General features: G+C 47.6%; 1 protein-coding gene across 1 annotated transcript; it reads right to left on the bottom strand.

Annotated features, from left to right (window-relative positions):
* Window positions 1-13579: 13579 nt before the first annotated feature.
* Window positions 13580-72245, bottom strand: ALX4 (ALX homeobox 4). Its single transcript, XM_074998956.1, has 4 exons — window positions 71840-72245; window positions 32864-33174; window positions 23489-23617; window positions 13580-14436 (listed from the first exon to the last, which is right to left on the bottom strand). Exons 1-4 carry the CDS (start codon window positions 72243-72245, stop codon window positions 14113-14115), a joined length of 1170 nt encoding a protein of 389 aa, XP_074855057.1. The 3' UTR covers window positions 13580-14112.
* Window positions 72246-144179: the final 71934 nt, after the last annotated feature.

A 144179-nucleotide genomic window follows, 5' to 3' on the forward strand; every position in this document is an offset into this window, starting at 1 on the left:
TTGTTCCTTGGGAGGAGCAAGGGAATTCGATGGGAGTGTTTGCTCCCATTGCCTGTGCACAGTGGAGTCTGCCTGGAAACTCAGCTTAAGGTAGGTCTACTCCAGCTATGTAATTAATGTAGCTGGAATTGCATATCTCAAGTTGACCTTCCCCTTTAGTGTTGACCTTGGCCTCATCAATCCTTTCTGTCCTTCTTTGATAGATGGAGGTGTGGATTTACCATACTTCTCGAATAAGTGAGCAGGGCCATGTACTTGCCCAGCTGTTTGGGGATTGGATTGAGGTTTTTTTATATACTAGTTGACATCAAACGCTATGATGGTGAAGCTTCTGGTATTAAGACCATTCCCATGCCCCTCTTTGACAATGGCTCATGGCTTGTCTGCAGCCGTGTAAAACTAAAATCTGCTTCAGTCATTTTATTTGAAAGCAAATTTAGTGCTGCTAGAGGTTACCATATGGGAATTAACATTTTGTCCCTGCAACAGGGATGCAGGATTCCTATTCCACTGGTCCCTAACGCTACAAAGAAGCTCAGGCCCCAGGGCCCATTCACATCTTATCCTCTTTGCTGAGATTGGTGATTCTGGGCGCCAGGTGTGTTTTTCTGCAAGAGTCTGTCTGTGCACTCTGGGCTGGCCTGAGACTCCAGCAACTCATTTCACATAAAACAATGACCAGTCACAGGATGGTAGTAATTTTCAGTCATAATCAGGCAGTGTGTGATACAAGACATCAAGATTAAAGGCTTCATACCTCATCCCCCCTCTTCTGATCCACATAGTTCCCCATTCATTAACTCTCTCTCTCATATGCGCCTATGTACGTATATAAAAATCATAACATGGTACACATGGCTCTGAAAGGACTTCTACCACAAAGGAATGAATCAAAGATCTTACAGCGCCTGCCACTTAGGGGCAGGTTTTCTGTTACAAACTTGTACAGAAGGACATTGTAATGCTGTTTCTTGAATTGAAATCTTCTAATTCACTTTGTCATTTGCTGAGTTGGTGCATTAGTTGGAACACAAAGCAGTGACGCATGTCCTGCCCACTCCTTTTGCTTTGCTTCTCCTCTGGGTAATGAATATAATTCAACTTCTAAATGGACAAAAGTCAAATGCAGTTTTGGTTTAAAAACAAGGGGTGCCAAAGCCAGCCGTCACTGGAAGCATTTCCACAGTGATGGTGGATTTTGTTTGTTTAACTGCAGAAACAGTTTATTTGAAGGGATAATATTCTCTTGCATGTTTACGACATTCAAAATTGTGCACCATTCTGCTGAGCCAAGGCCTGCATAGAACTGCACACAGCTGTGAGTGTGACTAAATGGTTTTAATTTCACAAGATGAGTGCAGTACAAAAAGGAAGCAGAGCTGCCAAGTTTGAGAATGCCTCCCATTTTTGTTTAATACCTGCACTGTCAATAAATAATGCTTTTTACAAAAAAACATAAACCCGCGATTTAGACTGCTGCATCTCTTTACGCTTTGTATGCTTGGGTTCATTGTCGTTTTGTGGTATTGTTTCATTTTTCAGTGATGCATGAAGCTTTTGATGGCGTAAATCTTCAACCTTCTGTTGTTTCTGGTGACCCAGAAATGTAGAGCAACGAAGGGTCCTGTGGCACCTTATAGACTAACAGAAAAGTTTAGAGCAGAAATGTAGGTCACCCAGAAATGTAGGTGACTCACAGAACAGTTGGACAAGAATGGTGTCCAAAAAATATATACAATCGGCAACCCAATCCTGAAATCAAATCCATATGAATGGAGCCTTGAACTTTTGCTCAGCCCCTTTGAAGACAATGGGCCACCAGCATAGATGCAAGGTCCACCCAGTTGAAGCTAATGTTAGGACCAGATCCTGAAACTGGGGTGAGAAATAAGTGCAGGTGAGACTAAACAGATCAGATGGTGACTGTTCGTAGACTTGTCTTGGTGAGCAAAAATATTTTGGCTTAATGGCCACTTGTTGTTGGGTGTCTAGTTGAAGTGATGCATCTTGAGGGCCTGGACTGAGGAGCGAATTGGAATTTTGTATTGAGTATATCGGAGACACGAGGCTCATGGGGTATAAGGATGTCCGTGAGACACCATAGGTTCCCAGACCATGTGACCGGGTGGTAACAGCTCCTACTTGCATTTTACTGAGATTCAGACCTGTGATGACCAACACAACAAAATGCCAAAGTATGGAACCCACTCGCAGGCGCCCCTTACGCCCCAGGCATGATGGTCTTCCACACAACTGTCATTATTTAGCATCTCACTTCTACCTGCTCATGTGGTGCACACCTGTCGCTACTTGGCAATGAACCTGAATTGCTCAGATCAAAGGCCCCTTTGTTCCCTCATATGTGTGTTTATTTTTGCCCCACCTTTCGGATGACCGTGGGCTGTTTAACTCATGAATATCATTATATTTCACACTTGGGTTGCTCTGTTTTTTAGGCTTGTGTTTAAACTATTTGGAGTTGTTTTTTAATTGTTTATTATTGGCATCAGGGCCGGATCCTCAGCCGTATCTCTATTGAAGTCAATGCTGACTCACATCCAACGAGGCCCTGTCCCTATAATTTTATCCTGTCTGAATGTATCTAGGCTGCTTCATACAATGGTTAGGGGGGAAAAAAAGCCTCTAAGCATAAAAGGATTGAAAACTGAAGTCCACGAAGAAAGCAGCAAAAGGAGTAAATTACAAGGGGCAAGCGTGTGTGTTTGCGTTGTCATTGTTACAAATAGTCTGAAACATTGTGCAGTTAAAATGGGGAAGCAGAAGATATTTTACAAGTAATAAACTCATATTTGTCTCAGATTAAATGCAACACCTTAACACATGGGCACCATATGGCCCTAAATAGATGCAGCTTTCATGTCTGTTGGCTTTTTTCAAAGGCACAGGTTGTGATTGGTCCCTATTATTAAAACTTAGTCACCTGTTTTTAAAAAAGAAAGCGGAAAAGAACTCCAGGCTGTTTAGACTAGTGGAGTTTACAGAAGACTTTGCTTTTCATTTGAAATGTCTAGTAAACTAACACACGCAGAAGCTGCACTTGCCAAAAACGATGGGATGTTACCCCTAGTGACTTGGCCAAATTCCCATGTGGAAAAATCACATTCTGCCGCCCTAAACACCTCCTGGCATTTCAGTTGGAAACTACTCCACCAAGGATGGCTATGGGGAGGGGCTGTGGTCTAATCCTGACTCAACCATGGCCTCAGACAGATGCTGAGCAGGCTACCTAACATCGCAGTAGCTTAGTTTCTGCAGCCGTAAAAAACTAATGGCTTCCTCATTCTCCTGGAATGTAGCGCAGTTGTTTGTTTGTACAGAACGCTGACGATGTGAAAGCCCAAGTTAACTAGCGCTGAGTATGAGCTCCATCATTGTAGGCATTTAATTTAAAAGATGATCTCATGAGCCCTATTCACACTGCTCAACAAAGGGCCCAGCCTGCCACGTCACCCTTCAGAAGAAGAGCAAATTCTTACGTTGGTTGTGAAAAACCCCTGCAAACAGGAAACACAGACCCTGGGGACAAGACACCAACAAACACAATTTGGAGACTCCGACATCTAGTGTTTTGGGGCCTGAGGAATTTTTCTCCTACTGGTGAGTCAGTCCAGGGCAAGAACTAGATGAGTGTTACACAGAATTTTGTGGTTACTTACACAGTGCCTTGTGAGAGGGAACCAGTTAATCTGTGTCTGAGCTCATGTGACATTGGCTGACCTGCTGAAAGGAAAACAAGAGATACCAGTGCAGTCACAATGCATTGCACAGTTTAGCAGCAGCAGCACACAAATCTGTTTGTGTCTCGGTGTTGCATGAGCCCAATAGGCAAAGTTCAGATCCCACCCCCCAAGCCAGGAGTGATTGGGATTAGTCAGACGCAGAGGTTTGGGCCCGGCTGCTGGTGGCAAACGAAGAGTTTGCAGGATTAGGTGATAGCTTTTTGTTAGTTTAAAAAACAAAAGGCTGCAACTGAAGATGATTTCCCAGAGGGAAACAACAGATTTCCCCATAGAACGCTGAGTACTTCCCTTTAAGCTGAAGCAATGGAGAAGCCATGAAGAAAAAAGAGGCAACAAACCTGTTCCAGGTCTCCTAGTCTCAGCCTAGTCCTGAAAAGCTGCAAATAGGGAATCCACTCAAGCCGGTCCTGGCAGGCCGTTTGGTGTAGTAAGTGCTAAAGCTGCTTGAAGGTCATTGCTAAGAGCATGTCTTCACTATGTGGAAGATTGACCCAGTTGGGGTTTATCTTCTGGGGTTTGATTTCACACGTGTGGTAGGGACATAAGAAATCTGGGGTGGCCAGTCAACATCCTCACTATTGTGAAGAGTAAGGGAGGTCAACGAGAGGTTGAGGTAAGGGAGATCCTCTGTGAGGCGAGCCAGGTAAGTTGACAGTAGCTATGTTGATCTAGCTACACAATTGCTGTGGCTAGAACTGCGTATCTACAATTGACTTTAATGCCTAGCATAGACCTGTCTTAAGGGAGAAGACTGAGTCTTGGCTGATCACTACTAACAAGCCCTTCTTTGAACCTTGGCAGTGGCTGAGCATGCAGGGACCCTGGCTGGTAAGGCATGGCAGGGACACATGAACCTCTTGTTGACATGTGACATGGGGAAAGTGCATATGGCTGGTAAGTTTTCAGTACCTGCCAGAGGAGACAAAGTGGTTTCCTTGGAGGTTAATTCCCAGGATGCTCATGTTTCCCCATTTTATTTGAGCAGGCCATTGGCAGGAATAGCTTGGATGTAGTGACGCCATTGTTCTTGGGGATTGTTTGGTTCCTTCGTTTGGTGTGCATGTGTGAGAAAGTGCAGCCTACTGGTTAACATGGAACTAGGAAGTACATTGTTGGGTTTTATTCACACTTCTGCCGCTGACTTGTGGCACCTTGGGCAAATCGTGTTTTTTCCATGCCTCTCTTTCCTCATCCCTGAAATGGGGTGAATTATCTGCTGGCTTCATTCATTGCTATTTGGCAAGTGTTCTGAGCCCATCGGTGACAGAAGCTGGAGAAGTGCCAGGTATTATTTATAGCTGTAGGGTTTGTTCTCATCCAGCAGAAATAATTCCTGATACCACTGAGCGGGAATACTACCACCCACTTACCTCTGCTCACGCTTTCCAGGTCATCTATAAGCAGCCACTTCAAAGTACACTCTTTGTAGGTGTGAAAAGCACTCACTAGCTTTAGGTTTGCCTGTGGACGTATTGCCAGGCCTGGGCTTTGGCGATTCACAGTCGCTTTGCATCAGAGTAGAGGCAGCAGTCCCGTGAGCTGCCACCTGTTGTTAATCTAGCCCCGACTAATCCATTCTGCACTGTGTCAGCAGTTCAAAAGGGCACTGTTAGTGTTTTTTGCCAACTTCAATTAATGTGAGATTTTGGAGGCCCCCTCTGATCACATTTCATGTGTCACAAGTCAAGAACAAAATAGACAGGTTCCAGTTGGGAGGAGAGAAAGAGAAGGAGTTTATTGCAAACAAAAACAACAACAGTTGGATCTCCTCAGACAGTGCTGTGAGCAATTCAGTTCATTTTGACTCCTTTAAAAAATTGGCACCTGAAAATTCCAATCCCTCCCATCCCACCCCCCCCCGCGCCCCCCAACCCCTCCCCGCCCCGTAAGTGCAATAACTTACTTCCAGCACAATTCAAAAAGAACCAAAATGCAAAGCGGTTTGTACTTTTTTTTTTAATATTACACTGTAATGAACTTGTAATACATGTCTGTATAGGCAGTAAAAATTGTATGGCACAAACCTCACATTGCAATATCTTTTCATGATTTTTTTTTGGTCATTTTTCTTCCTGAACTTTTTTTTTTAATTTTATTTTTTTAATATAGTCTACTCCAGGCTGTCAAGCTAAAGACGAAAGTTGCGTTTATACAAGGTTACAATATTTTACAACAAGACCAATGATATTGATTGAGGTTTGTTTTCTTTCTTTCTCCTTTCTCCCATTCTCTCTTTCAAACACTGCACACCCAAACTGATATATTATTATACATTGAAAACCTTCCTTCAAAATCAGTAGTATAAAAGTCCTAGCGCTATCTATTGAGCTAGTTATGTGGGATTGGGTGGGTAATCACGTGACCAGCAAAGAGGTACTAGGATACAAGGTCAGACTTTCGCTTTACCGTGGTACCATTAGCACAGCTGAAGCTGGCTGAAATTCTGCCCCAGTTCCCACTTGGCTTTAATCCTTGATTCAGTCTGTTTGCTTTTCACTATGTCAGTCAGGACAGCAAAATAAACACAGTCCTGCGCAGCGGTTTGATTATTTTTGCAGTCCTTCCCAGGAAACTACCTTTCCGCCTTTGTTTGTTTTTAGAGTGTTTCATGACACACTGCCACGTCTGGGTGTATGATGTCAAAAAGGAACACATGGAAACCCCCCCCCCATGTCCCCCTCCAGAGAAACAGACACACTACACACTGTATTCACGCATCCATACCATGCACAGTAGCTGGATATGCACTGAACACATACAGATCCCATGGTATGTAGCTGGTGCCATGAGTGTAAGGGACTGGACTTGTCAACCTCTCAAAGTTCCTTCCAGTTCTATGAGCCTATGCACACACAACACACATTGCTTATACATGTGTGTTGGGTAGTCATGCTGTACATACTGTACATACACAGTCTGCGTATACTGCGCACCCCTCTCTCTCTACATGTATGTCTTGGAACATATGGACATATTTACACATGGATCCATACTGTCTTTCTCTCTCTTACACACACACACACACACACACCCTTTTCTCTCGTGTGTTGTATTATCTAGACATCATGCGCTGGGCCACCAGCTTGTTACAATCTCAACCTCCTAATCAAGCAACTTCCCCTTTGACTTGACCCCTCAAACCTCTGTTCCAGGCAGCCTGCAGTTCTAGTGCCAAAGAGGCAAGGTTCCGAATTCATAGCATCTTAAAGGAAACAGCACAAGCCCAGCAACTGGCTGAAGGGCCTGCAAGGATAGCACGCGCATCCGTCCTGTTTTAGCCAGGACCGCCCCATGTTTTGGGCACCAGGAAGACATCCTGCTTTATTTTAACTAAGGGGCTAATTGCCCTGTATTAGTGCTAGGAGAGCAGCTGCCAGCCAGCTCCCCACAGCCCTGGGGAGCCAGGAGCTGGAAGGCCTGGCTGCTGCATGGCTCCCAGCTCCCTGCCACTCAGGAGGAGCCCTGGCATGGCCACTGCCCCTTACCCAGCTCCCCGTGGCTTGGGGAAGCCGGGAGGAGCACCAGCACATGGAGGATCTCAGTGGGGCTGCAGACCCATTCCCAATGCCCCAAGGCATGGGACAGCTGGGAGCTGCAGCTGCCCCCTGCATCCTTGAGCAACCCTTCCCCACCCCCCTCAACAAGATGACAGCCCCCACAGAGCAGCCCCTGATGGAGCAGGGAAACCAACAATCCCATTTTGGCCGGGACACTTCAGGCACCAGGAAGGTGTTACCCCATCCCCTCCCCCCCCCCCGGGTGTCCCATGTTTAGCTGAGGGGCATATGGTCACCCTACACAAGGAACTTGGCCAAGAGGAGTTTGGAACCCGCTGGCTGGAGGGCAGCAAGCCGTCTTGCCTCAAAACCCTCCAGTGTATGCATCCCAGTGGTCCCTCGCTCTGCAGCAGCAGAGTGGAGCATCATACTCTTTCAGAGACCCTACCAAATCCATGGGACAGATGTGGAGCATGTGCATCTCCATGCCTGCTAGGATGGGGTTACCATACAGTCCAGTGGTTCTTGACATGTGCTCTGTGGCACAGTGGGAGCCCTCCCTGGCGACTGGCACAGGACAGATGTACGTAAGGCAAGCAGCGAGAGCATGGGGCTAGGGAGAGAAGGGGATGGAGTGAACATTTGCCGCTTGCTACAGGATTGCTCCCACCAAAGCCTTGCTGACAGGCCCCTGGAGAGTGAGCTACACTCAACTGCTTGGAAAACCAGCTCACAAAACCATGCTGCTGTTGCGCTCAGTTTTGCCCTCTCCTATTTTCAACCCCTGAGGGCCCTTTCCCTCTCGTGTGTCTAACGGTGGCAATGCCAGGTGGCTGCTGCTCTTTACATCTCTCTTGGTGGCATAGCCACATGGCTGTAGTTGCTGCTGTTCAGGGGGAAGTTGTGTAACTCAGGACCATCTCTAGATACTAGCACAGGGCACAGGAGCCAGAAACCCTCACTCCAGACCCTAGAGGGGAGAGTCTTCTGATGCTCATTGCAAACAGCTGTGGCAGGTATTTTGCTGGTTTGCAAAGGCCCTCACCAGGCATTAGTATTAGTTTTTAATTAGCATAGCACCTAGTGCTCTTAGTCATGGCCCAGGACTGCATGATGCTAGGAGCTGTGCAAACACAGACCACAAAGCCAGGTCCCACCCTCATATGTGGGCTGGTCTGGTATGTCTTGTGAAATATAGCAGGTGTGGTTTCCTTTCTCAAGGCACGGCCCAAGTGAAAGCACCACTGTGTCCAATGACAACATGGAGCAAAGTAGTGCCAGGGCCGTAAAGAGAATACCCACGAACCAAACTGAAAGGTGCCACCCGGGTACCGCCACACCGAGTGGGAGTGGTAAGACTCAGCAGCGCTGTTGCAAGAATTAGGAAAGCATACAGCTTGGCAGCAGCGCTAGATTATAAAACATTTTGTCTAGTTAATTTCAACAGGTCATTAAAAAAAAAAAACCTGAACTCAAACATTGCTTTTTTTTCTAGCCCCCTTGCTTAACTGAGCACGTGATTGCTGCTGCTTTGCGATGGGCTTCTGCTGCTTTCAAACAGCAACGCTCAGTCTTTCAGCCTAGCTTTGGGGAATCAAATTAGGGCCCCGTACATAAGTGACAGTCAAATGGCAGCTCCCGTTGAGCGCAAGCAACGGCGCGCACGAGACTGAAGGGAGTGGCAGGTATTGCTTAACTAATGCACTAATACTTCTTTTGTAATGCAATATCTCACACTCAGGGTGTCTCACTAGCTGAGGGCCCAGCATGGTGGACTAGTGGTTGTTTTCAACATAAATGAACTGACGTCAAAGAACATTTTGCACAAGAAGTTTAGGGTCAGTGAAATTTGGGGCTGACCCACCCTGCTAGTGTCATGTGGCTGCTATATGGAAAGCGTTGTGAGTGCTCCATACTCTGTGGCTACGTCTACACAAGAAGCCTCTGTTGACAGTAGTGACTGTTGGAAGGGATTTCCCAGCAACACTTCTGTTGACAGATCGCATCTACACATAAATGCAGCTCAAAAGAGCAATCCGCTCTGCGGACAGAGAGCAGCCAGACTGCCCGGCCCTCTCTCGACAGAACAGCTGACTGGAAGCTCTGCAAACAGGGCTGCCTTGTGAACTGGAAGCCCTGTCTGTCGACAAAAGGGCCCCACAGCATCTACATGGCTGTTTTGTTGATGGGAAACCATTGAGAAAGGCATTATAACTGAAGGTGGAGAGGCATAAAGCCGCATGCAGATGTGCCAAGTTTTGTCAACAAAGCAGATTTTGTGCATAGAGGCTCCACATGTTTTTCCGATAAAAGCATGGTTTTGCTGGGAAAAAAGCTCTCATGTAGACACAGCCTATGAGAGCAGGGCCAGTCCTACTCTGTGCTCCTCTAAAAACCACTTCCACTAGTATTATGCTGATAACATCCTTTAGTAGCACCTACTCCCACCCCCCGGCCATTTTTGTCTCACTAGAAATGTAGCTGAAAGTCCCTCTCATGGTGTGTCCCACACTGTGCATAGCTGGGGCTCTGTGTAGGTCCCCTATGAGAGGTGGCTGAGGCCTGATAAATAAGGGAAGGAGCAGACAATTCCTGGGAATTGGCTCTACTTACACCATGACCAGTATCACCTCATGGTCAGTGACAGATTAAAGGCCATTTCAGAGGCAGCAGTGAGGGGGTGGATACATGGTGGGGGGGAGATTGGGAAGACAAGAACTATGCCAGGTTCCCCTCACACCCATTTCCCGCTCAAGCCAAACATCCAATTCCAGTTGAAATTTACAGGATAGTTTGATAGCCCTGAAAAATCTAGTGTTTGGTTAGTAAATGCTGGAGTTATTGAAGAGCAGGTTAGATAGAAATCTTGCCGGGATGGTCTAGATGGCTCTTGGTCCTGCCATGAGGGCAGGAGTCTGGATTCAATGGCCACTCAAGGTCCCTTCCAGTTCTAGCGTTCCCTGATTCTAGCAACGGCATGAGATCGGGGCAGGTAGGTGAGCACTACTCCTTCACCAAGGCCAAGCCTCAGCAGAGGCACAACTGGCTGTGGGAGGACGGTGTAGGCAACAGTCTTGGCAGCGCCTTAGTTCAGGCCTGGATTTAGACAGCCTCTAGGCTGCTAACCGGGTGGCACATGAGGCAGGTGCCCCAGCCTGGCATTTCAAAGGGGCCCAGAGCTCCAGCCACTGATGCAGTAGTCCCAAGGGCAGCCGGTGTGCTGGGGGCCTTTGGAACGCTGCAGAGTGCTGTGCCACCGGTCCATGCAGTGTGGGTGGGTGTGGTGATGGGGGGGCTGACTTCCCTAAGCCTAACCCCTTCTGCCCTTTGGGGTAGGGAGCCAGCCCCTCCCCACCCCACTTTGCCTCTGGGCCCGTGGGGCTAGGAAGCCACAGTGACCCACCAGGTCTGTCTGTGTCCAACAGACTCTGAAAGGGATCCTATTTACAGTTAGCCCAGCTGGGTCCTGTCTCTTCTGTCTGAGGCAGAGGGTGGCAGGTGTACTTTTCATATCACAAAGGGCTGCTCAGCCTTGATGAGGTGGGCTGGCGTGGGTACTGGAGCTGCCCCAAGGCCACCCTGGGGCCTGGGCTGTTAGCTGTCTGGTTAAATAACGATATTTTAAAGCTTTTTATAAACCACATAGGACTAGGCCGAGGAGATGAAAAACCACCATCCACACAAGCAGGTGCTCTTCCACTGCAGTCCTGGACATACAAGCCTAGGAGCTTTGCCCTCGGGCAGGTGAAATGTTACTGCTGCAGAGCGAAGGGCAGAATCTATATGAGCGGCAATAGTGGGGAAAAGCTGGTTTGGACCCCAGTCATTCAACTGGAACCAGGCAGGTGGAGTCTGGGGCTCTGCATGGGACCCTGGAGCGTCCTCCTTGGATTCGAGACCAAGCCCTGGACCTTAGAGGTTAAACAATTCCTTTAATTTTTATTAGGGAAAGGAGCTTTGACTGGCATCTAGGGGGTTGGGAGCTGTGCTCTGTGTTTAGTTGTAGTGTTTTACTGGGGAAGATGAAGCTAAAAATGTAAGGTTATTTTTTAACCTTGACAGTAGCTCTTTAAAAGACACACAAAAAAGGAGGCATTTTCCAGAAAGGCTTAAATTCCCCTCTTCCAGTGACAGTCTGATGTGGCAGGCAACGTTCTTTTAGCAAGTTAAACACCCACGCAAAGGACAAGTGCCTAATCCAACAGGTTTTGAACTGTGGAGTGGGACCCCAAGTGGGCCATGAGCCCCCTTAAATGGGGTTGCCAGGGCTGGCGTGAGACGTGCTGGGTCCGGGTTCTGAAACCTGAGTCCCACCACCCAGGCTGCGGGCTGAAGACAAAGCCTGAGACCCAAAACCTGGGGCCAAAGCCCAAGCACTACCGTGTAAGCCCTGGAATGCAGGGCTCAGGTTACAGGTCCCTCACCCAAGGCTGAAGCCCTTGGATTTTGGCTCCTCCCTGCCTGGGCCAGTGGGGCTCAGGCTTTCCCCACCCCCAGAGCTGTATAATTGTTGTCAGAAGAGGGGCTGCAGTGCAATGAAGTTGAGGAACCGCTGGCTCATCATGCCACTAATCTACCTCCGCCTCCCACATGGCATCCCTTCTGCTCAGCCTTGACTGACAAAGACCAATGATGACACATGGACACATGCTTGACGCTTCCCTCACTGCGTGTGGGGCAAAGCATCACTTCGAATTCTACTGACCCCCAAAGACTTTTGAGGAAAAACAGAGACAAATGTATTAGTTTCACTTAGTCTAATAAATACATATGAATGTTAGATCTAATATAGCTGTCTTATTTATATAGAGCACAGCAGCGTGCTAGGCAGTACATAAATAATATATATACAGCGACAGAGACCTGAATTTTGGAAGCAGTTTCTTTGGAGAGTTTCCAAACCATTGTGAAATGAGGCTCTGAAAAGAACCCTGACTACTCCCAAATGAGCTGACTTCCTAGGCCCCAGAGATGGGGGGTGGGGGGGCAGGAAATATCTTTCAGCGCACCAAGTTGTAGTGGGGACAGAGACCTAACAGACATTGGGCTGATGAAAGAAACTCACCCGCCTGGTCTCTCCAGTAGCCTGGGCCTGACATGGCTACACAACACTCCCTAACATGCTAGGCTGAGTTCATCCTAATTTAATGGTCCTGAAGTTGCTGGGCTTACACAGGAGTAAATGAGCCTCCACTCACACAGGTTAGCAGGTCCACCACGACTGTTGTAACAAAGAGAAAGATGACGCTACGGTGCAGCTGCCCTTAGCCAGTGCCGTTTAACATCACTCGCCGTATGGGCAGTGAGCAGGTGTTACACACTGCCAGGCTCGCTCCACGCTGTTTCTAGTGCTGTGCCATGCATTCGTGACTTTACGCACTAGTGGAATGGAAGCATTTCAGACTATTCCCGGCAGCACAGACTCAATGAAAAGGACCTGGCCTCCCAGGGGAAAGCTTGCCCAATGGTTTACAGCTGAATTTTGAATACTTAATAATCCCCCAGGGAACTAAAAAACAAATAGGAACTATAGAGCGAAAGCAAGAAGTGCCATTAACTCAAAGGCCACAGCGAGACCAGGGAGGTTCTGCCCTTCTGCAGCCTACTGACCGGCACACTGAAGGCTGTTCAGCAGAACGCTGCTGGTGGAATGACAAGGGATCATTCTGGACATGCTGATTCCAGGAGAGTGGCTGTACTTGCATGTGTCGGGGAGATTCCAGGCCACAGGAAAGCTAGCAAGCAAGAGGTGGGTGCTAGCACATGAGCTGCAATTCAGGGGAGCCTCACATCTGCTGCGAAAACCAACAGATCTCTGTTGGGCAGGGCCCATGCAGCAGCTGGACCTGGAGATGCCAGTAACAGTTGATCCAAAAAAACCCACTTTAAAAAGACGGAAGATTAAAGGTCTGTCATTCCCACCCTGCCCTGGACCTGTGTTTATAAACCAACTAACGTCAGTATCAGCTTTTTCCTAGAAGGGGTGAAGAAACCTCATCTTATTGCGTGCTAAACCCCTCTGAGCACCCAAGGGGCAGTGGGAAGTGACTACCTCCCTTACTGAGCCAGACTAGAGAAGAGTGAAGAAGGGTGTAGCTGATGAAGCTTGAGTGACTGGCTACACCTTCCAGCAATGGTGCAACTTAGCGTTAGCCTTGGCGTGCCTCTCCCCATTCCCCCTTAGCATCGCTGCAAGTCCTTTCTTCAGCTATTGTGCAACACAGAGAAGAACTGGGGCAGGAGCTGATGAGGGCAATGTCTCCTCCTTTCAGACCAAGACTCTCCCCACTGCTCTACTGACAACTCAAACCACTAGTTGTGATTCCCACTTAGAGGCCAAGAATGAGGGCCCCCCGCCCTCCCCAGGAGGGGCCACCTTGCTGGTTCCAGGTGTCACTCCTGCCCCTGTTGCTTGTTTGGGGCCAACTAACATGGATTAGAACCAACATTCGACACGTTGGTGGGAGGAGGCAGCCAGCCACTGAAAACGACGTGCGGCTGATTGGAAAGGCTGATGTGGTGTGAGAAAAGGGGTGGGAAGAAAAAGGCTCTGGCCACTGGAAAACGCAAGCCTGACAGTGAAAGGGAAACCACCTGTTAGAAGCAAACTCAAGTGTAGGAGCAACTCCACCACTTCCTCTTATCCTGCTTGAGCACAGGAAGCGGGCAGCGCCCCATGTGGACGTTTGAAACACTCCACTTACGGTACTGTATGGCTTCGCTATACCTAAAAGTGCTGCATTCCGCTCCCCAAGGAGGCAATGACTGGCTTGAGTCCAAGCGGATGGTGGTGGGTTTTCTTGGTTGTCCCCGTTGGCTCAGTCAGTGTCCCGAGGGTATTGGCTGCAGGCCTGTCATGTTGCCCAGGAGATGGCAGCGCTGTGCTCCTTCGCCTTCATCCTCAGGGCCGCGATGCTGGAGGTTTTGCGGTCAGGCTCACCGCTCAGCTCATAGCCGTTGATGCCCGGGCTGATCCCAGCGGTGCCGAAGAGGCTCCCCATGTGCGTCTGTCCCACGTGGCTGCCAGGGCCGGAGACACTCAGGAACTCGGACACTCCACTGGCTGCATGGGGGTGAGTGTGGGGAGACATGCAGGAAGGCACCGTGTCACAGGGGACGACGCAGGCAGGCACAGGGGAGGCAGCGCCGTTGTTGCCAATCCAGGATGGATTCTGGATCTGAGGGAGGAAAAGAAACCTCAGTGTTAGCTCATGGTCAGTCCTGGAGATGGAGAAACCGGCACAGTGCAGGGAGGAGTGGTCCTGGCTTCTGTTGCCCTGTTCCCTCACTGCCCCAACCCTTAACCTGGCCCTACAGGGGCCCCCTCTAGAGGGCTGAGCGATAGTCAAGGTCGTCCAGTCACTCAGTCTCCCAGGTGACATTGTTATCAAGGGGAGGAGGCTAATGTGAGCCATGCTCTGGACACATGGGCTACGTCTACACGTGCCCCAAACTTCGAAATGGCCATGCAAATGGCCATTTCGAAGTTTACTAATGAAGCGCTGAAATGCATATTCAGCGCTTCATCAGCATGCGGGCGGCAGCGGCGCTTCGAAATTGACACGCCTTGGCGCCGCGCGGCGCGTCCAGACGGGGCTCCTTTTCGAAAGGACGCCACCTTCTTCGAAGTCCCCTTATTCCCATGAGCTCACGGGAATAAGGGGACTTCGAAGTAGGTGGCGTGCTTTCGAAAAGGAGCCCCGTCTGGACGCGCCGCGCGGCGCCAAGGCGTGTCAATTTCGAAGCGCTGCTGCCGCCCGCATGCTGATGAAGCGCTGAATATGCATTTCAGCGCTTTATTAGTAAACTTCGAAATGGCCATTTGCATGGCCATTTCGAAGTTTGGGGCACGTGTAGACGCAGCCATGCACACCAGAAACGGGTTGGAAACACCATCAGCTCATTTCAACAGGGTCCCAAACAGCTGTTGCATGAGATCAACTTGCAACCTCTGCCAACCCCATCTAGAGGTGAATAAAGAGCAAGGGCGAAAATGCTCCTTGTCTACTACCAGGCCTCGTAGCCCTTCCTCTTAAACTCCATTTAATGCTGCTTGACATAATAAACTTGGTAAATCCAGAAAATTGCTTCCATGCGCTCCTTTTAAACTGAGCACCTGATGAGCATTGGATTGGCTAGCTTGAAAGAACACATGGACTATGGGAATAAAAGTGTGAAGAGCACAAGCAACAGCCCTCTAGGGTCAGGCAGCTGCTGTTCCTGAGTTGGCTGGGTGCCCTTGGGACTATTAATCCTTCTGGCCATGTAGGAAGGTTGAAAAAAGGCCCGGTGGCCAGTAACCCAGTGTAGGGTACCACCCAGCAAGGGGAAGGTGTAAGAGCAGATGGAGAAGAATGTGGAGGTGTAAATCCAGTGCTGTACCATGGGAAGTTTCCCAGAGAGTACGGGGGTATCTGGATTGGACCACCGCCAGCCATGGGCCTGAGGAGCGAGTGCTGTGTTTGCCCAAGTTCACCCCTTGCATGACAGATGACATCATGCCTGAGGGCAAGTTTGGCCATGCTGTTTTGCTCAGGGAAGAGGAAATGAAAATATGTTTAACCCTTTTAATACTGGCTAATCCCAGGCAGTTTTACACCGTGTGCCTGAGGTTGGGGGCTTGGGGGGAAGCTGCTAAGAAGAATGCACAGAAAGCACAGGCTGATCAGCTGAAAGCAACTGGCCTCCTTCTGGGACATTTCTGACCTGTGAGAAAGGCTCACCCCAGGTGCCATGCAGCTGGGTCTGGCCTCTGCTTTACCCTGAAGTTAAACTGGGTCCTTCCTTCTGTAGCAGACTGAAGCAGTCCTGCGCTGAAGGTGCAGCTGCTCTCTTAGGCTGGAGACAGCACCTTCTCAGGTGTCTGGTGCAGGTGAAGAAGGTGAAAGGATATTATGCTCTACTAGGCAGGTGGTTTGCAGGTATACAGCTGAGAGACATGGGTCATCGGCAGGTGGGATTGAACCTGCACCCTTATGGAGCTAAAGCCGCATGTCTCTGACCCATCGGCTAAAAGCCAACCGGCTCTTAATTAAGACCATGGAGCAGTCATGAGTCCCCCTTTCTCTGTGGTTTCAGTGCCTCTGGGTTCCACAGGGAGATGGAATCTGCGTCAGCTCTCCTTCCATTTTTCACCTGGGAAATTTGATGGCCCTGTCTTCAGATTACAAAGGACACATGACAGAAGACCTCAAATCAGCTATGAAATGCAGCGGAATCTGCTCTATTGGCACCAAGTCCCTTTCTAGAAGGTTGGTTGGTAGATGCTTATCAGGTCATCCACGCAACCAGCCAATGTGCAGGACTCACCAAGCTTTGCACGTGGATGTGTTTCCTGCTTGAAGCAGGGGGGCGCTGGACTAGATGACCTCCTGAGGTCCCTTCCAGCCCTGTGATTCTGTGTTTATAATGCTAACTCAGCCACTGCCTGGCTCATCCCTGTCCTGCTTCTGATTTTTTGTAGCCATTTCCTTATTAATAGACTAATTAGCTGACAACTTACTCTAGTTAGGGCGAGACACTTCCCTTTTCATAACAAGAGGCATGAAAGGCTCAACATCAAAGAGTCACCTTTGTATAACCAGAGGTTTTGTTCAAATTAAGTGAGTGTGTCTAGTTAATGGGTCAGTTGCTGAAGTGGAGAGCTCCAAAGATGTCAGATTATAGCAACATAAATGAGGCAGGCTCATCAGGAGACCAGTGACAGCCTGAGCATGTGCTCGTGGGCTCATAGCTTTTAGAGGGTTCCCCAGTGGAACTGGTGCCAGGTGCAGAATCAGCACCTCTAGGTGCTGTGCACTAGGTTCATCGGACAGAGGATCATTGTGCCTATACATATCTGCCAAGTCCTGAGGGGAGAGCATGGACCCTGTCACAAAGAATGAGACCACAAATACCGAAAGCTGCACAAGGCACTCAACTCCCTATTCTGCTATAGACGTCAGCAGGGTCAGTGCTCGAAGCCAAGGGCAAGCAGGCCCTATTGGATTAGTGCCGGGGAAAATGTTTGAATTTATGCTGCTGTCCCAGCAGACTGTGAGTGCTCTGAGGCAATCCCCATGGCCTCCACAGCAAGGTACGTGCTGGTGAGTTTTATGGCTCTTCTCTGCACCACCTGGAGAGCCTCACAGCAACCAGCAGCTCCCCAAAGGACAGGGCTCCTGGTAAGACCTGCAGTGGTGGCTCCGAGACAGACTTCTCTGTCTGTGCCACAGGCCTGGGAAGGAATATGTGTGGGTCACTGCAGGGCGCTCACCTTTAAGCAAAGGCCCTTTCCCTGCACCTCTGGTCTGGGAGAAGTAATTATGTACTGGTATAATAGATTGGTCTGGCTTTCTTAAATTCTAAATATAGAACTTACTGCTCCAAGCCTGCACGCTGCAGTCAGAGCCAATGCTCCCGCTCATATTTTCCACTCGTGTGCAGCTTTTTCCCAGCCATGTATGGAATAATTTTTTACTGAGGCATGTGCGAATGTGCACCACCAATAGAAACAAGAAAGCTGGCGGTGGGCACTGTGCTAATCGACAAGGCAGTCTTTGAATTTCTGCTGGGCAGCCACACATGCGCACAGCTTGCAGGGAGCACCGGTCCCAGCCAAAGGCAAAGCAAGCCCATTCACACTAAGTCTGACCTTTATCTTGAGAGGCAGTGAATCCAGTGGAGGGGGCTGCAGACTGGGACTCAGGAGACCGGGGTCCTGCCTCTGACCTGCTGTGTGATGCTGAGCCAGTCACTTCGCCTCGCTGCCTGTATTCCCCTGCCCAGCCCCTTTGTCTCGACTCATTAGACTTGATGCTCTGCAGGTCAGAGGTTGTCTTTTCCACTGTGTCTGTTCAGTTCCTTGCAGTGCTGTTGTAGCCATGGGGGATTCTGGACCAGAGGTGCCAACTTCCCCTCTTCCCTGGGGGTGGGAGGTTTCTCAGCCCCCTCCTCTGCCCTGTCGTCTCCCCTTCTCTCTTCCCCAAGCCTCTGCCTGACTCTTCCTGCCCCTCCTCCAACTCTGCTCTACCCCTGCCCTTCCTCTGAGCACACTATGGGCTTCCTTCACTCCCTGCATTCTAAACACCACCAAACAGCTATTTCGCAGTGCACAGGTAGCACTGGGCAGGAAGGGGAGTAATTGGTCAGTGGGACTGTGAGTGGACGAGAGGTGCTGGGTGCGAGATGAGCAGAGGGAGCAGCTTTGGTGCGGGTTGGGGGGTTGAACACCCGCTAATCTTTCCCCCATGGGTGCTCCAGCCCCAGTGAATCCACAGAATCGGCACCCATGCCCGGGACATTACGGACACAAGGTCTTTTATTGGACCCCACTTGTGTTGATGAGAGACACATGTTTCTGAGCTCTTCTTCAGGTCTGGGAAAAGCCCTCAGCTAAACACAAGGAGGAACAGATTGGCTTGCGTAAGTAGTTAGCTATATTCTAACACTCAGTAACATCCCTGTAGTCCCTAGACAAATCGTTGTAACAAGCCATGAATCTGGTGTTTTTATTCAGAACATGATTTTTCGTGTCTAGCAGTTATGAAAATTTAGGTTCCTGTGGATCTTGACTACTGTGTCATGCATGGCAGGGAGCGGCAGGGTTGATCTTTGTAGCTGTGGAGATATGGCTGCAGGTTTTACACCCGTTGTTCCGCCAGGATCTGATGCCACTTTGAGTTGGCGTGTCCTGGCCTGGAGGGGTCTTGCGTCAGACAGAAGTGGGATTTCAGGAAAGATGTATTTCAGGTGTTGTCCCCATTGAATGTGGGTGGTAACTGTTTACTAATGCCCTATGTGGGTTCCAGTGTAGGAAGGCAGGTGACAATGTAAGAGTGGGCAGCCAGGCTAGGGCTATACTGTAGCCCTATTTGCAAGTAACATACACATTTACATTGCACAAATTGCATACTTTATTTTGATGTAACTTATCTTGAACTCAATGCCAGCTACATAGCACCGAAGTTCGAAATGAGGGCCTATTTCAAACTTCCTGCTACCCCTCTCACAACGAGGGATAGCACGAACGAAATACCGTGCTTGAAATAGCTCTGCTATTTTGAGTGTGGTGTTAGGCCACAGGGTTTCTATTTCAGGACACAAATGTATCCTGAAGTAGGAGCCTCAGTGTAGCTTTACCCTCAGAGAGTATGTTTTTCTATTCTGAAAGGAAAAATAAAACTTTGGGTGGCCCATTCCTTAATGAAATCTACTTTGCAGGGGAAGTGTCATTATTTTAAGATGTGTGTCCCAGACTGTCTGTGAAGCATCTTCTGTGGTACCTTTGAAAGCTTGATGGTAGATAATATATTTCTTGGGGCTTGAGGGTGGTTACTGGATCTGTGGAGGTGAGGATGGCGAGCTGGGGGAGTCCTGCACATAGTGGTCTGTAGGATTCCATTGCTGGAGCTGACTGGTGTCAGGAGGTTGATGCTGGTGTGGAAGGGCTCAACAGAGAATAGCATAGCTGGGGAGTTGTTTTTGAAGTTGTGGCAGAAATCCATGAGGGAGTACAGGCCATCTGACCAGAAGATGAAAATATCATTGATGTATCCCAGCTGTACTAGTGATCTCAGGGGGCATTTGTCCAGAAGCTCTTCCTGATGGTGAGCCATGCAGAGGTTCGTATGCTGGGGAGTCATCCTAGTACCCTTGGCTATTCCCATAATTCAGGAGTATAGTCCCTGGCTTGATTGGCCCTCACCTTGCTTAGGGGCTCTTGTAATACAAGTAGGTATTAAAGTGTTTGAAGCTGTCTGGTATGCTTGTCAGAGAGACACTGGCATGGTCTGGATGCAGTGTTTGGGGCAGACCATTTCCCATCCGCTTACCTTAATTTTTCCTTAGCGTAAACCGACGGGCTAGAGCGGGAAAAGGAAACCCCCACACATGCCCTCCCGCCCACTAGAACGCAAAGTCAGATTCGAGTGTCCAGCCAGCTGAATCTTCATCATAAAACAAAATGATGCCACAGAAGCTGCGCAGTGTTCAGCAGTGGGAAGCCTGTTCTCGGGGACTAGGTGTGTCAGGAGCAAGATGAATGTATGCAACAAGAGAGGCCGGATGGTGTGAGAGTGTGAAAAGCTCAGAGCCCCACAGCACCACTGGGTTCAGATCCCCTGCTGACCTTTTACCTCCAGCCAAGGACAGGTTTTTAGGCTGCGGGAGGAGGTGGTGAGGAGAGAGGGAGGTGGTGAAAGTACAAACGCAGAGAAGAGTGTGGAACTCTAGTGCCTCCTTTGCTTAGAAAGCGCCTTTGGCAATAGGGCAGTTCAGTATTCCTGCCAACCCAAAGGAGAAGCCAAGATGGGGAAAAGGTTGAGGTGATGCAGGAAAGCCTGAATGCGGAATACTTTGACTACTTCTGAGAAGAAGACAAAGTCTTTTCTGCAGCCTTAGCTGAGAGCCAGCCAGCTTTTAGCTCAGGTGGCAGAGGCTCCTGCCCCAAGCTGTAGAGGTTCCAGGTTTGGTTGTACCTGTCAGCATTACACTGTGGTCTCCAGAAAGGCCAACTACCATGCATCTGACAGCTCAGGACTGGGGGGAAAATCCCAGCAGCTGAGGGAAGCAAAAGCTCTGCTTTAAAACATATGACATGCAATCACCAGGATTCTGCATGACAAAGACTGCAGGGCTCAAGAGGACCTGTTGTGGCCTCCAGCTACCACCCACATACTGTGAGTTTGAGTTATGCCCTTGGCAGCCTTTGCCAGACATGTGAGAGGAAGGCTGGGCTGCTGTTCAGCATGCTGGCCTACTACATGGGAGATGCAGGTTTGATTCTCTCATCTGCCCCAGGCTTCCTATGTGACCTTGGGCAAGTTACTCAGTGTGGGATCACAAAGGGACTGAGGTGTTGCAATGTGAGTGTCAAGAAAATGTGATAATTATGGGAACAACATTGTGCCCTATAAGGCCTGAGAACTTGTCTGTACTTACCCCAAGACCAACACATGGGTGGTCAATCTTCCAGGGTTTGATTTAGCACACCTAGTGGAGCCATGCTAAATCTAATGATTGGACCCCTGCCATTGACCTCAGTAATCCTCACAGTCACAAGGAATCAGGGAAATCAACAGTAGAGTTTCTCCCATTGACCTCCCACTATGGGGAGGGCAGCAAAAATTGATTTCAAATACACCTACTCCAGCTATGCAATTGTCATAGCTGGAGTTTCATATCTTACATCAATTACTTCCCCTGGTATAGACCTGGTCTAAGTTAAGCATTTAGGCCCCCATATGAGGAATGGGGAAAGACAGATGCCTGAGAATGCAATCGATAAAAGCCAGTTCTCTAGGTGAGGACATGTTCAAGATGTTCAGTGGGAGACACTGACGCCTGCCTCTCCTCCCCCAGTGGAGACAGGCACCTAAGCGCAAGCTGCAGAGAGGAGCCTATCTCTGCTTATCAGTCCCTGAATGGGAACCTGCTCCCTGCTTAAGCACCTAGGACATTTCTCTTGGGAAGGAGTTCAGTGTGAGCCTTAGTCTACATAAAAAGACTGGAGTGGGTGCCCACCTTGTAGCCCATTGGTCAGAGCACTCCCTGAGACATGGGAGATCCAGATTTGGTTCCTCTTTCCCAGGCCACGCGGGAGAAAGGATTTTACTGGGAGTCTCTCACTTCTCAGAGGAGAGCTGTAACAACCGAGCCCTGGGACAGGCCAACGTGGGGGCTCCCATAAGCTCTTCTGCTGATAGATAATGAAGGAATGATCAGCGCTGGGAGATAGAATGTGAGTATCTCTTGTCAGATGGGTGTCCCAGCAATGGACTAAGGAGTTATCCTCACTCTGGCCCAGTGACTATTTAAAGTATTTATTCATAGTCTGCCAGAAGGAGACGGAGTGTGAGAATGACTCTAAGCTTTGAATGGGACCTCATCTGGCAGGAAGCCTAACAGGCTGCACCTAGCATGCAACTTAGGCGGTGGCCAAACAACTGCTGTCCCCTGCTTCAGGAATTGTTCTAGGGCACAGGTGGCAGAGTAGACACCTGGAAGCCAGCAGTGGTGCACACACTCAGAGGCAGAAACACAAGCCCCAGAGAATCTGATACTCTGAAAACTTAGTCACTCAATGAGTTTAGCCATCTCCTGAGGTTGATGGGAATTTCATGGATCACACTGGAGCCAAAATGGGGATGTAAGTGCCTAAAACTGGGGCTTAGGTGCCTCTTGGGGTTTCCTTTTTGTGGATCCTTCCCTTACCTTCTTGGTGCCTTTGTTCATTATGGATAAAATAGGGGTGATATCTCACAGGGTGTTGTGTGGATAAATATATGACCGATTGTGAGGTAGTTGCTCATCTACTGTTCTGGAAAGGGGACACATAAGTATCTAGCAAGATGAATAACCCCTGAGGAGATGAAGAAGCTACATGCATAGTTGAAGAAGCTACATCAGGTGATATCACAGAGGGACAAGCTTGTCCTGGAGAGATGAACAGATTAGCTTGTGCCTAATGAGTCTACTTCATTCAGGCAGGAACTACAGTTAAAAGGGAAAGGACATCTGGGAAATTTGTTTCATGGCGATATTAAATGTCCTTTCCCTCCTGAATGGAACAGAACTGGAATGAATGGAGTGTAGTCATTGTCCATGCTGCTTGATGTGGGATTGGTCTTGGTGTCCCTCGTAGGGGAAGGTGCCAAGGACAGCCCTACATTAGTCGCATAGGAGATCCAGATCAAACCGGGGAGAGCTGCATAATGATGATTATGGTTTATATATTGATTTGCATTACAATTGCACTTTGGGTAGAGTCCAGGATCAGGACCTGACTGTGCAAGGTACTGTATGAACACCAAGGCAGCTCCTATCCCAGAGAACTGGCAATCTAGGATTATGACAGGACACGACAAGCAGACAGGAAAGACAAATGAAGGGGAAGATGGGCAGAACAAGGTAATACTATGAGGAGCTGAGTCCTCCCAGTAGACAGTGTAGTCACTGCATCACCTGCAGAGTTATCATCAGTCGCCAGTGTTTAATAGGCAGCGTTGCAGAGGAAAGACAGCATGCCAGACTGCGCCTGAGAGACTTATGGGTCAGTACGGTGTGTGTCTCAGCAGAGGGACCATCTTATTTTGGGAAGCACAGAGGAGAAAGAGGGAGTGTTGTGTCAGGTGTATGTCACCCTGACACTTAAAATGACTCTGGTCTTGGCTCAACAGCTCCCAGCTGGGTAGCATTGCTCCACGGCATCACAACCAGGGGCGGGAGCGGTTTGGGGCAGGGAATGCTCACCTGGGCGTAGTTCTCTGCACGGGTTAGGAGGGGCAGCTCGTAGGCTGTTGAGAAGTGGGTTCGAACCTGCTGCATCTGACCGAACCGCTCTCGCTTCCTCCATTTTGCCCGTCGGTTCTGAAACCAAACCTGAGGAGGCCAAGCACAGACAGCAGGGATCAGAGAGGGAGGGAGCAGGGAATGAGCTCAGAGAGCCTCAGGAGAGTGCTGAGGGTCCTTCCAGAACATCAACCAAACTGGGGGAGACTTCCCAGGTGACACCTCTTGTGTTCTACCCACAGTGCTTTGCAACAGAAGTCCCAAAATTAAATGGCAGAGGGCAGAGGGCAATTTTTGGTTGTAGGCATCTTAATAGGGCACTGAGAGCTGGTGTGGAGTTGTTCTCATAAGTACTTAAGCACAAATGCCCAGCTCCACAAAGGTATTTAGGCTTCTAATATCCATTGATTTCAATAGAGTAGAATTGTGCTCTAATCCCAGTTTTAGCTATCTGGGCACCCACTTGAGCTCCCATGTTAGGCAATTTGGCATCCCATGTACCACTTGCCCCAATATTGAGTGAATCACAATCTCTTGTTTATTGTTGGCTAAATGCAATTTCCTTACTTGCTAAAGAAACAGGGATGCTGTGATGAGGAATGTCTCTGTATCACTGATCAGTTCCCAGCGAGAAATTATATGAACAGAAACAATTTTTTTACCATGTGCCAATAACCCTGTGTGGGTTCTTTCAGCAGCTTAATCAGGTCAGTGAATGAAACAAGCCCTGTCACTTTCATCCAATGGGTTCCATAGCTGCTGGTACCACTTTCTGACATTCTGGGGAAATTGTAAATCCCCAACACAGTTAGCACAAAAATTGGATGGATATGTCCCTCTTTCTCTGAGGGACCCTGTCCCTGAGAACAGAGCTTCCTGCCAAGATGCAGGAGAGCAGAAAACACAGTCTAGTTCAAGAGGGAAGAGAATCTCCTCTGCATTTACAGAGCCAAGATCTCGTTGGATCTGCTCGGTGTGAGGGATTCCCGTGGGGACCATGGAAAGCCATTGGAAAAATCCCTTGAATGAAAGGAAACACCTCATGGGCACATGCATGAATCTGGCATCATTTTTACTGAAAGGCAGCAAGGTCTAGTGGAACGAATGCTGAGCTCTGCTACTGACTCAGTGTGTGACCTTGGGCATGTCCAGTCTCCTCTCTATACAGAAGATGCTCCTGACCTCTCGCCTCTAGTTGTTGCTTGAGAAGTGCTATATGAAAGCAGGTATAAGAGCAACAGCTCTGTCATGATGGAAGGGCAGCTGAGCTAAATTTAAAGGCGTGGCGTAGCAACCTGGTTTATGAGGTCACAGTGCCGCACAGCTTTGGTTCAGCTGCCCCTTCATCAGAAGTGGCTGGGCTAAATCTGCTGCCATAGCAGCTGCCTCTTTTGTGTATGCCTAGTGCAGCCTCCGTCAGTTAATATACTTACCTACTGAGCAAGCAACAGTCGTACCAGCTTTTTCCAAACTGCACCCCCCCACTGCCTGCCACACAAGAGTCACCACATTGGGGCTGTGCTAGGCAACCTCTAACAAACGTCATCTGGGTCAGTTAATGGTTCTGCCCATGACCGCAGCCTAGCCCTAACAAACCCTCCCTGATCTGGAGCTTCTGAGAATGCACATGAAAGTCACTGGTTTGTGGCTGCTTCCCAATTCCTGTCCTGTTTGCTTCTCCGGTGGAATTGAATTATCACCCTTTGGCGCTTAGGATCAGCCGTGGGAATCACATAAAGCTCTTCAATAATTAGAGTGTTTGTCGGTGCCACCTTCTGCACGTAGATCTGGGACCCAGGAGATCTTGCTTTGACAACCAATTATCAAATATTTGTGCCCCATGTAGATATATGATCATGTCACCCCTTACCCCTCTCCTTATCAAGCAAAATGGATTGAGTTCCGTGAGTCTATCAGAATTAGGCAGGTGTTCTAACCTGCTAGTCATTCTCATGGCTCTTCTTTGACCCCTCTTTAACTTACCACTGTTGAATTGTGGACACCAAAACTGGACACAGCCTTCCAGCAGTGCTCACACCAATGCCAAATACACAGGGCAAATGATCTCTCTACTTGTATTTGGGCTATCTCTGTTTACCACATTAGGCCATTTGGCCACAGCATTACACTGGGAGTTCCTGTTGTTCTGATTATCCATCATAACGTCAATATCATCTCACTCCTAACTCAACCATGTAAAGCTGGTCCCTGGGCACTGAAAGCCTCCTGAAGCTATGGGTCAGTGAAATGCATCCATCAAAAGCTGCTTGGAAGGACTCTGAGACATAAGCAGTCATGCAGATCAGGCTGGGGCATGAAAGGAGTTGCCAGGAGCTACATGACCGCTCAGGGGGCTTTGGCTCTGACCATCCAGTCAAGTCAAAGGGGGCACTGGCAGAGCGCAGGATCTCCATTGGGTGGGGAATTGGTTAGATCCCAACCCAGTGACAGCACCGAGATCATTCTCACACATGCATCATTAGCTGCAATGGAGCCTGCTAGCTGCAGCCCTGGTAGCTGACATCTTCCCATTCAGGGCTGGCCTAGATCTTATGCAGCAGTTAGGACCCCTTCCCCCAGACACGCACAGACACTGGCAAAAACGAGAAGTCCTGTGGCACCTTATAGACTAACAGATTGTTTGGCACGTAAGCTTTCGAGGGCAAAGACCCGCTTCGTCAGATGCACCTGACAAAGTGGGCGGGGCTTTGGCCACAAAAGCTCATCCTCCAAAAATCTTTTAGTCTATAAGGTGCCACAGGACTTCTTGTTCTTGCAGATACAGACTAACGCGGCTACTGCTCTGATACATACATGCATCAGGCATTTCAGGGGGTGCAATGAAAGCAAAGAGGGCCCCACAATATACAGAGAGAATGCTGCATTTGCTTGACGGCCCAATGGAAGAGGCTTGGTGCGCAGGCATCTGTCTGCTCTGTGCTAGCAGCATCCCCGTCTCTGAGCAGCCCAGCTGGAGGCCAGGCCCTGTGCTGGCCAGCTCCACATGGTTTTGATCTGCAGATGCACTCAGTGGCGGTGACTCTGCCAATCCCTATGCTGGGAAGCCCATGCTTAGCCTAGAAGATGGATAGGAGCTAGGGAGGTACACTAGGCTGGTGAGAACATGTGCTCATCTTTGAGCATGACAAACACACATAACTGTCTCATGCAACGTGCAAACCCCACCACCCCACACACCTGAAATCCCCAGTGAGAGACAATACAGTGTATCACGCTCTAGCTACTCTCGGCCATTCAGGCCTTTCCCAGACAAGTGAAATCCCACCATGAGGTCTCCTTTACGCTGCCCGAGCCTGGGACAGTATCTGGTTGCTAATATATATGAAACTCAGCATAATGCAGCAACCTCCAGCTTTGCAGGAAAACATCAGATGAATTAAAATAGTGTGCAGGGCTCTCTCTTGTTTTCACTCTTGCAATACCAGAGCTGGCAGGTCTCTTCCTCCAGACTTTTGTTGGAGGGTTCCCCTGAAGGTTTGTTATGAGGTGAGACCTTTCCAAGCCCTTTGTGGGTGGGGGTGAAGTGTTTGACTTTTAACAGAGAGGTTTCCTCATAGTGGTTTATTCAGCTCCAGCTAGTGTTAACAAAACCTAACGGCACTTAACAATCCCAGCCCCTCTCGCTCTGTCAAGTTTCAGTTGCTTCATGTCTTTGGTCTCATAAAACTGTTAGGCCTCCAGTCTTCCACAGTGTCTTCCAGGAAAAACAGGGCAGATAAAGCCCTTTGTAATGTAGCGCTCTAAGCAAGGGAACGAGCCACATTTTTTCAGGCTGTCGCAGCCAATTCTAAAGAAACAGCAAATGGTACCAATCAATTTTCGTTTCTTAGCAGGGCATCTTTAATAGAGAGGAGACTACAGGTCCCAGCCTGCAATGCGGCTTATCCACTCAGGGCAGGGGGCAGCATTACCTGCCTTGGTCTGAATCTCTATGCTAACGGCCAGGCTGGGCACTGCATTCCTCGCCTGCGTGCTGTGTGTTGCCAAGCCCTGGGGTAGCACAGGAACAAATCAGGCCTGTAAAAGCTGTAGCTAGGAAATGTTCTATGTCTCTGTAACACTGGCCTTAGGGGGTGCACAACTCCAGCTGTAGGGCATCGTGTTGGGGGTCGGAGAGGCAGGGATTAGTCTGTAACAAAGAGATCAGTAACCTCCTCACTTCCCCTCTGCTGTCCCCCACTCAGCTGGCGCTGCCTGTTCTCGCACAGCTGGTAAATGCAACCCTCCTCCTCACAGTGCTCAGCTGGGTCTGCTGAATGCCCCATTCCCATGCTCACCCCCCCCCTCTGCTTTGGAGGCTCTGCAGGGGCTTGGGGGGGTGAGAGGAGAGGAAGGCTCAGTGCAATTAGAGGGAGGGGGCATTCTGCAGAACTGAGATCTGAATTTCAGAGCCAACCCCCAGATGCTTCAAAGTTTAGGGCTGAGCCCACCTCTAGGGGAAACTGGCTGAGGTTCCAGCTCCCTGACTGTGGTTGCGTTTCTCTGCCTCTGTCGCTGTCCCGCCCGGTCTGTGTCTTGCACTCCCTCACAAGCTCTCTTTCACACGGACACTACCGTTCTCACGGTCTCTGTCTCTTTCTCATCCTCGCTCTCTGCCCTTCTCTCTCTCACGCTCAGGCTCCCAGTCTGTCAGTGTCTGTCTGTTTCGGATTCTCCCTTTTAAAGGCCAGGCTGTCTCCCCTTCCCTGGGTGAAGGCCACGAGCCCTTCACTTTCCAGCTTGCAAGAACAGAGCCAGAATTCATCCTTAAGTGCTGAAACTGGACACCATTTTATCAGTGGCCTGGAATGGGAAATTGGAGCCTGGGATGAGAGAATTGAATAACTTGAGCTTGTTTTCATTTCATGTTTAATTTCCTGCAGGCTTAGCTCAGGCTTTCCGCTCCTTCCACCAGCCTCCCAGGGTTTTATGGGGGAAAAGGGATCAAGATATATTACTTCTTGCTTTGCTTTGCTTTTTTAAAACCAAGGCCGTGATTTTGCTACAGTGGAGTTTGACATTTCCCTCTTGCTTTCAAGCCCCTGCTGCATCACGGGGTCAACGCCGAAAAGATTTTCATTAACAGCCCTACCATCAGGAGGCCTGCCCTGGGAAGGGGCAGTGGAGTGACATTCCCTGGCGCTGACCCCATGGGGAGGCGGCAAAGCAGAATCACAGCTACTGTCTGCCAAAGAGAAACTTGCAGCAATGGAGAGGTATGTGGCTGTGTTGGTACTGACTGGGGTGCACAGCATGGGGATTGGGAAGGGATGCAGATAAGCAACTGTATAGATGTGCCTGAGGAGCGGGGGATGTACTGTGGTATGTGTGTGTTCAGAAGTGTGCACCGCTGTGCATGTGTGAGATGGAGACTTTGCAATGGCATGTGTGCACAAGTAGGATGGGTGGGGAATGCAAACATTTATGCATGGGGCCAACTGCTGGAAAGACGATGGGAGCACAGGTGCTCAAGGAAGGAGCTGGGCATGCACGTTTTAGGGCGGGGGGGGGGTGTGGTCAGGTGGACAGTCATGAAGTTGGGTGATAGCTTTCCTAAAGGAGTGGGGGCCAATCAATCTTCAAAGGGCTTTGGGATCCTGCCCCTGGTCATGCAGCCTTCTACAGCTTTCACACCAAAGAGGCAAACCAGATCCACGTATACAAAAGTAGGCTGCAGTCCAGCAGTGGGGACCTGTGAGAGGAAGACAGGGAGGGGGCCCTGGGCTTGGAGGGAGAGTGTGTAATCTAGTTGAATTGAACCAACATGTCCTTGATTTGTCTCGGCCTCTCCCACGTCACTGGTTTCAGTGCTACTTATTTGTGACGGACACATCCCAAGCTGCAGTTCTTTTCTGGGAGGCTCACTACCTATGTGGGGGGCAGAGAGTGGAAATGCACAGAGATGGACAGTGGCCCACTTGGGGTAGCCTGGCCTATCATCCCCATCCTTCCACCCCAGCCCAGCCCTGGCCTTGCCTTCCCCTGCTGCCCCCATTTAATGTTTATTAGAAAGCATTGGCTCCCTGTGGGTATTTCCAAGGGGCTCCACAGGCTTTAGCTTCCATGGTTCTATACTTCCAGAGCTAACTTCTGACTCCACTGAGGACCTCAGGACCCAAAATAATTGACAGGAAAAAAAAAAGAAGAAAACGCTACACTTAGTGTAGGACTGCACCAAAGCAAAGCTGTGCTCCAGGCTGCATGACTTCCTGGCTTTCCTTACACGTTGCATGTAAAGGCAGGAGTAGTTTGTTGTGTTTCCATGTTTATAAATGTGCCCCTGCCGCTGCAGCAACCTTGCCGCACATTGGGATTGTCAATGGCTAAGATGATGGCAATTTGTGCCAGGCGATATCTCAGCTGGCTCTCTCCTTTAAATAATGTCCCAAGGTATCTGCAGACAGGGGGTGAGAAAAGGAACAGCACGCTGCACCTCAGGGGAAACTCAGCTTTATTGTCTGTGGACACCAGCTGTGGAGATTAGAATCCAAAGCAGGCAGAAAAGTGACTTCTTCAGCATCTGGAAAAGGTGCCAAACCGTGGAATGATTTCCGAAGACACTCCAGTCTAGAGCTCCACAGACAGCACACTCTGCTGGGCCAGCTGCTGGGGTGAGTTCTTTTCCAGGTGCCTGACTCCCAACTGGGTATTTTTCTAGCCAAGTGAGCTTGGGAGAGGTTTGAGCTGTCATTGTCTCTCTGGGCTCTGTTTCTGCTTCAGCCTAGCTCTTAGGGACTGTTAGTTCTGAAGGGAGACCAGCTTGCCCAAAGAGAAGGCAGCTCCAGGACCAGAACAGGCCTGTATTCTACTGAGGTGATTCACAGCACAGACAACTTCTGTGCATCTCATCCCTGCCAGGCGAGGGAGAAGAAAGGTCTGGCTTCTGGCTTACCTCTTCCAAAACCTGCTCCTTCGGGAGCATAAAGTGCTTTTTGAAGCCTGAGGTTTGGCCATGGCCAGCCACCCTTTCACGATCTACAGCTCAGAGCCTCAATCAGCAAATCTCCATCAAAGTCAATGACACGACGGTGATTGATAGCCACAAAGAAAGGGGGCTCATCTGACAGGTGAATCCCATTCACATATGCTGCCACCATTTGACAGCTGAAAAAAATAACATGGGGGGGACTCAGGTAATTTGCTCTGTGTTCTGTCTACATCTAACTCTAGATTTTCTCTAACTTCTTACTTCCTTAGGTAAATGGCTCTAGTGATCCTGGCCATTTGCTCCATCTCCACAGCTCCCTGCTTATTCTCAGAACGTCTTCTATCACCCTCAGTGCTGTAAGCCACCTTCCTCTGACACCGTTCTCACGTGGTAGGACAACAGCAGGGCAAAAGTGGACAACTTTGGTGCATATGATGAACAATCTGGTCACTCCGTTGTAACAAAACTCAGGTCTACAGACAACACACTCAAATATTAGCTAAGTCTCTCACACGTGCCAGGCCTAGAAATCCTGCCCTTTGGCACCAAACTATCTCTACCATGAGAGAAGCTTGTGATATAGTGCTCCATTAGTTAACAGCTGTGGCAGGCCCCTTCATCTGTCCATGCACCAGACTGTGTAGGGGAACATCATCCTCTCACTCAGACACACACGGGGCCTGGCTTGCTATAGCTTTGCACTCTGTCTTGTGATGGGTCCTACTGCAAAGGTGTCACTCACCGTGCACAGGTGTAAATGATGATGAAATATGCAGGGCCATGCAAGATCAGGTACCAAATGCTACTTCTCCTCGAGTACCTCTAGAGAAACTAAAATGCTGGAACCAGACTCTCCGTATGAGCATGCAAAGGAGATACCCCCCATCCCACTTCCACTGGCATCACATTGCCATTCCTAAACCAAAGGAGGTATGTCGGTGCAGTGTAGGATCTGGAAACCTGAGACTATAGTCTGACCTCCCGTCGCTCCATGCTGCTGTGTGATGGACGGGGCAGGGCGGGGGGGGGCGGAGTGCCACAGTGTGGGTAATGCTAAGTTCTGACTACCCTTGGCTCTGCCCCTTCTGGGGGCATGAAGCTGTCCCCCCCACCTTGGCCTGGGGCGCCCAGAGGCTGTCAGGCTGAAGGTTATATGGGCCCATAGAGTTCACACTCTACCAGTATTTGGGAACATGGGCCCAACTCCACCAATGTTTGGGCTTATATTTTCAGAGCCATCTCATCCATAGGATGGGCCAGGACAGCAGCTTTTGCCCCCACACTTTGGGGGCCCTGCACTTCAGGGCCTTTAGCAGGGGGCTTGGCACCATCAGCAACAAGTGACTTGGTACCAGATCACCTCACTCTACTCTGCTGGTTCCCAGCTTTGCTTGGAGGAGGGGAACAGAAGCCAGAATGAGGCAGTTTGGAGGAACAGGTGGAATAAGAGTGGAGCCTGGAGCAGAACAGGAGCAGGAAGAGGTGGGCAGGCAGGGGCCAGGGTGCTTGCTGGTGCCAGTGCCTGACTCACGACCTAGGTCTCCAGGCTGCCCTGGACCCCACTTCCCCAAAGCCTATGGACAGGATAGCTTCACTTGGACCTGTTCTGGGCACCATCAAAAATTATACAAACCTGGTGACCATGTCAATAGCCACTTCCTGGGTTCTGACAGGAAGCACTGACGGAGTCTCAGCTTACAGCTGTGTGAGACCTGGCAGCTTTGCTTCAGGGTTCTTGGACTCTCCTGTTCTCTGGGAGGTGGCACCTGTACCTTTTTGCCCCAGAACAATAGGCTTCATGCATTGCCTCTGAGCCTGCTCAGCCAGCCAGGTAGTAAAATCCATTCCAATTGTGTCTCTGTGTTGTGATTCGACTCCCTGGCACAGGAGGTCATGGTGACTTTTGCCATCCCTCCCCAACTTGCCAGCAATGGGCCGTATCATGAGAAAGGTTGGTGCCACTGTGGCTAGTGAGCACATGCCCCCAGCGGATCCTTTTGGAGCAAAATAATTTACATGAGAGCCTCACAGGAGAAAGTATCCCTGGGGACTACCTGCTGTCTTGTTGCTTACCAAATTGCTCCATTAGCTCAGGGAACAGCGTGCCCCTCTGTGAACCTCAGAGGATACTGATGCAAAACAAAGAAGTCTGCATTAACATCACGCAGCAAGAAGGTACCCTGAGCTGGGGCGCCAATTGCCTAAGAGCACAGCCAGAGTATGTGGTACTTCTGCAGCTGTAACTTTTAGGCTCAGCTAAGATGTAACCTGGCAATATGGAGCCATATTTCAGCTCTATCAATCCTCAGTGAATTTGAAGACTCGCTATTTTGTTGCCTGGAAGGCCCTTGGTTCACACATTAAAGACCCCACTGCCCTGCCGCTACCGCAAAGCTTCCCCCCATTACCTGTACTCGGGCCTCAGTGAGATCAGTCCTCATGGCTAGCTGCTCCCTCGCATAGACATCTGGGTAGTGGGTCTTCTGGAAGACTTTCTCCAGCTCCTCCAGCTGGTAGCTGGTGAAGGTGGTGCGGTTCCGTCGCTTTTTGCCCTTGTTGCTCTCCGAGTCAGCCTTGTCCATGGGGCTGGGGAGGTCAGTGCTGGCCCTGTCCTGGGGCACCTTCACCCCAGTCTCCTTCACACTGAGGTAGCTGCCATCCATTCCTGCAGGGTCAGAGTTTGGCTGCAACTCAGCCTCTCCCAAGGAGCTCTCCTTCCCTGTTTGCGTGGGGAGGAGGGAAGGAAGAGAGAGAAAGAAAAGGATGTAAAGCCCAAGACAAATGAATCAATTTGAACAACAGTTGCCCCAGTAGGGAAAAGAAAAAACTCCAACATGGAGAACAAATGGTAAGGGAATGTTAGAGATGGGGTGAGGGAAGGAGCAGAGGCCAATGGGATTATGGGGCCCTAGGAAAGGCGAGGAGCAGGAGAGAGACGGGACGATGGGAGGTGGGTTAGAGATAGAATGTGCCAGAGCTGGGAGATGAATGGGAAGAGGGGAGGAAGGGGGAGGCTCTTTTTATGGCATAAGGAAGAGTAACAACATCTTAAGTTATATCCATCTGGAATTCAGATGAAACCCACAGCAGAAAGCGAGGCTGATGCTGCCAGGGCCAGAAGCATCCTGAAACGTCCTTTGGGTCCACTGGGAGACGCAGGAGTAAGGACTCCAGACTCTCAGAAAGTCCCTGGAACAAACAGAGCCAAACTAGCCTCCACTGCCCAGCTCTGGCTGGAGTTTTGGAAGCCTGTTTCAATGAGACGGTCAAAGCCAATTTGCGGGTGGGGTGGGGGACTGGAGAAGCCCCCACCCCATGGAATGAAAGTTGGTTCCTGCAGCTCTCTACACAGAGAAACTGCTGAAATTTGCACAGCCTGAGCACCAACCCAACTCTCCTTCCCTTTGCTGTTTTCCAGAGGACTCTGTCACTAGAGCTGAGCTCCAGGATGGAACTTTCCCAGGATTTGGCGGGAGGGGCTCACTTTCTGGGCCGTGAGGGTCAAACTTGACCCTAAATTGCACTGTTTTAAGTTCTGATGTTTATAAATCCAGTGAAGGCTGATCAAAGCAATATCATTCTCCATAGACCTACGTGTCCAGTACAGACTCCTGCGTAACAAAAGGGAGAACAGTGTATGGAGTGGCCGTCAGTGCCAGTGCAGACAAGTGCAATCTGCTCTCTCCTGTGGGAGGAGGTCATCTGAACAATGTCTGTCCATGCCCATATTATCTGAGCACCTCACAATGTTAATGTTTCACCTTCACAGCACTCCCCATGCTCCATTCTACACAGGGGAAAATGAAGCGTAGGAAGGCAGAGAGATTAAAAGAAGGTCATGTAGCAAAGCAAGGGATTGAACCCAGCCATCCCCGGTCAGCAGTCTAACTTCCTGACCATGCTGCTTCTCCTGTTGAATTCAGGTTACCGGAAGAACAATTGTAAGTGGCAGCTACCTATTACGTTCAATAGGTTCTGTTTCCCTGACATTTACACCCATATAGCTAGCTTCAGTGGTGTCAGGAGAATTATTCTGAAATACACCAGTGACAATGAGAGAGAAAGCAGACCCACTGCGTTTGGTTAGGGCTGTAGCAATTTTGGAAGAAATGAAGAAGAAAATTATAGTAATCACTGCAGGGAATGATAAAATAATAGTAATACAGGGAAAAAACAAAACAAGACCTATTCCATTTAAAGCCACAGAAACACACAGGGAATTCAATTTTAAAGGGGTATTTTATGGTGCTTCCCATCAAACTTTCCTCAGCAATTAAGAATTAACCAAGTGATATAAAAATAGTAGAGAGAAGAAAGAAGGTAATCATTTTATTGGTACTGTGTTAACTTCTTTCTCAGCCCATATCCACATAGCTAGACCCTCTTTGAGGCATCTTTAAAAACCGAGATATACACATAAAAGAAAAAGAAAAGAAAAGATTTCTTTAAATGCAGTGAGAAAAGGAAGGATCTCACTGACAATCTTTTAAGTGGCCATGAATGGTTTCTTTATTTTCTGTCCCCAACTGCTATGTTAAACAGCTTCTGTGTTCCACACCAGCAGTGGCTAAATTTCTGTGGTGGCTGAGGTGATGACCATGTAATGGCTTTGGGATCCCCCGGGCATGGAAGGCACCCTGGTTAAATAATGGGAATGAGGAAGTCCCGCTTGCTAATCCCAGCTCCAGTAGCAAGTGCCTTGGGCAACTCAGTTTCTCTCCAGGACTCACAGTCTCCATCTGTACAATGGGAACACTGCAGTAGTCAGTTATAAGCATTTTAGGATTAAGCAGATGCTAACTGTAAAGAAGGGTGTACACAAGCTATGTAATAGCAAGGTGATTTATTAAATACATAATAGCATATCCAGTACAGGGAAGATTTCTCTCCTTTTATAATTGACCATGATGTGCCAGACATGCATGTGTAGTTCTATAAAAGATTATGTCATATGGACATAAGAGAGCTGAATAATAAATCTGATCTATATGATTTATTATTAATCTCTCTTACATGAATATGTATTGTGTGTGTGTATGTGTAAGGAATGGAAAACTAAACTTGAAAAACTTGCTGATTCCACACCCTGTTCTCTCGGTTCAGCTTCTGCCTGTATTCTGCTAGTCACCAATAAACAAAGTTAGCCATGAAGAAATGGGAGTACTTTGGCTGAAGAGCTGTGATTCTTAAACACATTGTGGGCCACTGCACTCAGTCTTTGCAAAATGTGCTTCTGGGAACCCTGACATGATTGCAAAATCCATGAATAGTGCAGGTTAGTGCAGCCCAGAGTCACCAACAGAGCTACAAGGTGCCCATTACACACCCCGTCTTCAAAACAAGAGGTCATTCCAGACCCCAGAATGCACCTGAATAGCCAGGCCACGTGGAGCATCACATGTTGGGAACTATAGATCCTAAGGATGTCCTTCCATATTGAAGGTAGGAGTAGCAAAAATATGCTGCATTCTATGCAGATTAGGCATGGTCTGTGGGCTCTTGACAAATGCAAAGCCAAGCTGGACCAATGTGGTGGAGCAGTAGACTTCTAGGGCAGCCCCACTATATATAGTGCGAAAGGGGCAGCAGGGAAAGCCAGGACTCAGATGTCCCCACCAACCTACTCAATGTTGCACTGAACAGTAACGGACCCCACTTAGGAGTGGGTGGGTGTAAATTCAGCCTGGCTGTGCTGATGGTTCTCCCTTAACACTCTAGGTAAGCATATGCACTTATTTACACCCTGCTGTGTCTGTTGGATCAGTCAGCCGGTGCCGATTTGTGTGATCACATCCCCGCTTTGAGCAGAACTCTGCTGCTGCTTGGAAGCAGCTTGGTTTTTAACCCAACGTAAGAGGGTTCAGACTTGTCAGGACTCCAGGTTACTGAGAGTGGCTGTGGCTGTCAGCTTGCTCACTCTGCCCTGCGGTACCAACTTATGCTGTAGTACTAGCACCTGAGCACTGCCAGCCTGGTGTGTACCATCTTCCTCCTTGACCCCCCATCCTATGGGTGTTGTTAATGTGGGCTGCCCTACCAGGCCACTCCACCAGATTGGTCCAGCTTGGCTTAGCATTTGTCAAGAGCCCACAGATCATGCGTAATTTGCATAGAATGGGGCATATTTTGCTACTCCTGTCTTTCATATGGAAGGATATCCTTTGGAACTATAGCTCCCAACATACAGTGCTCCAGATGGCCTGGCTACTCCGGTGCATTCTGGGATGACCTCTTGTTTTGAAGCTGGGGTGTGTAATGGGCACCTTGAAGCTCTGTTGGTGACTCTGGGCTGCGCTAACCTGCACTATTCATGGATTTTGCAATCATGTCAGGGTTCCCAGAAGCACATTTTGCAAAGACTGAGTGCAGTGGCCCACAATGTGTTTAAGAATCACAGCTCTTCAGCCAAATTACTCCCATTTCTTCACAGCTAACTTTGTTTATTGGTGACTAGCAGAATACAGGCGGAAGCTGAACTGAGAGAACAGGGTGTGGAATCAGCAGGCTTTTCAAGTCTAGTCTTCCATTCCATGTTCGAGTCCTTGGAAATTAAAGATGGAAATGATACATTAGGTCTTCTCATCCACACCCCCTTTACCACTCCAAGATTGTTCCCTACAGTCCGTTCTCCAGCCCACTTTGAAACCTTGAGGCAAGGGATTTCCATCAGACTCCTTGGGTGACCACTCTCATGTACTAATGGCTTCCACCATTAGGATATTGTCCTTGCTATTTTGGTCAAGTAGGCATCCCATTGCTCTTAGCTCAGCCTCCCTGCCACAGACCCCCATACCAGTACCATCCCCCAAGCATTTTTCAAACATTTGTAGCTGAAAAAGAATGCCAGGCGCCAGGCAGAACCGGCAGCAGCAAGGACTTTGTGATGGTTGTAGCATTTGTAACAAGAACCACCCCGCTTTTGTCACTCTCCCCTCATCCTTTCCTGTGCTTGCACTGGCCAGAAGCACAAGGAGCATTTCCAGAATAACTTACACTGAATACATTGCCCTTATTAGATGATTTTCCTGTGAAGATCTCAAAGCACATTACAACAGGCAAGACCATAGCATTTGACACATTTAATAGATGGGGAAATTGAGGCACAGAGCAGGCCCATTTCTTGCCCTAGCTCATTTAAATGGGATGAGCAGACCTAAGACTAGGTCCTATTGTCTTGAAACATTGAAATATACCAAACTATGTGGTCCACAGAAATTAGAGGGAGAGAAAGCTTGTTCATTCCTTTTGGGTGTCTGTGCATGATTTCTTCTCCAGAGATTTGAGCACTCTAGCTGTAACTCTCCCAGGTGGTGAGGGACCCATCATGTGCCCGAGGGAAGACAGTTCCACAGTCCAATAGAGATGATCACCCAGGCTGGTAAAGGGCAGGGAACTGAAGTGCATTTTACATAAGTAGTCGGTCTGTGACACATACTCATACTTTCTACACACCTGTCAGATGTAGGGTGGGAGTTAAAAAAACACTGACTGGAGGAGTTGCAGATCACGTGATTAGATCACAGCTATGCTGTGCTACTCTGGGGTTCTGTTCCCAGCTAGGCCAGCGCACAACTCTGGCCAAGTCACCTCACTTGGCTGAGCCACAATTTGCTCGTCTGTAAGACAGACTCTTCCGCACCAATAGGCCCAAGTGGAAATGACTCGTGCTTTGAGAAGAAATTTGGCCCTGCCTCTAATTTCCAAGCACATTACATCTAAGGCAATGATCCTGCAAATTGTTGCATGTGGCTAAAGCCCTGTACCTGCCTGGAGCCCACTGCAGTGTCGGGCCTACTATAGACACTAATTGCAAGACAATCAGATCAGGAAAAGGCATTTGTACTGAAAATCCATGTCTCTCTCTTCTACTAGTACAGACCCTTAGCAATCACTAATGAGCCAAAGAGACCTGCAATAACCTGCCATTGCTAATGTGGGCTGTGTCCACGTAGTTCTAACTACGTTGCTGTTCTGACTTTACCACGTATCTTTAAGAACCACGAGATTCACGCTCCATCACTGGATCATAGCTGTTAGTGAAAGACGAGCCTCGTAAGCCCTCTCTAGCCCATCCCTCCTCCTGAGTGGTGCCTAATCTAGTATTAAAGGGTTGCCTTAGGTCTCAATTGTGGCTTTGTCATGAACCTTGAAGAAAGGGCAGCCTGAAACATCCTGCCTACCAGCATGGGATAGATTAGAGCAGCTCTGAGAATGCTATGTCCCATCCTCTTCCCTCCTCCTTCACCTCTGAGCGGCTATCTGTGAGGTGGGTAACCAGCGCAAAGGAGTAAGGAGTATCCAAATGCTCAGAGGAATGTGGGTTCCTAAATCTCATTGAAATCAATAGGAGTTTGGCACTTAGAACCCTTTGCAGGCCTAGGCTGAGAAGAATTTTGGTTAGCCACCATGTAAAACACACACTGCTAAGATACACACAGAATGTTGCATGGATGGCTAGAAAGTGTTTACGTGCCACTGCCCTCCACTGAATGGACCCAGAACTGCCCAAGCTAGTTGCTGACAGAGCAGCTCTACACCCCTTTCTCTCCAGCAGGTTAAATGAAGCCATATTCTAGCCCCTATTTATTTGAGTAATTGTGTTTATATTGGTTTTAATTCCCCAGGCCCAATTTTTTGGAGATTCTTTAGCTTAATCTGGGCCCTTCCCACCATTTTCAAATCCCCGTTTTAACATCACAGCTAAACCTTCCCCCAGAAGGAGACAGGGGAGCAGATTAGCTAGCAAGAAAGATTTACGTCAAGCACCCACTCCATGGACTTGGCCATCTGTGGGAAATAGATGCAGTCTTTGTGATCCTGCCTAGCTAGCAGATGTTGAAGCTATTATATTTTTTCCCCAAGTTGTCTGTTACAGCCCTTTATTTATGTCTCCTGTCTGCTTCTTCAGCTGAGAAGATGACACATAGCTGTCATTTAAAAGCCGCGCCAAGTACGTGGCTAAAAGATAAAATGGAACTTCTGGATTTAGGCTCACAAAAGCCCAACCACTGAGAGTTATTCCTGTTCAGTGATCAGAGAGCTTGCCCTGCATCTGCCCAAGCCCAGAGGAAAACTCAACCCGAAGACCTGAATTGTTTGGCTTTTATCACTTCATTAAAGGTTACTGGGTGTTGCACAAAGCCTCTCCTCCTGTGGGATCCCAAAAAGAGAGTTTCATTTTTAGTGGGGAACAAGTGTTCCCTGTCTCTGGGGTGGGATATGACAGCTGTTAGACTTCTCAGAGCAAGTAGCAAAGAGTACACCGCTTACTTGAAAATGTAAGGGGGATTTAGGCATAATAGCTGTTATTTAATTAACCCAACTGGAATCAGGCCTCACCACCATTAGCACTGACACTTACTCTCAAGGTTCCCATTGCATGGCTGGCTCACGAACATGAAAAGTACCCAGGGCTGCTTTATGATCACAAGTGGTTAGCATAAGGAATGTAAGGTGGATCCATAAACAGGGCTTAATACTGCTCTCACGTTGGGTTAACTCCTTCTGTTGCAAAGGCACCATGTCGCTCCTGCTTTGCTCCCCGTGAAAGAAGTACCTGGCCTCCTTGTAGGTTTTGCACCGGTTTCTAGACAGGTAAATAGAGGAGGTTGCTCACAGTCCATGCGTGCTTTGGCAGCTCAATTAACCTCTTGAGTGCTGGAGAAAATACCAGATAACATGAGGCAAAAAGCACTTCCAATTCTCCTTCCCTCTCACATCTGCCATGTTGCCGCTGAAATGCTGATGTTCTGACAGACCAGCTTTTCGAGGAGTTTAACACTGAAATGCAGCAGTTCAGGGTTAAGGACAGGAGCCCATTACCTGAGCTTCTTCTCCAGGTGCTAAAATCCAGGTGCTGACTGAAAGCTCATGTCGGTTGCTGTGCCCTTTGGAGCAGGTTTAGTCCATGGCATGCTATGCTGTTCATGGGTCATTTCTGCATGAGGCTGTCTTTTTGGGTCTTCTACCATCATTATGCAGGTGTACATGATGGGCTGGAGTCCTGCATGAATGCTTGGACTTGGGATCCTTTGTTTACCCACACCAAAGGAAAAAATCTGGCTTGTCTTGCAGAAACTGAAGAAAGTTGGTGACCTCCCTCAGAATTCTGGGTAACTGCCTCACTTGTGGTAAGGTACATGTTATTTTGTGTTTGTCTGGAGGAGAAGACTGGATGGAACTGAGGAGTATGTGGCTATGTACCACTGTTCTCTGCTGAATGGACCTACAACAACCCAAGTCTGTGTCATAGTCCCTGTCCTGCTAGCTGCTGATGAAGACACTTTAACTCAAATGGTGGAGGCTGTGTTTTCGGAGCAGTAGGATATGTATTCCTATTCCTCTGCTCCTGTGATGCTCCAAATGGGTCAAAATTGCAATATAAAGACAAGTGTGAAGTTCCCTGTTGGTGCTGGCCACAGTTATGGTAGAGTATGAAATGGCTACAAACACAGAGCAGTCTGCCCAGAACAAGCCTCCTCCTGGCAAGACAGTAAGAAGGCCAGATTCTTTCTATCTAAGGTGCTCATTGTAACAGGAGTTAAGCCCTGCCTCATCAAGAAAGACCTGTTTTCCAGGCAGAGCAGATGGCGAGGCTAACACTGTGTGAGACCTGGAGCAGCCAGAGGAGAACATACTGAATATTTATAGATGTCGTCCCCAACACACTGGCCTGAAAAGATCCTGAGTTTGAGTGCCTAGACCAGAAGTCATGTCAAAGGTGCTGCAGGTTACGCATGGTATGTTGGTCCATTGTCTTTGTGGTCATCTGACATCTGATGTGCAGCTTACAACACCAGTTCTGTCCCCAGTGTCTATGTCCCCAAGACTTGCATGAGAGTCAGCCCCACTGCACATGATTCCTACTGACTGGCTGGCTATGTTTTGTTTTTATAATCCCTATCTGGGTTTATAGAATAATAGAGATGATCTGTAAACCTGAACTTCAGTGCACTAACAAGATTGCACCATGTCAGTTCCAGCAAGTGAGTCTGTGTGTTTTGCTGCATGAGTAATTTTATTCTCTATAGTTATTGCTGTTTTTTGGGGTTTTTTTTTAAACTAAGTTTTTTGGTTTTTTTTTAATCCCATAAAACATCTGCTTTAGAAGCACATGTTGCTTTGTTTACTGAGCAGTTGAATTCATACACCCTGTGGCTACTTGGGAAGGACAACATCTGTTTAAATGCAGCTGGTATTTTCTGATTCTCTCTCATGCTAGTGAAAGGACACCTACTTTTGTATAAGACAACACACTCTGAAGGCCCGGAACCAAGGCCATGGCTGGAGTTAATGTCCTGAGTTCTTCTTACCATAGCATTTAGCTAAATGAGAAGGAAAGACAGAGCTGGACAGTAAAACATTTACCACTGATTTAGCCTGAAGCTTATGCCATTGCTCACTTTCCCACTTCCAGCATGGAAATACTGGAATGAACTGGTGTGCGTACATGTGCTTGCCACTGCCCTCTGCTGAACAAGCATAAAATTCCTCAGCTGTGTGTCATAGGTACTTTACTGCAGACAACTCAAGGAGATTACTGCTTAGTTCAAGATCTTGTGCGGTTGGGAGTAGAAAGATCTTAGTTCGCTCTTTGCTAGTTCCATTAATTTCTGAACCGTCATAGTTTTCAGCATTGCAACAAATGTGAAATTCACCAATGGCAGCAGATGAGTTACACAATATGTTAGAAACCTCCTGCAGCCTTAATTAAGACCAGCTATGGGTGGCACTTTAAATGAAATTAACATGATCATTAAAAGTGAAGCTCACTGTTGTATACAGGTCCACTCAAAAAGGCCTATGTACTTCTAATGTCCTACTTAGCCAGCATTCCTCCCTTGGGTTGACTATGACCTGCTAATAAGTTTTTGAACACAATTTGCCCTGTCAGCATTAGCTGTACAGGCCTCTATAAAGTCACCTAAGCTAAATGGGCTAGCTACTGGATTTTAACGCATCACTTTTTTCCTAATTGTCTACGTGTCTTTAAAGAGCTGCGGAGTAAATTCTAACCCAGCTTCTGGGCTCACTTCCCTGTCTCCATAAAAATATGTGTGAGCTATTCCAAGTCTATAAAAACTCTGCTTTTTCCTGCAATTATATTACACTGTTGCTGTCTCAGGGCATGTTTACATTCTTGTGCTGCTATAATAAAATGCTTCTTACTGCAACAGAACGTTTTTTTCTATTGTTGTAGGTAAGGGCAGTAGGTACAATTCTTCCATTGACCTATCAGTGACTACCCTTTGGCCACAGCTCCAAGTGATCTAACTTGGATTGTATAATTTGTAAGTGCAAACCAGGCATAACTCATTGCTTTTAACAAGAAAGGTGCTAAACTCCCTATTTCCGTGAGGTTTACTTTAAATGGGAGCCTCTATGGTGCAGAAAGAGGAAAAAGATTAATTTGCAGTGCATTGTAAACAAATTAGCAGCTTCCTTTAGATTTGTGCTTTGATAGCCTTCTTGATCAGGAAACTCTGGGGCACCTCAGTAAGTTCTGGATGTGAAAGAAAATGTTTGAATCTCCCAGTCAGAAGCAGGTGTTGAAAATAACAGCCCTGGTCAATGACACTCTTGGACCTTTTAAGTAGCCAGGGGCCTAAAAAGATCCTTGGACACAGTATCTGAATAATGAAAGGTGGGTACCCCCTTTTATTAAGAGGACAGAGGTGTAGCTGTGTTTGTAGCTTCAAAACAGCAGGCAATCCTGTGGCATGTAAAAACTAATAACTGTATTAGGTCAGGAGCTTTTGTGGGTACACCCCACATCATTGAGTGAAAGAAGTGAGTTTTACCCTCAAAAGCTCATGCCCTAACAAAGTGTTAGTCTCTAAGGTGCCACAGGGCTGCTTATTATTGAGAGGACAGAGAGCCAATAGTCATCTCCTTCATGTATACCCAGAAAACTGACTTTGCTTCTATCTTCTCTGCAATGAACCTCATCCCTTTAACCTTTAAAGGCCAAGTCTTGGCTAGACCCTGCATAACCTGAAATGCCGAACAATCAGGGTCAAATGGAGGTGAAAGTTATCAGTGTGATCATCCAAATTACTCATATGGATTTCGCCAAATCTTTAGTCTAAGCACTGGAAGGATGAGATAACTCCAGGCCCCACACAGAAATCAGCCACCTTATTACAGAAGGAAAACCCCACTTCAAAGCTTTCTCCACTAAAGGGATTTGAATGTAGCTCCAGAGGAGGGCTGTGGTATGGTTTAAACTCTGTAGCGCATACTTTTATCACAGGGTAGTAGAAACACAGGGCTGAGGGACCTTGAGAGGTCATCAAGTCCAGCCCTCTGCACTGAGGCAAGCATAAATAAACATCTCTGACAGGTGTTTGTTAAACCTGTTCTTAAAAACCTGCAATGAAGGGGATTCCACAACCTGTCTCAGAAGTCTGTTCCTGATCTTTATGACCCTTAAAGTTAGGCTATCTTCCCTAGTATCGAACCTAAATCTCCCTTGCCACAGATCGAGCCCACTATTTTTGCCCTACTTTCATTGGACTTAACAAGAATTTAAAGAACCCCTTAATGCATCTGAAGACAGTTGTCAGGTCACCGCTCAGTCTTTTGTCATGCCTTAACACACCCTATTTTTTTAACCTTTTGTCATAAGGCAGGTTCTCTAAACCTTCCATAACTTCTGTTGCTGTAATCTGGACTCTCTCCAATTGTCCCCCTCTTTCCAGAACTGGATGCAGTGCTTTATCTCACCAGCCCTAGAGCAAGACACTTATCTCCTATGTCTTACTTATGACATTCTTGTTAATGTATCCTGTTAGTAAGTTTTTTTACACGTACATCTCATTGCTAACTCATATGCAATTTCTGACCACCTATCACCTCCAGATCCTTTCCTGCAGTACTAACACCTACCGAGCTGTTCCCCTTGGGTAATTATGCCTTCGATTACGCCTTCTAAAGAGAAGTACTTTGCACTTGTCTTTATTGAATCTTATCTTGTTGATTTCAGGTTAATTCTCCAATTTTTCAGGGGCATTTTGTATGCTAATCCCCTTCTCCAAAGTCCTTGCAAACTCTTCCAGGTTGCTACCGTCCACAGATTTTATAAGCATATGCTCCACTAAATTATTCAAGTCATTCATGAAAATATTGACTAGTCCTGGACCCAGACTGGCTCCTGCAGGCCCCCCACTAGATAAACCCTTCTAATTCACAGTAAGCCGCTACTAAGTACTCTTTGAATATGATCTTTTAAGCAATTTGTTCAACCACCTTATAGTCACAGCATGATTCAACTCATCACGCTGCAAAAGTGCCAAGCTGGACAGGGCTTATATGATTTGTCTGCCTTTTACCACCAGTCTGTCATGCTCCCTTGCAAAAGGAACAGATTAAACAGTCATGTCTAGAATACATCATTGAAACTCAGCTGCGTCATCACAGAGGTGACGAGACGCTTACTTTGTGAATAACGAGGGGACTGAATGGAGGGAAGAAAGCAGTTTAGAGTCATTTTGTCTTGACCTGAGTAAGAGCTCAGTCACTTTAGCATTATGGGATGTTGTTTGAAACCAGTGACAAGCAAACCTCAGAGGCCTTGGAGAGGCAATCCAAAGGGACATCCGAAATGGTGGAGGCTTATTGAAAACTTATCAAAACTATGACCCTGATCCAGCAAAGCACATAAGCATGTGTAGCCTTGTTGATTGCAGTGTGACTACTCATGTTTAATGTTAACTATGTACCTAAGTACTTTGCTGGATCATGCTCCTTGTGAACCCCCTGGGATGGCAGAACTGATCCAACAGTCTCCCAGTTTAGGTTCCCATGAAGTTTCCGGTGCTTCCTAATTCTGGGCCAGAAACAACACAATAGAGGTAATTTGAAGACACAAAATTATTTGGATCCAGATCTCAACAAACCCAAGAGTCTGGAGGTGTTTGTGTCGGGGGCACATTCAAAGTCTGACTTCTGTTTTTTTGGAGGCGGCAGCTCCAGTCCGGACAATGGGGCTATATATGGGGTGGAGGTTGGGGGGCAGGCGCTAAGGCTTGCAGTTTGGCTGGGCACTGCGCCTCTCCCTTCCAAACTATACTCCTGATCAGAGGGACTAGTTCAGATCCATCGCTAATCAAGAACAGTGCGTCTTTGGAGAATTTTGTACTTTCATTATCAGCTGGAAATTGGAAATCAAGGTAAAGAAAAAAGAACAGAAAAAAAAGTTGAACTCTGAACTACAAAATAGTTTGCTTTTGAATTTTGGTCCAGGTACTTTATCAAACTATTTTGCCAATTTCTAAACAAGTGATCACTAAAAAAAAAAATTCTGGAGCAAAAAAAAAAAAAAAAATTTTTTTTCCTCTTCCTACCTAGCTGCTTTGCTAAACAGGCCTGTTCTTAGAAATAAGGCCAAAACTTACCTCCATTCTCACTGCACATTACCAAAGCCTGTGCCTGGGCTAGGATTGGGACTTGTTACTGTCCCAACAGGCATGAAACTTCTGTAAATATAGTTGACAGAAATTTGGATTCCAGGAGCCACATTCTACCAGTGTCAATGGATGCAGTGGGGTAGAGGTTGGAAAAGGAGCCAACATCAGCAAGACAAGACTCTTTGGCCCTAAATAGTATTAGATGGTAGTGAGGCAGCCTAGAGGATGTTCTCAACTCCTTCATTCCATCGGTACCCCCGCTGTGCTAAATGTGAAAGACAGACACAGAAATCTGTGTGACAAAAGGTGCTTTAGTCTTAGGACTTGTCTACACTACAACCCTGAAGCTGCAACCGGTTCAGATGTGCTGCTATAGCACTTAATGAAGATGCTACCTGTGCCAATGGGAGAAGTTCTCCTGTTAGTGTAGGTATCCCACCTCCGTAAGTTGAAGGGAGAAGCCCTACACTGTTGGCTATACTGCGAGTTATGGATGCTGTAGTTGCACCAATATAACTGTGTAGCATAGACACGGCCTTAGCTGGTCTGAAATATGTGCCAGCACCTAGAACATAATATCTTTCTGAACTGCTATCAATGTGATATGTTCTTCATGTAAATCACAGAACAGATGTCCCTCAACTAGCAATAAAGAAATGGTCTGAGTTTGACCTGCCTGGAAACTTCAGATGCCCCTTACACAGTCTAAACAAATATTTATTTAAATTACTCAAAATGCCCCCGTCTTTTATATGTATCCCAGAAGAGAGCCATAAACCATCTACAAACAGGACTCCATTAACCTCTGCTGCCCTGAGTTAGAGGAGCATATTTCAACTGCAGTTAAATTGAAGTTTAATAAACTCTTGGCCTCTGTTGGCTCCCTCCACAGTTCCCCTTCCCCCTCTGTCTTTACTCCGTGACTTATTACATTGGCATTCCCTATGAACAGCAGCTGCCAATATGGGGGACTCATTAGTGCTGCTCTTGCTTCTGATGTGACTGGTGAACCACCTAACAGCGTTCAATCAATCACAGCTCTAAGCAGCGGCTACAATCTCACACCTCTTATTTTTTCAGTGGGGGAAGTGATCTAGAGGCCCTTTCTGGCCTTAAACTCTATGTCATTATGTGACTCCCCAAACTGGGACTGGTCTTTTGACTGAAGAAGGTTAGATGCAAATCTCTCTCACCACAGCCTTTCCTCAGTGGGTAAGGAGGACGCGTTCATCCCCGAAGTTTGGAACTCATTCCACTAGCCCTGGGAATATGGGATCAAGCTGGGTCTTGAACTTGGATGACAGGCGGCCTCCATCCACAGACACAACCAGCATGAGCGTGTGAAGATGCAACTGCCAAAAGTTTTCTGTTTTAACACAGCTGATTTATTCATGTGAACACATACCTGCGACCCCCATTATTCTCCCCTTTCATTGGTTCTTGCGATCCAGTCAGGGAATAGAAACACCGTCACATGATTTGGGCAGCCAATAACACACCACAATGGCCCAAGAGTCAAAATACTTTGCTTATATTCAATCCAAAGGCTGAACAGGACCCACAGAAATCATATAGCAAATGCATGCAAATAACAAAGACAGCCACAGAACTTGTGATCAATTTAACTTCTTAGCTTGTAAGGGAGCTAAATTCATAATAAATCTGAAATCTATAGCTGAGCTAGCTGCAGTCACAACTTGCCATCCCGGCTCAGGATTGATCTTTTTAAAATGTATTTAGCACAGACAAAAGAAAATAAATTCCATTTTAAATTCCACTGGATAATGTAGAGCAATGAAAACATTGACACAATTGCACTGTTTGTGGAACTACTAAAGAGGTGATGACTTAGATAATGGATAAATTGTTCATTTGAAATCATTCAGTATAGGTTGAACCTCTCTAACCTGGCGCTCTCTCGTCCGGCAACATCCGTAATGCATCATGATTTTAATTAGCCAGACAACAATTTATCATGGGCGTGGCCAAGTTTCCTGTGGTCCCCTTTTGGGTTGTTAAGTACCAGAATAAATTACCTAGGAAGGTGTAGAATCTCCATCATTGGAGATATTTAAGAAAAGATCAGAAAAATAACTAACAGGGATGATGCAGATGGTACCTGGTCCTGTCTTGACAGCACGGGATTGGACTTGCTGACCTCTTATGGTCCCTTCTAGTTCTATGATTACATGATTCTACAGTCACCAGTCTTGGCTCTCAGTGTTCTGTGCTGTTACTTAGCTGTTATTTACCCCCAAATGTCTTCTGAGAGCCCAGTAAGAAATGGAAGTGTTGGTAATGCTGCTAGACATCATTGACCTCTGTGGTCTGGGAAATTCTCTCATTAGGCACCGGTGAGGTCTCAAGGGTACTGGACTAGAGAGGTTCAGCCTGTAGTTCTTCTCGCTGCAGCCTATGAAATGGTGAATTTTGTTTCACTTCAAATGTTAGCAGTGCCTGTAATAAATTTTAATTCTCACAAATGCACAATAAATCTAAGATTATACCAGTCCAACAGAATTTTTCTTCCTGCTTTTTATACTTTACTGTTCTGGCCTTGTTGCCACAACCATTTGTTTCTGTCCGGTTTTCCAATACACCACCTCTTACTACCCTGCTTTCCTACAGGGTTGAGTCTGCATTATTGACTTCAATGGGAATATGGACATTGACTTTAATGGGAACTGGATCAGGTTCAAAATGTTATGTAGTAAACATATGATAGAAAAATCTTATGTGATTATGTAATAAAAGACATACAGGCAGAAGGGGGTTAAATGAAATTCCACTGATCATTTTAATATTGTTATTTCCTAACTTTTAAGTTCTTGACTTTGCAATCTTAATAAAATTCTCTTTAAGGAAAAAATACATCTAAAATCTTAAATTTAAATAAAGAAAATGAAACATTCCCCCCTCTCAAATATTCTATCATGTAACATTATATTATTTCATATTCACATAAGTCACCAGCCAGGTTGGAACTATTAGATCAATCGCTCAGACATCTTCCCTTTGAGATAACAGAGTAATTGCTAGCAGTAGTAGATTGTCATCCTCAGTGTGGACCAGCACCAGAGCGGGCTGGCAGACTTTGCCAGAGGATTTCACAAATATTTGCTTAGAGCAGAGGAATGGTATGATTCAGGAATCTTGGGTGCCATTTCATGCTCTGGAGGGAAGCATGCACTGGTAGCAACAGAGTCTTCTGATTCTTTCCCCCAAGCATGACCCCTTCTGCCCCTTTCCCTCCAAACTGTCCCTGTCCTGGTCCCATCTCTTCTTCACATTGGCTCCTCAGGGCAGGTCTACAGTAGGGGTGAAAGTCAATCTAAGATACGCAACTCCAGCTATGAGAATAGAGTAGCTGGATTCAACATACCTTCAGTCGACTTTACCCACTGTCCCCACGGAGGAAGGTTGACTGTAAAAACTCTCCTGTTGACTTCCCTTACTGCCTGCAGTGGAGACACCCTGAACATTGGATTTAGCACATCCCTGCTAGACGTGCTAAATAGAGCCCTGGAAGATCGACCTCTGGAACGTAAGCACAGGTGTGGTCTCCATCCAGTCTCATTCTCTTCCCCTAGCCAGTCCCAGCCTCCTTACCTCAGGCTTCTCATCTCAGCCCCATTTTCATTGCTCAGTTATGGTTCTTCAATCGGGGAACAAGAGACACAGGCTAATGCATCTGACTGCAGCTAGACTACACAGATCAGATTTCAAAGATGAAATGAATGCCTCACACACACTCTACAGACCAAGGATTACTCACAGAGAATGTTCAGCAAATAATCTTGGATCAACACATCTGCAAAAATCATACATTTCTCATGCAGAGTTCACAAACAGAAAAAAGGATAAATTAATGCAGCTCCAGTCCTTGATTGTGACTTTTATCCCTTGACTTCACAATCTGATCTGAGGGTGGGGTGGGGGAGAACTTTGTGAATGCACAGAGGTCTAGTAAATATAGGAGATCTTTGGATGGGAAAAGGGCCTTGTCCACAGAAAGCAGATTTTATGTCCAGGATTATAATCCTTAAATTCTGCCTCTTCTAATCAGAGTGCAAGTGGGGAAAAATAGCCAGGCAAATTTGATGGAGCATGTGAGCCACAGCAGGTATATGTGAATGGTGTGTGTGTGTGTGTGCGTGTGTGCACGCACGCACGCACGCGCATATGTAGGTACTAAAGAATAGGAAGGGTAAAAATCAATGGTCATAATAAACTGAATTGCACAAACATTTGTCAAAGACACATGTCCACAGGGTACTTATTGTCTCACAATTTCATCTCTGACCATAACCAAGCTGTCCCTGCTCCCACTCATTTCCTTCCGCTCAGTTCTTTAGTGATGGGCCTATCTGCAGGGGTCTGGAAAGAATGAAATTAAGGAAGAAGAACAGATAAACAATTCAGGTTCCAGTGCCTGAAGAATCATGGAATTCACCACAGGGAATGGGGAGGAGGGAAGGGAAAGGAGGGGAGATATTTGTTCAGCAGAGACTCTGATTCCAAAACTGTCCCCAGACTCCTGGGTCAGTGGAATGGCTGAGAGGAAATTTGCTGTGTTTGGGATGTTCTTGTTTTTGTTTTCCAAATAGGAATCTTGCTTCACTGCCTCCTCAGCTTTTTAAATCCCTTTGCATTTGGGTCCCTAAAAAAGGCCAAAAAGTACAGGAGAGATTTCCCTCCTTGAGCTTTTTTGAGGCCAGTTTTGTTCATGACACTACAGGCCTCTCAGGAGAAAAGATGTAGTCAGAAGTGAATAATGCTTTTCCTGACTGTACAGCTCCTTCAGCGGAAACAGTTAGACCATCTCCCACTGAGCCTGTATATTTCCAAAAGTTGGGACTTCAGAAATCCAGCTTCAGGCCTGGGGGACGCTCTGGAAGTGCTGCCCCAGGTGCAAGCCAGAATGGAGGAAGCATCATTTTTGTGTCTTTGAAAACCACAGGGTCTAAGCTAAACAGTTAAGTGATGGTAATGAGAAAATACTGCATGTGGAAACCAAGGTCACCGGGACTTTCTCAGGGTATGGACTAATGGTTCAAATGGTGGTGGTGGTGGGAGATGAGAGCTTGAAGTTTTGAATTCTTTACTGGGAGACTCTGCCCCCGTTTTCTGTTTGTAAAATGTGGGTGATAATATTTACCTTCCTCGCTGGGAGCAGGGAAGTTGTGGTGCTGAAATGCTACAATAAGAAGCAAGACAAATAATAGGAATTACTAGGGACCATTCACTTTGATTGCCTTTGTTGAAGGACAAGAGAAATGTTCAAAGTATTAGCAAATAAAGAAGACAGCAGTTCTCAGTGGAATAGGAATGAGCCCTGATCCTCCTAAGTATGTAGGCTCCTAACTACTAGTGAAAACAATGGACCTTTGAGGATCTGTTCCATGGAATCTTTTGTCTTTGGTTTGTTTGTGTGACTCCAGAAAGGGGCAGGTGGACAACATTACTACCAACTGATGACTGCTCAGCTGCCAGCATGAAGTGCGTTTGATGGCTCTTAGGTTAGTTTCTAGCAGACAACAATTTACCTCACAAAGGCTATGTCTACACGTGCACACTACATCGAAAGTAGCAACATCGAAATAGTCTATTTCGATGAATAACGTCTACACGTCCTCCAGGGCTGGCAACGTCGACGTTCAACTTTGACGTTGGGCAGCACCACATCGAAATAGGCGCTGCGAGGGAACGTCTACACGCCAAAGTAGCACACATCGAAATAAGGGTGCCAGGAACAGCTGCAGACAGGGTCACAGGGCGGACTCAACAGCAAGCCGCTCCCTTAAAGGGCCCCTCCCAGACACAGTTGCACTAAATAACACAAGAGCCACAGAGCCGACAACTGGTTGAAGACCCTGTGCATGCAGCATGGATCCCCAGCTGCTGCAGCAGCAGCCAGAAGCCCTGGGCTAAGGGCTGCTGCACACGATGACCATAGAGCCCCGCAGGGGCTGGAGAGAGAGCGTCTCTCAACCCCTCAGCTGATGGCTGCCATGGCAGACCCCGCTATTTCGATGTTGCGGGACGCGGATCGTCTACACGTGCCCTACTTCGACGTTCAACTTCAAAGTTGAAGTTTAAGTACAGTCAACTTCAAAGTAGGGCGCTATTCCCATCCCCTCATGGGGTTAGCGACTTCGACGTCTCGCCGCCTAATGTCGATTTCAACTTCGAAATAGCGCCCAACACGTGTAGCCGTGACGGGCGCTATTTCGAAGTTGGCGCCGCTACACCAAAAACACCAACACCAACACCAAACACCAACACCAAAAACACCAACACAAGTGGCACTAATTGTCTCCATCCCTGCACAGACCCTAAGACTAACAGGGAGGCAGAGATTAAGATTCCCTGCAAATCTTAGGTCAGGTCTGAAGCACATAGGCAGGGATATTTTACAGGATCTGTGTTGTGGATAAAAACCTCCACTTTACAAGGCTGTTAAATATGCCAGTACTTTTCACATGTGCTTTCTATGGGACCATAGTAACAAATAATATATACGCCTTGGGGCCCCGTATGCCTTCTTCTACAGTTCTCTCGGTTTATACAAACAGATTAATTTCTGGTGGGGGGTTGAGATTGAATGACCTGTTTATTGGGATTTGTTTTGACACAAGAGAAAGCAATAATGGATAACAAGACAGAAGAAGATGTAGCTATTACCCTTGTTCACCTGAATCATTAGGCAGTATTTAGGGTTTTTCATGAGAAGTTGATGATGGAGTCAGATATTTGTTTGATATAATATTTATTTAGAAAGAATGAGCATAATGTTCTGTTTCCCTGAGCATAGAGTGCATCAAACAACAGGAGCCCATTTTTGCTATTGTTGTTCAATATTCCAAACTTCATTTTCCAGCCAGCACTCTACCCTAAAACCTCTCTCTCAGGGTTACTTTACAGGAACTTTTCTGGCTGACCTTGACTTCCTCATTGCTTTTTCTGTCTGCTTTTGAGGTGGTTCTAACTGAGTTCATTCATACACAGCTCCACCAAAACAGTACCCAGCCCTCTGCATTTCCATTCAGTTCCCAGCAAACCCTCTGCTCGCATGGCCCAGCTCCTAACCCACATTGCACATGGCTAGTGTGCTGTGTGCTATAGGACTGGAAGAGACCTTGAGAGGTCATCAAGCCCAGTCCCCTGCCCTCACAGCAGAATCTATTACCATCCTGACAGATATTTTTTTAATTCTAGCCTGTATTGACTATATAACTCCAGTATGAATTAATTGTTTCTTACACTGATCCTGAATGATGGACAGCTTTCACATCCACCAGCTTCATTACACTCCCAGCGTACCCACCCACAGGTGGACTTGAAGGTGGGACCTCTGAAGCTTAGTGCAGAAGCCTGTACAGTTTGAGCTAAAAGCCATCTGACCCAATCTTTCTCTGTGTAAATGGTCTAGGTGCCACCACATAAGACTATAACCACACACCTAGGTGTATGGTTATACCAGCTTTAAGAACATCCCTTAGTTAGCTTGCTCACTGTGGCCAAGGAGTCATAAATGGTGGTGTCCTGTGTGACCCCTCCCAAACGGAAAGAAAAGAAATGATTTACCAGTTTCCAGTGATACAAGCTTCACCTGGAACCTGACCAATTAAATGAACAGTTGTTTCTTGCACAGTGCAGAAGCCACTCAATATACTATGTGCCTCCAAGGTATTCTGTCTGAGCCAAATCTGCTGCATTATGGGATAGGATGCCCATGAGGGGTGGATGTCTATTAACACCACCAAGCCACCATGGTTTTGGTTTTCTGGAGAAGCATCGTGCTTTCATTAGGTTCACATCAAACACGATTCTCAGAGGGTAACCACTTAGTGCAGATGATCAAAATGTCTTAAAAGAGTGTTGGGTGACAGAACAGCAAATGGATCTCTTCGTTTGACTTCAGTTTGTCCCATTTGATGTTTTCAGCCATTTGGAGGTGCCTGATGTGAATGGTGTGCAATCTTTTTCCTATCTTGAGAGTGGTGTGCCAAGTTTCATAGTTCATACATTTGTGTGATGTTTTTCTATCAGGATTTTTTTCACGTCACAAATCCAAACTGATTTTCCTCTGATCTGAGTGTCTGTGACTTTCTTGTCTCCCGGACCAATTTTCTTTCCATTGCTATGTAGAACTATAAAAATAAATTGTCTTTTGTATTGCTGGCTGACAGAGAGAAACCACCCATTCTGTTCTAATGGCAAACTCATGACCTTCATGACTCTTTCAGCCTCCGCTTCCGCTCCTACATTCTCCATTTTGGAGGGGGAGCCACACGGAAATTCTGTCCCTCTGGTGCCTCCTTAGAGGATTCCTATAGATAATGTTGGGTTTAGTCTTGGGACCCAACTTTATCCCATACACTACATCATTTATTTAGGTCAGTGCTGTAGAGGGTCTGTGACAAAGTTCATCCAGCTTAGGACTGCTACTCGTCTGTCACCTAGGACTGTGGAACCAACACAGATCTCTATATGCCCTTCCATCATGGAATTTTCCTCATTATTTCAGAGGACAGAGGCTATCAGATTTCCTCCAGCTGAGGAACAGGCTTTTTCATGTTTGGATTGTAGGGTTTCTACACAGTCTGCATGGTGCAAAGCTTTGTTGCAGCTCAGGAACTCCATACAGAAAGTTTGCTGGGGTCCTTAGCTCATGCCCAGACATGACGTTTGCTGGGGCACACTTTCTGTTCTCATTGACTGCTGTTCCACAAGCCATCAAAAGGAATGGGATATGCTGGTCCCATTCTCTTTGGTGCTATTCTACAAAGGTAGTTCCAGGGTTCTATGGAAACTTTGCTCCATCCAATCAGATCATAGGTGTGCTGGGATGTTGCAAATTCGGTGGAAGTCTAGAATCTCGCAAACCTGCTGAAACCCTTTGGATTTAAAATTTCTCCCTGGGTCTGTTTGCAACTCACTTGGGATCCCAAATCCGGTAAAGAATACATTCACTAGGATCCCTGCTCACAGCCTCTTAGTTCTGGAGAAGATGCAGGCCATTTGTAAAGTAGTGCCTAGCCAAAAATATGGATTGCCAGACTTTCTCAGGCAGAGGCCCAAGCATATCAACAGCCATGCGCTCCCTGGCTGCCTCCCTGAGACATGGCTGCTTAGAGGCTCTCCCTCTCTTAGAAGGGCCTTTCTTTTCAACGCATGCAATACATTTCTGGTGCCAACTTGCTACATCCAACCTGCATTTCATCCTATTGAAATCTGTCCTTAGTTTGGCAAAGGGTTTGCAACCCGAAGATGCCCAGCGGTTTTCAAATTCTGACATAAGCTCAAAACCTCCTTTTTCAATATGGTACAACCAGGAGATCCTTTTCACCTCTACCCTTCACCTCTGGGTGTTCCTGTCTCCGACACAACATTTCATCTTTCAATTCCAAGCTTGCCCACTCTGACCACAAAGCTTTTATCATGCTTTTCTGAGGGGAGATGCTAGCCCAAAGTAGCTGGATTCGCCAAATGATTTTCTAATCACACATTATTGTGATATTAGGACCTTCTGTTTGGGAAGCTTTTAGCCACTCTGGAGTCCATTCTCGGAAACCCAAATCAAAGTTCCCTGGTGCACCCACTGAACTATTTGCACTCCTGCAAATTATGGGAACAGAGGCACCAGCCATCAGTTCCTGAGCACACTGATTCCCTTGAGCAACCAATACTCCGCTCTCCTACTTAGGGCAGTGTTTGTAATTAGCCTCCTTGTAAGGCTGTCTGGACAAGTCATCAGCATTTCCATGCAAGTGCCCAGGCCTGTCTGTGACTATGGAAATCACAGTACTGCAGTTTTTTCTAACCACTTGGCAAGTAGGCCCTCCAGATTCTTGAAACTCAAGAGCCATTGCAGGGATGCATGGTCTGTCCTGACCACAACATTTCTGCCAGGCAAACAGTAGTGAAAATATTCTATAAATTTAACCACTTCCAGGAGTTCTTTTCTGGCAGGGGAATAATTTCTCCCCGGAGAATTTAGACTATTGCTGCAATAAACTGCCACCCTCTCAATTCCCTTGCGTTCTTGGGTTAATACTGCCCCCACACTGTAAGTACTAACACCTGTGTCCATTATATGAAAGGAGGTTTGAAACATGGGTAGGCTAGAGAGGAGCAGTCACAAAAGCCTTTTCAACTCTGAAATTGCCAAATCGTATTCCGCTGACCACTGAAATGCTTTGCCTTTCTCATTCAACCAAGGCAGTGGTTTTATAATATTCTCAAATCCACAAGCTTTCCAGAAAAGAAATGGAAACCTACACATCTGTGCATATCTATGAGGATCTGGGACACAGACCAGTTACGTACAGCCTTGATTTTATTTGTTTGTTGGTGGAAATTCTCCCATCCTTGATCGCGTAGCTCAGAGGATAAGCTTTCTTTTTGACTGCTCACATTTCTTTGGGCTCATTTTCAGCTTGGGAGCCTTATGGCCAGCTATTTGTAAAGGTATCAGTTCTTGTTCCTGGTCACGGGTATTAGCGTCCACCAGGATATCACGTCAGTCAAGCAAATAAGCAAAGAGGGGAAAAAATGAGGTGTTCTGTGGCACCTGGAAGGGTATGCCCTGCCAGACCCTTTCCATTAGCCTCTTAGATATACCTGATGCACAGGTAAAAAGCTACCCTTTTAAATTGCCACAGGCCTTGTCCTGCTGTGAAAACATCCTTCTCTCTGTCCTTTGGCTCGTCTTCCACTTGCCAATACCTAATTCTAAGATCTACAATGGAAAAAAGTCTCAGGGGTAGCTGTATGAGTCTGTAGCTTAAAAAAAAGCATTTCTGTAGCACCTGGAAGACTAATTTATTTATTATGTCATGAACTTTTGTGGGGAAAGACCCACTTCTACAAATCTGGAGCAGAGAATAAGCATCCAGGGTTTATGAGGGGGGTATGAGGATGAAGAAGGAGGAAAAAGAAGAGGGGAGGGTCATCTGTCACTAATAGGACCAGTGGAAGAAGCAAATTAAGCAGGATGGGTGCCATTCCTGTGAATATCAAAGGTGGGGAAATTACCCTTGTAATGTGTAAGGTAGTTAAGATCTTTGGTGAGCCCCAGGTTAAATGTGTCAAACTTGTAAATGAATTCCAGTAAAAAAACCCACAACAGACTGAACCTGATACAGCATTCAAGATAATGGATAACTGACTTCATTTCCACCTTGTCCACATTGAATTTGATGCTATCTTCTTTTCTTCCTAACCAGAACTATGGGTGAGGCCACAGGCTAGCTGCAGGTTCACTTATATTTTACCAGTTCCTTTGCACAGTCACCTAAAAAGCCACTTCCCTCTTTGCTCCGAGTAAATGGCGAGGGGGCTGTTCAGTGGGTTGGTCTGCCCCGCAACATCAGTCCAGTGCTGGACCAGAGCAGTGCAGCCTGCATCTCTCTTAGTTCAGAAGCAAGACTCCCGATTCCTAACCAGAAATCTTTTACGCTGTTCAGCTGCTTCTTATTTAAACATGCAACACTGCACTGGAACGAGTCCAGTAGAAACTCTGAGAGCTCTTCTTCCCCCTTCCTCCTGTAGGGGGTTTTAAAGCATACATTAGATCCACTGGTTTACCTTTTGCAATAGTGGTGCCTTTAAAAAAAAATTGGCTGCTTGTCAGAAATGTTCAATAAATGATCAGGGATCTGTTTCTGATTCAGATCCACAAGAATTTAGCAGCTATAACCTAGATTCCCCCAAGACTTCGCATCCCAAAGCAGGGGCATGAAGCTGATCTTAGTGTTTCTGCCTTGGAGGCAGGGTGACATGCTCACAGCAAACCAATTGCCTACAAACCATGTGCTTCATGTGGCTGCATCTTTAAAAGAAATTTCCACAGACTGAATTAGTAGGACATCTTTCCTGATGCTTATTACACAGTTATTATCCATAATGTAAGCAAACCAATATTAGCTAATCCACTCTCTTGACTAGCCGGTGTGCTTGCCTGAATTCCAGAGCTCCAAAATTCAATTTTGCCCATTTTTTGGGACCTATGCCTTCGGGACTGTCGCCATTTGAGACCAACTAGGTGGGTCAGTTTTTTATCCCTGTTCCCTGTTCTTTTCAGCATGACTGGTCTCATAACTATTATATTTGAGCCAGTGTCCAATATTACAATTAAATTTATAGATCATATCACACATTTAATAAGCAAACTCCAATGACAGTTGTTTAAGTGCCCAGCTCTGAACCCCACTGCTGGGAATAATCCTTCTAGCTCCATGCTTTGTGTGCTCATTTTGGGTGCTTCCCCACTTCCTGAGCTGAAACGGACTTTTACTAGACATGTGATGTTCTGTCCTGGCCTGCTTTACATTTCTGACAATCCTTTTTGTGGCCAATTTTTTTCATGCTACTATCTTTTAATTGAACTGCTTTCCCTCCATTTTTCCTTATAGTCAATTTCCTTTTTCTTTTTTTTTAAACAAACCAGATAAATATTATTCTAGTAATTCAAAAGTGTAATTAATCAGGTTAGAATACCTCTGTCCATCATGCATATTAGACACAAAGGGCGCATCTACATTAGGAACTAACTTTGAAGTTGGGCACTACTTTGAAGTAGCCAGCAGAGAGTCAACACACACATTCCCTTACTCTGAAGCCTAACTTCAAAGTCCTTATTCTATTCCTGGGAACGGAGTAGTGCCCTACGTTGAAGTTTAACTTCGAAGTAGGCTGTGTTTAGGTGCTCAAATTCGAAGTTGCTTACTTCAAAGTTGTACTTCCAAGTAAGTAACTTCAAAGTTATTTTTGCGGTGTAGACACAGCCCAAGTTGATTTACAAGTCTCATGGCTGTCAGTTTGTATTTTCCTCACTAGCAGCTGTTTCGTCCTCTGATGAACAGCTGCAAAAAAAAAAAAAATTCAAGTTCATTGACACATAGATTTCCTAGTGTCTTTGGCCTCCTTTGCTCAAGCTACATGTCCAGGTCTGCTGAGCAGCTATAAACTGGTCCACTGCAAATTTATCCTGGAAAGCCTGTCCTTGTCAGTAAGTGGCCATGTCAGGAACATAGTCTCTTTAGCTCCTCTGCCATTTCAGATGCAGTGGCTTCTTCCCTCTCTTTCTAGCTCTTAGCTGTGCCCTAGCCAGCTCAGACTGATTGCTGTCTCCAAATCACATATCAAAGGATTGTACCAGGTCTGGTTAACTGAGTATCTTTTCTGGGGGGAGGCTCTTCTGCAGCATCAGAGCTGGATTGTCCTTTCTGGTCAGTAGAAATATTACTTTCCCTTTCTCTTCCCAGCTCCTTATTTGAATTATGGCATTGAACTCAGCTAAATAAATCTCCCACAGAGTTTTCCCTTCAAAGATACTGGGATTTTGCACTACTTGAGCTGGCACAATCTTACCTCTACCTTCCGGGCCTCTATGGGTTACAAATGGGATACACCAAGGATGCATCTACACTTGCATTCCTCTTTTGAAAGAAGTATATAAATGAGGGAAATCAAAAATGCAAATGAGGTGCATATTTGCATATTTGGTGCCTCATTTGCATATTCTTTTTTCAAAAGAGCTTCTTTCAAAAGAAGAAAACCAGTGTAGATGCTGCTTTTTCAAAAGTAAACCCATCTTCGAAAGAATCCTTCTTCCCATTAAATAAAGGGAAGAAGGATTCTTTCGAAGATGGGTTTACTTTTGAAAGAGCAACGTCTACACTGGCTTTCTCCTTTCGAAAGAAGCTCTTTTGAAATAAGAATATGCAAATGAGGTGCCAAATCTGCAACTATGCACCTCATTTGCATTTTTGATTCCCCTTATTTGCATACTTCTTTCGAAAGAGGAATGCACGTATAGACGCACCCCAAGTGTGGTAACTGTTCTAGATCATCCAAGTCCTCTGCTTTGTCCAATTCTTCAGCTAAGTAGCTGCCTTCCCCTGTACTCTATGACATTTTGATTTTCTTCCAAAGGAGACTTTTCAGTTCCCTAAATCCTTGTTGCAGCTCCTCAATGTTTGCAAGTTCCAGTTCGCCTGGAGCACTCCTAGTTTCTCCTATTTCTTGAGAAACCTTCTGGAGCATGGCAGGCAGGTAATTGACTTCATTGATCCATCTGGCTATTGCAGACATGGAGTGTTGTAGCTGAGCCACCCATTATCCCTGGGCATTTTGGAGTTGCTTCCCCAAAAATGATTTCATCTCTGTGTGTGGGTCAGGTCTGATTCCCTTCCTGGGAAATCTTCAGATATGACTTAGTGCCTCTTGTGGAGCATCCAGCTTTTGAGTTAGGTCTTAGTTCACTAACTTCTGTTTTACTTCGTTTTGTCCATCTGTGAGTACACCCATTATGTGCACCATTTCAGGGCAAAAGGAACCACCAGCTCACAATTTTTGTCCTTGGAAGCTGGATCACATCCTCAACATCACCTTAACACTTGTGAGCTGAGCAGTTAGTTAATACTGGGGGTCTTGTGGGTTGTTTCCTTTAGGAGAAGTAATTGAGGAGCAAGACAGGTATTTCTTTGACGCAGCCCTGTTTATTTACAAAGAAGTACATACAAAATCTGTTTCTCTGAACTAAATGGGCTCAAAACATATGGCAGTTTCTCTGGTCAATATTCCAAGCCTCTATTTTTAGCCAGTGCTCTTTCCTGCCCCACCCCCACCCCAAAACAAACAAACAAATAAACCTCTATCACCTTTTCTTTCAAAGTCATATTACAGATGACTTTTTGTCTTCCTTGTTGCCTTTTTCTGTTTGATTTTGGGGTGTTTCTGCCCACATATACATACAGTGCCATCAAAACAATACCAGCTCCTTTGCATTTGCATTCAGCCTCCAGGGAAACCCCTCTGCTCACATTACTCAGATCACAGAAATTTCTAGTTGCTCTTTCTCACCTCTCTGTCCCCAGCTCTGTCCAGTTTTCTCTTTCTTTGCATCTTTCACCGTCCCTTCCCCTTCCCCTTCCTACCCTGACATTTCTCTTCTGCTTCCCCCTCCCAATCTTTCCTTGATGGAAAGATGGTCCCAGAAAGATCTTCCTCATTAGAACCATTCCTATCATCGTACCTCTTTTTAATTAACAGTGAAATATGGATCTCCATGCATTAGATAGGAAACAAAAACATGAAATGCAAAAAACATTTTGAAGAAAATGTATATATTCACATATACTTAAACCTTATTTGCTTAAAAATATAGCTTTTTCTTCCCCTTATGTACACAGTGTCATTGAAAAGTCTGGAGCACCCAAAAAGATGGTGACTGGTATAAATTAGCATAACACTCTCCTTATTTATATGAAATATTTCTGATCTATGTAAACATTCTTGAATCATGAAGATCCTGGACTTGCTGAGGAACTTCTTGATTCTTCCTAATTCTGAGCTAATGCACTTTCTTTTGTTCTTTCTTTTCTTTTTCAAAGTACTTTTCTGCAAAGCTATTTGTTTTGTTTTTTTTTTTAAAAAAAAAGCATTTTTGATTTGCGGTGCATTTATTTTTTAATTCCCAGCTGGCACATCTAAAAGCAGGTCTACACTACCGTGAAAGGTTGAATGAAGGCATGCAATTCTGGCTACGCTGATTACATAGCTGAAGTCGACATACCCGAGCGTATGTCTATACTGTATGGAACATTGACCTGATCAGGGTCGATCTTCCAGGGTTTGATTTAGCATGCCTAGTGGGGGGATGCCCTAAATCAAACCATCAGGGCTGGACAGTCGACCCTGGTACTCTTCACAAGGAGTAAGGGAAGTGGACATGAGTATTTCTCCCATTGACCTCCCTCTGTGTGGATGGCTTGAAAAATTGATCATACATACATTGATTCCAGCTATGTAGTTTTCATAGCTGGAATTGTGCTTCTGAGATTGACTGTCAGGTCTAGCGTAGATCTGCCCTAAATTTGGACTTCCACACTGTCTCCACTAAGGGAGTTCCATGGGAGCCCTTACTTCTAACTGGCACTGATGCAGGCACCCTGTAATTTCGATTTGGTGCATCCCTATTAGGAATGCTACATCAAACTTCCCTGTGGTGAAGATGTGCCCTTAGAGGACCTATTTGCAGAGGGCTGATGTCTAGCATTTTCTGAAAGTCTGTGCTTTTTCACGTATCTCAGGTTGGACACCCAAAACCTGGGCCATCCTCACGTACTTTTGAAAATGTAGGCCATTGACCTCTTTTGCAAAGTTAACCCATTAAAGACATAGAGGGGTCAAGGCACATAAAAACATCTGATAATAAAGCATTGAACAGGAGGCTGCCTGTCACAGACCTAGTTTCTGTCCCTGATTCTGCCACTGACTCAGGGTAGCCCTGGGCAAGTCACGTTCTGTCTCTGGGCCTCAATTTGTCCAGCTGTAAAATGGGGTCAATGCTACTTTCCTACTCTTGCAGAGCAGAGCTCAATGGATGAAACCTGCTTTAGAAGGGCAACGTTATTGATAGGCTAATAAATGGTTTTCAAAAACTGAGTATGTAATTCACAACAGAGCCAGACACTTGGACAACTGAGCGGCTACGGATGTGGCTGGAGATCCCCTTAAGCGCTAGACTTTGGCCGGCGGCCACCAAGACACCGCCTCCCTCTTACAGGGGAAACTCATGGAAGCTTTGCATGCAGGACTTGCAAAGGGAATAAATCTTTTAGATCTGAGGGACTGAAGTCTGCACATTAGCTCCCCTTAAACTCTTGAGTGCCCTGACTTGGGAGGTTAGAAACCAAAGCCAAAACAGCTCTTTTGATTCACAACTTGTTTTGAGCCGTCAGCCATAAAGCAGCCGGTGAATCACTCCCGCCAGTTAGTCATGCAAGCCCAGCGGAGGTACGCTCGGAAAGGAGCACAAAATAAACAGCTAGCAGCCCCAGATAACACACCCGCAGAGCTCGTTTGCTCCAGGCGGCCTCAGTCTATATCGTTAACGGGACGCCTGAATCAAACCTTTAGGAAAAGGCGCATTTGGGAAGCATCCCCAGCCCCCTCTCCCCATCGGTGCCCCCATCTGTTTCGAAGCGTGTTGCTTTCAAAGCAATTCCGGCCGCTAAAACCTCCCCGCCCCGCGTTCCCGCTGCTGGGGAAAAACTTTGCCGAGAGCTGGAGAGAAAATTCATTCCCAGCAGCTTCGACATGAGCAGCCCCGGGGCGGGGAGAGCCCCTCCTGCCGAGCCCAGCACAGGCGGGTTCCCGGTCCTCGGCCTCATCAGCGCCAGGACCAGCTCGGTTGAGGGAGCCTGTGAAACGTGCGGCCCGGCCCAGCTGCGAGGAGCGCCAGGGCTTGGGAAGAGAATCCGCTTGGGAAGGGCCAGGGGCACGCGCCAGCCCTACCTTCGCCTCCGCCGCTGCCCGGCTCGTTCGCCCGGGGACCGACGCCTCCGGGGCGGTGCGCGCAGCTGGGGGAGACGCCGCCGCCTCCCGCGGCCGCTCGGAGCGAAGTTTAGCCAAACGGCGCGGGCCTGGCGGGCTCCCTTCCCGCCCCTCCCCGGGAGGGCGCAGCCGCCGGAGCCCGTTGAACGGCAGATCCGGGGGCCCTATCGGCCGCCCCGGGGGGAGCCCTCCAGCCCAGAGCCCCGGCCTGGAGACGCGGGCAGCGGCCAGCTGCGCGCAGGGCTGGCCAGAGCCGGCGGCCGGCGAGCGCTGCACAGCTGGCCGCCGCGTTCGCTGCCCCGCCCGGCCCCGGGATCTGCCCCCTTTCGGGGTGTGCCGCCTTCTTCCTGCTCTCTCGGCCTGGGCCCGCCGGTGGGGGTGGGGGGCGCCGCTTGTCTCCCACCTCCAGGCTGCGCGTGGGCTCAGGCCCGGCTTTCCCGTCCGCTGCCTCCAGGCGGGGTTTGCTTCTCAGGGACCCCCCCCCCCCGTTTTCCTCTTGCCCCTCAGCTCCTCTCCTTCACTCGGGCTTTGGCCTCGCGCCGGTGCCGCGGCTCCAGAGTAGAGGGGCTCCCCTCACCCACCCGCTGCTCCCGGCCAGGGGAGAGAGCCTGGCCGCAGCTCCGTCTTTGTCTACCTGGGGCCCCTGGTCAGGAGCCGAGCCCAGGTCCCAGCCTCGGAGGGGAGTGGAGGATCAGGACCTGTAGACCCGCTGCCCCGTTCAGGCCCGGCCTGGAGGAAAGCCCCGCTCCCCCTGCGCTGCATCCCGGCTCTGAGCCCTCACATCTGGAGCCCGGGCTCCCCTCTGCTCCCCAGCCTCGCAGCTGGCTTCGGCGCGCGCGGCCGCGGGGGGCAGGAAGGGGCTTCAGCCGGGGGGAGACGGAGCGGGGAGTGAGAAGGGGGCAGGAGATGCGCGTAATCCCCTAGTCAGACAGTGCCAGACGCTACCCTGGTGACACAGCCCTGGCGGGTCCCTCCCTTTGTGTCTTCCACTTTCAGTCTATTATTGCCTGCGGGGGGCGGGGGGGGCGGGTTAAAGCGGGGAAATGGGGCCTGAAACAAACTTCTCCCGGCATCTCCGGCGCCTCAGGAGGGGCCTCTGGACCGAGCCCAGAGCATCGCCTTAAAACCCCGCTCCTGCTGCTAGTAGTTTTCCCGCAGGTCCGTCTCCCCCCCGGGCCAGAGAGAGCGATGGTGGTTCTGCTCCACCTGCCGATGGTCAGCCTCACGCTCCCGCGCGGGGGTTCGCTATGGCCTGCGGGGCTGCACGGCTGACCGGCCTCTGGGAGCGCCTCAGACTTTTCCTTGGCTCTGTCCCACCCCCGGCAGCCCCCCTCTGAGTCACTCCTAGCCCCGGCCCCCCGCAGCCCCCCTCCGAATGACTCCTGGGCCCAGCCCCCCCGCAGCCCCCCTCTGAGTGTCTCCTAGCCCCGGCCCCCCGGCAGCCCCCTGCACACAGGGAATGGGCTGGAAGAGGGGGCGCGGTTTGGAGATGGGGAAGTAGAATCGCACTCCCCCCCACGCCGTAGGGTGACCGCAAGGCCCCCCGAGGAGAAGAAAGAGCATCCGGGGCTCGCTCAGGTGCCATTAGCTGCCCCCCACCCCAGCCACCCGCCGAGGCCCAGCCTGTGGCATCGGATCCTCTGGGAGCGACGCCCCTCGCCCTTGTACCTTGGTGCATGGGGCGCAGGACGACCCCAGCTGGGCAGGCACCAAGGCGGGTCGTGGGCACCAGATTTCGGAGCCCAGCAGCGGAGAACTTTGGGCTCAGCTGGGGACAACGGACTTTGTATGTTACTGATGAAATTGACTTGCGGGCGCACACGGGAGGCGCCCCTATTCCGGAATGCACCAGAGCTCCCCCCCCACACCAGTCAAACCAGCGGTCCTGGATTATACCCCAAACTGGAGCCAGGAAACCCCCCCCCCACAGCGGGGCTCCCTCGCTTTTATTGCTGAGGAGCGTCTCTTGCTCTCACTGATCCGGGACCCGCCCGGGGCTTCAGGAGCAAAGAAAGGGGACGGGGCGGGGGGGGGGTCTCCCCCCACGCGGCTGGGGATGGCAAGCAGCCACCCAACCGCCCGCCACTGGCCCCACGCAGCCCGGCCCCGGCCCGCCACCCAGCCCAGCTGCACGGACAGGAGGGGCGGGCGCGGTGCGGAAGGGGGGGGCGGTTCTTGGAGTGCCCCCCAGCCTCCCGGCACCGAGGGGTGCTCGGGGCAGAGAGCAACGCAAAAGACAGGCGGGGGTGGGGATCACTAGAGGTTACAACACGCCGCCCGGCCCCCCAGTCCCTCCTCCACCGGGTCCCTGTACCACCAGCTCCGCAGGCAAATGTTCACGGCGCCATTCCCACGTGCGCTACAGGCCCCGAAATCCCCCCACCCCCCACCAGCACCGCGGCTTAGGCACAGGCAGAAGAGCCGGTCTTGACCTCCGTACACCAGCTTCACACGCGAGTGTCACCTCCCCGGGCGCCAGGAGCCCCCCTCAGCCCTGCTTGGGGCGCGCAGGGCTGGCGGTGGCGGTCCGCTGCCCAGAGGAGGGCCACCCGGGGCCCGTCTACACTCCCGGCAGATCGACGCGGCAGTCTATACCTCCAGGGGATCCCGCCCAGACAGGGAGTTCTGCCTCTTACGCTCCTGATCCCAAGCCCAGTCAAGCCAACGGGTCCTTTTCCATTGACTTCAGCGGGCTCCGGATCAGGCCCCAGACAGCTTGCGAGTCCACACCAAAGGGTCACCCTGGTCCTGCGCCTTAAAACGCTTGCCAAGTCCGAGGCGCTGTTTGGAAAAAACGGAGCCAGAAAAACAAAGGTTTATTGGAAATAGTTCGGGACCAGCACAGTCCTTTAACTCCCGCGGCCAGTTCCCTTCAGCTCTTCGCGATCAGGCGCCGGAGATTGCCTGCGCTGTTTGCTCGGCAGTGAAAGAGCTCGATTATTTGCCTAACGTGGCTCTCAGGGATTTTCCTGTGCCAGTTTGCATTCACCTCACCCTCGGAGCACACCTCCCTGTGCGGACTTCCCCTTCATCCCCCTACAGCTCCCCCCACCGCCTCGAAACCCGGATTTCATCGCAGCAATATTTTCCCCCAAGAAATAGAGCTCACCTCTCCCGTGTGCAAACCAAACGGCTGTTCAGTTTCCTTGATACACAAACCACTAGTTTCCCCTCCCTATAAAGCGAGGGAGCCCCGCTGTGGGGGTGGGGGTTTCCGGGCTCCAGTTTGGAGAATAATCCAGGACCGCTGGTTTGACTGGTGGTGGTGGGGAGCTCTGGTGCATTCCGGAATAGGGGCGCCTCCCGTGTGCGCCCGCAAGTCAGTTTCATCAGTAACATACAAAGTCCGTCTTCCCCAGCTGGGCCCCGAGTTCTCCGCGGCTGGGCTCCGAAATCTGGTGCCCACGACCCGCCTTGGTGCCTGCCCAGCCGGGGCCTCCCTGCCCCGCACTTTGATTTCGGGGAGAGCCCAGAGAAGGGGGCGACGCAGCAGTACGAGAAGCAGCGCCACCTTTCCCTTCTCTTTCGCCAAAAGTACAAGCCGCAGCAGCCGAGCCGTCCCCGGGCGGCCCAGCGTCCCGAGGCGAAGCGGCTCCTCTCCTGGGTGTGGGTGTCACCACACCCCACATGCGCTCTCAGGGAGCTCAGCGTCGCTTGCTTATTGCTCTCTCCGCAGCTGTATTTCGGAGCGGGCTCCAGCGGGTGGCCGGGGGCGCACACCCAGAGACGCGGAAGGCGGCCGCGAGTTTGTTAGAGCTTCGCTACAACGCGTGTATGATTTTCTAACAACTCGCTCATCCTCCCTCCATCCCGGGCTCCTCGCCGCCCTGGCCTCGGCCGGGACACCCAGCCGAGGACCGGACCGTGTTTAAAGGGGCACCGCAGCACAAGTCCCACCCGTGCTTTTATACCGGTGCTTCAGATGCCCAGGATCAGAAAACCGCCGAGGGCCGAGTTAAGGGGATAGGAGCGGCTTTGCTGCAGGTGGAGCAGGGGGCGGTCGACAGCCTTTATGGAGGGCCGCAGAGACCGGCCCAACCCCACTGATATCAACAGGGCAAAGCCGGTTGAGACGAGCAAAGGAAAAGCGCTACTCAGAGGAGTCGGGAGGGGCCGATTCTGTCGGCAGGACCCACGGCACCGACCCTCTCTAGCGAGCGCAGCTGAGGCCGCGCCAGGGTTTTATGGCCTCCTAGTTTGCTAGTGAAGACAAGGTCGGGAAGAAGGACCCTGCGCTCAGGATCCAGCCCCCTCCTGCGTGAGCATCCAAAGCCCCGCGGCCTGGTTGAGCGATGCGGGGGGAAGGGATCTGACCTCGGGGGCGCCACAGGGCAGCGGAGGCCAAAGAGATCGCGGGGCTGGGGATTAGGAAGCGCAGGGAGACAAGCCACAGGGACGGGCTCAGAGGGGATCAACCCAGGGCGGCGCCCGCGGGCTGGGCTCCCTCCCGGGGCGGAGGGCGAGGAAACGCGCACACAACGCGGCCTCCGCCGGGTTTGCACGGGCCCTGTAGAGCCCGTTTTGCCGGCCCGAAGCAACGCGGGGGGCAGCCCGATCTCCACCCCGCCCCGCGCCGGGGAGCGCTCGCCACCCCCCGGGGGGCTGCACAGACGTGCCGAGCGCCAGGGGTAAAACCTGGCGACGGGGCCCACAGCAGCGAGCCCGTAACATCCCGGCGCCCCTGCTCAGGGACCCCCGGCTGCAGCAGCCGCCGGAGCAGGGCGGGCGTTAAGCGGCCCGGAGGCACCGCGCTGGGGGGGAGGTTTCCCCGGGCCCCGGGACACGCCAGATCCAGCCGCTTTCCCCTTGGGCACGAGCGTCTTCCAGCCTCCGCCCGGGACCACGCAGCTCCGGGGAATCCAAGGGACGCCCTGTGCCGGAGACAAGCGGGCGCAGACCGCGCCACGGTTTGCGGGGAGGTTTGCCACTGAACCGGCTCCAGCAGGCAGCGAACCGGCTGCTCAGCAGCAGCAGCCGGGCCGCGTCTGCCCGCCGGAGAGCCGCTCCCAGCGCCAGGAACCGGCCGCGCGGCTCTGCCGGGGATCGCCCGGCCTGGGAAAGCAACTCAAACGCCAGCCGGGGCTCTGCAGAGCTGCAAGGCCTGGTTAAGCAGCGCGCCGGGGTTCAGTCATTCCCAACGCACACGAGCCGGGCCCGGGGCGGCTCGACGCAGCGCTAAAACCCATCTCTCTCCGGGCAACTCCGCCTGGCCCAGGCGCCCGCGGCTCCCACCTTCTGCGGGCGGCTTGTGAAGCAGGAGGCTGGGCTCGGGCAGGGTTAACCCTCCCTGCAACTCCAGGCACAAGGGCCCAGCAACGCGCCGGGCCCGGCCGTTTTCCCTTCCTTTGGGAAGAGGAGAAATTCCGTCCCGCCTTTAGCTCCCGCTGCGCCCAGGGCTGAGCGGGGCTGGGGCGCGCTCGCCAGGAGTCCTTCGCCAGTGCCGGGACTCCTAGTCATTCTCACAGCTTCCCGGGGCTTTCCCCGCAGGGCCGCAGAGCGTAACGCCCCTTCCCGCGGGCTGGGAAGCCGCTTGGGGTTGCTCGGTGCTGCAAAGAGGAGAAACCCGGCGGGAGAAGGGGCGGAAAACCAGGCCCCTCTGCGGAACTCACCGCTAAGGAGCCAGGAACCGGCTGCCCCCGGGCGCTGCCCAGCCCACGTGCGCCAGGGGGCCGCCACGGTGCGAAAGGCCCAGGGGATTGTTTCTGGGGCTCCGAGCTGGTGAAGGTCGTTCCTTAGGGCAGATGGGTGGCAGAGGGAGGTAGGGAGAGGGACCCGCCCCAGCGCCTGGTGATCTGTGGGCCTGGAGCTTGCAGGGAGGTGTCTTGCGAAGAGAGTGGCCGGGGGTAATGACCCCTCCTGCGCCAGGGCGCCCCTGTATCAGGTACCTCAGAGCTCTCTGCAGCCCGCGCGTTAAAACCCCTCGGCGCCGGACCTCAGGGGCTCCGCCTGGACACGGCGCGGTCCCTCTCGGGGTGCCTGACTTACAGGGCCTTGCAAACCGCGTCGGATGGGGGCTGCTGGCTCGGGCAGCCCCTGGCTGTGTGCAGCGGGCGCCGGGCGCCCAGCCGCGGGACACCGCTGCCGAGTGACTCCGCCGGCCGGTGTAAAGGGGGCAGACTGGGTCCTGAGCGAGGGGGATTTCTCCTCGCAAACCCCACCTGCGGCACTCGACTTCGTTCCCCTGCAGCGCGGCTGGAGCTGGGGGGTTCGGTGTTTTCGGTGGCAGCAGAGGCCGCCGAAGAACACCCCGGGGAGGTGAAACCCCGGGCGCCCGAGGTTCCATTTCAGCGCCCGGGGCAAGGAAGCGGAGTCGCTCGGATTTCTTCGGCGCGGGGTCCTCCCTGGGAAGGAAGATCCCAGAATCGTGCCCGGGGGGGTGTTGGGGGACAGGAGCTCTCAGGGCCCGGCCCCTTGGGGGGCTGGAAGAGGGGCTCCTCCAGCACCTGCCTCTCCCCGCGGAACGGGGGCTCGCGGAGCTCCCTAACCCAGCGGCCTTCCTGCGCTCGGTGTCAGCCCCTTCGCCAGCCCCTGGGACCCGGCGGGCCCTTCCCCGCGGCCTCTGCACTCAGCTGGCCTGCGGGGAAACCACCGCACTTCCCTGGGCTGCTCACAGAGCGACCGGAGCCCGGCCGGAGGCGCATTTCCGAGCCTCGCTCGCCGCCGGAGCGGGGCTGCCCAGGCCGGCTGCTCGCGGCAGGAGTGATGGATGGCTTGTTAATGTAACCCCGGGCCCCGTCCCTCCAGCCTTTCCTGGAGTCCGCAAACACGCCAAGCCCGCAGGAGATGCTGGGGGCGGGGGGCGGGGAAGGTGCCTTTGACTTGTTTCAAGCCTGGAAAGGGGGCCGGGAGTTGCCGGGGGAGAAAGTCAGGGCGAAGGGGAAAGGCGCGGGCAGCCCCCGCGCAGGGTTCAAAGGCGCTGGCGCTCAGGAGGGACCGGATGGGACCCCGGCACGGCAGACAGCTGCCTGTAACCGAGGGGGGCCGCTTTCCAAGTTATTCCCGGCCCAGGGCGGCTTTCGGCGGCCGCTGGGTGATGGATGAGCAACGATCCTTCGTGCAGAAGCGGGGAAGGTGGGTGGGATAGGCTAGAAGCGGGCAGGGTTTGCTTTTCACCTTCCCTAAGCAGGGGAAGCGGGTGTTTGCCCCCTCCCGGGCTAACGGAGACGCCCAAAGAAGCGTTTGTCTGGCGCTATAATCCCCTCGGCCCCAAGGTAATAAGAATAAAGCCGCTTTAATGCCACCCCGTTTAGCACGCAGGGCGGGGAGCTGGCTTAAGCGCCGCTAAGGAAAGGAGCGGTACCTTTGAGGGTCCGAAGGCCGGGCAGAGCTCACCCGAGAAGCCCCTTGGCACCTCACAGACTAACAGGTATTTCGGAGCATGAGCTTTCGTGGGCAGAGACCCGCTTGGTCAGATCTGTGCCCACCAAAGCTCTCGCTCCTGAGTAGCTGTGAGGCTATGAGGTGCCACGGGACTTCTTGTTGTTCTGGAAGCTGCAGGCGAACTCGGCTACCCCTCTGAGACCTCTCACCCGAGTGGGGGCTGTGGGGCAGGAGGAAGCCAGGGGCGATGCCCCAGAGACGGGGAGAGCACGTTTCTCTCCGCATTCGCACTAGAGCGGCCCTAACGTGGTACGAGCCTGGGGCTGCTAAACCCAGGGCTGGGAGTTCTAATCCTTGAGGGGGCCCTTTAGGGGTCTGGGGAATAGGCTTAAAAAAGGCTACTGCTTGGTCCTGCCAGGCGAGGAAGAGGACTGGACTTGGTGACCTGCCGAGGCCCCTTGCAGCTCCAGATGTGTGTCTCTATGCACAGCCCCGGCGGGGCGTTTTTAAGAACACAAATAGGTTTGTTTTTTCCTTTTTCTTTTTGATTTGCAAAGGGCCTATTGACAGGCCGGGCTTCTAGGTGTGCATGAGAGGCTGCAGCGCTTCGTTGCGAGGGGCCGAGGGGAAATTAGGCATTAGGAAAGGGGTGGCGGGGGGAAGCTACTGCCGTAGAAAACAAAGCTGGGTTTTGCAAACCAGGCCCTGTTTGCAAACACCGAGAGGCGCTGCCTTTGTAATAACAACCACCACAGGAAGAACAACAACGACACGCTCTAGATGGGGGGATGTGGAAGTGACTGAAGTTCCAGGCGGAATCAAATAAGGAAGGATCGAACCTATTGTTCCCCCCACCCATTGTTTCCTTTCCAAAGACGCGTGCCCCCCCCCCCCCCCCCAGCACGCGGACAATTTCAGAGCAGCCTCAGGGAACGGGTAGGGGGCAGCTTTGCTACCTCCCAGCCACTCTTTCCCTGGGAGTCGGTGAATCTGTGAGGGGGCCGCGGCTGGGTTCTTCTGTCCTCTCCCTCAGTGGGGCCTGGCTGGCAGCGGAGGACGGGACCCCGAAGCCGGCCTAGGGGGAGCTGTGTCTTTAGGGCTGGGGGCTGCTCCAATGCCCGCTGGAAAGACAAGAGCAGGACCCCGAATCTGTTTACAGCCCGCAGTCCTTACCCCGGCAGGGCTCCCTGATCCCCAGCAGGGCCCGCCCTGGAGGCGGGGGTCCGCGGGTGTGGCCCCCGTACCCCAAAGGCGCGTTTCCTATCTCCCTCTCCCCCCCGCCCCCACCCCCGCAGCGTGCACGGGACTCACCGTAGCAGGAGACCTGCAGGGCTCCGTTGTGGCTGCTGGTCTCCGGCAGCTTGAGGTTGCTCTCCGGGGGAGTTTTGCAGGGGGCTCGCTGCATGTAGAGATGCTGCTGCTGCTGCTGCTGCTGCGGGGGGTACTTGCTAAAGGAGCCTTGCGCCCCAGCAGCGCTGGGAGCCTGCCCGCTGCCATCCAGGGACGAGCATTCCTGCTGGCTATAGCGGCTCCGGCACTTACTGCTGCTGCTGTCCCCAAAGCCTTGTCCTTTGCTGGCCAGGAAAGCCGGGCTGAACTTGTCACCGGCTTGAAACGCCCTAAAAGGCGAGGAGCCCTCCGTGCTGTGGGCGGCGGCGCTGTAGTAGGAATCCATGACAGCCGGGTCACAATAAGAAACACAAGTCTCCGCATTCATTCCTAAAATTAAAAGGCCCGAGTGTCCTTAATGCGCTTGGAGGGACACCAGGAGCGGCCTCTCCGCCTCTCTGGCTCGCCTGCGCGCCCGCAGCTGGGCCAGGCAGCTCTAAGAGGATTCAGATGTGCCTGAAAGCTGCCCAGCTCTCCAACCCCACCTCGAGAGGGGTCTCCCCCCCTTTCTTCCCTCTCCGCCTCACCCTCCGGAGAGACTCCACTCGACTGCCCCCCCCCCACGTGCCTACCAACCCCGAGACCTCTCCCCCAATTAATATGTAGATGAGGCCAGGGGAAGGGAGGGGGCAGGGAAGGAGGGGAGCAGCGAGGGGGGATTTTTTGCATCTGCAAAAAACTCCTCTTTTTTCCCAAGCTTAAACCCGGGAGACTAGAACCCATGACAGCAGCGCGGTTCGAGGATGAATCCGGGGAGCAGGGCAGGGCGGAAGCCGCAGGGCGCAATGTCGGGGCTGGGCCACGCTCCCTTCCTTCTGGCCTCTTCTCTGTAGACTTCGCAGCGCAGCTGCGGGGACCTCACCCCGTGTCACTCCCTCGCCCCCGTTAGGTCCTTTATTAAAAGCAGGATGGAGCCCCCCCGGTCAGCTCCCCCTCAGGCCCTCACCCTTTCCCCCGCCCGCCCATCTCCAGGGCTGGCGGTGCTGGTAGCCCCTGGCCCTGGTGGAAAGCAGAAGACAGCTGCCCCCTACCCAGGGCGAGTTCTCCCTTGCGTCCGCTGCTCCCCCCCAGGGAAGGGTTCCACGCGTCTTCCCCTCGCAGACGTGGCGTAGACAGCGCTCCGCGCCGGGCGACTTTGGGTTACAACCCTCCCCACGGCTCAGCCATCTTTCCACCGCCAGCCTGCCTCCCAGGCTGGATCTCGGAGGGGGGACTGGGACTGGAAGGGACACAGGCAACCCCAAAGCGCACCCCTGTCGCCCCGGCCCATCCGCTGCCCCTTCCACTCCTTTCTTTTTACCCCGCCTGCCCTTCTCCCCCCGCCCCGCACATCTGGTTTCTATCGCGCTCTTACCTTGAAGTTTTCAGTAATAAAGATATTACGCAAACGGCATCCGCGGCTCGTCGCTCAAAAAGGCCCTTAACCCTTCCCTCGCCGCCCGCCGCCGGCAGAGCGCCCGACTCCTGCCCCAAGGGGAGCCAGGGGGCCCGAGGTCCGTGCCACCGGTGGCCCGGGGCGGGGGCGAGGGGTGATGAGGCCGGGCTATAAATACACGCGCTGGGCTTTTGCAGATGTGGTCTGCCCCCCCCCCCCCCCCGCGGGAAACCCACACGTGAGGGCTAGAGAAACGTGGCCAAGCCTGAATGCACCAGGCCGGGCTCGGGACGAGGAGCCCCGCTTGCAAAGGGACAACCTGGAGGAGAGGGAGGGGCTGCGGAGATCTCCAGCCCCTTGCAAGGGGGTTGCTGGTGCAGACGGGGCGATCGGACACCACCCGCTTTAAAGAGGGGGCTCCGCAAACCTCCGCCCCGTACCTGAGTCCTACACGCATCGCGGCCCCCAAGAGCGGCGGCCGGTCCCCCCCTCCATGCGCCCGCGCGGGCTCCAAGGACAGCTTCCTTTAGGAGACCCCCAAACCTTCGCCAGTGCCCCTTGGCGCCTGGCAGGAGCGCCGGGCCGGCTGGCGTGGCGGCTCGGAGGAAGCTCCGGGCGGATTTGCCTCCCTCGTCCTCTGTATTACCTGCTTCATTCTTTCCTCCCCCCCGCCCTCTCTTGTGACTTAATACAAAGCAAATCAACTCGATGCGTTCCCGGCCTTTTAAACACACCCGCGGCTGAAGGGCCGGCCGCGGGGAACCGTACAGGCAGCTCCACCAGGCTCGCCTGGGATTCTCCCGGGAGGCTCCTTCTGCAGGGTGAGTATCTCGCCTGGCCCATAACCGCCTCTTCTCCTCCAGATCGGGCTCCGGTTTTGCAGCCCCGAGCTGGGCTTGGTTGAGCTCGCAGAGGCGGAAGCCGGGTGCGAGGGGCGCTTGCAAACGGGGTTCCCAGCCAGGGGCGTCCTGGCCCAGGTTAGTGGCATGGGCCGCGCAGGTCAGTTTCAGCCTCAAGCGGCTCCAAACGCTGGAGACTTGGCGATGGGGCTTCTCTTCCACCAAGCTCCCCTGGGCAGGGAGGGAGCTGCCAACCCCCCGCTTCCCCCGGCCAATTTTTAAGCAACGTCTCCCTGGAAAGCCTCACAGCCCCAGCCCCAATAAGCAGCAGAACGCAAAGCCCTGCCGAAGCACCGCTCCGAGCTGCCGCCAGTGGCAAGGAAAACTCTATTAGCTCCCAATCAAGGCTGAGCTGCAGCCCCGGGAGCAGGTTTGCCGTAAAACTCTCTCGCTAATGACCAACGTGGGTCGCAGGACGTGAGAGGTTAATTGGGGAGCCGTTCCCGAGTGAAAGGGTCTGTGGGAAAGCCACCGAAATCCAGCGATTAGGAATAATGGGGATGACCGCTCCTAGCCGTGCTGGGCTAAGCGCCTTCGCCGGCAGGAAGGAGGCTCGGGCTGGGGTGCAAAGGCAGCGGTGGGAAGGAACACGAGCAAACGCGGGGGCTGTAATCAGAACCCGCCCCTGCTCCAAAGGAATCTAAAGCCACAGGTGGCTGCCCCAGACTCCCAGGTGGACTGAAGGGGAGCGGAGTTTCCTGCCTGTATGGAAAAGGGGGAAAACCAGTAAAACCCTTCCCGGCTTTCCGGCGGCGCTAGAAAGCCAGACCCCGAAATGCAGGTTCCCCGGGGGAGCTAACGTTCGCCGGGACTTCCTGAGCAGGCCCTTATCCGAGCAGGATCGATGCGAAACCCCCCGCTCACCTTTCTCCGCAGACACCCAGCCTGCTTGTGTGCTAAACGAATAGGGGACTCCCGGAGGGCTGTGGAGTTCAAATGACGATCAGCCCGGTTTAGTGATTTTCTGGGGTGGGGTGGGGGGAAAGTCCTGGCCGGATAAGGACCAGAGAGATGGAAACTCCGCTTGGCCAGGAAGAGCTGATTTTGACCGAGGCAGTTGCGACTGAACGCGATCGGTTTGAGAAATCTATCCCCGTTCCCCTCCTACCACCAGAATCGGGGCTTCCTTGGGAAAGGGAACAGCTACAATGAAACCGGTAAAGCCGATCAGCACCTCTCCAACACGGCTACCCCGCGGCCCCTGCCTCGCTGGGGGCATACACTGGGCGTGCCATCCTTGCACAGCTATAATTGAATTCATTATTGCAAGGGAAACAGACCAGCCTCGCAGCCCTCTTTGGATAGGGGATGAGTCAGGCAGCTCAGGCTCCAAAATCAACGTCTATTTCTGTTTAATGGAAAACCCAGTCATCTCGAGTGGTACCTAACCGAAAAATTCAGTGGTCAGCCATTAATCCGAAACCGCGCTAGGTGCACAGAGAGAGAGACATCATTTCATATGGCTTTGGATTACGTTTTCTAACCAGGTTCTGTCCTAGCGAGTCAGATAGATAAGATCGAGTATGTGATTTATGATTTTCTGGGCATTTGTATTCAGCTGTCGGCTTGACGGGGTTTCATGATATAATCTGTCCAATAGAGAAAATATTTCTCGGGGCAAACCGCTCGGCAGTGCGGCTTTGGACGAGGGGCTGAAGTCAATTGCAATTTTCAAAGCTCTAGACAGGCGTGATCAATGCCCGGGAAGGAGCGGAGTTCAGGGTGAAAAGGCTGGGAGTAAAACTAAAGCCGCCACTTTCTGAGCAGCTCCAAATTCTCATTCGAAATAGCCATCACCCCAGCCGCGGGTTACTTCACTTTCGCACCCCGCTTTGCTAAAAGACCCTTTTATTGTGAGGGTCTCCAGCCCTGAGCGGGGTACAGCCCTGGTGTAACCTTCTCCCCTGATCCTTTCAGAGGAGGAGACGTTTCCAAAGTTTGATTAAATCCCCCGCAGGCCAGCGAGGGGCTCCTTCCAAAGGGCGGAGGAAGGAGAATCCATCACACCTTCCTCCCCTCAGTGCTTCGTGGCAGAGAAACCAGCGCGAGGTTTGTTTCCGCGGAGGCTTTGGCTCAGAACACCAAATCCTGAGCTCTTTTTGCGCCTAATCGGAGAGGTGGGGGAGCTTGTTTATAACACGACTGGTGGTGTGTGGGGTGTGTGTGTGTGTGTGTGTTACATTTTGTGCTAAGAGCCAAAACTTTTTGCAGTCGACATGCATCAGCTCGAGTCTTCAACGGACTTCAGGATCAGACTCCCGGCCGAATCCTTTCCTGGTGTTATTCAACACAAACTCAACGAGTTGGCACCCCGGCTGAATCTGGCTCGTTTTGTCCTCGCCTCGAGTCCCACGCGCTTGTAGGGTCCCGTGTGAACACAACGAGCGACGTAGTTCGAACTCTTTCTGTTTGTTCTGACGCGTTAATTGTCCATTGAGAACAGAGGGACCGTTCTGAGGTGCTGACTCTCTTCCCATGGAACGTGGGCGCCCGCTGAATTCTAGAATGTCCCCGGGGTTCTAGAATATCCCTTTCGCTCTGGAACACAGAGACAAATCACAAACACCGGAGCCCTTTTCCCTGCTCTTAAGTCCCCGCCTGTCCCCGCATCGCTGCTGCGTATTTCAGTTCAACCTCCGCTTCCCCACGCTGAGAATCCCAGGGCTTTCCTCGGCCGGGGAATCTCACCCTGGCCGAGATGTCACTCTCATCATCACTCCCTTTGTGTTTGTCCCGCTACAAAGGCGTTAACACTCGGTAGCTGTTGTACCAGCATCTGCTTCGTCCGTCCCTGTTAGGCTGAGGCTTCCTCCTAGCGCCGCTTCAATCCAACCCGGAGCGACCCGGGGAGATCAGAGTGGTTTGCTGAAGAATTGCTGGGATTTTGCGCCGAGGTCTCTCTCTTTCCCCACTGGCTCTAGCTTCTGAGAACAAACTACTTCGTGCTTTTCACACCAGTTTTTTTTTCATCTGATCCAAGCTTAGCTGCCCTAGATCCCCGAAAAGAATCTCTCCCGTCCCTAGTTTCATTGCCGGCTCTCCCTTTTTTTGCTTTGGACGCAGCTTGCTCGTGCTGATCGGATATTTGCGGGTACCTGTTCAGTGGCTGGGCACGAAGCCCCTGCTGCAGGCTCACCGCTTCACAGATCGCGTGTTGCACTGGCGGCATGAAAAAAATCAGGAGCGCGCTACACGGTATTATCGACAGAAATGAAAAAAAATTCCCATGGGCTTCGGAAGAGAAATGATTGTGCGACCCTTCGGTTTCATCTGCACCTCCCGTGAGCAGGGAGAACCCAAAAACCCTACAGAAAGGATCGCTCAATCCTGTTCTTTAAGACCCCCCCCTCCGCCCAGCTATTTTCTGTCGCAGGACGGTTGACAGATTTCCCGGTGGCGAGAGTTTTACCCACCCCCCCGCCCATCCTCTCCTGTGTCCAGCCACCCCTTGCCGCTTCCATGAACTGGGTATCGATCGCCCTCGTTTGCGTGAGATGACAGATCCTTCCTTTCAAAATCACCCCGGTTTGTCTCAAAGGCTGCGCAATCGCTCCCGAGTCCGCAGGCACGTGCTGTGAGGCTGGGTGTGTTCACTCCACTTGTGGGCTTGTTACCCGTTTAGACGCAGGTTTACCCCAGCAAGAATGCAGGCGATAGAACGAAGCGGGCCCTGCTCTTCGATCCGAATTAGCGCTGGCTTCGATTTGTTCATCCGCAAAGAAACGAGTGAACGTACTCACCCCTCACCCGCGGCCTGAACCGCGCACGATTGAAAGTACCCCAGCGCCGATTGGAGGGAGACGTTCCCCTCTATTTTAGTGGCACATCTGGATTTCCCCCACCCCACCACCCGGGTGGTCAGGTGTCCGGCCCCACGGGTCAGCCTGTGAGACGCACAGTGGGTTAGTCTCCTTTGAGGCTTGCTTGCAAATCGCTGCAGACTGCTCCGTGGGTCGGAACCTTGGTCTGTTCAGACCTGGTGCCAGAGATGCTTCATTTCCCAACCTCCCAAGATTTGCTGGGTCAGGAAAACTAGCGAGATGGACTTTCTCCCAGGGTTCCTGGGCACGAGAGAATCCCGACGATTTTTTTTTTAAATCCAGGACAATCTAGAAGTCCTTCCACTTACAACTCCCCCAGCCCACGAAAAACTAACTCATGTTGAGCTCTCTCCTTATCAGCCCGCGGTTTAGAAAAAGCAGGGAGGATTAAAAGGCTGAGTAGGCGAGAGTCAAGGCCACACGCGTGGATATGTCCACAGACACCCGTGACGTGTTCTGTAGCGCACAACCACAGCCGCAACCCCCCGATCCCACTGAAGAAAGGCTGGCCAAAGCGCACGGCGCCTAGACCTTCACAAGCAGCTTAGGCTTGGGAACCCAGAATGGCAAGGACCCGAACAAAGACCTGGAGAAGAGCCAGGCTGGGGTCTGCCGCTGAGTTATGGAGAGGTTCTGAGACGTCAGCCACTGAGCCGGGGAGCCAAGCAGGTGGGGAAAGAGTAGGGAGCCCCCCAGACCACATCAAGTCAAGCCCTGGACTCCTTTCTCTCTGGCCTTCCTCCGTTTCCCCCTCTCCTGCCCCTCGACGTGTCAGAGACCCAACGCTTAAGCTTTTGGAGCCCTGGGCAATCAGCTTGATTCCGTGGGACTCCAGAGGGGTTGCGATCGCTCAGCTGCCCCCCAGGAAGCTGCTTTCCCCCTGGATGTTGCAAGAGAGTCCGATCTGCTGCGGGGTTTGGGAACCAACCTTCAACCCTTCATCCAAATGCCAGCACTCCCTGAAGAGGCTGGCGCAGGGGTCTGCGCTGCAGCAGCAGCTTGGACATTTCAAGGGGCATCTTGCTGGAGGAAAGAAAAAAATCCACTTGCTATTAACTTCCTTGGCGTTTTGTCTTGCAAGCTGTTATTTTAGGGCGGGGGGGTGGGGGGGCGCCTGAGCCTACAGAAACAAGAGCCCTATTGAAGTCAGTGGGTATTTTGTCTGAGAAAAGGCCACATAATAAGAAAGTCGAGCTGATTAAAAAATCAAGCTGCAGGCCTGCAAGCTGTTGGGTTTGATACCCTGGCTTCTCCGGGGCTGACTCTATGCAGGGACAGCTGCGGGGTTGGGCCGTATTTGCACATACTTTTTACCGTTCTTGTGGCTCTTTCTTTCCTCCCAGAAGAAGTGGGACTTGCTTAGTGGGACTTGAGTTTGCTCCTTTTTCAGGGTTACCGTATTTGACCTTTCAAAACAGAGAACGCCCCCCTCACCCCTCCGCAAGGGAAAATACAATGTCCCAGCAGAGGCGAGAATCCCTCCTGCTTTGACCAGTATCTACCAACTCACCTTGTATTAATGGACTATATATACTCTAACACCATGAGTTGGTAGAGACTGATACAAGGCTGAAAGAATTGGGCTTGTTTAGTTTGGCAAAGAGAAGATTGAGGGGGGACATGTTAGCGGTTTTCATGTATCTACAAGGGTGTCATAAGGAGGAGGGAGAAAACTTGTTCTTCTTGGCCTCTGAGGATAGGACAAGAGGCAATGGACTTAAACTGCAGCAAGGGAGGTTTAGGTTGGACATTAGGAAAAAGTTCCTAACTATCAGGGTGGTCAAACTGTGGAATAAATTGCCAAGGGAGGTTGTGGAATCTTCATTACTGGAGATATTTAAGAACAGCTTAGATAGATGTCTTATCAGGGATAGTTAAGACAGTACTTGGTCCTGCCATTGGGGCAGGCAGCTGGACTTGACGGCCTCTCGAGGTCCCTTCCAGTCCTAGTGTTCTATGATTCCCCAGTGGGGTGTCCCCTTTTTGGAAAGGTCAGATCCAGTAACCCTATTTTTCGTGAACACTCCATTACTGCTTCTTTGGGGCTCTCTGGGCTCCTCCTTCACAGGGATCCCTATAACACTCTGCAAGGAAGGGCAGGAAAGAACATAACCTACAATGGTCACAGGTTGACTGGAAAGATTGTGGCTAGGGCTTAAGAAACTGGAGTGTGGCTCTGGTGGGACAGCTGGGTCCCACTGAGAAAACAGCATCCCAGCAGAGCCGGGATTCCCTGCTCATTGACCTGTCCATGTCCTACTATTTCCAGAAGGGACTGGACACCTTGGAGGTTTCTGGACTAGGCTGCCCAGCCGGAGACATTTTTAGGGGCATGGATTTCAGAGGCCAGGGGTTCCTCCCTTTCTGTGCACACCCCAGGCCCCTGTAAATGGGCAGGAGTGGGGGACTTACTCTCAGGCACCCCAAATCCTCAAGTCGCCTCTGAGAAAGTAAAGAACAGATTAAGCATAGAATCACAGACTCCTAGGGCTGGAAGGGACCTCAGCAGGTCATCTAGTCCAGCCCCCTGCCTGAAACAGGATCAACCCCAACTAAATCATCCCAGCCAGGACTATACCAAGGTGAGACTTAAAAACCACTAGGGGCAGAGATTCCACCACCTCTGTGGGTAACACATTCCAGTGCTCCACCGCCCTCCTGGTGAAGTAGTTTTTCCTAATATCCAACTTACTCCTCTCCTTCTGTAACTTTAGACCACTGCTCCTTGTTCTTCCTTCCCTCATTACTGAGAACATCCTCCCCCCAGCATCTTCAGAACCCCCTTCAGGAAGTTGAAGGCTGCTTTTAAATCACCCTTCAGTCTTTTCTTCTGCAACCTAAATAAGCCCAAATCCCTCAGCCTCTGCTCACAGCCCCTTAATTACTTTGCTGCCCTCTGCTGGATGCTCTCCAATGCATCCACATCCCTTCTCTACTGGGGGCCCAGATGCGGTCTCACCAGTGCAGAATAGAGGGGCCTAACAACTTCTCTAGATCTGCTGGAAATGCCCCTCCTAATGCACCCCAAGACGCCATTAGCCTTCTTGGCTACAAGAGCACACTGTTAATCTACAGACTCCCCCACCCATTGCCCCTGAGGTGTCCCTTCCTTCTCCACTCTAGAGCAGCACTGGGGTGGGCAGTCAGGCCTGAGGGAGGTATGTGGCCCAGCCAGGAGCGCCTCCGCTCCTTTGAAGGATGCCTTGGCCAGTGCTGCTCCCATGGCCCTTCCAGAGATCGCTGTGGGGACCTCGCTGGTGGCCACGCACCGGCCACGGGAAGGAGACGGGGCATCGCCCCGCTGTGGGACGTGAATTGCAACCCAGGACCTGGCCTTCGTGTCCCCACGCTGGGGTGGGCAACGCCAGCCGCTCTCAGCAGCTGTGGGCCCGGGGACATGAGGGGATAAGGCCCCTCCCCGGGCCCGGGTGGCGCAGGGGCTTTCCCCCAGCGGCGGCTTGGGCCTGTGGTGCACCTGTCAGTGCGCAGCCGGAGCGGCTCTCCCCGGCCTTCACCGCACGGGACAGGCTGGCGGTGCTGCGGGGAGGACGAGAGGCACCAGGCCCTGGGGGTTTAGGGGCATCTCGGGGCTCGATTGCTCCCGCGGGCCGAGTCCCTGCCGCTAACAGCCAGTGGGGCGGGCTAGGGGCGCCGCCCGCCTCCGCCCCACACCGCAGGCCGCCCGGCCCCTCGCCCAGCAGCGGGGGGCTGAGCCCACCTGGGAGATGGCCACACCCTTCCCCGGGGGGTTCGCTCAGCGCCCATTGTGCCACCTCAGTAAAGACCCAGGACAGAGTCCGAAACGCCCCCCCCCGGGGCTCTTCCTCTTTGGCTCGTCTTGGCACTTATTTCTGCCACGGCCTGAACCCTCCCAGCGACAAAGAGCCTATGGCCGTGAAACTTGTTTCCTACGCCACGTGCTGCTGAGCCAATGGAGCAGTTGTTACTAACTGTGGGACTAGCAACAAGCAACACCTGGTGATTAGGAATAACCTCGTGCACAGCGGGTCTTTGCCCAGGAAAGCTCATGCTCCAAAATATCTGTTAGTCTATAAAGTGCCACGGGACTTCTTCTTGTTCTCGAAGATACAGACTAACATGGCTACCCCCGATACTCCTGTACAGCGCCGCTCTGACATGGTTGTTGCTGAATTGTCAATCGTACTCATGTCCAGCTGCACAGACTTTTCCTGAGTGCAGCATGCGGCTCTCTCCGCTCGCTTCCCGGGTACGCAAAAGGGCATCACGCCTTCATAAGGGCACGGCTCAAATCAACGTGCCATACCAAAGGCGTTTGAGCGATTGTAAATGATGGGAGCTGATCTGCAGCACAGGGCCGGGTGCTCATTGCAGGGGAGAAGGGAGCTTCTCTGGCTGGTAGCAAACACTCCCCTCTCTAGGCAAAAGTCTCTTTTGTAGGAAAGTGGAGGGTCATGGTCAGGCTGCCTTGAAAAGCAGAAGAAAAAGTCCTTTGGGCCTAATCCAGCAGACAAACCCCCAGCCTCTCTTGCAAAGGTACAAGGAAACGCCCAGGGAGTGAAGCAGGCACATGAAGGAGGAAACAACAGGAGAGGATGAGTGAGACCAACCTAAGTGGGTTTGACCCACCAAAGCTCAGGACTTAATAAAGTTGTTAGTTTCTAAGGTTATGTCTACACTAGAGAGTTTTGTCAAACAAACTTGGCACTTCTGCCAACAGCCTTCTGCCTTTGCGATGAGTAAGGATGTCTTTGTTAACAGCTTCTGTCAACAAAAAAGCTGTGTGGACACTCCAGGGGGTCCATCTGTGGACAGAAAGGGTTTCCAGTTCATGGGGCAGCCCTGTTTGCTGTGCCTCAAGTTGGCCATTCTGTCGAGAGAGCAGCCGGGCAGGCTAGCTGCTCTCTGTCGACAGAGCGGAGTGCTCTTTTGATCTGTTTTTGTGTGTGGCTGTAATCTGTCAACAGAAGTTCTGCTGGGAAATCCCGTATGACAGTAACTTCTGCTGGCAAATCAGTGTCGTGTAGATGTAGCCCAAGTTGCCACGGGACTGTCTGTTATTGAAGTTACAGACTCACCGGGCTTCCCCTCTGAGATCAGTTGCTGCAGTTAAGAAGGGGAATCAAACCCATCTCCACTGCTGCGTGTATAACATCCTTCTGCTTTGAGGCTTTCTTACTCCTTTAATAGTGGCTCTCTTGAAAACAATTTGCTTGGCTCATTTTCATGGTTTATAATCAGACAATTTTGTAGTTTGGCAGTGCTCACACCTTTGCCGTTATTAGATAATATCGGGGTTTCCCCCATATTCTCAGATTATTACAGGAAAATGGAAACATTAAGGGCATCACATCTGTTGCTGGGCTCAGCCCCTGTATAGGAGCATAAATGCAGTTTCCCTTTGCCTAAACGGACCATGTGGCATAGACATCACCTGAGATCCCATTTTGAGTAAGCCCTAACGATATAATTCAAAACGGTTGAACTTTTTCTCTGCTTTTAAGACTGCCAAGTAGATGTAATTCTAGCAAGCAGTATAATGCCCCTCTAAATCTTCTTTTTGTAGTCCTGGGATCACTTCAATGGCATTTTCTTTTCCTCATTCCATTTTTCGCACTTCTTTTGATTTTCAAGTGCCCACAAAAAAACTGAAGATCAATAATATCATACAATGAGAAATACACTGATTCCCCGCCCACCCCAGATTCACAGGGCATAAAAATGTACAGAAAGGTCAGGTTTCTTGCTTTAAAAAAGCATTTAAACAGGATGCTTTCAAAAATTGTGTTAATTCTCTGAGAGATCCTCTGCTTGCATAAACCAGAGAGCTACTTATTTATACATCAGAAGAAGATCAGGCTTATTAACACATTACGATCAACTTGGAAAACATGATTATCTCAGTTTTTCAGATGGGGATACTGAGGCACCCAGGTGCAGTATGACTTTTCCAAGATTAGACCAGCGCTCACTTACACATTTGAGAATAGAACTCAAGATACCTTATTCTCTGTCCCGGACTCTAATCACTAAGTCTCTAATGACAAGGGTTTTATAAATCAATACATGCAATATATGAACTGTGTTCCAAACCTAGGGGCTTACAACTAGGCAGCTCAATACATTTTTAGGAATCTAAATAAATGTGTCTGATTTTCAAAAGCACTGAGCAGTTACAAATCCTTCCAAATCAATGAAAGCTGCAGGATCTCAGCTCCTCCGAAAATTATCCCACTGAGAGTTAGGGTCCTAAATGTGCATTTAGGGCCTAACATTAGGCATTCAGGCTTGAAAATTGTGGACTGAATGACTTCCCATTGTAATTTAGAACAAACAGTGCTCCATAGTTGTCCTCAGATTGAAAACATCAGTCATCCAGACATGGAATCCTATCAATAGGGCAAGGCTGGAGCAATACAAGGAAGAGACACAGAAAACTCAAACATTCGGTAATAAAAAAAGGAGGACTATCAAGACAGAGGACTGGCTGATTTTAGAGTGCTATCTTTGGGGACAGTGGAGGGCTAAAAGGTAGGACAATACTAAAATGCAGGGAACTAAAACAAAAGAACACAACAACAACAACAATACTAAAGCTAACATCAGTCACTCCAAAGTGATTCCAGTTTGGCTTTGAGATGGACTATGGGTTGCATTTACTTCCTACTTGGGTGGAGTAGGAAGATAGTTAGACACGCCTTCTAAGTTAGAAATGACAGTCCAATCAGCTGCAACTGAGGGCCACCTGTGTCCTCCACATTGCTCAGATTTATAGAGTGTAACATTTTAATAAAAAACACACACACCTCCCCACTTGGGTGCATTAAGAGATTTCTAGCAAAACACAGTAATGTTGCTATAAATTTCCCTCCCAGCACCCTCACAAGTAATAACTCAAACCCCAGCATTTTGTATTTAATGTTTATTTTGATGGCTGCATTCCAGAAAGAAAAGGGAAAAGAGGCAAAAGCGACTTCCCCCCCATTGCTATTAGCCTGATGTTTTCAATAAAAGTCAGTGCAAACAGGGAAACAAACACTTTGGAAAAGAAGGGAGGTAAATAAGTGAGCTTATCATTCAGAGTAGCTGGTTAGTTAAACTTTCAGGCAAAAGTCCTATTGAAGTCATTGACTGCATGCAGTGACTTCTAGAAGCCTAGCTTCAGATCATGATTTAAGTCACAAGACCATGGGAAACTTGGCCGCACCTATGATAAGTGTCCAGCAAACTAAAAATCATTCGGAATGATGAATCTTGCTGGACACGGGAGTTCCTGATTAGAGAGGTTCAACCTGTATTCCATACAACCAGGTGACAGAATGGCAATGAGTGCAGTAGGTCAATTTTGAGGTTCTTGGAGAAGCAGTGTAACGCTTGACCTTCATATATGAAGCCATCAATTCCTCCCTTTCACCAGCACTAACTCACATTCACCATTGAACTGGAAAATCACCCACCAGTGACTCACACAAATGAACCATGACAATGTTTAACGAGTTTGTAAGCTCCAACCAATAATTATTGACCCAAGTTGGAGTAGTGTGCATCACTGAATATTTATCATGTTGGAATTAGCTTCCAATTAGTTATCCGGGGCAGAAGAGTCTTTGTGCTGCACCTGATTCATAGACCAATGAGAACTGCAACAGAACAGAGAATCAGGCTGATTACATACAAGGGATGGGGTCCGTGCTTATAGCTAGACAGTTTGTGAATGGTACATGTGATAGATTTTGGGTCACTCCATACTTGCTGTGGATAAAATTCGACACTGTGCAGAAGATCAGAAAAAAGTTTTCGGGTTAAGTTTAAGTGGAATTTAAGTGCTGCATAGACCTTGTGCTTGTGGTCTGCACAATGGTGAATTTCACCCAATGTTGAATAAAGATAGATAAATATAAGCAGGATCACACAGGTGTGTACATGCCCTTGTCTTTGTTTTGCCCAGCTCAGCAGAGATCTGTTTTTTTCAGTGCTTCCCTCTTTTAGAGAAAAATAATCTTATAATCTCCAAAATCATTCCAGACCCCCAAAGGAAGCAACATAAGCAGGAAATATTTTTTTTTCCATGACACCTCGTAACTACCAAGATTTTCATCACCTATTTACTGCTGTTCACTAACCCCACAAAGACTCACTAATTTAGGGACCAGACCACTTCTACCTCATCTATAGGTCACACTATGCTGAGCGCTGTAGTATCTGAACACCTAGCACTGAGGTATCATCCTGTTCGGCACTGCGACCAAAAGACTTGGGACAAATCAGCATCTGATCTTCCCACGACCCGGCAGTGAGATTGGATAGGAAGGCACAATTTCCGACCTTGGGCAAGGAACTGGTGACTTACTACCCAAAGGAGTTCAAATGGCTTGGGGATCTTTTTGGAGACCATCTCACCTGTGGCAAGGCCAGCTTTGACTTAGTCACCAACATCCAGAATTGTGGGTTAAAGATAATTTAGTCTCTGATATTTCAGACCTGTGAGCACCTATTGATTTCTATGGGAGTTACTGGGCTCAGCTCCTCTGACATATTTACAGATTGCACTATAGGTGTTAGTGGAACAAACTGAGCTCAGGAGCATAACATTACTACTGGGGAGAACTTTGGGCTAACTCGGGGTACTTGCGTTGTACCTGTCAAGACCCTGGATAGCAGACATTAACATTAACACAACTGAAATCACAAAGAGAGTTTTGATGGTGGAGTAGACACCACTGAAGCCCACAATAAGATAGAATAACCCCTCTTTGGCAGCGGGTAACAAAAGGTCAAGAAGTGATACTTGGTACATTGCTATGGAGAAAGGGAGGTGCTCTGGATGTGTCTGTAGGGACTTGCACATGCTATAAGGTTAGTAAATGATTTCTTCTTCCTGCCTTTGGTTAATTTGGCCATTTTCATGTGCTTTAATCCCATTGATACATACAGCAATTGTGCATCAAATTAGGTTACTTTCTGTACAGGCTGTTGCATGACTACATAATCTGAAAATATATCTCCTCTGATACCGTTGTGAGGCTCCAGTTAGAGAACATCCCCTTGAGATGAATGAGAGTAGCTCCTAGCTCTCTTGAAGCTGTCAAAACTGGTTTTGAATCACAGTCACTTTTGCAAACTTCCCAACTAGGAGGACTAGAAAATAAGTGGCACTAGACTGATTTGCTCTAGTTAAGGATCCGATCCCTCTTCTTATATTATCTTAAGCTTCTATTTTAAAAACTAAATGCAGCAAACCATGAATCTGTGAAGCAGGACTAAGAAGTATTAAAGTCAGGAAAATACTATTTATCCAATGTGCTCAACAGTGAATACCAGGAGCTTTTGCACAATAATTGTTTTCAATTAATGTTATTTGGAACATGTAACCTAGTCAAATATATACCAACACCAGGCTCAATCCAGCTCAATGGCCAGGAGTTGGACGACCCTGTTCCAGACAGAGTTCAAGACACAGGTGCCCAATATTTGCCTGTTAGGTTTATTGCCATCTTCATCCCCAAGAAAGGCCTTCATCTGCTGTTTCATTTGATGGGAAATGACAAAATGTTGGGAGAAAACTGGAAGCTCCTCCTCAAGGTCTTGAGCAGCCTGAAGAAAACATGTTTTCTAAGACCCTTAAGTTGACCTAGTTGGCCAATATATATATAATATCAGCTCCAAGATCTCAGCATTTCATTTGGTATTAGCATTTTTACTGCATTAATATTATTTTTAGATCGATAATGGGAATGGCATGTCATGCGGGATAGCTGGAGTGGTATCTGCACCCATGCACCTCACAATCCAGGCAGTTCTTGTGGGTGAGGTTCAGCGGGGCATAACGTATGTACATGACATCATGGCTGTGTCGACACTAGCATTCCTCTTTCGAAAGAGGCATGCAAATGAGGGACATCAAAATGCATATGAGGTAGAGATTTACCTATCTGGCACCTCATTTGCATACTCTTCTTTTGAAAGAAGAAAAGCAGTGTAGACGCGTATCTTTCAAAAGTAATCCCCATCTTCAAAAGAAACTTTTTTCCTAATAAATAAATAAATAAAATAGGAAGAAGGGTTCTTTCAAAGATGGGGTTTTGTTTTGAAAGAACCTTGTCTACGCAGCTTTTCTTCTTTCAAAAGAAGAATATGCAAATGAGGGGCCAGATATGTAAATCTGCACCTCATTTGCATTTTGATTTCCCTCATTTGCATGCCTCTTTCGAAAGAGGCATGCTAGTGCAGATGTAGCCCATGTGAATAAATGACAAGCGACTTAAGTTTTTGACAGTATGGAGAGAGATTTATTTCAAATGTCACTGCCCCCCGCCCCAGAATCCACACAGTTGTTTTGCTTTTGGATTAACAGCAATGATGAGCCCCTGGACTCACACAGCCAGGTGTTGATTCACAGGTACCACAAACGCAAGAACTCATTTACCGTGTTGGTTGGGGCTAAACTGAAATTACGTGCGAGAGCTCTGGTTCAAAAAACCCAACAAAACCTGCATTTTGTTTCTAGCTGCAGTCCCCTGGGCTTCAAGCTGTGAGGTTGAGTTACTGCTGAGGCATGGGAAATACCAAGAGACACACATGTGCCTCAGGAAGTGGATGATTCAGTGACAATCTTTTGTATGATTTATTCTGAACTCCATTTTCACAGTACCATGCAACAGGGTTCTGTGCGGCCAGAAGTGCTGCCTAGATGTGAAAGTCCTCAAAGGTCCCAGGGCACTTTCTGCAAGGATCCTGTAGTCCAGCATGAAGATAACATTTAGCTCTTCTACAGCACTTGTCAGCTACAAATGTCAACCCCCTCTACAAAGGGAGGCAAATACAATTATTCCCCTTGCACAAAATAGAAAACTCTTGCACGTAGAGGGGAAGTGTCCTGCCCAAGGTCAAACATCAGGTCAACGAGAGAGCAGCAAACAGAACTCAGGTTTCTGACATGGGTATTTATGTTCCATCTAAATGCTTCTGCACATGACATCGTCACTTTAATCCTCTCTGTTAGTCCTAAACTATTGGGTAGCATAGCTGGTTCTGTTGTAATGGCTTCTGCATTTCAGAAGTAAGTGAGGGGATCCCTATAAGTGATGCAGTTTGCTTTAGGTCTCACAAAGGATGTGATATAATTCAAGCATCAGAGAGGTAGCTGAATTAGTCTGTATCTTCAAAAACAACAAGAAGTCCTGTGGCACCAGGTAGACTAAGATATTTTGGAGCATAAGCTTTCGTGGGCGCAGACCCTGCGCAGGCATACATTTCTGTCAATGGCACATGCCCTGAGATTGTTCAAGTGTTCCAAAAAAAGGGTCCTCTTAAATTCTCTCTTACTTTCAGTTCCTAAATAACTGGAGCAGCAAAAATTGCTCACTTTCATCAGAGACTGGAAGCTCGTGCCTCATCCAGTCCGAAGCAGAGCTGGCCACGGGGATCTGCCTATTAGTGACACTCAGGCTAGTTTATAACACCTCCTTATACCTACAAATGAAACTGCTCTCACCAAGAAAGCTCCAGCTAGTACAAAACACACCAGTTTGCTGCTTTGGCAATTTCGGTCACCATGAAGGCATCATACCACTGTTCTGCTCTCTGCACTAACTCCCTACGGAGTAGAGAGACCAGTTCAAGGTCTCTGTTCTGATGACCAAATGCCTTTTAAGGACTGGCGATAGCTGTCTAAGGTATACATTCTCTTTCCATCACAATGACCTCCCACGGCAGCTACCTTTCACTCATTCCATGAAGCTGATGACCAAAAAATATATCTGTGCCTGGCGTAGGCAGAACTTTCAGCTGAGCTGGGCCAAACCTATGCAGCTTTCTGTAAGATGAAAGATAAGTGACAATTAGCCTCACTCCATTTAGACCTAACCATCTCTTCTATGAAACCTCCCTACATCAGTGCACAGGGATGCTGATGCTCCGAAGTTCCCTGCCCAGTGAACAGTGGAGGATCTGGGGACATGGGCAGGAAAAATTTGGTCTCTCACATTCACTAACTCCTTTGTCTCTTTCATGCTAATCATCAGCCTAATATTCCATCTTCTTTAGAAGCAGCAGCAGCCACAGCCACTGGTGGTGTTAATATACGGATATTAAAATTCCTCCTGACTAAACTGTAATTGACTAAAAATAAAAGTTACACGGCTAAGACACAAACAATGTCTTTCCCAAAATGTAACAGCACCTTTGTGCTCTCTGATTAGAAATCCCTAGGAGACTTGGGTTTCAAATAGGGTTAAAAGCTTTATAATTTGTTTAACCAGCCAGTATTAATCCAAAGGCTATTTTTGACCCAGAATGTATTCTTGGCAAATAAAGGCAAAAGCATGTGTAAACTGACAGTAACTTTGTCTCCTCTGTGCTGTTGACCAGTTGGTGAATGAGCATCCTTTCTAAGCCATGTTGGAATGGAGTGATTGAGAAAGCAGCCCTCTAATGGAAGTCATGTGAATGGTGTTTTTTAATTGTATGGGAAAGACTACTACTGCCATGGGTTCAATAAATCATTCTGGAGAACACACTGCACTTCTCACAGCAATTGAATTACTACAGCATTGCAGGGAAAAGAAGAAGATGAGCCATCAAACTATCTCCTAATTCCTCAATTTTGCTCTCTCCCGCTCTCTTTAATGGGAAATCAACGCTTCTGGTTACAGGTTTGGTCTGAAATAAATCTTAGTTCCCCAGTGGTGCATGGCCAGATATTGGGAACCAAATGCAAGGGTTGTGGGGAAGGCAAAGCCAACCCTCTGTAACATAGCTGAAGATTTATAGGCTTGGGTATTGCTTGTGGGTTTGGATGATTGCGGAGGAATATTAGTGTAGAGATGTGTTTCTAGGCCCCCTGCCCAGCCCCCTGCAAACACACAGCAGCAGTCACGATGGGCCAGATTCTGCTCTTTGTTACACTAGTATAAATCTAGGGCAACTCCAGAAATTCAGTTGTCTGTTTCTACCCAGCTCATTTTCTCTTCCTGCTCCCATGTCTCAGTGAAGTGGCCACTTACATCCTTCCCAAAGCTTGGAAAGGGAGTACACTCTTTCATTGATGGGCTGGTAAGAGGACTCTGGAAATTCAAGATTCAAATTCATTGCAGTCAACCCATAAGGCATGTGCTTGGGCCAGCTCCTGAGTTTTTAACTTACCATATTCTGTCAACCAGGCAATACAGAGCAAATAATAACCAGTCTAGCTTATGCCAAGGCAGCCAATCTGAGAAGGAAAAGGATAGGTACTGGTCCCTAGATTCTGCAGGACCCCAATGCAGCAGATTGGAAATTCTGCAATAGTTTCTTCGCAGCATTTGCTTTTGATGACAGAGGATGCCAGGCCAGTCTAGAGCCTAATGCAAAGCTCTTTGACAGAGGCTCCCTTGGACATCTTTCGGGTTTGCATCAGGCCCTGAGTGCAAAGCAATATTTAGCTGTTCAGATGGCTGATGCTGTAAGGCCTGGCTGTGCAGTGGCTGGGTTAAACTGTAATGCATTGTGAAGAAGACTGTGGGGACGTCAGTTGCACTAAACCAAAGGCCAGAGAGGAGGGGTACACAGTAACATATGGGGATTCTAATGCTTCCTGGTCTTTTAAGCATTTTGGAGTCTTTATTTTACAGGCAGGGGAAATGCCTACATTTGCTTTTTTCCCCCCAAATGCCATCGCTCTCTCTTGTGCTTTGTAGAGTCCCCGTCTACAGTTGCAGGGCTGTGGTCAGGATAAAAGCCAACAGACCGACCATAAATCAGCCAGACCCGAGTTCCTTAACCTTTTATATTAACCTCTTGCATTGACTTGAGTTAGGTGCTCCACTTTGCTGCTGTAAATCACCCGAGAGTGAATTTATGAGCTTCAGCAAAATAATGGGAGTTTTCTTTATTTCTCCCCACACCTCTACCTCTTGGTGCACTTCAGAAATCATGCAGGAAAGACTAATGGCTGAGATCTGTGACCATTCCTAACTCACTTCCCCCCACCAAAGGGATCTGGCAGGAAAAGGGGAAGCACGATCAGAAAAGTCTATTCTAACAGACCCTGAGAAACCCCTTGGAACAGAACCCCCCCAATATAAACAACCCCCCAAACCCTAGCAGTTAAACTCACTTGAGAGTTAAAATAACAGCCTACTCATATATATGTAAATCCTCATCCCATTCTAGCTACACTTTCAAACCCTCAAGGAAGGGGTTGCCGACTGGTTTGCCCAATAGAAACCTTGAAATACCAGGGCTTTTGCTAACCGGGTGGATAAACCTACACAAATTACGTAGGACCTCATCCTTATCTCCCTCACGCTTGCGGTAAATAACTTTACTAATTCCAGTGACATGACACTGAGGTAAACATGAATGTGAGGAGGCTTCAGCCCTCAGTGCAATGGCATTCATTTGAATGACTGGCCTAATAGTTATTTAATAAGCAATATGAGCCATTCGTTCCTTGTCCTTCCCTGGTGCTTAACTCCAGTTTCAAATGTAGTTATCTAGGAGCAGTGGATGCTGTTGTCACTATTTGCCTTTCAAGGAATTGCCAAGGGAATTTTAGGGAGGTTTACCTCAGGAAGTGGGGAAAACTATAGGTATCATGGACCTTGTTTGCCTCATTACCTTGCTTCTTAGCATTTTGTTATCAGCTCCTTGTGAACTCAGGAAGATATTCTGCAGGCCCAGCAAAGGGCCTTTTAGAAGCTCAGTAAGAAGCCCTAGAAGACCACATTCAAGACTGCATGTGTTCAGCAAGCTCTATGGTAAGATATTAATGACAAGAAGGGCCCACAAACACCCAGCAGGGCCAAACCTGGAGGGGCTTCCTTAGTTTCCAGGACAATATGCTAGGTGGGAAGGGGAGACAGAGATGGGATCATGACAAGGTTTCATACTGTAATGAAGCAGGATTTAGTTTTCTGACAGGATGTAAAATGAGGCCCTCCCTGTTCCATGCAGACACTGGAAATCCCATGGGACGTTTAATTGTAGGAGCAGGCTGTTGCCCCAATGCCCTTGGCCAAATTTTCCCTCCTCTCATGACCGCACAACATGCTGTCCCTTAGGCTGCTGCTTTCCACCACAAAGATGGCTGCGTTTCAGTAACCAGTGCAGTTTATTAGTAAATTGGCCTGGCGTTGCTTGGATATGTAAGCAAAAGAAGGTTTGTTTTTCTTTTTTTCTGTTTGGAAAATAAAAGGAAATTATATATGGTTTATGCAAATGAATGTTTTTTGAAACATGAAGGAAAAGAGTTTGATTTAAAAGTCTGAGAGTGATTGAAAGATTATAAAGAGCTTCTTGGTGGACAGCATTTGCAGTCTTTCCATATTTTGCTAGAAAAAATAGAGGGCTGACAGGGTGGGTGGGTGGTGTACTAGTGAGAGCAGGGGCCTGGGAGAGCTGGTGGAGGTCCAGACATATGGCAGAGGGTGCTGCAGTGAAGTCCTGGGGTTGGAGGTAAGGGCAGAGGGCTTGTGTGGTGGAGCTGAGGGGAGGGGATGCAGGTAGAAGAGTGAGGACAGGGGTCTGGGCATGGGGGCACAGGAAAGGCAGGGAGGTTGCTGGAGTGAGGGCAGGGTGATGGTGTGAGTGAGGGGGGTCTGGGTAGTGGATGAAGGTGTAAGCGTCACCGCAGGAGTTCTGATGTGAGGGTGGCCTAGAGCAGGGGTGGAGAGCGGCAGAGTGAGGGCAGGGGTTGTGAGCCTCAGGGCTGAGGGTTTTGGGGGGCTGAGAAGAGGTGTTGGGGTGCGGGACGGGCTGTGGCCAGGGGGTGGGGGTTACAGAATGCAGAAGCTGGGAGGGAGGCGGGGCTTTGTGGAAGGGGTGGGGTTAGTGCAGTGAAGGCAGGAGGTGGGGTGAAGGCAGAGGATTCGATGTGTGTGGTGGGGTTGGAATGGGGAGAGGGGAATTGCAGGGAGTTGGGAGGTTGCAGGGGGTTTACTGGGGGTGACTGCAGCAGTGAAGGTGGGGCTGGTTTGTCGGGTCGGGAAAGGGCTGCACCTCCTGGCCCTGGTATCTCCTTATGGGGGTCCAAGCTGTGTTTTCTGGCCCCAGACTCTCCAGGGGGCGAATGGGGGGGGGAATCTGGGGAGGCTGGGACTGGGCTCTTTGCTGGGTACCCCCCTTCCCCTGCCCCAGAGTGAACTGGGGGTGGGAGAGGCAAAGCCGCAGCACCTTTCCTAGGCCCTGGAGACAATGGGGGGTGGGGTGCCTAGGGTTGTTTTCTCCAGCCCCAGTGAGAGTGGCTGGAGGGCACCACACCTGCAGCTCTTTTCTGAGGCCCCAGAACAGCAGCAGCGTGGGTGGGGGGCAGATCACAGCTTGGGCCACAGACACAGCTTTTTTTCTGGTCCCAGTACAGTGGCAGTGGGGGTGTGGGCTGGAGCCAGTACTGGGTCTGGGGCTTTTTAAACTGGCCCCAGCACATTGGCCGGGGGCAGGGGACTGGTACTGTTTTCCTGGACCCAACATGAGCTGGGGGGGACAAGGGCCAGGGGTGAGGTTTGTGGCTGCAGCATCTTGCAGGAGTCTAGTTGCCGGGTGGGGGGCGGGCAGCAGGGCTCCCCTGTGCAGCACTATGGCTGAGCGCTCTAGGGGTTGGGGTAGAGGGGCACTTACCTCTCCTGACAGTGGGGAGAGCTCTGTTTCCATGTGGCCACTGTTTTCCTGCTGCAGGCCACTGTGCAGTATGGCTGTGCCCTGCGCTCGCTGCCCCCAGTGGTGAGTCTGAAGTGTGTCATCCCTCCGGCTGGTGCCCCTCCCCTTCCACGTGCTGGGAAACTCTGGGATTTCAGGCATTTTCCAGGCACAACCAAACCCTGACCTTGGTTTCAGTAAGGGTAAGAGGAAGCTACCTCCTAGATATGGTCGTAGCTCTTATGGTTTAAGAGGAGTTCTTGAACAAACATAATACTAACAGACAGACAGGCAGACACACTCTAAAATATATAGGAGATGACATGCTTTAAGGCCCTTATACTAAAATGAAGACAAGATTGAAATTTGTGGCACACGTCTTATCCAGGCAACCTATTGGTCTAAGGAATTTCTTTCGTTCCCATCACTGAGATGTGATGGAAAGTAAGAAAGTGATTTCGAATTAAAACCAATCCACTCCCAAATCTGACCTTGAAACATATAGCTGACTGCTTCATGAAAACGTCCACGAGAGTCACTGGGCAGTTCAGGAGACTCAATATACTGAAGGACTGGACTCTGTATGCTAGCAACTGGCGTGCTGTTTAAGCATGTTAAACGTTTCAAGCATCACAACATCTAGGCTACGTCTACACGTGCACGCTACATCGAAATAGCTAATTTCGAAGTAGCGACATCGAAATAGCCTATTTCGATGAATAACGTCTACACGTCCTCCAGGGCCGGCAACGTCGATGTTCAACTTCGACGTTGCTCAGCCCAACATCGAAATAGGCGCAGCGAGGGAACGTCTACACGCCAAAGTAGCACACATCGAAATAAGGGAGCCAGGCACAGCTGCAGACAGGGTCACGGGGCGGACTCAACAGCAAGTCGCTCCCTTAAAGGGCCCCTCCCAGACACACTTTCATTAAACAGTGCAAGATACACAGAGCCAACAACTAGTTGCAGACCCTGTATATGCAGCACGGACCCCCAGCTGCAGCAGCAGCAGCCAGAAGCCCTGGGCTAAGGGCTGCTGCCCACGGTGACCACAGAGCCCCGCAAGGGCTGGAGAGAGAGTATCTCTCAACCCCCCAGCTGATGGCCGCCATGGAGGACCCCGCTATTTCGATGTTGCGGGACGCGGATCGTCTACACGTCCCTACTTCGATGTTGAACGTCGAAGTAGGGCGCTATTCCCATCCCCTCATGGGGTTAGCGACTTCGACGTCTCGCCGCCTAACGTCGATTTCAACTTCGAAATAGCGCCCAACACGTGTAGCCGCGACGGGCGCTATTTCGAAGTTACTGCCGCTACTTCGAAGTAGCGTGCACGTGTAGACGCAGTTCTAGGCTTATGACGTGTGAGGTGGCAGTTCTTAAACAACCATGAGCAATCCCATAAGTCAATGAGACGAATGATGAGTGTAGGTTACATGGGTTAGTAAATGGTTTGTAGGATTGGTTTCTTTGTTGTCGACTAGCAATGCAATGAAAAAGGAAAAAAAAAAAACCTGCCACTTTGCAGATGTGATGTATCCCCAGAATTACATTCAAATTACCAGATTTACTTAGATTGGAAGTTATTTAAGGCAGGGATTATATCTTTCTCCAGAACACTGGGGACATTCTGAATTTTACTATCAAACCAAGAGTACAGGGAAAAGGTATCTATGAAAAACTCTCCTGTTGGTTTTTCTCTCTACTGGACAATTTCATTTCAATTTGCAGTTAAAGAAACAGAAAGCACTGGCTGGGGTTTGATTAAAAAAAGACAAACTACCAGCTTTCTGCTGTACCTAAGGAAAAATTAATCTCAGTGGCACTTTCAAAGATAAAATAGGTAAACATAAGCTTAAGCATAACTGTTAAGCTCCAGAAAAAAAAAACATTTCTTTTCCCTTTGGGGTGATTGCTTTCTACATTTCATAGCTCCCAATACAGCCAGTGACCTCAAACCACAGCAACTTTACATCTGTTAAAGATAAAGAAGGTAAGACTCAAACCCAGGTCCAATTACACAGCAAACCACACTGCAAGATTTTAATCACCATCAAACAAACTTGCATGATATTACCCTTCCTGGGCAAATGACATACAGCATTCCATTTTCTCTCCTGCTCTCGTTGTCCTAACCAAGCAAATCATTGTGCTTGGTCCAGTAGACCTGTTTGACAATATAGCAAGGCTACATTAGGCTGTTCACTGTAGGAAGATTCCTCAGGATCTGCCTTGTTCTAATCAGGGATCCAAAGCAGTGGTTTCATGTATAACATAATGGGCAAAGGGTATTTTGGAGTAAATATTCAGAAAGGGGTGAAAGGGAGTACGGTTCACAGCACCCAGCAAAGAGGAGGGGAGACTGGGTTTCCTCCTCACCCAGGTTTTAATTTTCTCCTGTATTATGATGTACAGAGATAAGGTGACCATTTGTTTTGTTTTCACCAGGACAGTCCTGTATTTGAGGCAGGTGTCCCACCTTTTTTTTGAACAAAACAGCTAATTGTCCTGCATATTCACTCCTGCTGCTGAGCTGTCCTTCCCACAAGTCAGCACAGCTTCAGCTGCAGCTCAAGTCAATCAAGGGCTGCCTGGACAGAATGTGCAACATGTGCTGACCGGCCAGTACAGGCAGCAGCAAGACAGGGAGCGGGGGCCCTGGACAGAGGTAAGTCAGGGTGTGTTCAGGGGTAGGGTAGCGTGTTTTGTCCTCCCTCTAAGATTTTAAGGGGGATCTGATGCCCCAGCAGTGAGGGAGACCACGGTGGGTAGGTAGCCCAACCCCTGCCGCAGGACGGCCTCCTGTGTAGCCCCACCCCCCAACCCTGAGGGGCAGCCATCTCAGCAGCTAGGGAGCCCCCACAGCTGGGGAACTCTCCTGCAGGAGGGCAGCCCCATTGACATTGCCCTGAGGTATGGGGAGCCACCCTTGGCAGCTGGGGAGGGCACCCCCCCGGCAGGGCAGCAGCCCCATTGACAAGGCTTTGAGGCATGGAGCAAGTGGGGATGTCTCCCGCAGGGCAGCAGCCCCATTCCTGGCACTCAAAGTCACAGGGCAGCCAGAAGCCACGGCCACCCATGTCTGGAGCCAAGGAGCATCCCTACAGTATTCCCAGAGCCCAGTGGCATGGGGCAGCTGGTGAACTCCAACCCCTTCTGCAGGGCAACCACCCCTGCAACCGCAGAGCTCCCCCATGGGGCAGCAGCCCCGTACCCGCACCCTGTGGCATGGGGCGGCCAGGAAGCTGCACTTGCTTGGCAGCCACAGCTGGGATGCTGCACCCACCTCCCCCACTGCATAGGGTGTCCTGTATTTGGCATAGGAAAATACAGTCACCCTATACAGAGAACACTTGAGACTTTCTTTGTTGAAAGGTTTTCTTCTGCTTTCCCTTTCTCCTTTGTCCTCTTAGAAATATAAGGAACACCATTTCTTGTAATCAATGATTTTTTGAAGGTCAGCTTGGCTGTCTGTGCCATGCATCCTGGAAGTTTTCTACCGGATTTTGAGTTTTCCATAGCACCCACCACTGAAGTAGCTAAGCTATTTTTCTGTCCTTAAATGAAGAGCCAAAGGCTTGGAAATGTCTCCATGCTGATGGCCCCACTTCTGCAGGCTGCGGGACCTTCATTTGCCTTAGGGGCTCTGTGAAGCAGTTTGTGGGATAGAGGATGAAGATATTATGGTGACGTGAGGCACAGAAATGCTGAGAGAGCCAGACAGTGTTTCCAGGCCCCCAAAACATTTTAAATGCCTTTTAAAAAAATCTTTTTCTAGTCACCTTTAAGACACAGTTTCAGACTTTATTATCCTGTTAAGTCTGCTCTGAGGTGTTAAGGGAGGAAAGATAAACTTGGATTGAAAGCGCTGCAGTGGGATTTCAGAGAACTGGGGTGTGTCAATCCTAAGCTTTGCCACATATTTCCTGTGTGACCGTGCCATGTCACTTGACCTCCCCACTCCTAATCTGCTGAAGGGCATGGCACTTCTTCCTTTCTCCTATCCCACATTTGTCTTGCCTCTTGCAGGCTTTCTGTGGGGCAGGGATAGTTTTTTACTATTGCATGCCCACAGTGTCTAGCACAATAAGGCTTTTTGGAACCTCAAAGTGCTTTAATAATAATAATAATAATAATAATAATAATAATAATACCACCCATTGGGAAGCAGAAATCCTTGCCAATAGTAATTTTCCCTGGCTGATCAGAAAGATTTGAGCTGTTTTTTCTTTCCCACAGTGCTGGCTGGCTAGAAAGGGTAGATGAAGCTGCCCCTCTACCACATCTGTTCCATTAAAGATGATGCTCAATACCTGGAGTTTACTGCAAACAAACTTAGGTCCCTTATTTTATCTCTTTATGGTCTATCTGAACCTTCAGCTTTTCCCCAATCCCCACAGTATGTTTCTTTGTGATTAAGGCTCCACTTAAAGAGGGTTTGGGAGAATGAATTCACACGATCAGAACAATACTCTATTAATCTTCCTAACGGTCTCAGTTTGGCAAGAATACAGTATTTGGATTTAAATATTTAGTTTATTGTAACAAAGCAATGACACTCCCACCAGCATCCCCTACCAGATAGGCACACTTATGTCCTTGCTCCAGCACCATGGAAAATGTAATAGACAAGCAAGAGACAGAACACAGAAAAGCCCTGACTCCACAGCTCAGATAATTCAAAAGGATATTTCAAGTTACAAGTTTGTTTACCTTATACAAAAGTTAATTGACTCCTTTTGATCTTACAGGGGAAACCACAAAGGAAATTTTGTTATACTCAGAGCAAACTGAAGCCTATAAGTTACTCTCGAACTCTAGATATTCATTAAAACAATTCTGTTTGAGTCTTAATTTAAAGAAAACATTTTAAAATGTTTCCCTGGCTTATTACTAAGAAACTGTCCCTAGGCTAGGATGTAAAGTGGTTTCCCTACATATAATTTTCTTGCTAGTTGTCAATATTGTACAGTTTATAACCTATATTTAGGGTAGGGGTATTGTGTGTATGCACTTATGTATACTCATCACCCTCACAGTATTTTATATATATAAAGTCTGTAAGGAAGCGGTTTTTCAAATTGTGAAATATGCAAAAGTATTAGAAATCTAAAGATTATTAAGAATAATGATGCTTGCTTTAAATAAGCCTATTTACATTTTAAAATCTAAATATTGTACATTCCAAAATGTAGACATTTTCATTTACAAATCTGACACAATTACTAAAGCAAAAATTCTAAAGAAAATGCTTCTTTTTTGGATATTTAGCTAATACGTTACATTAGGAAAACAGACAGTGAAGTCCATTTATGGAGCAGTATCAGGGCATAATAATAATGAGCAATAAAAATAAATGTGATATTTAAGAGAAAGACAAGTAAGAAGAATGAAGCTGATTTTTTTTCTCAGATGTCTAGACAGTTAACATTTGTAGTAGGTTTTAGAAAGCAAACTTTTGTTTTCTGTATGCTTTTTATTTTAAAGATGAGAATTATTTCCCCCTTCTTTTCAGCAATCTATGTATTTTCCCATTAATAGCTGTGCTAAATATCATATGGATAAGGAGGAAAAAACAACAACAGAACAAAACAAAAACAAAAAGAACCCCCCCCCCACCCCCGAATCCACTCAAAACAAAAAGCAAGCAAGCAAAGAACCCAACATTTCGGACCAGTAGAAAAGACTTATTAGAAATACCAAAGAAGAGAATTGGTGAAACAAAACAAAAAACAAAAGTGATTTGCGCTCATGTTGGGAGAAGAAGTAATGGCCGGTATGTATAAAAATCATAAGGCACAATCTTTGGGAGATGTTTCTGTGCAAAGTTCACAAATGTTAATTGTAAAACAGTGTGGTTTTAAAAGGCGAGTTTATGTAACATGTTCTTGACTATTTTTATATTTCTTACTGTATAATCAAGCCACAAAATTTGTCTAGGTAACAAACATACGTGTATGTATACTTCTATCTCGGTGTCGATATACACATTTATCATTCAAACACATACTCCTAACAAAGAAAGCATTGAAATTGAAAATGAGTGTCAGGAAAAAAAATACCACAATATTATTGTTTGCACATAATAAAAGCATGATTGAGTCTATATTGACCTTGATTAATTGGAATACTTGTTAACATTTTATGCTTTAAGATGTTTTATTTTAATTATTAACAGAAGTAAACTAAGCAATCCCAAGTTAAATGCTTAAAATATTGACTGGATTCTTATAATTTTTGCAGCTACACTGTTCAGAGATATTGTTGAATGGGGCAAATTTTTAATTATTCAAAAATAAAGGCAAGTGTTTGGCTTGGCTATTTTTGAATGTTCAGTTTAAAAATACCATGGAACTACCATAATATGCTAATAGAAACAATAACTTGGAACTAATTATTGCTTTTTGTAGTAATATCCAAGACACTGCCTCTTATTAAAAACAAACAAACAAAATCTTTGAAGAATGCTGTCATAATTCCTATTTACATTATTCTTGTATATTTGGTATTTCTAGTTTCTGAATATTATTTCAATTCTTATACCAATGAATATTTCCTTTTCCCAAGCAATATAGACACAAAGAGCACAAATATATTAATGCTAATTTTTAAACTCAGTGAGCAGTAAAATATTATTTCATTTCTCAGTTTAGAAACCAGGATATGATTGAATACATATGGATGATATTTAACTAAAAATAAATGATATTGGACTGTTGAAATGTTTAGCGTGAAAAGCAAAAAATGAAGAATGGGAATATTTTATGTATGATCTCTTCCAAAATATTATTCTGAGTTGTATATATTGCAAATTTTCTTCCCACTTCAGAAGAGTTTGTAGAATTACTTAAAAATTTTTCAAAAGAAAGAAATAACCAAACCCAAAAATTCCTGCAGGTTTGTGACTAAAATTAGATCATTCACAGAAGGTGAGAGGAAGAAAGATAATAAACCGATAGAATGATGAGAAGCGTAATCAGGCATTGGAAATGCAAGTGACCGTGTGTTTGGTTCATCTCCGTGTTAAAAACAATGAAGTTTCCTGGAAAGGAAAGAAAATTTGGGACCCTACCTTTTTCAGCTGAAAAGTAATGGGGAAACGTGTTCCAAAAGTGGGTATGACCTGCACTGCCTATATAGTACGCCTTACCTTAAAATCTATACATTTCTAACAAAAACAGCTTGGAGCAATTCACATAAAACAGACCCAAATGTTACCCATTCCATGTAAAAGATCAGGTTTCTGTCTCAGCTCAGCCTGTGATATCAGGCTTGGTTTTTTTTTGTTTTTTTTTTTAAGATATGTATTCTTATGTTTCCAATCCTCCAACACACTTTTTTCATCTTGGTAAAGTTCTCTTTTCAGAGGGGGTGTTTGGGAAAGATTTCAAACTTGTCAGGGCTCTCTTTTTCCAATGCAGCTAAGCTTTCACTTTTTGAAGGCTTGAATGATTTGCTGTGGTCACTGGCTCTATATTATTAATATTGTTGCAGATACGTAAAGTTTACTACAAGCTGTAAATATGTCAGGTTTTGCCATGGGGTTTGCTAATAAAGAAATCTTAGAGGGGGATTATTGATGGGGAAGATAATCTTTTCAATAAGGGTTCCTGCTTTTTTCCAGGGACAGCGCCGTTCAGGGGCATTCCACAGCATGGGAAATGCAGGCATTTGAATCTCCTAACCTTTTGCTCGGGGCAAGGCATAAGGAACACTGGGCATACCACTTTATTCTTGACTTTCTCCTGACTAAATGTGATCCTATCTTTCAGCACGATTTTAAATGCCCTATTAGTTTTATTAATACCTTTGGTTGTATAGTTTAAAGAGTTCTTAACCATAAGGAATTGATTGATTGCTGCATGACACTTCCAAGATATTTTCATAGCTGTCCCCTTGGGTTAGTACTATAATAGTGAAAATAGCTAGTAACGTTGTTTCTTTAAAATTCAAGGGATATCACAAGGTTAATCAATTTTTAAAAGATATTGTCTTGAAAGAGAAGAGCAGATTTTGATTTCTTTTCTCCTCACATACCCCCAGGCCCTTCAATTTTTTTTTTTAAATGGGTCAAGTCACAATAAGTGACTGATCAATCATTCTTAATTCACTTTGGTATTCACTGTAATAACAATAAACATGCTGAGCTCATCTGGTGCTAATGTGGTTGTCATATGGTTGCCCAGAAGAATTCTACGGACATTTACCATGAATTAAGTGCATCATTCTGAATCGTGTCGACGTTCGAAAAAGAAAAGGCACATGGGGAGGCCTGACTGCAAGGGGTGATGCAGGGGGAGGGATGTATCACTTGAGTTATAATTTCACTAAAGTGACGATTAAAAGAAGGACAGAGGACATGATAGCCTACAAGAATGTGTCCAAACGGGGTTGGCTCTAGGGCTATGGCTAAACTCTAGCCGTAACTCAAAATAACTTCTGCAGTTTGGGCAATGCAAAGTGTGTAATTTTTTTTTAATTAACTCATTTCAAACTTGGTGCTGTTCACATGGCACTGAAGTTCGAAATAAGCAGCTATTTCAAAGTTTCCACTACCCTTTGTATGACGAAGGGCACTGGAACTTGAATATTACATACCTAATTTGTTTGCATTTCTTTTTCATAAAAATGTTTTTTAGCTTTATGGAAGGACAGTCCTTTTTTGAACAATACCATGCTTCCTAATTTTGTACAAAAGAACGACACTAACCATCCTTCTTTTGACTGTTATATTGATGTTTTATTTGGGATTGTTCTTAATTTTTAATTTTTATACTTAATTATATGGTTACTAACTGCCCTCCTATCCGAAGGACATCAGTGGTTCATTCATATTATTTTCTCCTGTTGTTTTTTGTTCCCTGTAAAATAAGACACCTAAAAACTCTTTTAAATCAATTTTTGAGCATCAAATGTGGCAATTTTTTAGTATGAAATGCCCCCCCACCACCATCCTGACCAGTATTCATGTGTTCCATCAGTATATTCCAAGCTCAAAAGTGTTCCATAGGAAAATTAGTTTGGGAAACACTGGCTACGTATATAAGCTAATTTCAGAGATTTTGGAGAAGATGACTGGCGATTTTGCCTTTGGGAATGTTTCATTTGATCCAGCGCGAATTGCTGAGTTGCGGAGAGATGTCAGGGGAAAGATCCCAGCAGAAGTTTAAAAAAAAAAAAAAAGAAGCCAGTGAGAATTAGCTTCCTTTTCCAAGAGTTTATACATGGAGGGCTGGGAAATAGGGTTCTTTAATATGGAGAAGGTTAGAGACACCTCAACTCGCCTCTGAATTCTTGGAAGGGTTCCAAGCTGGGACAGCTGAAGGGGACGGTTGTAGATGGGGAAGGGAAGCCAGCTGGAATTCTTTGTGTTCTCCTCCTTGCCCCCATGAAGGACTCTAAGGATACGGGTACACGACAGTGATCTGTTGACAGCAGTCACTGTCGGAAGAGATTTCCTGACAAAATGTCTGTTAACAGAGTGTAGCCACACACAAAAGCCAATCGGAGGAGCACTCTGCTCTGTCGACAGACTGGCTGGATTGCCTGGCTGATCTCTCAATAAAACAGGCACCTGGAAGCCCAGCAGACAGGGCTGCCCACTGTTCTGGCTGTCCTGTGTATCAAGAGAAGGCCCCCCAGGGCATCCACACAGCTTTTTTGTTGACAGAATCAGTCACAGTAGCATTATGTCTCATGGATGAGAGGCAGAACACTGCTGGCAAAAGTGTTGAGTTTTGTTCACAAACCGTGGACAAAACCCATTTTCTGTGTGGACGTTCCACCAGTTTTGTCTACAAAACCAGGGTTTTGACAGGAAAACTTGCTAATGTAACCGTAGCCAGTGAATAGTTACCAGACAATAGGGATGATTTAGGTTAGCTCAATTACCTAGTGTGGTGGTGCTAATAACACCGAAGTTGCAGCTCCACTCTCTGGAGGGACCACAAAATACAGTTTCTATCTGCAATACATTACCTACGGAAGTTATGAAATCTCCATTGTTGGAAATATTGAAGAGCAAGTTGGATAAACATCTCTCATGGATGATCTGGATGGTAACTGCCTGGTCCTGCCATGAGAGCAGGGGACTGGATTTGATGACCTCTCAAGGTCCTTTCCAGTTTTAGGATTGAAGGAGGAGAAATATAGCAGGACAAGTTTCAGCAAGCATGAGATATTCTTAGCAGCTCAGCTGAGGGCTTAGCGGAATTTCTAAAGTAAATAATTTATTATTATCTCACTTCTACTAGGCACCACAATGCTAGTCCTACAGAAGATGGCCTGGCAAGAAAAGACCAGGGTGAACATTCCATGATTGACACGGTCAGGCTTGCAGAAGAATTAGAGAAAAGACGCAATGGTGCTGACATAAGTGGGGTGGAGCTGTGATGAGTGCAATCTTAAAATTAAGCATATGTTTAAGTGCTAGCCTAACTGAGGATAGATTTCAGTATGTGCTCAACTGTTTTCCTGAATCAGGGCCTTAAAGCAGAGAGGCCTGAGTCTTTCCCAATGGAGGACAGAAGAATTACTTCTATAGTACTAGCCTCAGCCATGCAGGAGGCCAGCCACAGTGGCCAGGATTAGTTCAAAGTCTTGCTGTTTAATTGCAAGCAATTCCCCTCTAGGATCAGGGAAACTGAATAGGGGCTTGTTTATTTTAGCCTTATTTTTTTCCACCCTAGAGGCAGGCAGCTAGGTTTAGATTTCAGCCTGATGGTTGTTCAGACCAATGAAGTGCGACCACAGGGGCTCTTTTGCTCCATTCAGAGGCCTCTGCTGAGCCTGTCCGAGTCTCCTGGCACTTTATCCTGACTCATAATGTTAATGAAGCCCCTGAAAATAAACACTGCCTTCAGAACATGCTCCTTGATGTGGGTGGGGGTGGGTCCTTTGACCTGGGCTCCGGAAAGCACCATGTCAGACAGAGACAGGTACATCATAGTGTAATGCAGTGGAAAGAAATGGGCTGATTTATCCCAGCAGTTCCTGGGTACAATCCTTTCATCCTTTCTTCATTTCTCTCTCTTTGTCCTTTCCTACCAGAATCTGCAGGCAGACACTTGTTGAAACTGACACAAACTGGTTTGATTGTACTGCATGTGCGGTTCTAGTAGTGGCCTGGACTGCAAAGTTGTAGCCCAAGTCATGATGGTCTAATTAAGGGAGAGGATCTCCTACCATAACGTGTGCTTGGGAAAGTCAAGCCAGGCATATGCATCTTAGACCATCAGCAGTCCTGAAGGGGCCTGGCTGAGGTCAGAGGGTCAAATTCTAGTCTCAGTTTCAATGGCATTTCAGTCGAGAGACTCTGGCTTCACACGCGCATGAGATCAGATCCTGCCCCTTTACAATGCAGTGATTTCAGTGTTGCTGTACCCCCGCACCATTAGAGAGGCAAGGTGGGTCAGGGGTAATATCTTTTATTACACCCACTTCCATTGGCGAAGGAGCCAAGCTTTTAACACAGCACTCTCCTTCAGGTCTGGGAAAGGTAGCACTCAGAGTCTCTTTTTACTCTACTGAGTCACATACTCTTTCCAGGCTTCCTGCCTGGGTCAGAGCCAGGAATCTGTCAGATGGACTTCTCTTTTCTTGGTGTCATGCCAGAATTTGATTTGGAGCTCATGCTGCCGAATGAAAACTATACCTCATCTCTCCCTCCGAACTATTTGTAACCCTAGTATCAAGCCTATCTCTTCTCTGTTCTGCGCACTGCTAATCTCATTATGATAAATTGTTGTTAAACTGTGCTCCATGACATCAGTAGAGGTCCACTAAAATATTAGGGTACGATATGTTTTATGTCAGCTATACTAATATATAACATGCACATCTGTGCTCATCACCCAGGAAACAGGCCCATGCTGGGTGTAACTGAGTCTAAATCTAAATTAGCATATTTTCTGCATCAGAGACTGGAAGGTGTAAGAGTTACCAGATTACCTCCTAGCCCCAGTATCTAAATGGGGACCTTGTATCCTAAACTTAGTCAGAGAATCACTCATGAGAATTGAGGGCTGCTCAGCACTCCTAGGATCAGCTCCCTCCTGGGCAAAAGAAGGCAGGTACCCCTCTTTCACAAGGCAAAGCTGCTGCATGCAGTTTAAATTTAACCCACATTATGAGAAAAAACTGTTATCGATTCATAGTCAAAGAAAATAATGGTGAAGACTTTTGCATTTGTAAAATCTGACAAGTCCACAATATTACAGGCGCTAAATATTTCCCCTGCCCCTCTACGTGATAATCTGGCAGAAGTGAACAACGAACATACAGATGAGGCCTACTCTGCATTGATTAAGCCTCAGCTGGAGTTCTGTGTCCAGTTCTGGGCACCACATTTCAGGAAAGATGTGGAGAAATTGGAGGCAGTCCAGAGAAGAGCAACAAATATGATTACAGGTCTAGAAGACATGACCTATGAGGCACGATTGAAAGAACTGGTTTTGTTTAGTCTGGAAAAGCGAAGACCAACCAGGGACATGATCACAGCTTTCAAGTACCCAAAAGGCCATTGCAAGGAGGAGGGAGAAAAAAATATTATTCTTAATAATTGAGGATAGGACAAGAAGCAATGGTCTTAAATTGCAGCAAGGGAGGCTTTGGTTGGAGATTAGGAAAAACTTCCTGATTATCAGGGTGGTTAAATGCTGCGATAATTTGCTTAGGGAGGTGGTGATTTTTAAGAGCAGGTTAGACAAACACCTGTGCTGTCCAAACACACGAAGATAGGCTGGGTCTACGTTTGCCCCCAACTTTGAAGGGGGCATGGTAATCAGGGCCAGGAGAGATTACTAATGAGGTGCTGCGGTGAATACTCAGCACTTCATTAGGCTAATTTTCCCCCACGGCAACTTCCAAAAGTCAAACTTATGAGGCGTCAAAATTATGAGGAGTAAAGGGACTTCAAAGTAGCACGCGCACTTCATTAGTAATCTCCCGAGGCCCTGATTACCATGCCCCCTTAGAAGTTGAGGGCAAGTGTAGACTCAGCCATAGAGTTTTAAGAGTGATTTAAATATAAGGAGGGTGATCACTGGAGCACAAGGTCAAAGTTCCACTTGTTAAGAGCTGACTTGGCAAGAGACATGAAGGAGGGAGTGGAGTATTGAGGTATACGGCTTAGTGACAGACCAGGCAGCATGAGCAGTAGGAAGAGGAGAGAGCTGACCGACAAACAGAAGAGTATTACAGAGATCTGAAAATGAAGATGAGCTGTAGTGCAGGTGAACGGAAGCCCCTGAAGGAGGTGAAGCTTGGAGAGGTCTGCTCAGCATAGCAGGAGAGGAAGATTTAACTGCCATGCAGATGCTAAGTGCTAAACATGCCTCCTTCTCATGGTGGGGCTTTTCACTTTTGTCCTTCAGTTTATATTTTTCAAAGAATGCAATGTGGTCCAAATCATGACTTTGATAACCCTAAGTAAAGAATGTTAATATTGTTATAATGTATAATGTAATAATGTTAATATGAATGTAAATAACCTTCTGTGATGAGAACACATTAGCTGCGTCTACACGTGCACGCTACTTCGAAGTAGCGGCACCAACTTCGAAATAGAGCCCGTCGCGTCTATACGCGTCGGGCGCTATTTCGAAGTTAACTTCGACGTTAGGCGGCGAGACGTCGAAGTCGCTAACCTCATGAGGAGATAGGAATAGCGCCCTACTTCGACGTTCAACGTCGAAGTAGGGACCGTGTAGACGATCCGCGTCCCGCAACGTCGAAATTGCCGGGTCCTCCATGGTGGCCATCAGCTGGGGGGTTGAGAGATGCTCTCTCTCCAGCCCCTGTGGGGCTCTATGGTCACCGTGGGCAGCAGCCCTTAGCCCAGGGCTTCTGGCTGCTTCTGCGGCAGCTGGGGATCTATGCTGCAGGCACAGGGTCTGCAACCAGTTGTCAGCTCTGTGTATCTTGTGTTGTTTAGTGCAACTGTGTCTGGGAGGGGCCCTTTAAGGGAGCGGCTTGCTGTTGAGTCCGCCCCGTGACCCTGTCTGCAGCTGTGCCTGGCTCCCTTATTTCGATGTGTGCTACTTTGGCGTGTAGACGTTCCCTCGCTGCGCCTATTTCGATGTTGGGCTGAGCAACGTCGAAGTTGAACATCGACGTTGCCGGCCCTGGAGGACGTGTAGACGTTATTCATCGAAATAGCCTATTTCGATGTCGCAACATCGAAATAAGCTATTTCGATGTTGGCTGCATGTGTAGACGTAGCCATTGACTGATAATATATGTACCTAAGATGCAAGTCATAGTAGGTTCTTTCATGAGGATGTTGGCACTGCTTGCATTAGTTAATGTAGACTAGGGCTGGTACCAGATGCTCTGGAAGAAAGTTAAAAAACCCCATTGTGGACAGTCATGGCATGGTTTGAGTAGGAGATTTTTCTCCCCATAAACTCAGGCAATTAAACTTTGGTTAACAATTCTGAAGCATGAGGGTTTCAACCCTTTATCCTTTTCCACACTTGCTTGTGTGACTGCAGCCAATCTCATTTACATAATTTCTAATTCTTTTGCAGGGCTGGGTAGCTCAAAGCTATTGCTTGTGGACTGTGGAAGTTCCATAGCTAGCTCAGACATTCAAACCCAGCACAAATCAGCCATAACTGAAATACTGTAAGGTCACGACATTTGTGACTTGAACTTTCACAAATTCAATTTTTCGCAAGTGGCCGTGGCTTCCCTGGGGCTCTGGGGCTGGGAGCGCCAGCAGCTGCTGCTTCCCCAGGGCTGGGAGTTCCAGCAGCTACTGCTTTCCTGGGGCTTCTAGGGAGGAGTGCCAGTGCCTGCTTCCCCAGGGCTCTGAGAGCCAGCCAGGGGCTCGGCATGGCCACTGACCGGCTCCCCATGGCCACCACTGGTCTTTGCCTCTGTCCGCTGCTGCCCAGAGCTGCCCAGGAGCCCAGCCAGGGTAAAAGGATATTTGTGAAATTCAACATTCATGAAGGTTGTCAACACTGAACCCTCACAAATGTTGCAACCCTGCTGTATGTTACCCTCTGATGGTGTCCCAGGCAAAATGAGGTTCTTTTTCAGCTCCCAAAGGATGGATGTCTTCATTATGGACCACAAAAGGACAATCCATGACACTGGAACAATTTTTAGGGTGTCAGCACTGAGCTGCCCCATCCACCTTACCCCATCCATGCCCCTCACTGCCTCAGGCTGAGGAGGGGCTTTTGAGCCATGGGCATGGGACCAATGGTCAGAACCCCAGGACTCACATTGGAGTTCCTGGGCCTGGTAGCTGGGTCTTGCACAGGCTGCGGGGCTGACAGCTGGAACCCCTGGAGTTGTCAGCTGGGACCCTGGGCACCGGCAGGGCTCCCGTGTGCAGGCTGGTGGCTGGCAAGGGGTGTAAATCTGAGATGGGTGTGCTTCAACACCCTTGCACCCTTCAGTTCCCTCACCTATGGCACAATACACCTCATACCACTACAACTGGTACTATTTACCAATAGGCTACCTCAGAATTGAAACTAAAGTCCAAAAGTCTCCTGAACTTCCTCATCGTGCCTGTAGTGTGTGTCCCTATGCCAGGTAGGAGGTGTGTTAAGATTAAGCATGGGGATGCTGGCATTGCAACTGTCCATCCTCTGTCTTCTGCCAGGGAGTAAAACTGAGGGTTCTGTTCTCCAGGACAGCTAATCCAGAACCTTTCACAAGAACTAAATAAAACAGAATTAGAAAAACGTTACATGAATTAGAACAACTGAACATCTGTTCTCCTCTTTGATGCGGCTTTTCTCACTGTGAGCATTTTATGGCTTGATGGGAACATTCTTGACCTCCAGCACAGGGGGAAAGAATTCGTGCTTGTTCTTCTGGATGGGTTAAAATAGGTTGACAGTAGTAGTCCTAACTGATTTGCTGTTAGAACACAGCATTTCCAGACTATTTGAAGTCCAGTGCCGGTACATGCCCTGATATAAGGTTTCTGTTAATATGCATTTTATGAAGTCCCTCACACTGGATGGAAGAACTTATTTCTTTGCCTGTTGGCTGGAGAATGTGCACATAAGTTGAAATCTTCAAAGGAAGGTTCAACTGTCTCAAGAAAATCTCAAAGCCCCTTTTTCCAGCCTCTGGTGTTCTTTCTTAATCTGTGTTTAATTGGTTTTCATTTCCTCGTCAGTATATCAGGAAGCCAGTCTTTGGCCCAAAGAACCACAGGATAGGTGCATTTTAATCTTTTCTACTCAAACACCTTCCTATCCTCAAATATGTTCCCCATGTACATTCTTCTTATCTGCTTCCTCCTCACTGATGGTTACAAAGGCCCACATCCTTGACAGGAATTTAGGTGCCTCACTTCCATTGATTTCACTTGGGAATCCTAAATACCACTGAGGATCAGGGTGAAGATATTTGTTCCACAAGAGGAAACAACGTCTTTATAATAAGTCAGTTTAGACCACAAACAATCTTCCACCCACAGCTTTGTGAGTGTTCTTCAGGCCAGACTTCTGCTTTGCAGCAACTCAAGCTATTTCAATTCTGGGCTCCCCACTCGTATGCCAATGCACCTTAGTCCTGAGCTCTCCACATACGGCCTTCTGAATTTCCCTTGCTCCTGATCTACACTATTTTCATCTCCTCCCTGCTCCTACCTCAGCCTTGAAATATATTTAATTTACTATACAATTGAATCGTCCACCCGTTCAACGGCTGGCAGAATGCTACTTGGCAAAAAGAGCTTTTGAAACTACTCTCTCCTAGTATTGGCTGTACTGGGGACGGTTCAGCGGGCTAACTGCTGCCATTTTAGCTGCACCACAAGACCCTATTATTTGAGATGCTTAATTTTCCCTCCTCTTCCCCTTGCCCTCCATTGCCCTTCCCCTCCTGCTGCATTTAGCGCCTGATCATGCAATGAGCTCTGTGTGGGCCTTCCTGTGGTGTCATGGGTACATATTCTGCCACCTGATGACTTCAGCTACATTGTAACAACAATAATAACCTTCTTGGACAGAGGGGCACCAGGTCATGAAAATGACACAAAATTAAGTAAAACAAATACTTTACAGGAGCAATAGTTTTGCAGGTAAAAGAAAACAGAGGAACGGTAACCCTGAGGAAGCAGTTTTCGCTAGAAGTACCCAAAGGGGGCTATTGTTCCTGAAACACTACCTGAGATTGGCTATGTGGTCACAGAAGCTAACTGAAGCATTTTTTATAGCAAAATTGTAAGGGAAAAAGAGGTAACTTTCTTCAGAGAGCCAATCTACTCCCAACAGCCTTATCACAGCTTGTTGTTATTACCAAAGGGGGAGTTGGTGGTTGACCCCTATAGTTAGGTTATCTGACACTTTCCCTCCTCCAGAGGGCCTCAAGCATTCAATCACAGGATAAGTCCTACTGATGTCCACAGGGCCTGTTGCAGGTGCCCAGGAAAGGAATATCCTTCTCCAAGTCCAATTTGAGAAGAACATTCTTGGACACCAAAGTAAAAACCAGCAGCTCCTCTGCTTTTGTTCAGGTGCCCATTCCCCAAGCCATCTACATGTGAGTGAATTAACACCATTTTGTAATTCTTGAATCCCTTTTCCAAGGCCTGTACATCACTGACCACTCATCACACTTTGTACAGCTGTTTTGCCACAGTCTGAAACCAGAGCACCTGTATGTGGGCACTCCACACCATTCCACACAGGTTCCTCCACTTGGGAGCACTATTTCTTCTGAGCTCCAGTATCACCATCCTACTCTTGTGTAGGGCCTGCCCCTCACTGAGCTTGTTCTCCTCCTTTAGCTAGGAGACTCTTCATAGACTCACTATCCATCACAGTTCCATAGCTTTGACCAGTTCTATCACACCCTCTGTGACAGCTCTTTGACCCATGGGTAGTTCCTAAGATAGATCTATCAGTGGCTATTAGCCAAGATGGTCTGGGACACAACTCTGTGCTTCGGGTATCCCTAAGCTTCTGACTGTGAAATTCTGGGCCTGGAGGACAGGGGATGGATCACTCAATAATTGCTCTGTTCTGTTCATTCCTGTCAACACATTGGGTAGCGATCACTGTCTGAAGACAAGGTACTGGGCTAGCTGGACCTTTGGTCCAACCCACTATGTCCTCTTTATGTTCTTAAATGAAACAATATGCTCTGGACCACTGAACGTCAGCTATTTAGAAGAGGCAGATGTGTAATGAAGATGAAGCAGTCAGATGAGGGAGATCAGCCAGGGCAGAGAGAAGCTATGTAGTTCTCGTTTGAGGAGTGGGTACAGAAATAGCTCTTCTGTAAGCACATTCAGCTTTCAATGTGTTCTTTGATGCTTTGTTGCAACCTTGCTTATAGAATAAACATTACCAAACTTTGCTAGGGAAATCAGCTCTTGCTTGTGGCTAGAGCAATGGGTTTGGGAACCAAGAGCCCTGGGTTTTATCCCCAGCTCCCACATTGATCATTATGGCTGAAATTCACTCCATGTTGAGGGCCAGTGAACAAGGCTTATGCATTACCACCAAACTTGCAACTAAGCTTTTTTGAGGGTCTATTTGCACATTAAGCAGTATATTTGGTGAGTGATGATGTTCTGTATCAACCTGAATTTCTTCCATTTTGACCTGGGTCAGGTCACTTTATCTGTGACTCAGTTTGTCCATCTGTCAAATGGAGACAGGATTTTATCCGCTTTTGAGGAATGTCATGAAGGCTACAATACTGCCCATAAAGTGCTGTGAAATCTGTGGGGACAGAGTACTATTTGCATGGTAAATGTTATCACTCCCACTTCCCCTCATTGTGGAAACTAGGAAAGCAAAGGACAAGGAAAGCACGGATGTATTGTTTGTGAGTACAGTTTCTTTTGCCCTGGTACATGGAGCATGGCGTCAGTCCAAACTCACCTTCAAATCTTTCCGAGCTTTATCTTTTTCATTTCAAACCTACCCAGCTCCCCAAGGCAACTTTTTAAACCTGGAAATGGATGAATTGCTCACCTCTTTATTTGGATTATGCCGTAACATTCTGTTTCACAGTAGGCAATTGGCCATGAAAGATGAACTGTTATAAAACAGACAGCCCTGAGCTATGTTTTGGGCAGTCCTCAAGCTACTTAAAACTCGTTAACGCACCGTAGCATGAACTATGAATCGACATGTTTGTTCTGCCACTTAACCACCAGCTGCCCCCACCAGCCCTCAGCCCCTCCTAACCCAATAGCGTAGAAAGCCAGACAACGATCAATGCCTCTGTGTTCAGCAGAAAGGATTCCCGACACAGGGGATTATTTTTCTCTCTTAGGAGATAGCTCTCCTTTCTTCTGCCTACCCCTTCCTTAAACAGAATCCACAAACCGTAACATCATTTCCCCAAATGCCATGGAAACACATCCAGTAACTATAAGGTGGACCCCCCCATGCCCCTGCCCCAAGGGGTCCCTAACATCTCAGAATTAGATAAATGTCTTTGAATGAGAGCAATTAATCCCAGAGGAAATAGTTTACTTAAGGACAGTGCCCCTTTATGTTCAAATTGTGTTTCCTTTTTGGTTTTCTTGTTTCTTTATTTCAGTGACATTGAGGGGTTTGCACAGACATTTTCCACACACCCTTATTCCTGCTTTGCTTCCTTTCAGGCTTTGGCCTGCCTTGCTCACCAGCTTGCTTGTGAGACTTTGGCAAATCTCCGCATGTAGCTGCAGGAAAAAAAGCAGATCTGAAGTTTTGCAGTTAGCTGCATAGGTCACCTCCCCCACCACCTTTGTCCTCCTTTCACAGAAGAGAAGGGGACTGAAAAGAAGCTTAAGGCAGTTTAACTATTGTGAATTTTATTGATAACTAATGTAACATGGTGGAAGCGTGGATTTTCAATAGGCAGATTGATCCAGAGAGAAAAAGATGTTGGGGAGAGAATTATGGAAGATAAAGGAGTCGCTCAAAAGTGATCTGACCACGTTGTTACTTTCCCTTGCCTAAACAAGGGAAAATCATTCCAAACGTTCTGAAGAAAGTTATTTAGAATGTAGCATTTTGTCAGGGGAGACCCATGGGCGATGGGTATGAGAGGCAAGGGGAGGCAATGCTTTTTCTGGATCTTAGCGCTCACTGTCTCCCCTCTTCCTAGCCCTATTCCCGAAGTCTCCCACAGCAGGCTGTTGCAGAATGCAGACTTGTGACTCTTCCCCAGAAGATGCATCTGACAACGTGGGTCTTTGCCCACAAAAACTTATGCTAAAAAAAAAAACCCCAAAACAGAACAAAACAAAAAAAAACCCCACAAAAACAAGAAACCCCCCCAACCCTGTTAGTCTATAAGGTGCCACAGGACTTCTCGTTGTTTTTGTGGATACAGACTAACATGGCTACCCTTCTGATACTTCCACAGATGTGGATCTGTATGCAGAGACGTAGCCATGTTAGTCTGTATTCTAACAAAACAAAACTGCCGTAATGTAGCACTTTAAAGACTAACAAAAGAATTTATTAGGTGATGAGCTTTCGTGGGTCAGGCCCACTTCTTCAAATCTATAGCATTTCCAGTCCAGATGTGGCTCTGTTAACTTTAAAATGAAAATCCTTCCAGCTTGCCAGACCTATTAGCATAACACTGAACATATGAAAGAGGCATTAAGTGGTAATGAAGCATTTAACAGGCATGTGCCAACCCTGCATTTACTGACAAAAAAGCTTGTACATTACTATAGCTACAGGACCTTAGTTTAAAATTTGCTGTAAATATTTCATCAGTTTGATGTTGAAGATTATCACATCACATCTCTAAAATCCTCACATAGATATTTAGATGCACAATCTAAGTGTTCAGTTTTAGTCTTAAATCTTCAGACAGTTTTTTAAATACATTCTTCAGAAGTCCACCCTTATCTAACATATACATTTCCATTTTAACTACACATTAACTTACTTCCAAAGTGTTCCTGTCCTTTCTATCCATCCCTATTCTCCTTTCACCCTCCTGTTGAAGAGTACCCTTAAAAGGACAACATTCCCTTTCTTCCAGATAGCTGGCTAAATGAGTTTCCTTTTCACTTTTGACTATTTGATGAACTAGTTTTGAGAGCATCCCTCACCAAAATCAGTACCTTACAAAGATCTAATATCCTTAATTATGCCTAATATCTTTGGAAGTATATTTGTAACATTAATTGACAGTGAAATTTCATAAACATATTTTTATGAAAATCACACAAAATAAATGTGTTCCCTTTTTCTAAAACCAATGAACACTCTAAACTGATCTGACTGATTAATTTAAAATAATGTCTTTGTTTCAGTGAGTTTAAATATGTAGTAATCTGGAATGATTACTTTATGAAGGCTTCAGGATATACTTAAAATAGAAAATCACTGTGGAAATACTGTCAAGAAAATATAAAACAGAGAAGAGTGGCATCATGTATTTTATAATATTTAATGGTGCATTCAGCAGGATGACTGACTTACCCTTACTACAAAGTTTAAGTTTTTGCAGAGAAATCTTGGACAAACCTCAGGGTATATTAAAAAAAAAACCAAAAACCCAGAAAACCAAAAAATCCCATGACTCATTTTCTATTCCCAAATTTGGTGCTTTTAATGAGGTGCCTTCTGGATGTCCAGTCTTCGCTTTCTGGCGTGCACTGGAAAACATCTTCCATTTCCTTTAGGAAGACATTTTAGCAGTGTATTTTTTTACCCCCCCTGAAGCTACATTGGGCTTCAGGGATTTGGCTGGAATGCATGAGTGGAGAGGAGATGGTGACTGAGTGGGTGGAGCCTGGGCGGGGCAGCAGTGGAGTATGGGGGGCCACGGACTGGGGAGTTTGCCCCTCTCAAGCAACAGCTTCATCTTTCACCCATGGGAGAGGCATGTGTTTGTTTACTTGACACTAGCTGTGAGCCTGAGCTGCAGAATTCAGAACCTTCCCCAAGTTCCAGGGTGTTCAGAGCCACCATCCTGACTCAAGATCAACTTTGCTGACCATGAAGATCACTAAAACTTTCACAAATCAGAGACAATGTCAAAAACACCCACTTTTGTGTTTTCTTTCAAAGTCAACTTCAGCCGGCATTCACCAAACTAAAACTGATTTGTAGCACTAGGATCTGAGGGACATGTGGCCACTGATTTGTTTTCTTCCCTTCATTCTCCATTCTTAGCCAGGCCCTGGAGCTGTGTCTGAGCTCTGTGGCCACACAGCAAAGGAGTGAGATTAAGCCCAGTGCATTTATCTGTTACACATATTTCCATTGCAGTTGCATCATCTGCTTTTGACAATTCTGAAAATACGCATTCTGGTCTGGTCTTTCAGCTCAAATAAAATCCAGCTAGAGCCTTATATGAGCAACATTAGGGCCATGTTTACACTACCACTTACGTCTGCAAAGCATATATTATGTAGGCATGTGAATAACTACCCACCAGCCCCTGAGCCCAGAAGTTTAGACACCATATGTGGTTGTCTGCACAGCTTTACGTCGGAGTGGAGAGCTTCTTCCATCAACATTGCCATCCTGCTCATTGGGATGGTTTAATGATGCCAGCAGGAGAGCGCTCTCCCGCTGGCCTAGGGCAACTACACAAGCAATCTTACAGCGCTGCATCAGCTGGTACAACTGTGTTTCTTAAGCTCTCCAGGGTAGACTCAGCTTGGAATGGGTAAGACTCAAGGACAAAGAATCAGATGTCCTAAAAAGCCCCATGCCCAACAACTCCCACAGAGGCCCCTAAGTAAGTCATCAGGCTGCCAAAAGAGCTACATAATTTGAGAATGAGTGGAGCCAGGTGTTGATTTCTTTTTAAAATCTGATCACTTAGACTTTATTTGAAGCTGTTGAAAGCAGAGTTCTTTTCAAAATCCCGCCCAATGTGCCCAACTCACCTTCTAGAGCAGAGGGAAACATCTTCCAAACCCAGGGCCTGGCAACACCACAGGGACACTCCTCTCATGATATTATGGTGCTAGAAACTTCTGAAAGCAAGTTGCCAAGGAGGAACTCTTGTGGTCTTGAGCTCACCATGAGTGTGGCTGAATGGGTCAACCTTTGGCTGAAAAGAGCTTATTATCAAGAATTGGGGGAAAAGTATTGGACATTGTTTACCACTGAGATCATCCTGGTGCATCTTCCAGCTGCCTGAGGGTAGTGGGAAAGAGACACAACATCACATCTGTTAAAAAATTTTCTAGCCTTAAGGTGACAGGTTTTCACTCTTTTATTTGTTTTTAAGACATTTTGTCTGTTGAAAACAATTTTTCTCAGACTCTGAATGGTTCAGCTATCTGGCTCCACTCCAAAGTTCAAAGCGGCTGTTGGAGAGGACTCCTCCAGCTTGGTTTATCTTTCAAACCCATTAATGAATTTGATTGCACTGTGTTTCTGGCTCTGCAACTGGTGAGAAAAGTAAGATGATGTAACAATTCCCATATAGTACAGGGATAATCCCAGGTTGCAGCCTCGGTAACATTTTGTAACAGCAACGAATTTAACATTTTGGTTCATCCCAAGAGAACTCAGAAACAGAGATCTCTAAGTAGTACTTTGCATTGTCTTTTCACAGCATCTGACAGTGGTGCACCTCAAGTCCTCAGAATCGGAGAAAGAGAGGGACAAATTTGGACACAAGCAGTTTGCAGAAGCTCAGGATGTAGGTGAAACTCCCAGGGATGTCTCTGTGTCTCATTTAGTTGTACATAATGGGTAGGTTACATGTTGTGTGAGTATCGCTTAGGAAACAGAAGTAAGGGGAAGGTGGCACAAGCACTACCAATCTGGATTTTGACAGGTGGGCAAACAATGGAAATGACACACTAAGGATACAGATTCTGATCTCACTTTTGCCAATGCATGTCCAGAGAAAATCCTATGAATTCTGTGAAATGACTATGCACTTATATCAGTGTTACTGAGTATAGGATCTGGTTCCAAGTGCTTTCATTGACCTCAGCAGGAGATACAATAATGGCACAAATCATTGTCAGGTATAAAGGGATGGTTTAGACATCAGATCGGAAAACGCTGCAAAACAGAGTCTTCTCTGATGACAGACTTGCTCCTTCCATTTCTGCAGAGGCTTCTGATGCCAGACATACAATCTTTCATATAGCAGTTCTGCCTCCAGGAAGAACTAGGAAGCCCAGTGACACACAAAAACTAACACAAATTAGCTGGATCTCAGAAATGGGTCCTTTTGAGTTTGGCTCCAATTAACTCATTTTATTCCAACCTGAATTTCTGATTATTTAGCATTGCTCTTGAGATTACATGCAGAGGCACCAGTCGGGGCTGGTGTGTAAGGTGCTGTGTAAGGTGGTGTGAAAACACAGAGGACGACATGATTCTTGCTCCAAAGCTGGTAGCATTTGTCAAAAAACCCAACAACTCTCTGCTACTTAATAACATACATCCTCCTTACAACAGAAGATGAGACAGTTTTTAAAGTGATGGCTCCTGTAATCAGGTGAAACCCAGCATGATGATTACTGATATTCTTTACACAAAAATTAGAGGTGGAATGGGATGAGAACCTTAAACCCATACAAGAGGTCAGGGCTGTCCTTAGGCATGCACAAAGTATGTGGCTGCTTACGGCACTGAAAAAATTGGGGCATTAAATTTTTGGGTGCCCCTACTTAGCTGCATTTAATCATGTTCCTACAGAAGCCTCTGGCCCCTGTCCACTGCTTCCCTTCTGGCTGGGTCCAGCCCCGCCCTGGCTGCTCTCTAGGCCACCAGCAGCAAGGTGTCTTCTCCCTGCTCCTTGGTTCTGCCCATGTGCTCCTATTGGCCAGTTGGGCGCTGAGTTGAGGGCTCTCTTCTGCCGCATGCATGGTAAGAGGACCCACCTCTGCAGCTCCACACCAAGCCCAGGGAAACTCCAAGCTCCAGCCAAACTTACACAGGGGAGAGGGGGCCAAAGGAAGCCCTAAGCTCCAGCAGAAGTTGCACAGGGCAGGGTTGAACAGTGAAGCCCTGAGCCTTAGCAGAAGACATGCTGGGGTGGAGGGACCGAGGGAACCTAAATCCCATCAGAAGCTGTGTGGGGAATGCCGGAAGGAAGCTGTGGAGGTTCCAGGAAGCCTGGAGACCTGGTAGATGCCGCACAGGGGGAGGGAAGGCAATCTTAGGTAACTTGCATAGGGCCCTGTAAATTTCAAGGACAGCCCTACAAGAGGTAAATCTAAATGAATAAAATCCATTGGACATTGAAATTCACTCACGTTTCTTTGGTTCCAGTTTGCAGTCAAAACTGTAAGAGGATCCAAAGTGTTGGTGTCACTCTAGTGCAGGGGTCAGCAACCCCTGGCACAGATGCCAAGACCAGCACACAAGCAGATTTTCATTGGCACGTGAGGCAAAAGCTCCGCTCTGGCCCTACTTCCCCATGCAGCAGGGAGCTTGCTCAAAGCCATGCCGCCTGTGGATTAGCAAAAGACCAGCTAATGCTACCAACCACCATCTAAATGGTAAAGCTCTGCATCTTAATGTATGTATTAATGATGCTGTTGTAAGTGGGACTATTAGTGACTTTAGAAAGTATCACTGGCACTTGGACTGTATATAGAGGTCAAAAGGTTAAATTTTGGCATTCTACCTCAGAAAGGATGCTGACCTCTGTTCTAGATAGTGGAAAGTTCACCTTAATGAATAGCTATAGCAGCAGGAATCTTGTGTGAGCAGCTGATCTCATGAGACTTTAATTCTCAACCCAAACTTTAGCTCTGGTTCCACCACGAATCTTAACTCCAACTCCTAGCCTAAACTGGCGCTGGAATGAAAACTTCAGCATGTAGAAGCACGTGGCCTATTAATTCCAAGCAATTATAGCAAATTTATAGGGAGCTTAGTAAAGAACAAAACAAAACAAAGAATGGAACAGAACTAAGATGGTTGGGGCTGCACAGGGCCCATCTTAATGATTTTATTCCCATTTTTCAAAACAACAACAACAACAAAAGGGATGAGGAGGAAACCTTGGCTCTTCTAGTTTGCAGTAACTACTGTATTTCTACTCATAAGGAAGAAAGTGGTGTGATGTACAATGTGGTTCTAATATCCAACAATGGAGCCAAAAAGGGATTTTTCCTTTCGTTTATAAAAGGAGTTCACTTAATTTCAAGAGCTTGTGTGTTTTTCATTAGCAACGCAGCCTTTTGAAATCCGTCAGAAGAATGCCCAGCAGAAACTGAAATTGATATAAAAGGGGTTGACTCAAATCGCCCTCTGCACCCTGCTACCTTGCTTCAGTTTGATTGCTTGGGGTTGTGTGTGTGGAAGGCGATGGGGAGGGGAATGAAAAGATTGGTTCTCTTCTCTCCAGTCTTCATTCCTTCTCAGTAGGAGGAACTCAGGCATAATTAGGCTTTGGAGCTGGGAAGTACACTGTGCCCCTTTTCTGCGCTTTGATGAAGAGCGTTCCAGATGGGGCCACTCAAGGTAACGATAGTACAGCATGGAGGCAAACAAATGGGGTTATGCTGCCTGTGGTAAACTGTGACATGAGTTTCAGAATTGGATCCTGTCAGAGCAATGCCGCTTTGGGTAAAGTCCTTGTCTTTCAACATGTCCTGCACTTTGATTAGATTATTTTTAGCTAGGAATAGATTACCCTGTGTGATGCATGATCAGCCTGGAGTCTGTATATATAGCCTCTTCAACCACGCCAGGAAAACTGTCACAGATGTAAGCTAACCTAATGTGGGCTGGTAGGTTGGAAGGGGTGCTACATAATGAAAAACTTTGAGAGAAATTCTGGCCCCCACTTACATTCATATAAATGGGAAATCATTACAATGAAGTTACAGATGGTGTAAATCCAGTGTAAATGTGAGAGAATCTGGATCATCTGCTTTATTTATTTATTTAAAAAAAGCAGCATTAAGTTCCTTATCTTTGGTACACATTAGAATGAAAGAGCTATAGGGCATTTAAAAATAAAATTGCCTGTCTCTCACTGGTGTTCTTCTACTTTTTGCACTATGTAGTACTTGGCTTGATCAGTTTCACAACCAGGGGAGGCTTCTGAATTTGCTCACGCTTGCATGAACTGTGTGTAACTCCACCAAGGTCAATGGAGTGTCACTAGTATAAGTGTGGTGAGAATAAGGCTTTGTTTTCCTAATGAGACTCTTCCTAGGTCTCATATGCTGCCCTAGGGATAATGTGGTGGGTTCACCTAAGAAAAGAGACATTTTTAATGTAATTAAATCTCTCCGCCTTGTCAACGACTTTCTGAAGTCCAAGTACATCAATGATCTCCAACCTTTTCATGTCCAAGGTCACTTTCTGAATTTAAGTGGGGACTGAAGATCTACCCTGCCATTTCCCTGGGGCTCTGTCCCTTCCCCGAGGCCCTGCTCACTCCATCTGCTTCTCCTTTCCCCGCCTTTGCTCACTCTCCTCCACCCTCATGCACTTTCACTGGGATGAGGCAGGTGGTTGAGGTTCAGGAGTGGGGACTCTGAGCTGGGGCTGAAGGGCTCACAGTGTTGCAGGGAGTTCTGGGCTGACCCTAGAACAGGGAGTTGGGGTTCCACAGGGGGTTTGTGGTGCTGGCTCTGAATGGGAGCTGCCTGGGACAGGGCTTGTAGGCAGGAGAAGTGCACTGAGACTCCTGCCTCATCCACCATCCCTGCCCTCCACACACACAGGGCTGTGTTGACTGCTCCCAGGAATGGGAGGTAGCGTGGGGTCAGGGCAGGGATCTTACCTTAGCAGCAGCTTGTTCCATCCCTTGAGATCATGCTTGATTGGGTGAGTTCCCATAATGGGCCAGCTGATCCCAATCAACTGGTTGGTAAGGACTAAACTACATTATATCCACTGGATCATCCTTGTCCACCTTTGCTGATCTCCTCAAAACTTATAATCGACTGATGAGCATGATTTTACTTAACAAAAGCCTTGTTGACTCTTCCCTAACAGATCCCACTCATCTATGGCTACGTCTACACGTGCACCCAACTTCGAAATAGTTTATTTCGATGTTGCGACATCGAAATAGGCTATTTCGATGAATAACGTCTACACGTCCTCCAGGGCCGGCAACGTCGATGTTCAACTTCGACGTTGCTCAGCCCAACATCGAAATAGGCACAGCGAGGGAACGTCTACACGCCAAAGTAGCACACATCGAAATAAGGGAGCCAGGCACAGCTGCAGACAGGGTCACGGGGCGCACTCAACAGCAAGCCGCTCCCTTAAAGGGCCCCTCCCAGACACACTTTCATTAAACAGTGCAAGATACACAGAGCCAACAACTAGTTGCAGACCCTGTATATGCAGCACGGACCCCCAGCTGCAGCAGCAGCAGCCAGAAGCCCTGGGCTAAGGGCTGCTGCCCACGGTGACCACAGAGCCCCGCAAGGGCTGGAGAGAGAGTATCTCTCAACCCCCCAGCTGATGGCCGCCATGGAGGACCCCGCTATTTCGATGTTGCGGGACGCGGATCGTCTACACGTCCCTACTTCGATGTTGAACGTCGAAGTAGGGCGCTATTCCCATCCGCTCATGGGGTTAGCGACTTCGACGTCTCGCCGCCTAACGTCGATTTCAACTTCGAAATAGCGCCCAACACGTGTAGACGTGACGGGCGCTATTTCGAAGTTACTGCCGCTACTTCGAAGTAGCGTGCACGTGTAGACGCAGCCTATGTGTCTGATAATTCTGTTCTTTACTATAGTTTCAACCTGTTTACCTGGTACTGATGCTAGGCTTACTGGCCTGTAATTGTGCCACCAGCCTTGGGATCCTTTTAAAGAAAATCAGCATTACATCAGCTATCCTCCAATTATTTGATCAAAAGCTGGTATAAAATGATCAATAACATACCACAGTTAGCTGTTCTGCAATGTCATATTTGAGTTCCTTCAAAACTCTTGGGTGAATACCGTCTGGTCCTGGTGAATTGTTACCAAAGTGTGTTGTTTACACCAAAACATTCATAGGAGAGAAGTCCCTTTCAGATCTTTTGTGAATGTCTGTAAACAGCCAGGCAGAAATGCACTCAGATCATTCCTCCAAGTCTCACACTCTTCCCCTGCCAAATTTGGGTCTTCTGAAACACTTCCCATGCATCTGAGTAGGGGTTAGCCTGCATTAGAAGAAATATGATGGCACAGCTGCCTTAATGTAGGTAATCTGGCAAAGATGCTCTCTGTTGACATAGAGCACTTGTTTGTTAGCTTAATAAATCCACCTCCTTGAGAGGTGGTAGCTATATCAGGGGGAGAACCTCTTGCACTGACCTATTGCTATCCACACTGGTGTTTAGGCTGGTGAAATTTATGTTGCTTGGGGGTGGGGTTTTGGTGGCTTATTCACATCCCATGTGATGTAAGTTTATAGTAACGTAAGTGGCAGCACAGACCAAGCCCTAGGTATCCAGTTCTGAAGCTCACCTTTCAGTAGAGTGCTGCACAGGAAAGCGCTTAAACAATGACCCAAGCTGGCTGATCAGGAGCTGCATTAGCTAAGTTCATTAGCCTAAATATTATGGGCCCAGTCTTGCAAGATGGCTCCTGCTGTCATCTTGGGGGCTGCAAATGGTCAGATCCTTGCACAGTCAAGCCCTAGCAGACTTCTGAATGGAGCTGCGTTTAGTTTTCCAAACAGAGAGTCAGAACAACATGGTGGATGTCACATAAGAGGGAAAAATGAGGCCTTCAGTGAAAACACAGCTTTAGCCTGCTTCCTGCCCTGGTACTCAGATCCAGCCACTGTCATTGATTTAACACGCAGCTGCTCTCCCAGGAGACCTCTCCAGGTGAGCTGGCTACCTCATGGAGGCGGCATCAGTCAGCGACTCTGTGGGGCTAGAGGAAAAAGGGCACCTGAAAAACACATAGCTAAAACAAAAATTTTCTCACTCTTTCACTCACATACACACTGTCCTGTTATTTACAGGAATGAATCGCAAGGGCTTACAGGATTTATATGCACCCCAAAATGGATTCTCTCTTTATGTCATTAGGTCCCCGAAATTTTGTTTGAGGGTAGCTGGAATATGTATGTATTTACGATGAATGTGTTTGTAAGGCAACAAAAGAATAAATGGCTGACTGAGAAATTAAAACAAAGAAAAACAAAATTTGTGAAATTGTGTAGATGGGGGTCGGGGGGTGGAGGTGTGGAATACAAAATATCTTGGAAACCAAAGTGTCACGTGAACATTTATGAAGATTTTGGTTGTTCTGTATGTTGCCCTTTAAGAAGGCCCAGGAACTTTCAAGCATTTCTGTGTTAACCATCACACTCAAGGCAGTATAGAAATCCCTTGCCATTCATGGCAGATGCATTCTTGACACCACCATAGAAGGTGAAATCTTTGAATGCCGGAAGCCAGGGAAAGGGGAGCGAGTACTCTCTTTTCCCATGGCTCCTGGCCACCACAGTGAGCTCTCCACCACTCCCAGGTGCCACCCCACAACAGACCCTTCCTGTCATCCTTAAGGCCAGGATCTCCACGCCCAAGGTGGTGGATAGGGTGCAATGGGGTGGGGGGAAGAAGGCAGGGCAGAGGCAAGAAGGTGCAGGGGTTGGGGATGGGAGAGAGCTGCAACACACAAAATCCTGAATAGCCATTCCATGAATTGTGAGGGTCTCCTGTACAGAGCAAGGACCAATTACAAGGGTGATACAAGCTTGAAAAGGCTCTGGAACACTTGGTTCTGCTGACCACTCTTGCTAATTAAATTTAAAAGATCCTTTTCAAACAAATGTTCCTTTCAGCTTCTGTTTTCCTCTCTTTTTCACGTTTTCGCCTTGTTTCCCAGAACTTTCAAGTCCTTCTCTTGCATAACTCGAGTGACTCTTGCTTGTTCTTTAATGAAGGATTAGCAAAAGTGCTTGACTGAAGGTCCTGCAAACCAAAATCCCATCAACAGAGTAAGGACAACCCTATCAGATTCCCTCAGTATCTTGCAGCCTTGATTCTGAATAGACATCACTTCTATGAGGGCTTAATTCTCACAGACCTCTGTAAACATGTTAGCTGAGGCTGCCAACCATATGATGTTGGTTTCTATGAAGTATAAATTAGTCAAACCCACCCCCTCATTTCATATAGGATGTTGAATGGCTGATAGCAATGTCAATCACTACTCTATTTGATCTGGCATCCCAAAGATTCAAGTTTCTTGTACCACATTTGTGCATGGAGGTATCCCATCCCAACATTGGGAAGTATCAGTGATCCCTGTAAACCGTGTGCTTGTGCAGCTGCTCAGGAGAAATTCAAATGATGCCCATCTGATTAGCAGAGAGCCCACAGCTAGCTTGTGTGTTCCTACAGGTAATGCAGATTTGCATGTCTGGGTGCACACAAAAATGATTCCACACATGGATGGAAATAATCCAGATACAGGCGGAAAAGATTTGAGGGACCATTGGGAGGTACCAAACAGGACAAAACAGAAGGAATGAACTCCAGGGAAGAAAAAACCTGAGAAAAAACCCTACATTTTCTGGAAATAATGGGTGAAACCTTGGCTCCATTGAAATCAGTGAGAAGAATTTCACCCCATGAGGTTAATTGAGCATTAAATGAAGATGTTGTCTGAATTGTTGAGGTTTTCTGGAGGGAGCAAGAGAATTGTGGGAGTTATTTAATTCTTAATATCAAGATTAATGGTTACCAATGGTAATGGAAGAACTTTCCCCAGAACAGGAATAGCACCTCCAGGCAACAGGACAAGATCATGTAGACAACTTTGCTCATGGCCCATTGAATCTCAGAGAGAAATTTGTGTCCTTAATTAAGTTCTGCCTTACTGACCAGTCATCTTGAATCAAATTCTGCTTCACTGAACACTACTCCGTTTGAGTGCTCCAGGATTACAAATCCAGCCATTTCCACCTGGGAAAAGTCATTTGAGACGGCTTGTTATTCCATCCAAACCCAGTTAGTCATGGAAGGCAGGCTGCTTGCTACTTGGAGATCCCAATGCCTGTTAAGACAGAGGAAGAACAAAGCAGCCCTTCTCTGCAGAAGACAAAAAGAAACAGTTACTCAAAATTCTCTACATAGCGCAGTAAAGGGGGAAAAGTGGACTTGGGGAGCATATAAAATGTTGGAGATACACTCATGAAGAGACAGTGGAGTGGCAGTAATGTTTTTTAAAAAAAACAATAGCAACAGTTTGGGTTCAGAGATCTTGTCCAAACTTAGTAAGTAAAAGGCCTCTTGTAGCTAGAGTGTCACCGCCTTATAAGGTGATCATGGTCCCCAAGTCTAACCCAAGGCAGAATGAGTAATGTGCACAGTTCTTCCAGATGGCTCCAGCCAGTCTTGCCATATCCCCTCCTTTCTCCATCCCTTGAGCAACCTATTCATTGGCTAAACAAAGTGAGCCTTGGGTAGTTTCTTCAACATAATGGACAGCAGTAGAGCTGAGTGGAAAAAAAACCTTTGTGCAGGATGGAAAAACTTACTGAGATATCAAAAACCATTTCTGTCCTGAATATCAAGATGAAAAGTCCAAAATGAACATGTTCATGAATTGAAAAGAGGGGGAAATGTTTGCTTGGAGGGCAAGTGAACCATTTTGTTTTCCTTTAGACCATTATATATTTTTTTACTCTAATGGGGACATAGATGTAGCACAGAAGAGATTTTTAATCAGGCAGGGGTCCAGGGTTGCCCAACAGCCATGAATGGATGGTAATAGTGCCATATACTTCACCTTGTATAGGGCTGAGAGCATAAGCAGGTTTGGGAAGTACCTTCTGTAGCTTCCCTGGACATGGGACCTTCCCACACTCCATAAAGAATCCTAGAACAATAGAGCTGGAAGAGACCTAAAAAAGCCATCAAGTCCAGCCCCCTGCCCTAATCAGGATGAAGCCCATCAGATCAGCCCAGACAGGGCTTTGTCTAGGTGAGACTTAAACACCTCCAGGGATGGAGACTCCACTACTTCCCTGGGTAGACCATTCCAATGCTTCACCACCCTCCTAGTGAAAATGCTTTTTCTAATGTTCAACCTGGACCTTCCCAACTGAAACTTGAGACCATTGTTCCGTGTTCTACCATCCGTGACGACTGTGAACAGCCTCTCTCCAGCCTCTTTGCAACCTCCCTTCAGTAAGTTGAAGTCTGTTATCAAGTTCCCCCTCCGTCTTCTCTTCTGCAGACTAAACAGTCCCAATTCCCTCAACCTTTCTTCATAAGTCATATGCTCCAGCCCCCTAATTATTTTGGTCACCCTCCGCTGGACCCTCTCCAGTATATCCACATCCTTCCTATAACTGGGGGCCCAGAACTGGACACAGTACTCCAGATGCGGCCTCACCAAAGCCGAATAAAGAGGAACACTCACTTCTCTGGATCTACTGGCAATGCCCCTCTTGATGCAACCTAATATGCCATTAGCCTTCTTGGCTACAATGGCACACTGCTGACTCATGTCCAGCTTCTCATCCACTACAACTCCCAGGTCCTTTTCTGCAAAACTAGTACTGAGCCAGTTGGACACCAGCCTGTAACAATGCTTGGGATTCTTCCGGCCCAAGTGCAGGACTCTGCATTTGTCCTTATTGGACCTCATCAGATTTCTTGCAGCCCAATCTTCCAATTTGCCTAAGTCACTCTGGACCCTATCCCTACACTTCAGTGTATCTACATCTCCCCCTAGCTTAGTGTCATCCACAAACTTGCTGAGGGTGCAATCCAACTCCTCACCCAGGTCACTGATAAATATGTTGAACAGAACGGGACCCAGAACCGAACCTTGGGGCACTCCACTAGAACCTGACCGCCATCCTGCCATCAAGCCGTTGACCACTAGCCGTTGATCATATCCATTCCTGCAAACCAAAGGATATTCAGCATGCACTCTGCAATTGTGCATTGGCACTGGCATATGCTGCATCTTCAGCATTGGCACTGGGGACACCTCGCTATCATGGTTAGCTGAATCCTTACCTTAGTGCAGAAAATTACCAGCAAGGTCCAAGATTAAAACAAACTCCAGCTCAACTTCCTTTGGTGGTCACATGCAGCCAGTTAATAGCTACATTAATTGAATAGAGGAGCAGAGCCATGGCTTGGGGACCTGAGGGTGCTCCAGTGGTTTTGATTATTTTTGAACTTCCCCTCTCATAATTGACAATTACACAGACTGGAAGTGTCTCTTCCTAGCAATGCTCCGGAAAAGAAAAAAAAAGATAAACAAACTACTTTTTGTGGTTTGTTTTAGCTGCAGCTGGCATCTTAAGGGCCTGAGAGGGGGAAGAAGATAGGGAGCAGAACAGACCAGCTTTCAGAGAATGGCTGACCTTTCAGACCTCTTGAGCCTCCAAAAACCTTGCCAGTGTCAAACCAGCTGTGGAACCAGGAACTTCCTTGGACGTCACTGCTGAAAGGTCCTAATTAGTTAATTTCTCAAACCATGTGGGCCTCAAGTGGTCTAACTTCACCTTTACCCCTGGACCTACTCAGTTTAGTGGTTCAAGGTTCAATCCAATGTCAGGGCAAAGACGACCCTGGGAAGACACTTGTTGTTTCACTGCATTGTAGCCACATCAATTTTGCCACAATACTGTTCCTGGATATCTACTTTGCTTTATGGTCCCAGGGAATGAAGAGTCAGTCATATACGCACTTCCTCTTGCTCAGGCAGGGGACAACTATAATCAGGGACTAATTTGAACCTTGCCAGCTTCTCTTTCTTCATCTACAAAGCAGTTGTGAGCAGAATACACATTCCCATAAATCACCGTTTTTTTTGTTTTGTTTGAAATGTTGCAAGATGTATCATATGGCACTGCACAAGAAGCAGCTAGTAAATGCTAACAGTCATACATTCTGCTGCATTAGAGTCTTTGCACAATGTTTAAGATGCACACAAAGGGTCGAAATTAATACTAGATTTGTTTTAATTTGTCTATTCCATAAGGTGTATGGATCGTATGGCAACTGATGCAATATATACATAGAGAATATGCATTCCATACTCCTGACATGCAGGCAGTTTTGGGACAGCTACATATCTGCAATCATACATATCATACACAGCAGTGGTAGGCAAAAGTTCAGGACCCAAAGAAGACGAGAAACTTAGGTGGAGGGAGGATGGGGGAGAGATTCTAGAGAAGATACAAGCCAAATGTGGGGCGGGGAGAGAGAGAGTCTCTCCTGGCTGATGTGGGAGGCAGCTTTTCCCAGCTGTCCCAGGGACCATTAGTGGTGGTGGTACAATAAGATGTTAGGGTTCTTCTCAGTTCTGGCTCATCAAACTCCAGGGTGGAAGGCAGGCACCAGTGCCCAGAGCCCCCAAGATATTTAGGCACCTAACTCCCATTGATTTTAATGAAAGTTTGAGGCCTAAATTCCTTGGAAGATAGGGCCTAGTAGGCCATAGCAGGTATTGAAAGAGCCTTTCCTCTCTCCTCCTGACCTTGGGGCTTCTTGGAAAAGTTGCATGGAGAGTAAGAAAAGGGTACTCTATGGGGTGTCCCTCATGCAGTCGTAAAAACATGATGAAGGACATTAACAAGTTCTGATGGCAGCAGCTGCCAGCTGATGGCAGAGCAGCCACCTGGTTGAATAGAAGATGGCTCAGCCCTGGCCTCAGAGGGGGCAGAAACTAGCAAGTACAATTGGCCAATGACTTCTGGGTGGGCTTTTGAAATTTTTTTTTAAATCCCTTCTGTAATGGCAAAAAAGCAGTTGGCAAAGTCTGGAGTGCCAGGGGTAGGAAAATTTGATGGGTTTTGCCATTACACTGGTGCTTTGGGCCGGGAAGGCTGGGGCCATGCTGCTCAGCCACCGGTACTGGGTGAGGGTTGCTAGTCTGGGGCAGAGGCCAATGGCCACAATGGAAGAAGGCTGGGGGCACAGGGAAGGGGCCAACAGCCCCTGTGGAGGCTGGACTCTGGTGACCATGGCAGGGGCAGGGCTAGCTTCCCCAAGCTAGCTGTACACTACCCACACATGATCCTCACTCCTTATTCTGTCCTTCCGTCCTTGTCTTTCTGAGGGTCAGGGTGTTCCCTGGCACAGCCACCTACACCCTGAGTGCTCTGGGGCTGAAGCACATGCAGGGAAATATCAGTGGGTGTACAGCAATAATGGGCATCAACCTGCCCTCTCCCCTGTCTCACACTTGTGACCCTGTGCTTACCAACTCCTCCCCCCGTCTCCGGTGCTTCCTGAGTACCATGAACAGTTGATTAATGGTGTTGAAGCTTTGGGAGAGGGATGGAGAGGGAGAAGGGGTGTACTCAGATGAGGAGGCGGAGAACGAAGAAGTGGGGCACAGATAGTGTGGTGACAAGGTCCGGAGCAGTGTGGGAGGGGACGACCCGGGAACACCCCAGCAAGAAGAGAACTCCATGTCTATGTTCCCAAGAATGTGTTTGCATGATTTTCCAGTACTTAGTACTTAGGTGTGCTTGCAATTTAGCAATGCTAGCAGCACCTTCACCCACCTCACATGCTGGACAGTGAACTTCTAAGCAAGTATGTGCTCTATACCAGGGCCCGATTTGTTCATAGCATACCCTGATTTTGGGCACTGTGAACAGGCCTCAGGTCATGCACCAGGCCTAGTGCGCCAGGATTTCCCTCGCTCTCTCCTACAGTGTGTGCAAAGGGGCACGCCAGTTACCAACTGGTGAGTAGGGGAGGCTCTAAAGAGGACTGGCTCAGTCAGTCTTAGGGCTGATCTATCCTAGAAACTCACATTGGTTTAACTGTGTTTCTCAGCAAGTACAGCACTAGTGCTACTTTTGTATCACAGCACTTTAATAAAGGTGCCTCTATGCCAACAGGAGAGCTTCTCCCATCAGTGTACTTAATCCACCTCCCTGAGAGGTGGCAGCTAAGTCAGTGGGAGAAGCTCTCCCATTGACATAGTGCTGTGTGTACTGGGTGTAAGTGGCCTGTTAGGTTGTACTACACTTTCCCGGCAAGAATTTTTCAAACCCTTAAGCAATGCAGTAATACTGACAGAAGTCTGTAGTGTAGCCATAGCCTAGGAGATTCTACAAACAGTTCTGTGACAAAGGAGTTGAGAATGCCAGAAAAAAAGTATAAATTGCACCAATGCAACCTCACTCTGGTTTGAAATAAATTCAGATGACCATAAACTCAATTTGAATTAAATCCAGAAAAGTGAAATCGTCCTGGCTTGTTAGTCTGTACAAACAAAAGGAAGATGGAAAATTAAACAACCCCAAACATTTAACCACTTTTAAAATGTTCTTTCCATTATTATCACTCTCTACTGTATTATTCAGATAGTTGTCTCTTGCTCACTCTCTTTAGATGTCCTTAACTAACTCCTACTTTGACTTTCACCATATGCAACACAGAATAGGGCCCCTGATTTAAAATTTGCTGCTGTGGACTTTGTTAATGCAGAGTTAAGGTAGATCAGCAATCCGTTGGATCTTTCCAGAATATTGAATGTACAAAACTCTGAAAACCAGGAAAACTGCCGGCTTGAATGCGTCACAGCTATTTTATGGTAAGGTAGTAGCATCCTCACAAGCAAGCTTATCCCAAGATTTCCTTTTAAACAGACAAAAATACTTGTAAACAAGTCCTGTCTGCTGGACTATGGTCTCATTTTAAAATGGTTATTATACTTCACGCAGCTTCATTTCTCCATAGCCATTTTTGGGGGAAGAATATCTTTTGAAGTTTAATATTGTTTTTAAAGGAGCCACATGACAAATTTTCCTAGTGTCTCATTTTGTCTGGACCTCTTTTCTCTCCAAAAGAGGACAACACATTGAGCAGGCACATTGATAGATTAATGTAGATTGGCTAGATGTTCAGAAAAAGCTGCATTTATTTTTCCATGATAAACAAATTATTGTTTTGACTGATGCCCAGTACCGCATTAGTCAATATTGACCTTGTACTATGCCTTAGAGTGGATCCCTCTATTAGGGGCACATGTCCTAATCCTTGACAAACCCTTTGATCACACTGACACTGAGAGCTGCAGTTACTTGTGTTTGTTTGATCACACGCTCCCCTTGTGCTTAGGATGAGTAAGATACATGTAATGGGATAGCATTACCCTAAACTACTGCTTATTGGAGTCTTTCATCTTCTCTCTAGTGAAATGACTTTTTTCCTTGATAACATTTTTAGTGTAAAATCTGAGCATGTATGTCAGTTGCAGAACATTTTGAAATATGGGCTCTGTCAAGGAGTCTGCTCATTACAGCAGCACCTCCTGTTGTCCATGGATTAGCTCTTACAGCTTGTGCTCACCTGTGCTGTTTTCTCCCATCTTGTCTCTCTATTGCTCCCTCACACCCAGGTCCACAGCTTCCTCTCTGGGACTTGGCACTCCAGACAGGCCGCTGAAGTCCTCTTCCAGGGAATTCACAGAGTTTCCAGACCTGCTATCTGTCCGGCACTTCTAACACACTTCCCACCCTCCACTCGTGGTAGAGGAACCCAGAGCTGCCCTCTTCACTCATTTCCAGCCATAGGCACTGGCTTCTTTTTTTGCTGGGTGTGTTTACCTCACCAGTCCATTTCTGACCCTGCTCTCACTCCACCCCACCATTCCTCTTCCCAATCTCCTGCCGCCAATGCACCTACTCCTCACTCCTACACCCCCCTTCTAGACCACGTGCAATGCAAACTAGCTGTTTGCAGCATGCTGGGAGGGAGGAGAAATATTTGGTAAACTCACAGCTGCTAGCACGGGGAGAGGAAGGAAGCTTGGCACCAATGGGGTCTATCTGCACCCACTAATTTTTCCCCCCATGGGTGCTCAAGCCCCAGAGCACCCATCGCTCCAGCCTAGGGACCCTCTAACAAGCATACACAGTCCTCCCATAGTCCATCTCCTTGCTGTTGTTGCCCTGGGCTTCTTCCCATATATGTGGCTACCCCTAGGTTTGTTGGCTCCTAATGTCATCTGCTCAGGGAACAACCATAATCTACTTCCCTAAAGCCTTCCTAGCAAACACTCATCTGTGTGTGGCTTCCTCATTTTAAACAGGCATTGCCCATTCCTGGCAAGGTGAGCCTGTTTTTAATCAGCTGTGCCCAGCCTAAATCTCCCCTGCTTTCAGTCTAATTAGCTGATTGGGCTGACTTGGCCCAATTCAGCCCTTGAAGAGGGAGTGTGGGGAATCCACCCCATCACAGACTTTGCTTTAGGGTAAAACTTTCAGAAAGAGCCCCCACAGAATCTCAGAAATGCAGGCCTGGAAGCAATCTTGAGAAGGTCCAGCCCCTGCATGAAGGCAGGCCTGAGTAAACTAGAACATCCCTGACAGGTGTGTGACTAACCTGTTCTTAAAAACATCTATTGATGGGGATTCTACAACCTCCCTTGGAAGTCTAGCCCAGAGCTTAACTCTCCTTGCAGTTAAATGCTTTCTTCCAATGTCTGTTCTGTATCTCCCTTGTCGCAGAATACTACTACTAATAAAGCACATTCCTCAAAAAACTGTCCTCCTTAGGCCTTGAATTCACTGCAGATGGCCAAGGTTCTGGTTCAATGGCCAAAAGGCATTATCTTGAGCTAGACCATGGTTCAGAGTGCAGATGAAGTGAAAACACTCTGGGTTGCAACAGAATCCAGGTCTGACGCATATGCAGAAATTGCTTTCTCTGACTCCTCAGCTTGGCTCAAGCCACACTGTAGATCCAACTTTTACCCTGAATAATTTTTTCTGTATCAGAGGGACAGAAGATAGCAGCCACAAGTGAAATAAATTCTGAGTGTGTGAAATCAGTCTGATAAACAGAGTCATGCACAGAGCCTTTGCATGCCCTCTGAACAGCACCATAAAATGTTGGTATTGCATAATTTTTTCAGGGGTATAAATCTCAGAACCCCCTTACTCAGACTATACCACATGCAGAACATGATGCCTACTCTGGACCTCCATGAGGCATACCAATCTGTAACTATGTGAATTTTGCAGCACATAGAATAATCAACTATTTAACAGCTTGTGAGTCTCAGAACAGGTTTATGCATACAATGCTGCATTGGCATCAATGAATATACTCTATGTTCATGAGAGAGAGCTCATCTGTTGGCTTAGTTAATCCATCTACATGAGAGGAAGTACTGATGTTGGTAGAAGAAGGTCTCCTGCTGATGGGCACTGTCTACACCTGGGCCTAGGTCAGTGTTATTACCTCACTCCTGGTTATGGATTATTTACACTCTTGAGTGACACAGTTACACCAAGGTAATTCTGCAGCCTAGGCCAGCACTCAAACATTAACTATAATGGGGCTACCACCCAACAGCATCGTCCTTCTCTACCCACCTGGAGCCTCACATGAAAGACAAACATATACATGCCTACATTTATTAATACTATTGAGGTTGCTCTACTCACTGAATTTAAGGTTTTAATATCAGATTTTTAAAATATATTTATCTACATGTTAGTTTTGAGATTTTTTTTTTAAATTATGCTTCTTTAATCCTTCCCAGGACAGAGACAAGGTCATCTCTTCCTTGCTTTACTTTTACATTTGTTAAGGCTTTGATATAAGAAAACTATCCTCCCTCCCTAATCTATGAACAACACCAGGCTGGTGTGATGGAGACTGGAAATCACAGTGTCCAGGAGCTCACAGCCAAAGCAAAAGAGATGGTTCATCTTCCCATTTTCTTAATGAGCTCCACAATTCCTGAGGAAGCAAATAAAAGAGTGAGCGTAGCTGGGCTGGATGCCGTGGTTGTCATTAGTGGGCTCATTCATCTAAGTCAGTGGTTTTCAAACTGTGGGGTAGGACCCCAAAGTGGGTTGTAAGCCCATTTTAATGGGGTTACCAGAGCTGACTTAGATGTCCTTGGAGAAAGGCCAAAACCTGAGCCTCACCACATGGAGCTGAAGCAGAAGCCCCAGGGCTTCAGCATTAAGTAATGGGGATCAGGTTACAGGCCCCTTCCAAGGGCTGAAGCCCTTGGGCTTTGATCCCCTGCCTGAGCTGAGATAGGCTCAGGATTTGGCCCCTCCTGGAGTTGTGTAGTAATTTTGATGTTGTTTGCTGTGCAATGAAGTTGAGAACTGCTGTTCTAAATAGGAAAAGGAGCCAATGGAGACTTCTGCTGGTGTTTGCTGGGACTCACCACTGTACAATGTAGAAGCCATTTCATCCTAGACTGGCCTTCAATAAAAACTACAGTTCAGCTGGGGGCAATGGCTGGGCAATTCCAGGCCAAAAGTGACCCCTTTCCATCTGACTCTAGATTAGTTTATTAGCAAAACTGTTCAGCAGGGACAGTGTTGGATGAAACTCCATCAATCACTTTTAGGAACACTTCAACTGAGTCTCTCATAACAGTCTTGAATGGTTGGAAAGGGCTGAAAGGAATGAGGAATGGTTCTGCTTCACCTGAGACCTTATAGTATTTTATACCTGTGTATAAAGCACCATCTAGACCATCCCTGACTAACCTGCTCTTAAAAATCTCCAAGGGATAACAATTCCACAACCTTGCTAGGCAATTTATTCCAGTGCTTGAACCACCCTACCAATTAGGAAGGTTTTCCTAATGTACAACTTAAACCAGCCTTGCTGCAATTTAAGTACATTGCTTCTTGTTCTATCATCAGAAGTTAAGGAGAACAATTCTTCTCCCACCTCCTGGTAACAATCTTTTAGATATTTGAAAGCTGTTGTCATGTCCCTTCTCAGTCTTCTTCTTTCCTAACTAAACAAATCCAGTTCTGTCAATTTTTCCTTATTGGTCATGATTTCTAGAACTTAAATCATGTTGTTGCCCTTCTCTGGACCTTCTCGAATTTCTCCACATTTTTTCTAAAATGTGATGTCCAGAACTGGACATAATACTTCAGCTGAGGCCTAATCAGTTCAGAGTAGAGTGGAATGACTACACTCAGTATGTGGAAATGGCTGATCAAGCCTAATATGTTTTGAAAACTGCGAGACTGTTGGAAAGCTGATATTATCAGCTTATGTTGTAAACTCTTCACAGCAGAGAACATGCTTTCCTCTATTTTTCATAGAGCTAATTTAATTTATGGTACTATAACGTTATTTATTAATAATAATTAATAATAGTGGTCATGTGCAGCAAACCACAAGAGTAATATTGTTTTACTGTACTTCTGAAGCAGTTGAATACTAGCTGTGTGCTAGTAGTCTCACTGTAGATATATACTCTATTAGTGATGCAAATACTAACTCTGCTAATATTTTCTTATTACTTTCTCTGACCAGCTTTAATTGAGAAGTGGCATTTCCTTTCAGTGACCCCCTTTTAAACAGTCTTGAATAGACCACATGGCATTTCCAGACCCTATGCAAAGTCTATTGCATTTTCCTGGGTCACACATATAATGCTTCTATGGAGTCGCGATGCGACAGGGACAGCAGAACTAATAGCAGGTACTGCAATTTACACATCTTCACTGGCTTCCTTCTCTCTGATATGATGCTGACAATTCCCAGTGTAACGTATCAAATTTAGGACTCGTTACACTAAAGTCAAGGGGACGTCTGCTATTGTCTTCACTGGAATGAGAATTTTCTTTTAGTGCTCTAGCAGCCATTTTGAAAGAAACCTTAAACCAGGCGTGTCCAACCCACGGGCCGCATGCAGCCCTGGACAGCTAGTAACGCAGCCCCACAAGATTGTAAACTTCTAACATTATTATGTGATTTATATACATTAACTATATTATATATTTTATATGCGGCCCAAGACAATTCCTCTTCACTCAATGCGGCCCAGGCAAGCCAAAAGGTTGGACACCCATGCCTTAAACAACCATTCAAACAAACAAAAACATGCCATAGACATCACTGATTGTTTTTTTTTTACTAGTATTCAGGGTTTCAACTCTGGCTACTCTAAATATGTGGGATCACCAATTCAGAGCCCACACCAAAAGCCTGATTTTCCTCTGCCTTGCACCTTAAGTCCTTACTGACATCTGTACAAAATAGCTATAAAATGCTATTATTGTGTTTTGTTAATGTTTTACATGCATATTGCACTTCCTTTGCACAGGAGCAAATGGCTACACAAGAAGCAATCCAGGAGAAAATTAGGCCCCATCCAAAATGGATGCCATAGTGAATCCTGAGGAGGATACGGTATGCCACAAATGGAGCTCTCCTGAAAAGCCCATCCACTTATTCCGCTGTCCCAATGGGAACAGGACTCTCTTGAAAATTCATCCCCCCTTTTGAGCACAGACGAGTTTTGAAAATTTGATTTAAGTGTCACAGCACTTACAACTGGATTGCAGTTTGGAGAAGGCCATGAATATTCAAGATGTTTCAAAGGCTTTTTGAATAAAGGTGTCTCTCAGTCAGGCCCTTGTCAGATCCTATAAACCATATTCCATGCTCTATCTTGTATTCTATTCCCAGCAGCAGCTGAGGTGCCAGCCAGGTGGTCTAATTTCTCTCAGCTGTTACTCATCCCTTGCTACAGCGAAGCACCACACCTGCCTCCATACACCCACACCCACCTACACTCTCTTACTTGGGTTTCCAGAGAATTGTTGCCTCAGAAAATGCTGACTTGTGAAACTGAGGATACAATAAAAAGTCACTTAGGCTCAAAGGAATAAAAAAATAAACACATTGTTTTTTTCACTATCTTTTTTGCACAACTTTTTTTCCCATCTTGTCTCTCAATAAGGGATTGTGATCATCCAGGCTCACCTTTACCTTCTATTACACACCAGGCTCTCTTAACTAATGTAAGATCTCTGAACTATTGCCTTTCAAAGCTTGCAAGAACATCCAGAAAATTGACAATCACAAATTCTGTCTTCAAATTACTTCACAAATATTAACTAACCCGCTCAGCATTTGTGGTGGGTAGAGCAATTTCATTGTCCCCATTTTACACCTTGGGAAAATGAGTTGTTGGGGACATGTGAGCTCAGATTCTTGGACATATTTAAGGTACTTAACTCCCCTTCACATCAGTAGGAGTCAATAGGAGTTAGTCACCTAAGGCTTGTCTACACTACCACCTTCCTTCGAAGGAGGGATGGTAATTAGGGTGTTGGGAGTTTACTAATGAAGTGCTGCCGTGCATGGGCAGCACTTATTAAGCAAATTCCACCCACCCGGTCCTCCTGCAGCAACGCCAAAGTTTTAAACTTCGGAGTACCAGCACGTGTCTAGCCATGGCACACCCGCCGGTACTTTGAAGTGCTGGGGCAACTTCGAAGTCCCCTTGCTTCTCAAAATTTTGTGGTGTAAGGGGACTTTGAAGTTGCCCCGGCACTTTGAATTACTGGTGGGTGCGCCGCGGCTAGATGCGTGCCGGTACTTCAAAGTTTAAAACTTCGGTGTTGCTGCTGGGGTGAATTTGGTTAATGAAGTGCTGCCTATGCACGGCAGCACTTCATTAGTAAACTCCCATCACCCTAATTACCATCCCTCCTTTGAAGGAAGGTGGTAGTGTAGACACAGCCCTAGAGTCTTTAAGGACTATCACAGGGTCACAGAAGTGACCTGCCCAAAGAATCAGACAGTGTTAGAGCTGGGCTTTGAAAGTTTCCTGAGTGTTAGGCCTGTGCTCCAATCACTAGACCACGAACCTATTTCTTTTTATTTTCTTCCCTGACCATACTACTCTTTAGTCATCATTTTTATTTCAACCCCTGTTGTGACATACAAGTAGCTCAGGTTGCCTGTTTCAGGGGGCTTTGGGATGTCTCCCTCCATTGAATGCCCTGAGAAGGACATTTTCTTCAGGGTCTCCACACAGAGCTTATTCTTCCCCGATTTTTGCCTGCCATGCAACCTCAGCCTGTTGAAGACAATAGTGGCTTTGTTACTCATTAAAGGACTTTAATTGACTGGAAGAAATATTCAAGCTCTTCCTCAAGAAGCTTATAATTTAATAGGTGAAATGTCAGAGAAAATCAATGCAAGCCTGTTTCCTCTCTGCTTCATTATGCACTCCATTAAATAGCTTTTATGTTCTGTTTATAGGTTGGTGTGTGTTTTTGCCTTTTCTTTCCATTTTTTGTTTTTTTAGTTTTATAAAAGAAACATTTTTAAATTTATGATGTAAGGAGAGCTGGGCTGAGAACCAGCATTCTGGGAAATTCATTTGGCATCCCCTGGCGAAGGAGGGGATCCAGGAGACCACAAACAACAAGATGTCCTTAGCAATAGGCTCAATAGTGGCATACTGCCGAGGGAAGGAGCACAGAAGAATCAAATACATTCCTGGCAATTCACTGATTGCAATTCTTCTAAGGGATAAAATGTCCTTAAATTGCTGCATCCCCCCTACCACGACCTGATCGCTCAACCTGGAAGGAGAAAACACAAGCAACTTGTTAAATTTTCTTTTCCCTTCCCCAACAGAGAGCAAAAGAGATTTTTTTTCCAGTTCCTAAACAATCTGGTTGACTGGAGACATGGTGTCAACTGGATGGGGCCAGTTTTCTAAGTGTGTGAATAAGAGAGAGCACACAAAGGAAAGTGTTACACTTCAGGGGCTCATTAAACCTAATACCATCTTTTTCTGTGCTCCCACTCACCCTTGCAACATGACCAGAATTGTTACAGAGCTACTGGGAATCTCAGTCTGAAATGGGGCCCATGAGCAAACCATCATGGTGCAACCATAGTTTGGAGAACATCTGGAATATCACACGCATTACACCCTTTGTTTACTAGAACAGTGGAGAGAATACTTTAGAGCTAAGATCACAGGACTGAGAGTCAATATTCTTGCGACTGACAGGAAGGATTCCTGGGTTCTTTTCCAGGCATAGAGTTGGTTGGGCAGGTTATTTATCTTCTCTGGGTTGTCAGATTTAATGTAAAGAACACCAGTAGTATAGGGTCCAAACTGTGGGCATGTTTGACTGGCTTCAATAATATTGCCTGGTGGAGGGCAAAGAACTTTCACCTTAACTCACAACATCTGACCAGTTCTTTTAACTACAAAGCCAGGAAGAAGGTTCTGTGATGGAAGAGTACTGTAAGAAGAGTGTGAATGATGTGCCTATTCATAATTGTGAGATTAGGAGAAGTAAGCAAGAAGAACCAAAGGTTATGATAAATGATGGAGATGACTTATTGGGATATTTTCTGAAATGGGAATGTCAAAAAAAAATAAGGTTACCGTCTGTGCAGCAGAAAAGTGAGGCTTGGCTGTCTGTGAAATGTGTGTCTACAAAGCCAGTGAGGTACCATTCAACAATGAAGAATGTGGCAAAGAAATTGTTTGGGTGAAGAATATAGGGAGTAAACAACAAAGGAAGGGACCTCAGGCTCCTACCCTGACAGGGCTGGAGATCAGACAGAAGAACTGGGAGAACGAGTCACTCTGTGGGGAGATGCTCCCCTGTCCCCCCAAACCCCTGTGCATTTGGACCCCCCTTGCTGAGCCCAACCCCTGGCGAAACCCCAATCCCCACACCCAGACCCCTCATCACACCAAGCCTCACCCCTCCCCCATATTTAGACCCCCCACACGCACATCAAGCTTCTTTCATGGTGCAGAGTTATTCCTCCCTCGGAAGGCATTATTACAGCAGGGTTGGATCTAAGACTCTGGCCCTAGTAGGAAAAAATTATGGAAAAGCAACAATGGCATAGTTCAGTAAGAAGCTAAAAATATTGTCCTGTGGTAGGGGACAAATGAGTAATAATAAGGGTTGGGAAACAGGATTGGTACACATCAAAGGCTGAAGAGAGAAACTAAAATGGAGGCAGATTTATTCAGCCATGGTGTGGCAGGGGAATAGTGCTGGATTGGAGGAGCAAGCAGGCTAAAAGCAAAGGTAGAATAGACATAAAATCAGTCAAGATATTATTTTTTGAGCAACTTGCAAAATTAGACTCTTCTGTTAGTCAGAAACATGTGAATTCCTGTCATTTGTAAGTGTTTTGGCATTAGACATTCTATGCAATAAATGCATAAAAAACTGTGACTTATTGGGTGACCTTTTTTTCTGTCCTCCATTCCATGATTGCCTTTTCCCTCTTCACATCTTATGTGTAAGTGCTGCATATTCTGCACCTCTCCGTATTGTTAATTTGTCCTGTTTTTATCTGGAGTACAAATAGTTGTTCCATCTCTTTCTTTCTCTTGCCTCAATTCTTCATTCCCTGGGTTGTGCTCTCTTCTTCTTTCACGATGCGTTTTCATTTTCTTCTCCTCTCTCTGTTCTCTAGGCGCTTTTCTTCTCTGGAACACTGGGTTCTGCTAGAGCACAACCTTAAGGAATTGTGTTAACAAACATGATGTTAAACTACAGTTTGACTATCAGAATGGACAGGAATAATCCATCTTTAACACTGTGTCAGCTTCTCAGGTGTTCAAGTGTGCAGGAATTAGTGGTTGGCCAGCTGATATAATGTTCAACTAAAACCAACTTGTTCCTGCCATGACTGAGTTAATACAGATAGATTGTTAAGGCCAGAAGGGAACAGCATGATTATCTAGGCTGACCTCTGCCCTCGGCAGGCTAGGGAACCTCACCCACCCACCTAACCTCTAACTGAGTTACTGAAGTCCTCCTATCGTGATCTAAAGACTTAATGAATTCAGCACTTACACTAACTTAAATCCACAATTGACCTGTGTCCCTTTCTGCAGAGGACGGTGAAAACTCCCCAGGGCCTCTGCCGTCTGATCTGGGGGAAAATTCCTTTCCAGTGCCAGTTCCAGTGATCATTTAGACCCTGAGCATGTGGGCACTCTCCAGCCAGACACCCAGTAAAAAATTTACTGTAGTAACTCAGAGCCCTGTTCATTTTAAAGTGTCCTATGGTCAGCCAAGGGAGATATTTGCTGCTAGCAGTCACAGATCACCTACCTGCCACTGTAGGCAATCTCATTATACTGTTCCCTCCATCAGTTTATAAAGCTCAGTCTTGAAGCCAGTTAAGATTTTTGCCTGTGTTGTTCCTCTTGGAAAGTTGCTCAAGAACCTAATTTCTCTGACGATTAGAAACCATAATCAAATTTAAGACTAACCTTGTTGATAGACCTGTTTATATCTATCTGTTCTTATATCAACATTCATGCTTAACTTATATAACTCATCTTCTTCCCTTGTATTTATCCTTATGAGGCCAGGTCTACACTAATGTGGAAGATTGACCTGCTCAGAGTCGATGTTCCAGGCTTTTGTTTCACACATACATAAAACAATGCTTTCCAGAGTCAAAGTCAACCCCAGAACTCCTTGCAAGCAATGACAATTAAGGAAAGTTGAGGGGAGAAATGCTCTCATTGACCCTCTTCAATATCGACAGACATTGAAGTTAACTGCTGTTAAGTCAATTTTAGCTATGCAACTGGCATAGCTAAAATTATCTATCGGCAGTCAACTTCTATGTCTAGTATAGATATAGTCTGAGGCAGGGATAGTCAGTTCTTCCTCTTTCAGTATCCATTCCAAAGCATCTGGCAGTTTGGATTTGGGCTGAGGTCCAACTACTGATTGCCCCTTCAGTCGTATTTAGAGAAAGCAATCGTATATTCCCTCAGCCTTCTTTTAGTTAGGGTAAACAAGACAAGAATTCCCAAGTCTTCTATTGTATTCCATTCACTTGTCAACCTAGTAGCCCTGCTCTCTGCATGTATCACAGTTTGAATTCATCTTTCTTAAACATGGGAGACCAGACCTACACGCAATATTCCAGATGAGGTCTTACCAGTATCTTGTTAATGGTACTAGCACTCCCATGTCTGTACTAGAAATACTTGGATTGGATTAGCTTTTTTCACAAACACATCATATTGGCATCTGATAGCTTTCCTGTGATCAGTCAATAAACCCAAGTCTATCTCCTTCTTTGTAGCTTCCAAGTGATAAATCCTCAGCTTATAGCAAACATTCTTGTTGTTAAACCCTAAGTGCATTTCGCACTATTGAATTTCTTCCCATTTCTATTACTCCAGTTTTCAGTGTCTCCTAGACCATCTTGTATGATATTCTGATCCTCCTCCATATTGGCAGTAGCTCCCAGCTTTATGTCACCTGCAAATTTGATTAGCATGTTCTTGCTTTTGGTACCAAGATCATGAATGAAAATATTAACTAAGATTGGTCCCAAAATGGATTCTTGAGGAGCTCCACTAGTAATATTCCTGCAGCCTCTCTCAAGTTCATCTTATATAGCCACTCACAGGGAGACTTGAATGTGGGACCTCCTGAACTTTGTGCAGGAGCCTCTGCAGCTCAAGCTAGAAGCCAGCCATCCTTCAGCTAAGGTGGTAAGGGAAACTCATCATTTTTATAAGCGGTCTAGGTGCCATTACATGGGTCAGTGAACCATCCCCAGTAGATGTGTTGGGGTTACACACAGCATACTCATTTTAGTCTCCACTTTAGCTAGTTCCTTACCCATGTTTGCATTCTTGTATTAATTCTCATATTTTTCAATTTAACTAATAAATTCTTATGTGGAACTGTATTAAATGCTGTACAGTAATCCACCTATATATTAGTATTACTGCATTTTCTTGGTCTAAAAATAAAAATAAAAAAATCAGTAACCTCCTCAAAGAAAGAAATCAGGATGGTCTGGCATGATCTGCCTTGTGTAAAACCATGCTGTATGTTATCTCAGTTACCATTTATCTCTTTGTCCTTAAAATGCTAGGCCTGGAAAGCTGCGTCTACACGTGCACGCTACTTCGAAGTAGCGGCACC

This window comes from Carettochelys insculpta, chromosome 6 (genome assembly GCF_033958435.1).
Source record: "Carettochelys insculpta isolate YL-2023 chromosome 6, ASM3395843v1, whole genome shotgun sequence".
NCBI lineage: Eukaryota > Metazoa > Chordata > Testudines > Carettochelyidae > Carettochelys > Carettochelys insculpta.

What these genes read in the sequence shown, in the direction of transcription:
- ALX4 (XM_074998956.1), bottom strand. Translation starts at nt 72,245, where the DNA reads ATGAATGCGGAGACTTGTGTTTCTTATTGTGACCCGGCTGTCATGGAT. An exon ending in CCTGCAGGTCTCCTGCTACG is followed by an intron (nt 33,175 to 71,839) that starts GTGAGTCCCGTG and finishes CCACGCAAACAG; the next exon opens with GGAAGGAGAGCTCCTTGGGA. An exon ending in GTGCAGAGAACTACGCCCAG is followed by an intron (nt 14,437 to 23,488) that starts GTGAGCATTCCC and finishes TTCCTCCCTCAG; the next exon opens with ATCCAGAATCCATCCTGGAT.